The sequence below is a fragment of the Anopheles ziemanni genome, chromosome 3, assembly GCF_943734765.1.
Source record: "Anopheles ziemanni chromosome 3, idAnoZiCoDA_A2_x.2, whole genome shotgun sequence".
In the NCBI taxonomy this organism is placed as follows: domain Eukaryota; kingdom Metazoa; phylum Arthropoda; class Insecta; order Diptera; family Culicidae; genus Anopheles; species Anopheles ziemanni.
The window spans coordinates 75,835,421-75,977,422 of record NC_080706.1 but is presented as its reverse complement, the minus strand read 5'-3'; the positions used below and the strand labels follow the sequence as shown (position 1 = coordinate 75,977,422).

The 142,002-nt window shown below is 43.0% G+C and overlaps 4 protein-coding genes across 4 annotated transcripts; 2 read left to right on the top strand and 2 right to left on the bottom strand.

Annotated features, from left to right (window-relative positions):
* The first annotated feature begins 2,992 nt into the window (after positions 1–2,992).
* On the top strand, positions 2,993–5,190 carry LOC131285488 (transcription factor HES-1-like). Its single transcript, XM_058314345.1, has 3 exons — positions 2,993–3,082; positions 3,998–4,093; positions 4,219–5,190. The coding sequence occupies exons 1-3, from the start codon at positions 2,993–2,995 to the stop codon at positions 5,188–5,190; spliced, it is 1,158 nt and encodes a 385-aa protein (XP_058170328.1).
* A 44,307-nt stretch (positions 5,191–49,497) lies between these two features.
* Positions 49,498–108,069, top strand: LOC131288295 (protein nubbin-like). The gene is made up of 10 exons (XM_058317415.1): positions 49,498–49,692; positions 100,652–100,898; positions 101,000–101,278; positions 101,350–102,160; positions 103,363–103,880; positions 105,419–105,599; positions 106,292–106,348; positions 107,444–107,527; positions 107,711–107,859; positions 107,933–108,069. Exons 1-10 carry the CDS (start codon positions 49,498–49,500, stop codon positions 108,067–108,069), a joined length of 2,658 nt encoding a protein of 885 aa, XP_058173398.1.
* Positions 108,070–109,792: 1,723 nt separating this feature from the next.
* LOC131288326 (UNC93-like protein) lies at positions 109,793–112,769 on the bottom strand. Its single transcript, XM_058317449.1, has 7 exons — positions 112,516–112,769; positions 112,138–112,430; positions 111,783–112,023; positions 110,743–110,902; positions 110,401–110,665; positions 109,962–110,124; positions 109,793–109,886 (listed from the first exon to the last, which is right to left on the bottom strand). Exons 1-7 carry the CDS (start codon positions 112,767–112,769, stop codon positions 109,793–109,795), a joined length of 1,470 nt encoding a protein of 489 aa, XP_058173432.1.
* A 6,308-nt stretch (positions 112,770–119,077) lies between these two features.
* Positions 119,078–134,687, bottom strand: LOC131286544 (hemicentin-1). Its single transcript, XM_058315509.1, has 19 exons — positions 134,624–134,687; positions 128,867–129,190; positions 128,637–128,804; positions 128,403–128,561; positions 128,249–128,325; positions 128,080–128,178; positions 127,842–128,001; positions 127,438–127,728; positions 126,556–127,373; positions 126,356–126,485; positions 126,035–126,289; positions 125,702–125,962; positions 125,490–125,630; positions 124,508–124,565; positions 123,419–123,546; positions 122,834–123,094; positions 122,416–122,510; positions 121,001–121,879; positions 119,078–119,770 (listed from the first exon to the last, which is right to left on the bottom strand). Exons 1-19 carry the CDS (start codon positions 134,685–134,687, stop codon positions 119,078–119,080), a joined length of 5,061 nt encoding a protein of 1,686 aa, XP_058171492.1.
* Positions 134,688–142,002: the final 7,315 nt, after the last annotated feature.

The window sequence follows — 142,002 nt, the reverse complement described above, 5'->3', positions numbered from 1 at the left end:
CACTCGTACACGGTGGGTTTCACTTCGATGTTGTTCCCCGGTTTTTTTTTCGTTTGCTTTTTTAATGTATCCTTCCCCGCCTCATCCTTGGCCCTACCCTTCACCCCTACCACCGGCCACTGGATGCTCCTCCTACCGAGACGCCGGGGGAATCCGATATCCTTTTCGAATGCGGTGGCTTAAAACGAAATGTAAACGAAAGCGAAGGACGGAAGCAGCACCGGTCGGTGGGAATCCGTGGGAAGATGGCCAGAGTAGAGCGGGACACCGGGGATTCTCCAGGGCACCACAGTAAGGATTCGCGTAATTTGAGCAGCTTACTGGCCGGTTAACGGGTTATTTTGAGTTTGTGTCTGTGTTTGTATGATTTAAGAATAAGGTAAAGGATAACAAATTAATCAAGTTTTGCAAAATTTAGATTTCAATCTCCGGAACCGCATATTGTTGAAGTAGTTTTAGTTGAATGCAATCGTTTTGATCAAATAGTTAACGAGTGTTTTATCATATAGCAAAACATCTTCTAACAAATTAAACTCGTTTCAAACAAACATAGGTGAAAAAATGAATATGATAGGTCAAATTTGTCGACAAAACATTCGCATGGAACTTCTGTAATAATATTTAAGTATTTTCTGCCGAATCTCAAACGTATGAGTGCTATTATATCTTTGGAGTAAGATAATATAAGCTTAAAATGATACATGATTTTTTTATAAATACTGTATTTTGGAGTGAAATACATTAATATTTTATGAAAGTTTGATTAACCATTCGAAAATCCATTTCAAACCACCTACTTAAAAAAAACAAAACACTCAAGAAACCCTAAAACCGATATTTCAACTGCAAAGTAGTAATATAATTTCTTTGTAATTGAAGATTTAACGATAAACTGTATAAAAACAAGTGTTGAGGACATATATAATCAATTGTACCGATTGAACCTTCAAAAACAATAAAAAACATCGATCTACTTATACTTGTATCTACTGTTTGGCTTTCTACAAGCTGTGAAAATTGAAATAAAAACAAACACCATCATCATCGTGTGGGAAAAAGATTTCATCTACTTGCGTTGAAATTGTTTGATTCCGACACCATCTGGCGGCTTGGTGCGGGTGAAATATGTTTATATTTGAACCATATGGAGTAACCTTTTGAACTCTTCTCGTCCGGTTGGACATCTTTTCCCCCCTCCTAGGTCGCGCTGGACATCGGGATTCCGTAAGCGTGTCCCGCAAAAGGCAACCAGAAATTATTGCAACACACAAACACGAAAGAGAAGGACGTGGTGTTGTTTGGGAAGGATGCGAACGACAAGGAAGTTGTGGAAGGAATGAAAAAAAAACATAAAAGTGGTGGTGGCGCTACGAGTAATGAAAATGAAACTGAAAATGAATGGAAAATAAAACAAAAAAAGGAACGGAACCTCGTAAGGAGTGAAGGGGAAAAAATACGAATACGTTACCCTTCAAGGTGCGACGGTATTTTTCGGTGACGTTCGCTTCTCATTTGAAAATTTTCCCATAATGCTATTTTACGTTCTACGTCCCTTCTCGCTTGCTTCGGATTTCCTTTCTTTCAATCCCACTTCAAACGTTCGGGAAGTCGGGTCGCAAAGTGTGGGAATTTTTCGGGCCCATCAGAGCGTAGCAAAGGGCTTTTCCAAGCGCACGGCAAGGAAAGGGGAAATGAAATGGAAAACCCAAACAACACACACACACACGCACGCACGCAACGAGCTAGAATTCTTGCACATCCTCAGACGCTGCTAGGGCTTCCCCTCTTGGGTTGTTTCTTCTGCGGATCGGAAGGGAACGCTTGCGAAGAAAAGAACCTGAGAAGGCGCGACGGCTACGGCAAGACCACGCGGTGCGAAGGTTGTGTGTGTATGCGCAATTCCCACCAGCCGCAGCAGCAGTAGCATAGAATGGAGAGCATAACCATTTCTCCCCCCGTGTGTTGTGCCTGTTTTCTTTTTTTCAATTTTTTTTTCTTCGCTTCCTTACTCCGGACCGATCGGTCTCCCTTTTCTAGATTGTTTACATCCTGTCGAGTGCGAGACACCGAGGGGGAATGTTGTTGGTGTTTGTCTGTGTGTGAGAGTTGTGGGTCAGCTGCTTCACGTCACGTTTTCGACGGCGTGGGAAAAGACGTCGACCCAACGACCCACAACAGCGGATCGGTCACGCAAAGGGAGTCGACGACCGGGCCGGGAGGGAGACCTGACGGAAAGGAAGCAAATACACACACAGCCAGATGTGTTAAGGGGTGAAGGGGAGGATTGGGGAGGGTGTAGAGAATGTTGTTAAATTGTTAATCATGATAATCATGCTGCTGCTGCTGCTGCTTACGGTTTTGCCTAGGGCTGGGGTGGGAACGCACGTGGTGGTGAGGACACACGGTTGGTTTTATGTTTAGAACGATCACCGACGATCCGGCAGTCCGGCACACGATCTGTTCCGGCATTCGCGTCCCGGATGCCGTCGCTGCTGGAAGCTGGAGCTCGTCCACTTCCTGGTGAGTGAAAAGTTTTCCGTTCTTAAAAGTGGTTGATCACCAGTGTGCAAAATGTGACAAAAAGTTGAAATCTCCCCAAAGTAGAAATCTTCAACAACAAAGTGAAATGCAAGAAAGTGGGAGTTACACAACAATCAAATTTTTAAAGGAGCAAAACAAGTGAGAAACCGAAGTGAAATATGTAAACCACACGCATGTTGATTGAAACAGTTGTTATTCGTGTAGTTTAATTCAACTCAATTAGTGTTAAATGAAAAAGTGGAGAAATCCTGCCTAAATCTGAAACAAAAGTGTGTGAAAAGTGGAACTGCAAGTGGAAAAAAATAAATGTAACAAAATTATGAAACATTCGATGAAACATAACTGATTTGATTTGTGAAAACGATAAAATACAAAATAATCACACAAAAAGTTAAACATCGGTAAAATTGTGCAAAAAGAGGAATAAAATAGGAAATCATATGCAAAGTAAATGGCAAATCCAAGCAAGATGAACTCACATCGACAGGACGATTACGCATCGGAGAACTATCTGCGCAGGATTAAGGCGGAAATCCGGAAGGTAAGAGAAACGAAAGTGTGAAGATCAAGTGAAATAATGATGAGAGTTACAAACAATAATGAACGCTGCAACGCTTTGTTGGATGGGGTTTGCTGTACAGAAGCGATTGATTTAAATTATTATAATTGACAAATATAAAGTTAATCATGTTTAAACATAACAGAAGTGATAGAAAAGAAGTGTTTTTAAAAGTGTGTGAATCAAGAAACTCTATTTATGAAAAGTTAAAAAGTTTGTATTAAAATTAATGTGTTTATTTGAGTTGTTCAGGCAGATAGATAAGAAACCAACGGAAAAGAAAGACAATTTATTTATGAGTGAATGTTAATGTTAGAAATGTGCAAAGTAAATTTACAAAAATTTAAGGAGATTATCGTGTAGTCGATTCAGTTGCAAAACCGTACAAGAAAAAACACACCATTGATTGTTGTTCTATTTTATCAGTAAACTGGCGTTGTACAAAGTGGAAAACAGTTAAGCATAACCCAGTTTTACTTTTGTGGACGCAACTATAAAAATTTTTTTTTAAACATTCAAAACAATGAGAAGTTTGCTTGTTTGAAGCTGGGAAAAAGATGAAAAGTAATTCTAACACGAAAACAAAATACTTTTATGCATTTTGCTAGCATTGCAGATTGATGTTATTATTAGATGTGGTGTTTCATGTTGTTGATTGCAAGAGATAAAAAAGAAGGGAGGGAAAATTATTTTCTTAAAACAGGAACAACTGTAAAACATTTGCAAAATTATCTATAAACCGATCGTTTATTGAAAGTGTGTCTGCCATTGAGTGAAGAATAAAAAGAAGTAGCTTCTCATAACTGAAACATGAAACACGAAACAAATGTTTGCAAAACGAAGCCGTTTGAAACCCCTTTTTTAATTTTTCCCACGCTTACACTCTTTCTCGAACAGACGAACAAACCGATCATGGAGAAGAAACGGCGCGCACGCATCAACAACTACCTGAACGACCTCAAGTCCCTTCTGCTGGATGCGATGAAGAAGGACGTAAGTATAAAAAAACGGTTCCTTTTTTCCGCTACGGGGAGGAACTTTCTCACGAAGCCAATGAAGGTCATCGCATGTTCTGACCCGGATCATTTTTTGTTCTCGCCCTTGCTCCCCTCCACCAGCCCGTCCGCCACTCGAAGCTGGAAAAGGCGGACATCCTCGATCTGACGGTGAAGCACCTGCAGGACATCGAACGGCGTCGGCTCGCGGTGGCGATGGCTGTCGATCCGTCGGTGCCGGAAAAGTTCGCCAGCGGATACCGGGAGTGCATCGACGAGATAGCGAAGTACTTCGACACGCTCGGCACGGTGGACGAGGGGCTGAAGGGGCGCGTCCGGAAGCACCTCGAGAGTTGCCTCACCTTCCCCGGTAAGACGGCCCCATTCCCCGGCGGAGTTGGTGCCTTCGGTGGCGTTCCGCTCAGCTCGCCCGACGACATCAACAACAACACGCAAGGTTTGCTGAATCGGGTGTTTGCCAACAACTTGTCGCTCGGGATGTTTCCCTCGGCGGGCATGGGATTCCTCGGAGACCTCTCGGCGTCCATGCCCTTCAATCCGTTTCCCTTCTTCGGACCGTTGCGGGGCGTTCCCTCGGGGACGCTACCGGGCCATGGCGGTTTTCCGGCGTCGCTGGATCAGGAAGTTCCGGAGCTCAAGAGGGAGACAACACCACGCGAAAAGGAGCCCAACCAACGGAGTCACCCGGTGAACCCGGTCGTTCCCAGTCCTCCGGCAAGCCCTGGGCCTCCCAGCGAAGCGGACGACTCGGGGACGACGCTGATGACGCCGGTCGGCAAGACGGGAACCGCCAGCGAGCAGCACACCATGGAGCGACTGCTGGCCATCTTCCCAACGCCACCGAGCCCCGAAGACCCGCAGCCAACGCAACGCCGGTTCGGCAAGCTTGGCCACCATTTCGGGTCGTCCCCCTTTGTGCCGACGGGACGCTCGTTGGTGGACGAAACCCCGGACACCAGCCGGGAGGAAGGAGGCCCGAGTTCCGACACCTCCTCTCGGGAGGCAAACCGAGAGCAACCCGACGGCGAAGAGGGAAAAGATAATCCCAACGGGGAAATGTGGCGTCCTTGGTGACCTCTACCGTTAAATTTCGTATCGTTTTTTCTTTGACAACCCCGAGAGAGCTTTAATGGCATCAGCCACCAACTCGGTTGTGGTCTGCCACGCTTTAATTAAACTAAGGAATGTTAGCTTAAGAATTAAGGAAGTTTGTGTTACTGTAGCATTGAAAAAAGGAAGAAAAAGGTAAACTCTTTTAAAACTCTCAAATTCTATAGTGCGGTTGGTATCTTTTAATGACTCCAACTTTCTGCTTTATTTGAATTCTTATCCCTTGTTGATTTTATTTGTAAACAAGTTGGAGAATTTACCAGTGAATTTTCAAACAACTCAGACGATTAACACTTACTTACAGCTTAAGAACGACAATACCGTTTCATGATCTCCTTCAAAGAAATAAATACTTTTGTGATATCGAGTAACGATACTATGCTTATTATGTTGGTTGTTTTCTTATGTTATGGGAACGAACTAAGTCCTGGGATGCGGCTGAAGGGAACAAACTTGTGATAAACGCATTGCAGCACACTTTTCCGTTTAGTTGTTTAGTATTTGTATTTGTCTCTAGTTAAAATAAAACACACGATAGTAACAACATTTAATTTTGCAAAATTTAAAAAATGTCCAATGCTGCATTAAGCTGTTGGAACTAGTGTTGAGTCGTGTGCTACTGTGTTACCCAACACACATACAGTACAATAACATTTGTTTTCACATACGCATGCCGAAAAAAAGTGTGCAAGCACGATAAAGTGTCGCACCATGGAAGGGACCATGCCTTGGATTTTTGCGCTATGTTGTCACATGTTCATTATTTGTATGAAAAGAACTAGAACCGTTCTAAAGAAGTGAGAAAATAGGTTACGAGCAAAATTAACAGAATTGTAGCAAAAATTGAGCAGTGGAAATTGAATAATTTTCCAAAAACATCGAATACTGCACCTTTGAGTCGATATTACACATGACAGGATAACGTGTATTAAAATTTTCAAAAAATCGTTAATTCTATTCTATTCTTAAAATTCTGAAAAATGTGTTGCATTGAATGTAACTATACTTTTAACGATTCATGTAATCGTTTACAACACTGGCTAATGTTTCTTACGGATTATAAAAATGTGATTTCTAAATTTTAAAGTCAAATGAGAGGGTAAAAAAAAGCCCTAAACATGCAGACCTAATATCAAGCAAAATTATACAAAACAGCCTCAAAACAGATTTGTAAAACTTAATTTTTTCAAAACGCACAAAAATTTCGATTCACCCTGTCTATAGTTTATCTAAAGCAATTTTAAACAACCTAAACAATTTTAAACAGGGTACGTTCGCTTATTTGATGGTTTTTGTTGTTCTACAAGTGGGCAGGCTGAAAATGAACCTATTCCTAAATTTAACACATTTCTCAACATGTGATTGTATTCCAAAGCAAACTGCTCAGAATTTAATCGATTTGGTTTGAAAAAACGGTTTAAATCTATCTCTTTTGAGGTCCAGTTCGTTATTGTGCGATATTGCATGGAAAGTCTTCACAAAAACATATATTTTTTTGCAATTTTCGATACTGGAACGATATTGCAAAATGTTGGGCCGTGTTGAGATCACTGAAATTTCGATCGTATGGGATCGAGATTGTTTTTTCCTGAGGCCGTACGTTGTTCAGTTGATCACCATTACCATCATGTTGTTCATTTGGTGAGGTTGTATACTGCCTCCAAGTGTTTGTGCCGCAATTTAAAAAATATAATTTAATCGATAATTGTTACTCAAGCAACTCGAAGCGAATGAATAAAAATGGGAAACTATATTACACGAAACCTATGATCACAAAAATAAGAACATTAGAAAATACAATTTCAATTAAATTACGGCAAACATTCATGAAAGGAAGGGTTACGCATTTGATAACCCACTTTCCAATGGACCATTTGTAAAAATCATTTTACGCCGTCGTGGAATGGATAATCAGATAGCAATCAGATTGAAATGTGTCGATTGTTTCCAACCACATTTGCTTGACATAATTTAATGCACACTTTCCACAGTCCCGATTTTCCCGGTTCGCGTTGATGCTGCTGTTGCTGCTTGTTTGCGATGACAATATATTATTTTTACTATTAATTACGATAACATTTATCGCCTGCCCGGGCGTTGCCGGGAGGCCCGCGGCCCGCGGCAGGTGGCGAGTGTGTTAAGAGAGATAAAAATAAAGATAAAGTGGATGATATTAATTATATTAATTAAATATTTAATGTCGCCGGACTCGGTCCAGATCCGGTCCGGTCGGGCATAACCGCAGCAAACCCGGCCAGGGTTTATTCGCGTGGTGGGTTGAGGAAATAGTAGAACATTGACATTATAATCAGCCGGAAGACAACAAATGGAATGACAAAAAAAAAACACGAATATCACAGAAATGCCAATAAAAACTACAGCCCGATAGGAAAATGCATAACATAGTCTAAACGGAAACGGAACTCGCTTAAAACGAAACTCGTGCTGCCCATTCCGCTCGATTCGGTTTTGGGGTATTGGGGCTTTAGCTACGTGTGTGTGTGTGTGAGTGTTCTGTATTGCACCGCGTGAATGTCCTTTTCCTTCCCACTGGACGGTATTTAAAGCGCGTCCGGAAGTGTGGCGATGGTAAATAAATTTTAAAACAATCTTTAACCGCCGAAGCGAGGTGCTAGCCATTTTCTGGCTCATTTAACGCGCGGGACAGGAGGAAGTGGCAAGCGAGCGAAACTGGTGATGGGATTTTCCCGCACCATTTTCGCACCATTCATATGATTAAGCCGAGCTTCGGTGGCAAACAAACGGCTCGTCGAATTTTACTAATATCACTGCTTTTTTATATTTTAATGATGCACCAATTTAAAATGCTTCATTACGGATTCCATGTCGGTCGGAAGTGAGGTCCATTTCCGGTCCCTGGAATGGAACTTGCTGTAGGGTCAACTGATTTACAAGGGTTCACGACCTTGCCAAACTCGAGCTCATCAGAAAAGGCCACAATTGAATACTGTGGTTTTCTTTTTACAAAGGGACACAAAAACATATTTGGGGAGAATGGTAAGAGTGGTGAATTTGATGGAAAATACTTAAAACATACAGCTTTCATTTATGACAACAATTTCGGAAAACACTACACAACGAGTGAAAGGTAGGAGCGGATTCAAAACTCACACAATCCCACGCGGTTCTTTGAATTACTTCTGTCCGTGGCAGGGCGGTTCATTTCAGTCCCGTTTTAAACACGTTTCTTTGGAATTTACTCTCCTTCTCCCAGGGAAAGGATTTTCCCGACTCATCTGTCAAGGTTCGTCTCTAAATTCACAGCGAAACCCCCCCGCGTTTTTCGGGGAAGAAAGAATGGAAAAGAGACAGAAGTTTCCGACGTGCCGTAAGTCGTTCGAGTGTGTGACAAGTGGTTTTTCTCCCGAAGAAGGGGTTGAGTTTCGTTTTCCATGATCCTTTTTTCCGGGTAAAAATTGAAGGCATGCTGCGAGGTTGGAATCTACATCAAGCATTGATGTATGACCGGATTGCATACCAAAAGGCGCACCGCACCGAATGCTGCTTGGATCTCTTTTTCCGCCCGCTTTTGCACACTTTTATTAAAACAAATCTCGAGTTTTTAACCAATTGCTTGTGGGAAAATTACCTTTCTTCCTGTTTTTTGTTCTGTTTCCACTCCTTGTGCACAACCATGTGATGTTTTCATTTGTGGCTTTTGCAGACCGCCGTCCGATGAAGATTGGTAGCCGGAAAAGAAAATGAAAAATAAAACACACCTCATCCGGAAGGAACGCGCTCACGTTCGCCGTCGACGTTTGTGGCTGAAAAACCGGCGTCAAAAAGGACGGAAACCATTATTTAACTTTCATCCGCATTTCTTCAAAATAAACTCCCATTTCCCACACTCGCGTGCGTTGGAGCTCGGCGTTTGGAGGTGATTCGAGTTGCGGTTAAGCTGAAACGGGGGTTTTCCCCCAAAATCCTCGTGCCACGTGAGCGCGAACACGGGCCTCGTGGATGCCGGGAACGGAATAAAACAAAAAAGAGTGATGGAATGGGAAGAAAGCTCGTTTGACCAGCACAATTTTCCCCCACACTCGGAACCTTGGGTGGGGTGACATTTCCCGAAGCGACATGCCACCACGATTTTCCACCCGCGGCTCAGGTTTTCCAACTGGGGTTACTGGCGGGCGCGGGAGAAAGAGTGAGTTCTTCGTCCTGCCCACCCTTTTTCATATTTTATTATATATTTATACATATAATATAGGGCAAAAGGGAGCAACAAGTGGCAACTCTTGGGCCGCATGCCGTTTGCTGTACGTTGTGTTAATACCTGTTTCCAGCCCGATGGACAGGGATTGGTACAAGTGTGTGGTTTATGGTTGTAGAAGTCACTACCAAACGGTTCTTTTGGTTGGGAAACGTTTTTCTCTTCCATTGGAGTTGAGTTGTAAGAAAAAGATTTTCTTACGGGGTTAGAAAAGATAGGCGATTAACGAAGTTTACCAATTTCGGGTTGAAAGCAATTTTGATGCGATCATATGACTTTATGAAGTTTAATCTCTTCCACAAACTTTACTGATAGTTTTAAATCCTCAAGTGTTAGAGGCATTTGGTTAATCCAATTGACCGACCAAAAACTAAAAACAACACTTTCGAAGGAAAAGTAGAGAATGCAGGGCAATATCAAATAAACCTGGAGCAAAAGTAACTTGCATGGGTTTTAACTAAACAATATCATTACAAAATAATTTCGTGAAAATATATATATTATTTCATAAAAGTCATGAAACTGCTTGAACAATTTTAAAAACTAGAATAAAAAGTTAAAATTAAAAAAGCTAGATAAAACTGGCTACACCTGACATAAATTGTATTTAAAATTCAACCAGCCTGGGACGTAACGGAAATTACCTGCTGCTCTACGAACAACACGATCTCAAAATAAGATCGTACTATAGAACATGTCAAGTTGTTGAATGGACGTTGGAAATAAATCTTTTCAAAATCGCAGCAAATGCGAGTTTATGTAACCTAAATTATTGAGGACCATTAAAATAACAGGAACCTAAGGGTAAAACTAAAAGAAATAGGTTTTTGGTGATGTTTTATAAAAAGATGTATACGGAAAACGTCTTTGGAATGAACAAAGCTTTGGTTAAAGCGATTAAGTAAAGGTGTTAATGCTTAAGAAAAGAGAGTGGAGAGATAAAAAAATACAAGAATCATGCGGTAATATAATTTAAGAATACTCCAAAGTTCTCGTAACTTCAGAGCTCAAGGCAATAACTTGGGATAAGTTTCTTGAAATTATCGTTTAATAAAAGAACCATAGGCATAGATGATAAAAAAGTGTTCTAAAAAGCAAAAGTATGAAGAAACCAGTTAAAAACTTTCATTAGAAAGCATGCAACTGCATTGGGGTCACAAATCGGGATCAAAGGAACTCGAACGCTCGCCGTTTTATTGTGGTTGTTGAGCTGACAGTTGTTTCGTTCTTTATTTAGTGTGCCTTTTTTTATTTGCCCCTGCTCAGGACGAATGGCGGACTTTTCTTTTTTGTTAAAGCATGCAGTTGTTTTTAATCATTTATGGTAGGAAAAAATAAAGCGGAATCGAATCGAAAATTGCAAAATCACCATCAACCGGCGACCGACCGCCGTTGGGTGAAGGTTTCTACAGCAAATTCTATTGGCTATTGTGGCAATGAAGGACACACACACACACACACACACACACACACAGCTCTACTTGCTTCTCTACTAGCGCTGCCGAAAGGCGACACGATCAAACGGTAATGATTTTGTTTTTTCTACGCTGTGCAGCGTTCGGGACACGGGAAAACGATTTTCTTACTAATCACAAACAGAAGGCCACATCCCTTGCGCGAGCTGAAGGCTGCATGTATGTATGTGCCCGGTTTGTCGCAGTATTTTTTTGCAGTGGGTGGTGGGCAGGGGGACACATACCGAAAGAAAGAGAGCGAGAACACATCCACGAATGAGATCATAACAAAATGCATTAGAAAAATATGGCAGAAATTGACATCATCGCCCTCGTGCGCCATAAAACTAACGAACACTTGCCCGGACCATGTCCATTTGCGGAAAACGCAACGGGGGATATGAACAAAAAACCCGAGCTGCGATAGTGACAACAACGACGCTGTGGAGGTCCTTCCTCCGATCGCCAGGTAGAGAATAGAAGAAAAAAGAAAAGAACATTATCAAAATTCCCGGCGAAACGAATGGAAAATAAAATAGCATCTCATTCCGCGAAAAATGGCCCACCGTTCTGCGTTCCGATTTTTCCAATGGCCGCATGTGTGTATGTAAAACTAACCAGCCGGCTCCGTCCTTAGGAGTTCGGGATAGAGGATAGGACACACGGAACACGGGGTTTTCCCGCTTGCTGCAAAAATAGGAGTCAAAGAATGAATAAATAAATAGCATAAATATTATATCAGATGATGATCAACCGCTGTTCGGCGTCGTTATTCCTTACCCTTCCACAGTTCCAGCAGCTTTTCGGGGAACATTCGGAGGAAAATGGCGAGTTTTCCTACATACATTCCTACCGTTCCTATGTCTTCCGTTCGTCGCGATTGTTTTTGCGTTTTTAATTTAGATGATCCTCGTTTTCGTCCTGTTGTTTGTTGCCCCTTCCCGTGCGCCGTTCGGTGTTTTAGTGATTTTCCTTATATGCCACCAAAGCTTGCCCATCCTGCCTTCCCGAACCGGTCCTGAGCTCTGAGGTCGTGTGTTTTATGCTAACTGTTTCTGTAGCAGGTTCCTAAGCGAACGGACACTCATTCGCGATGGCCAACAAATGCCAGGAGGTATGGAGGGGTCGTACAACTGACCAGTGGAAGGAGCAGGAGGCAAGTGCAGCTCTATATAGCATGACTTCTAACCACCTACATTTCACTTTTCTTATCAGCGCAAAAAAGCATCGTTCTTATTTAGCAAAACAAAGCTGCGATGGGTTGTGAGGGGGAGGCCAATGTCCGAAGTATGGTATTAAACGCGCAGACACAGTGGCATGTGCAACATATGCACACACACATCCATGCAACCGAACTCCGAACGTCGTTTTCGAATCCTTTTTCCTTTTTCGCACACCGGATCGGACCGTTCGAAACGATCATAGCGAGGAGTTTGTTTGGGGCAAGGGAGTATGCAGGGGAAGGGAGAGTGCACTGTCAAGTGACGATGTACATGGTTAAAAGCCAAAAAGTATGCAACACTTACTACTCTATATGTTAACTCGCTACGTACGTGTTCGTCGTCGTCGTCGTCGTCGTCGTCGACGTCGTCCTTGTCGTTATCCTTTCTGCCAGGCCTCCAGCCAAAAGTCTCTGATGGACGTGCTCGTGTGCGTGTGTGCTTGAAAGAGGGAGAGAGGAATAAAAAAAAAGAACGAAACAGCAAATGGGACAGGAGAGCAGAGACGGTGAAGGGATGTGTGGCGAGGCAAATATGAAGGCGTTCGGATGCATTCTATTCGATTTAGAATTCGTTGCTCAAAAGAGAGGAAGCTATAGAGAAAGACGGAAGGAAGGAGAGAAAGATAGCGAGTCGGGATGAAAAATGTCAAAACAGGACGATGACGGAGCACTGCATGAGCGAGTAAACTGCAGCTCGGACAGCGGGGACGAGCGAGAGGCAGCGCTATCCAGAAATAAAACACACGATCGTTGGATATTTTCAGCGCCTACCGGTTTTTTATCCTTTCCACACAGGAGAAGCACATGGTGGGAACGTAGGGGGGAGGGGGAAAAATAACAACAAACAAAACAAAAACAGCAACAAAACATAGTAGCATTAAAAAACCACTTTATGCAAACCGTCAGACACTCAAATGCCACGCGGACACACGCATCGCGCCGTTGGTCATCGTAGGCTTCGGAAGAGACGGATTTGCTTCGGCGAGTTGCAGAGTCGCATCCCCTTTCGCGCACTGAACCACCTGATGTTTGTCCTCTCACCCATCCTAGCCAACTAAAAAGAAAAAAAAAACGCTAGATAAAATAATAACAAACAAAACTATTGCTTTTTTAAATTATAGTTTTTGCACCCAGTGCACCATGGGCAACGACACGGACAAAAAGAGGGACAAATTTTGTACTCTCATGAAACGGAAGATTTTTTCCGGTTACGAAAAGCGGAGTTTTGCTCCCAAAATGATGAAGTTAAGAAATGTTATGAATAATTGTAAATAATAATATAACAGGGTTGGTTCTTCTTCTCTTCTTCTTGGCGTAACGACCTTGTTGGTCATGCCTGCCCGTAAGGGCTTACGAGACTTGTTTCCCTGTTGTACGTGGATAGTCAGTCCTCTCGTACAGGGGAGGGTCCGGTCTCGGTTGGGATTCGAACCCACGCCGTCGAGGTGGTGAGCCCCGGCCGCTCATGGGCCGATTTTCTAACCGGCGCTACCGCTCGGCTGTCGCGGACCCCCTTAACAAGGTTGGTTACAAGTTATTTTATATGAATTCAATCGGTTAAGCTTGCGAATCACAAACCAATTATTGGCGATGAAAAGTTTTTAAAACATTTATGAGCACGGGGTGATAGATATGCAATTTAGCATTAAAAATTTAGATATTAAATTGTTATTTATTATAAGGTCACAAAAAAATGTGACGGATAAATAATTCCTGCAAGTTTATTGCTGTAACGTTATCAATGAAGCACACTATTTTGTCGTGATGCATTCACTTAAATAAACTTTGTTGAAAATACGAGATATCGATGATATTGAAACATCTGACTCTTAAGTTCAAAATGCAAGGAGATTTTTCAAAATAACTCAGGTGCCTTGTGTGAAATCAGCAACACATGGCAATATCTCATCAATAGGAAAACGTTTCGTTGAACCGACATGAAAGAAGAAACGACTGTGTGCCGACAAACCTGGTATTAAATTATTGTTCGAAACGCTTAAAAACCTCGCTTACGATTACAATTTATTCATTCAAATCTAACAATTGTAGCTTCTCTCAAATAGTTTGGATTATTTTTCAATTTTAGAAGCAATATGGAAAAATGAATAATTCATCCCATTAACTAAATTAACACTTTGACGGCCGCACAATTCACGGTGTCACAACGCTTTGCGACCGGCGCGTTTGCACTAGATCCTCCGTATCTGGCCGCCCTGTTTGATCATTCTTTTCCAATCTTTATTAGATTTTACGAACGAACTGTTGGAGAAACAAACTTTGTGTATAAACCCTATGTGTCAGTTTGACACATTTGTCAATACTGAAATACATTATGAATTCATTCTGTGTTCTACCGCCAACGAAACCACACGTGTTTTTCATTACGATATCACTTTAGGTTATGGTCCCAGTGTAACAAAATGGAGGATGAGAAAAATGATCGTTTTCTGCTCCCATTGTTTAATGGCTCTAATTACAATGCCTGGAAATTCCGTATGCGTGTGTTATTGGAAGAGCGTGATCTTTTAACGTGTGTAGAAACAGAATCGGCGGATATCGAGGAGCTGCGTGATGCTCCTGGTGATACAGCAGAGAAAAGTAGAGAAAAGGCTATGGCGCGCGAGAAAAGGATTAAAATGGACAAAAAGTGCAAAAGCTTGTTGGTGTCAAGGATACACGATTCCCAGCTGGAATATGTACAGGATAAACCTACACCAAAAGCTATTTGGGACGCTTTGTCTCGCATTTTCGAGCGGAAAAGTATCGCCAGCCGAATGCACCTCAAGCGACGAATGCTCTCATTGCATTTTGAGAGCGGAACACTGCAGGATCATTTCCTAGTATTTGATCGCTTAGTGCGGGAATACCGTGCAACAGGGGCAGTGATCGAGGACTTGGATGTAGTTTGCCACTTACTTTTGACTCTTGGATCCGCGTACTCAACGGTAGTGACCGCGTTGGAAACCATGCCCGAAGAGAACCTGAATCTAGAATTCGTAAAATGTCGTCTGTTGGACGAAGAGATTAAACAACGAGGCTCAGGTATGGAACCGGCTTTAGTTGAAAGCGGATCACCGGCTTTTGTGAGTACGAAGAAAGTGTTTAAGACGAAGAAAATGTTCAAGTGCTACGGGTGCCAACAAGAAGGCCACAAACTTTCAAAATGTCCCAATAGAAAGCCAAAGGCGAATTTGGCAAGCAACGGCAGTGTTTCGTTCGTCAGTTTGGTCAGTAGCAATGAGTTATTGGAAAAACAGGAGAAGGTGCAATGGGTTATTGATTCGGGGTGTTCAGACCACCTAGTGAAAGACAAAGGTCTTTTTGAATCATTGTCTCCGTTACCAGTTCCTATAAGAATAGCAGTTGCAAAAGATGGCGCGTCGATCGAAGCTCGGCACATTGGAACAATACGGCTCGTTTCAATAGTAAATGGTGTGTGTATTCCGTGTACGGTAAACGACGTTCTTTTTGTTCCCGCACTACGCTTCAATCTGTTCTCGGTATTGAAAGTTGAACAGAAAGGTATGAAAGTAGTGTTCGAGGATGGAAAAGTGTGCATATGGAAAGACACAAGGCTTGTTGCCACAGGTTCGCGTCGGGGACAGCTGTATGAACTGGATGCAGTCAGTGAAAAATGCAATGAAAAGAAATCTTTGGTGGCATGCGGACGAATCACGAAAAACCTTGATTTGTGGCATCGTAGGTTTGGTCATGTGAATAATCGAACACTAGAAAAGTTGATTAGACATAATTTTGTGAAAGGCCTAGATTCTGTGAAGTGTGACGATTCGGATAAAATTACTACCGTGTGTGAAACGTGCGTAATGAGTAAACAGACTCGTCAACCTTTTACAACATACGAAGGAAAACGCTCAACACGTATACTGGAAATGATCCACTCGGATGTATGCGGACCAATTACACCAGTGGGTCCAAATGGTGAACGTTATTTCGTGACGTTTATTGACGACTGGAGTCATTTTGTCATGGTTTACCCCATGAAACGTAAGGATGAGGTGTTTGAACTTTTTGTAAAATATGAGGCGTTAGTGACAGCAAAATTCTCTACAAGAATATCGCGTTTAAGGTGTGATAATGGAGGAGAATTTAAAAACCGCCATTTTGAAGCCTTTTGTCGTCGGCAAGGAATTCAAATAGAGTACACAATACCATACACCCCACAACAAAATGGCACTAGTGAAAGAATGAATCGCACACTTGTAGAGCGAGCTAGGGCAATGTTGGAAGGTGCAAAGATCGACAAATGTTTTTGGGTACAAGCGGTCGAAACAGCAGGATATGTGGTTAATCGTTGTCCAACAAGAGCGAATGACGATGACAAAAGTCCAGCTGAGTTATGGGAAAGTACCAAACCTGATTTGTCTAAGTTGCGTGTTTTTGGCTGTCCGGCGTTCGTCCATATACCGAAAGAAAATCGCAAGAAGCTAGATGCTAAGGCATGGAAAGGCGTATTTGTCGGATACGCACCGGCAGGCTACAGAATATGGAATCCTGAACAGAAGTCCATCGTTGTAGCGCGAGATGTTGATTTTCTGGAAATGGAAACTCTGAAGAACGTCGAAAGGAGTGAGTGTTCCAGAAGCTACGATAACATTGATGTAGTTGTTTTAGATCAAGAGGAAGCAGAGCAAACAAATGAAGGCAATGATCATAACATAGAGGTTATGAATGATCAGGAGAGCACAGGAAGCGAAGGAAACTACGACACTGGTGAAGAGGAAATAATTGAAGGTGAAGAAAATTCTAATACCAGGCCTGTTCGAGAACGAAATGCTCCTGTGTGGCATAAAGATTATCAAGTTAATGCCAGTTTTGCTCTTAATGCTTTGTGCTATGTTGATAACATACCTGGATCAATATCTGAACTAAAGGAAAGAGACGATTGGATATTGTGGCAGCGGGCATTACAAGAAGAAAAGGATTCAGTGCGCATGAAACACGTGGATGTAAAGTATTTCTTTGTAAGAGACCTAGTAGAAAAGGGTACCATAAAGTTGCAGTATGTTCCAACAGTAGAACAGGAAGCGGATATATTGACAAAAGGTCTACCTGCACCAGCTTTCACGAGATTGCGTACATGTCTAGGATTGTCCGATTCTAAGGTTTGAGCGGGCGTTTTTGGGACTACAAGGTTTGAGCGGGCGTGTTGGAGAAACAAACTTTGTGTATAAACCCTATGTGTCAGTTTGACACATTTGTCAATACTGAAATACATTATGAATTCATTCTGTGTTCTACCGCCAACGAAACCACACGTGTTTTTCATTACGATATCACTTTACGAACGAGCAACGCACCCTGTGGAGTTTGTTTACTTTCCATTTGATATTTGTTTACATTCAGTAGTCTGTGGTGCGTGTCTGGTGACAGCGTTGACAGCACACCAAAATGATGTGATCGGATGCAAAATGAAACGGAGCCATTACATCTATAGATGTAGCCGGCCGTCAGAGTGTTAATAAATCTTCAATCTTAATCTTTAAAACATACTGATCATATTTTAAAAAAAATCCTGAGCCTCATAATAATATATTTAATGTTTTGTTAAAGATGCTTTGTTAACAGTAGTAATATTTAATATTTATACTTATTCCGTCAATTTGATTAACAATATCCATCGTGCAAGTTGCTTCCTGCTTGTCTTGTGGCCATCAACGTCACCACTGTGCACGATGATAATTTCGCATCCATATTCCTCGCTCTTTCGAAAACGAGGACTTCATCGATGGCACTATCCTTTCACTCCCAACGTCGGGTGGAAAATTCACCCTACAAAATGAAAAAATAACGTATGAATGCTTCGAATCGCTCGGGCAATATATGAACGCTTGTGAGAAACACCAACTCTGCGTTGCTCCCCCGATGGCTTGCACCCCACGAAAGCCCATCCATTTCCATCCTTGCAAGATGCACAAAAATGCTTGCCTTCCTGCTACATACATAATACAAATATGAGTGCACATTTACAGATTTTTTCTTCCTTCCTCTGGTCCCCGGTGGCGGATCCTGTAGTGTATGTGTGTGTGATTTTTTTTTCTATGCTGCCATCTAGCTGCCGCTCCCGATGTCGATTGGTCAATATAATATGGGCATAAGTTCGTTTGCTCCTGCCACCGCCCGTGCGCTCGCGGGGAGGTTTTGGCGTTTTTGCTGCATTTTCCTTCAGCAATGCGCTTCCGATCCTCAAATTTCCGAACGAAGCCGGGAAAAATTGTGTGCGTGTGTGTTCCATTGGCAAAAAAATAAGAACTCTTTCGCGTCGCGGGCGTCGATTGGTTCGAGGTTTTGCTTTTTTGCGCGACGCGGCTCCACTGACCACTCGGAAGATTGGAGCTTTTGTGAGATATTGGGGGTGAAAGAGAGACCGTTTGATGTGCGAGTGTGCAAGTGTGCGAGTGCTACTATTTTCCATACTTTTGTTTTCTGATTTTGACAGCGGCTTTCCTGCTCCCCATCGTCCCCCCAAGTGGTCAGGGGAGGACGACTGTGCGGCGTCGATGAGGAGCGGGCAGAGCTCGCGAGCCAAAGTCGACGCTATTGACGCACATGTCGCGAGCATTGTTGTGCCCAACACCCCCCTTTCCTTTCCGCTCTGCAACGTGAGCAGAAAAAGCATAAGATTTTTTTTCTGTCCTATCTTCTACGTCGAGGTTTTTCCTCTGCTGCTGGTGTATGCCAATTCTTTTTCGCATCGTTCATCAGATCCACCGAATGAGAGGAGAAGTGAGCGTGAATCAACTACCTCCCACCTCTGATCCTCAGCCAGGCTTTACGGTGTACAGTATTTGGCATTACCGTAACCACACAGGATCTCCCAGCTCTGCAAAAATATTTTATTAGCAGGTTTAAACAATATTACGCTCGAAGGATGTCGTAAAATTTTGATAACCGCTATTTAATTGTACTAAATGTGATTAAGACAAATGAAAATTAAATTGGATTTACTTGAGGACGAGCGTGACAAACGCAAATTATTTGTTTTTAAATAAACGAAACAGAAAACTATGAACCATCAAAGGGGAAAAGTTTTGTCGTTGATGTTCTTACATTTTACATCAATAAAATATTTTCTCTTATACAAATAAAAAGGTCTTAGTATCTTGAATGTTAAAATGAATAAAATATTCTGACTAAATGCTGCATGAAATAAGAAAATTATTAATTACTATTACTGAATTAGATTTTAGAAAATTGTTAAATAAATGGTTTTTGAAAACCAGACAAAAGGCCAAAATTTCAAAAAGATCAATTTTTGTAATTATTTTATTTTTCAAATTTAATTTTTTTTTAATTTTAAAATGTTTCAGAACCCATGACTATAGTCATGAAAGTCAACGTGTTAAGTTTGATTATATTAATTTTAGAGCAACAAACTATTTTTCATTGTGCTTAAGGAGTTTTGTTTTGATTTAAACATTCTTATGAATTTTTATGATTTGGATACTGAACTTTATGAGATGGAAACCACTGTACGTGTCCGCACCAAGTGGAGGAGGCTTTGTAGTTATATGTAGTCCTGGAAATTCCTCGTAAAATCAACTCCAAAGAGTAAGCAAACCGGAGAGGTCAAGAGAAACAACGGATGGTGTTGGGAGATACATAAAGATGGGGGAAAGAATGAAAAGAGTTTTCCCCTGAAAGGACACCCGGGGTGGACCGCGGATTTACCAAGCTCTCGACGCTCGCCGTCACGATCTTTCCCAACACTCGGCATGTGTGCGTAATTTTCCTTTTCCCTCCCTTCCCACTCCCCCTATGGTACGATTTTTTTTTTCGGAGTCCTTGTCGCTTTTTTTTGTAAAAAAACTGGGAACAGTCCAAGCGGGAAGGCAATAGGCACGAATCGTCCGAAGAATGGGGCGAGTTGTTCAAGTGCTTCCGAAGAAAAACGATCGAAACAAGCGTTTCGTTGGCGAGGCTTTTCTTTTCAGTTTCATTGCCTTCCCACACTCTCTTCCACTTTCACTAACCGATGGCCAGGATATGCGTACACGCACGATATGCAATCGTTTGCGATTGACCACTACACTGACCCTCACACACATACATACAGCTGTGCTGATCCGAACACACAAAGCGCATCCTGGAGCGGGACAGTGGAAAGGCGTTGTTTTGTTCCTATTGTACACTGTGTCCAGTTCACTTACTTCGTTCGTGTTTGCTCCAGGGCCGCGTGCAGCGGGTTTTTCCAGGGGTGGCTTTTTCCACTGTTTGGTGAACCTGTTTTTTTTCTACTTTTCTTTTCCTTTTCTTTTGTACCAACGACGAGCACTTGGGAGTCGGTATATTGTTATATTGTCTATGTTCTGGTGAATTTGGTTTCTTTCGGACACTTTTCTTGATTTATTTTAATACCATGATTATCTCTTTCAGTTTTTAATGCATTTTATCTTTTTTATGCTTTTTTTGAAACTTTTTGTTCTACTAGACTCTATATTCAAGTTTCCAGTTTTTTGTATTGTTTGCTCGTTTTATTTTTATCTATCTATTTATATTGTTTTTTTTTATAACTTTGCAAACTGAACGGCACTTTATAGGAAAACGTGTTTCTAGCAGCCCGTTGTCTTCGATGTTTTCACAATTCATTTCGGTTCGTTTCGAGTCAGAATGGTAATTGCGTACGGTTTGGGGCTATTCCTTTTTTCGTATGTTAACCGTAGTTTTTCTCGTCTTCTCGTCGTGTTGTGCCGTTCTGCCTTTACGCGGGCGGAGGCTAGCATAACGGTTGGCGACGATACGGGCCCAACGCACAACACGCCTTTTATTGTACCCCGCTTTTCCGAGGGAGGCTGTACATTTTCCTTCGCGATACCGCGCCTTGCCCCACGGCATCCGGGTGGTGTTTGAGCTTTCTTTTTATTTTCTCCTTTCCCTAGCTATGCGTGCTTGTGTTGGTTCGCGAAAGGAGCTTTTTTCGTGAGTGCGTTTCATGATGCTATTGGGTAAGTGTGTAATAGAGAAGGACGAGTTGCTTCGACGAGCAGGGCCGGAACTTGTAGCCATCTCCTTTCGCGTGTGCCTGCTTGCACTGTTTCATTCGCACTGTATCCAGCGGGAAACCGATACCCCCATCCGCCCACTCACCGGTTTTCTATTGCATTCGATTTTTGTTTTTATCTTTACTCGCCGGCCGAACGTTTCCCTTGTTACTTTTGGTTTTGCTAGGTGCGTTATGGGCTTCTTTTTAATTTCTTTTCACCGTACACACACGGCCATTGCGTTGCAGCTGGAGGGAGGTGCCTCGGACATAGGGAAACCGAAGTAGGCAAAAAAGAAAAACCACCCATCATGCGACATGCAAACAAAGCAACAGCAACGACGTCAAAAAAACAAACAGTGGGAAAAGAAATTGCCTACCCGGTGGGGCGTCGATGTGCATGTGGGTGCAATAAGTCCCGGTGGACGGTGGGCCTTTTTGTCCCCCCCCCCCCACCCCAACCACCTATTTCTTTTCGTTTTTCACAGAAACCTTATCCGTCTTTTCCAGCCACCCCGGGTGGAACAACAAAAACAAGCAAACTGAACAACAAAAAACGAAAAACGGGGTCCCGAAAAGGCTCCATCCGGGGCGAACGTTTGAGTTAAAAATCAAAATCTCAATTAGAAATATGAAATGGCCACTCGCCATTTTGCCACTTGTGTGCTGGCGACGCATTTTTCCACGTCAGCCGGCCATATGCGGTCATCCAAAATGGCCCCGGAATGGGAGTCGTACTATTTTTGTTTTGTTTCTAGTTTTTCCTCCGACTTTCCCCGTACGGGGAACTGCACTCATCGTATATTCCATTATTATGGACATAAATTAAAAAATTGCATTCAATATTTTCAAATTAACTTATGAAGCACCGTTTTCATCGAAGTACGCGCACGAAAAAAGCCTGTTGGGTATTGGGTTCTAAAACCGACCGCCATCGGCATTAGGGAGAAGGATAAAGTGCATTCTTTTAGAAGCAGCATAAATGTTCCCCTCTTCAGAGCAGTGAAATCCATAAATTATGTTTTATCAGCTGCCGAACGGAGGTTCGTTTTTGTTCACCACTCTCAAACATTAACTTAATTCTTTTGTTTTTTTTCCCTCCGGTAATGGGCTTCAATGCATCACCTAATTTTCTTTCTTTGATATTTATTGAGCCAATAAAAATGTAAACATCCCTCGACACTTAATTATGCGCCAAAAGGGTTCGCAGGAAACTCAGTTCATCTGGTACTAAAGTACTTACGATAGAAAAAAAAGTGTTTGTAAGTCAGAGTGGTGATTTGAAAAGGATTCATTCCGATGAAGGTTCGAAATAAAAACGTGGAGTGGGATAAAATAAAATAATGAAACGCCTTGCACCGTTACACCATCCGTTCGTTTGAAGGATTTTATTTGTGGTTTCCACTGGGCAGAGAACGAAATGAAAAAGACATCCTTCCTTCCTGGTCATCCGGTGAAGCTGTGCGAGATCAGAAACCCGTCAAAACGTCACACGAACTCAAAGAACAAAGTATCCACCGTCCAACGGAACAGCATCGAGGCGGACCGACGTGATTCCTAACCGGAAAAAAAGGTGAAGCGCTTTTGTTTCCTTCACTCTCCTTCCACGAGGGAAACAACCATGGGGAAAACGTCGGTTCCGGTGGTTTTTGGGACGGTGGGGTGCGGGGTCTAAAAATCATGAAATATGGAAATGATTTGCATACAAACTTAATTGAGGTTTAATTATAAAATTACATTCTATGCCCGGTGCCCGGTTAGAGTATTTACAGCTTTTACTCCTTTAAATATAATTAAAACGAGTTTTAATCGTATTCAAATTTTATGCGGCCACCGGTCGGCCACACGGCTCCGGAACCGGAAAAGGATTGTGTGTAGGGATGTATTATTTTTTTTTGTTGCTTTTAATTTTATTTGTCTTCTTCTGGTCAGTGGCCGCTGGCGTTTCGAAGAGACACGGTGCATCATCTGAGGAAGGGATTCTGTCCAGTCACAATTAAATAGGAATGACAAAAACGCAAAAACGACGCCCCGAAGAAATGCGGTGACTGAAGCCGCGGCCACGGTTCTCGAGTGAATTATGGAAATGCCAATTTTGCATACATTTCGACGGTTTCGCGTTCGCTTTCTTCGCTTATTACGAGCTTTTAATTTTCCGCTTTCCCGCCACGCCGCAATCATTATTGTCCCGTGTATTCATTTCCGTTCCGTCGTCGATGGGAAGCATTGGTATCGACGTCTGTTCCGTCCGCAACCGCATCTCGAAAGTCAAGTAACCGTTCGAATCGGGCGATGGAAAATTATGCAACTCAACTGCAGTGGGTATCCGTTTTGAAGAGGTATGCAACTGGGAAAAGCATGAACCGGAATAATTTTCGTGGATTGACCGTATGTTGACAGACGATTTGAAATAGCAACATACCAATCAGGGCTTTTAATTAGAAACAGCTGTAACTTTTTTGTAATGATGAATAAATTACGGACATTAAGTTCAATCATGTGAAATGATAAGTACAATAGTTTCAATCGCAATGTTTCCTACTGGTCTTGTGTTCCTGTGTTCTTTCAATTCCAATGCAACAGTGAACAATTCATTTATCTTCTTTTTTTAATCCAGTAGGGAAATCTAATACAGGTTAGCCCTGGTTTACGTCGTTTGACAAACTGTTGGTAGCGAGTTAATGGTGAATGTGCTTTGTTCCGAGGAAACCAAGGAAGTAATATGATTGATAAAATGATTTATGGCCATTGATTTGATGGCAAATCACTCAAACTTTGTTTTCGTTTGAAGTACTCCGTCATATCTGCTGCTGAAGTGCAAATGATATTTAAAAAGACTTTTTTTTTTGTATTAAGTTAGGAACAGGAATTATAAACGTAGCAAACACAGGAATTTCACATAAAATGTTATGTACTAGAACCGGTTTACTTCGCTATCATGAGTCTCATTTTGCGACATAAACGTTCAGCTACTCAACAATAAATAAACATGCTTATAGAAATTCTAATTCAATTGTATAATCCACGATAATATTTGTTTCGTAATTGTATAATTTATTTTTCCTTAGTTGTTGTCTTAATACTTTGCATTCCGTATCCTTAAGACAAACTAAAAAATCTAGAAACAAAAAAAAACATCAAAAGCGTGCAGAAATGTTTTCAAACATATTTTTAATCAATGACAGATACGGCTTTTAGAATGAGAGGACATAAATGTGCAAGAACAAGGACTTTGTTTTGTTCCTATTTACACTGCCGGTAAATAAACAAATAAACGAAAAGTGCCAGATTCAATTTTATGTAAAATATCTTTAAAAAAAGGGAACTTAAAAATTGCAACTGTTCCATTTCCGGCGGCTTTTGAACGTTAATTCGAAATTAATTTTATCTAGAAGTACATCGATAAGGTAGAGAAAAATGTGGGCGACATTACAACAGATGAGTAAAACTCACAGCTATTGAATTTTTGAAGCAAACAACAAAAAGCGACTAATGAAAATTAGATGCAAATAATACACGGTTTGAAAACAAAAAGTTGTTGAAAACCATATGTGTTTTATTCACATGTGTGTCACAAGCGTGTCAAACACGGCTCATTACAGCCTGTCATTATTCTCACCCGTATGCATTATGGATTGCAAAGCAACGACACCGTTGCATCGCCGCAAGCAATCGCAAACAACATTCTTTGTTTCCGTTCGCACGACACGGACCATAACAATTGTATCCTGAGAAGCTGACTTCCTGCTGATTCCTGCGGCAAGAAAACCGTGTCCTGAGTTAGGGTGGGTGTTTGTGCGCCACAAAACAACAACAATCACCGACACATTGTTCCCGGGTGACCTGGGAGATGCGCCACCCGAAGCAATGAAAAGTCTCACCGTGCGAAGGAAGGGAGGTTCACATATCGGCAGATACGCAAAACTTTTCTTTTTTCCCTCAAGTTTTCCTGTGCTTTGTGTGGACCGCTCCATTCCAAGTGTGTCCTTTCTTGGGTGCCAGCACTTGCTCCATTATTTAAACACAATTAGAAGCACAGCGGACGGATGGGCCGACGCCGCAAGAAATAAAATTAACAAAGGCAATTGCACTTCAATCAAAAAGGCGACCATCTTCCGTGCGTCAACGGTGGGCGGACGGAAATGCGGGTGATAGCGGGGACAGTTTTTCCGGGCAAGCCAATGGCCTTTTCTGATCGAAAAAAAAAACACGGGAAAACACGGGAACGAACTGTTTTCATCCTCCTCCGTTGCAAAGAGATCCCGAGCAGGTCGATCTGCATGTCTTCTCCTCTAACGTTTTGGTTTTGATATCCTTTTTTCGTAATTTTTATGTTGACCAAACCGAAGGACAGCACCGCCCTCGGTTAAGAGCATCCGCATTTGTTTGTTTTTTATTTTCGAAAAGGAGGTGACTTTTTACCCCTTTTCTTGGTGTTGATTTTTCCCCGCATTCTTTTCCTTAGCACTCACATGTGTGTGCGTTTGTGTGTGCCAAGTGTGACTGCTTCGGAGAGTGCGTTGTTGAGCCTTTTATTGTGCGCATCGTGTGGCGGTGCTTCGCAAGACGTATCCTCACACGTGCCTGCGGCGAAGAAACAAAAACGAACACTTGGCTTCATCTATTGTTTTGCTACGGTGCTGCATTCGATGGAATGAACAGGAAGGATGGGAGAGGGGAGAACATACAAAAAAAAAACAACAAAATTCCTGGACAAGAAAGGCAGCAAAGCACATCTGAAGCACATACCGGGAGTTATAATAAGATTTGGAGTGCTCTGCCCGGCACCGTAAAAGGCTTCGCAAACTTTCGACGCTTCGATGGCGCGCTCGAGATGGCTTCCTGTTGGCGCCTGCAAGAAGGTTCCCGGACGAAGGGGAAAAAGAATCACAAGCACACATTCCGCATGTCCTGACGTCAGGTGCAAGTACTACACAAACAGCGGTGCGATGGAAAGGAGAGTCATCGAAAGAAAAAATAAAACTGGTTAAAAACAGGTTAGCCCCGGCAAAGATGCATACGCTGGAAAACACCTGGAGCAGATTTCCATACGACTTCTCGGGGAAAAAAGGGTTCACGTGAGACACGGAAGAAACGAAGGGTCGGTGTTTTATTGTTTTTGAGGCGTCGTGTCCTGTTACTTACAGGCCTTACAGTAACTTTCCCGCTTCCGGTTGCGGGTAGTGCTAGTTTCATTGATCTTTGCAAACAAAACAACCAGCACAAAAGAATACGATACTTCCTACTTAGCAACGGAAAGTATCTTTTGTTCTTTGAAAGTCTTGATAAATGCAATTTTCATCGAAGTTACCATTTCCTTCTCAAAAAAAATATTTCAGTTTTAAAGTCTTGGTGGTTTAAAATGGCGAACAAGTGTCATCTATCTTTTTCCATTATTTTGCTCAATATTTGTTTGGTTCTTTTTGCATCTTAAACATGTCAAGTGTTTATGTTTAATGTTCAATATACAGACTTTTTTTAGCTTTTTCACAATTTAATTTATCATTTTCATAAATTGTAAAAAACCAAATCATAAAGAGTTTTAATCATTCATTTTTTTACACATTAGTTGTTGTTTGATATTCTATAAAAACTGTTATAAATTTCCATTTTATTTTTAATGTAAATTTTGTAAAAGTTTAAACATTTTTTGTAATGTAACAAAAGTACATATGAGTGTTTGTGACTCCGAAAAAGCAAACATGAAACATTGTAAGGAAGAGTCAGATAACTTCATATTCCAACTGATAGATGCGGTAAATAAAACATAAATGTATTGTCCAATCAAATCAAACCCATCTGTACAGAAAATTCGGAAAACTAATTAATTTGAACTGAAATGTTTAATCAATACAGTTATATTAGTTTTAAATTCAGTATTATAAATGTAATTTATGAGAAAGTGAAATTCAAAGTATAAAACTTCTCAATAAAAATATATTTATTACGTAAATTAGGCAGTGCGATCGGTTTTCCACTGCAGTATATTGTCCTGAATCAACCAAATTTCTGGAGTAACGGATTCACACATACGAGTGTCTCACAGTCAATTCCGTTTGGATTATTTTCCTTTCTGCCCTACACTTTGAGCAGCAGTTTTGCGATCCGTTGCTCCTTTTGTGCTACCACTAGAGCCTGATTAGCTGATAAATACCGTCACCAAATGCCATTCAGCAAGCAGTGCGCGGTGGTCCCCGGTTTCCCGGGTTGCACTTTTCACTTGCATCCCGATCCGTAAAAGGCCGACGGTGAGCAAGGGCGGCAGCTCGAGTGGCTCCAGTGACTCGCGAAATTAGCACATTACAGCAAACAACTCGAAACGACCTTTTATTTCTACCTTTCTCCTCGAAGACGAAGAAGAGGGAGGGTTGGGAGCGACGGAAGCGGATATAAAACACACCAACTGGGTTCCTTTTGGCGAAGTGCAAATCAGCTCGCGTATGTAAGCATCTCCCGGTTCGGCTCATAATGTATGCAAAACCCCTTTTCCGCCATGCGGAATTGGCCAAGAAAGGGACGGAACATCGAATGGAGAGTAGGTCTAGGGGGTCGAGGGGGAGCTGATGACCCCCACGTGCACACATCGTCCCGGCGAAACGTATCGGAAAACGATACGAAAACGACTATCGACCAGCATATCGGTCGACGGGAGGAAAGAAAAACGAAAGCCAACTAAAATACATACATAAGTCATCGAATCGAAACTCATTTGGAAGGGTGGCGCTGGGTGGCTCCAGCTAAGGAGGACCTCATTTAATGTGAGGCGAAAAGGGCGGAGAAATAAAAACACACACACACACACGCGCGTGGGCAACCAGGAAAAGCCGGCACGAATCGGGAGCCGATGGTGCTCCTTCCTATTAATTAGTGAAAAAGTATCGTGTAATTAAGAAAAATGCCACGTTTAATTGCTAATTGAGTTTCTGAGCGCGGCGGGCCCCGGGAAAACGGCTCGCCCGGTCGGTGGCACCCGGCCGTCGGTTTTAATCACCTAATTACGTGACTATAACATTTGAAAGGAATCGAAATAAATAAATTAAATATAGGAGAAAAATATTATGCCACCCCAAACGGACGCCTACATCCACCCGCGCGCTCGGGGGCTCTCGGTAAGACGAAGAAGCAAAGAAACACACGACCACCGCTGGAGCCCCTCCTGGAATGGGGTTAGTGGGCGCCGCGAATGGATGGTCCAGGTGAAGCCCTTTCTGTAGAAAATGTGGCCGTGCATAAGCGGGTGAGTAGGGGGTGGAAGAGAGAAAAAAAGAATAAAATAGAACACGAATGTTCTATGCAAAAAAGGGCCATGCGCTACTACCGAAGGTGCAAACGTTGGGTGCGTTTTAATTTTGTTCTCTTCATTTCGACTACAGTGCTGATCACGTTCTGTATTCACTGAAAGGATGGTATGAAAAGTAAACTCGGAAAACAGTCGTATAAGGTTAAGAAACACACATATATCTGTGAAACTGAAGAATCTCTAATAAGCCTTACCAATTATGTTTCTGCAGAACTATAATTGCTCTAGTGTTTTGTAGTGAAAATATAGTGTTTTGTTCACCAACTTAAATGACAAAAATTGGTTTTCAAAGAAATTTTAACACGTTGATTGCCACACTGGTTTAATACAGATTTTTATACAAGCAATTTTATTAAATTTTGTTACAATTTTTTTTAAATCAACAGTTTTCAGGTTTCCCAAAAATTACATCAATAAAAGTCCACCTCTACATCAGCGAAACAGGCTGATGACGATTACTGCTGTCACCCACAATATAGGTGACTTTACAGTCAACGTGTTAAAAATGTCATTCTATACACTATTTTCGTTTAAAAAATTGCTTCGCAAGATTAGTATCTATTTTTATGGCAATTGGTGTTTTGCACTTCGTTGTAAAACAGATATCAATAAAATTTGATTTTGAAAATTATTCTGGTTAAACAAAGATTTTTTAATGCTCCATAATGTTTTTTTCTGTATAAGATATGGTTAAATTAGACATAGGTGATTAATGGATAATTTTGATAGCTACACCTGAATTATTAGTTGCTTTTTTGTACCTCCTCTTTAACGTCCTTCTTTGTTTGTGAAACTTTGTTTGTAAAACAGATGCAAAACTCGTCCGTAAATTTTGATACGAAACGTATTAAAAAAAAATTAAAGCTGTGTTGGAAGAACAAATTTGTCGACATTTGAATTCCATATGGTTTTATCTTTTCCATTTAAAACAATGGCCTCTATTTACTCTGACCTGCGACTAAAACTCGTCCCTCACTGTATCCGTTTCATTTGTAACTTTCCCCGGTGCGTTCGAGGCGTCAAGTCGCTTTACCCTCGTTGCCTCATTTGGGCCAGCCAATGCTCGGCAACTATCCTGCTGTCAGGCCCTCCCTGTCCTATGGCTTCCCCTCCCACCGTACCTTCCGCCAACAGAACCAAGCGGGGAGGAACATTTAAGCGAACGAATTATTATTAATGAGAAATGAGAAATGGAAGAAGAAATTATAATTATTATTGAATTATTACGGCGCAGCCTAGTGGCTAGCGAGTGGCGTCACCAACACCGCTGGCCCTGCCTCCACCTCCATCCACTACAGCACTACATCACCATTGACACCTTCCGTGGTCCATCCACGGTCGAGACTAGCGCCTTATATGCATTGGGCGTTCGGTCTCGGCGAACAGTGCGCCATGCGGGCGACTAAATTATGTTATGCTCCTTGCTGCTCATTTACCAATACAGGTGACGACGCGAATCGGCAAAGGGGGGCGATTTAACGCTTGCGGGCAATTTGAATTTATTTGGAAATTTATCTTGCTTTGTTTTCTTCAATGTTTTCTTTCTTACAGTCTTGTCATAGTTTTACGTAAAGTGTACCTTTAAACAAATTTTGAAGCACACAATTTCGCATGTCATTTATTTTAGTGTTTTATCTGCCCTGTCTTTGTATGCACTCAAATATACTCTGTTTTTAAAATACATTTTTAATAGTTTTGTTTACTCATTTTCACTACTTTTGAATCTGACTTTAGATTTGGTTGTTTTCTTTACAGTTTCATTTATCGTCTTGCACTTTTCACTTAACTATCATTCGTTTATTTGTCTCGCTTTCCGGTAATATACTAACCACCATTCTATTATTTCTTGTCCTTTTAATACTCTTGTTTATTCAATGGTTTATCATATCTTTTAAATGCTTTGAATTGGCTTTTCTTCGTACTCTGATACGTATTTAACACATATATTTTTGTCCTTCTATAAAATTGGCTTTTTGCTGTTTTATAACTCACAATTTGATGAAGGGTTAGTATGTTGAAGAAGAACAGAAGAACAGAAGAGAGAACGAACGAAGCGAACGGAACGGAACGCGACAGACGAATCCCTACTTAAGCATAATCAGCCCGGCTTTGACGATTGCAATGCGATAAAGCGGATTAGAAGAGGGTGAAAAGAGGGGCGCGGCGAGGGGAATCCGCTGTCCGTGTGATTGGACTGATTAAGAAAACCCCACCATGTTGCCTCCATGGTGGTGGTGGTGAAAATGCCGCTTGACGGTTAATAAGGCGGCTCGTTTGCACGGGGAGGGGGTGAGGTTTGATGGAAACCGGTTCGTAGAATCGGCCACCGTCGAGACCGTTTCGTGGAAAGTGAGTTTAATTTGTAATTAAACTACATTTATTTCGACGGCAGATGGCAGGGCATCGTTGCGGACAAAGGAAAAGGGGTTGCTAGGGACAATGGCGGCGTCCTGGAAGCGTCGGAGTGCATGACTGTTGCTTCCCATTTGCGTCCCTAGCTAATATAAATAGAGCAATGGTTGTTTAAATCACGGATTGATTTGTCAATGACCTGTAGGAGATTTTTTTAAGTAACATAACTTAACAGCAGTTTAAACAACATGCTACCACGTGTTTGCTTGTAAATGCGCTACGAATCAATGGGGCAACAATGACGAATCGAAATAAAAACCAGAAAACGTACATGTGCTCATTCAGAAAATGATGAACGAAACAGGATTCCCAGTTGAAAGTTAAAGCTTCAGTTGTTATTTGCTATTTACCACTTCCTGCTTTTTCGCAACTCCTGTTTAACTGTTTTGAACGCGCCGGGCTCCATTCACTGCGGATCCACAGGAAGGTGGGAAAACATATGTAAACTTATCAATTGATTAACGCACCCCGTGCGTGGACAGGCCCTCGTTGCAAATGAGTTATTACTATTGTGCCCATTATGTCGCCTATGATAGCTATTATCGTCCGCGTTGTATGGCGATTGGTGTTCATTAATTGTTTTTTTGCAGCTTTCGTCCCACGCGCCGGGATTTCCAGTTTGCCGAGATTTTTTGCCGTCGTTGTTGGTTGCTTGTTTCTGTTGCCAATAACTGAATCGCTATGAAATTGGAAAAACCAACGGTTGAGCGTTGATTTATTGTGATGCTAATTTCAATTAAGCGAATGTGAGTCCCCGGTTGAGTCGTAAACGGCGAGTGTGATTGCAATAATGATGAGTGCTGGTCATCAGTGTTTGTTTTTCTTGCGCTAATGCTCGCTACGATTGCATTTTCTGATAAGGCAACATAATGAGCCAGCAGTGCAAGTGATGGGAAGTAATTTCATGTTTTTATGGAATGCATTGAAATATTGCAACAAAATTTCAATCGGCCAGAAATAAGTGAAATGAAAGTTTTTCAATTTGTATTTTCTTTGTTTTGCATTGCAATTTAGATTAAAATATAATCATTAATCAGCCAGTTTTCACACATCATCACACATTTAACAAAATTTAAGTGACATTCCATGATGGAACATTATCTCATTTTCAAAGAATGTTTACATTTAGATTTTATCAATTTTCAACAATCTTTTTCAACTCACTCTTGTTTATCTGGCTGGGTTAATATTCTGCGCATTCGGGTTATCAACAATATTCAATGCATCTTTTCAAACCTTTGAAATCAAATGATTATCGTGATAAGCCCCACTACTTACCCCTACGCAGATTTGCAATCTTGCCCCAATATGTTTAATTTCTCTTTTACAAATGCTATAACTTCGTCATTTTAGAATATTTTACAAATCTGTAATGAACTACTAAAATTGTTGACTATCTTTTTCGATTTTTTGTTTGTTTGTTGTACTTCTTCGAAACTCCGTCAGCTCAGTGTAAATTCTTTCCATCTTTTACTTTTTGAAATTCAGAATTCTTTTTATAAATTCAGAAAAAGTGTGCGCAAAAAACAGGGTTGCAATGACCACTAAAAAACCTGGGGTTGGTCAATTGTTTCCTAATTTGGTTCTCAGAACTGGATGAACAGAAAAATTTGAAATTTTATCTTAGATCTTTTTCTTTTGAAAAAATATTTAGCTGTTTTAAAAATATTTAAAGCAAAAATTGTGCAACGGTCAAAACGATCGCTATTCGGTTCTATGTGTTAAAAATTCTGTTCTCTTATGTTATTAATGTAATTCGTTATGTATTTCTGTTAGACAATGGGTTTTGTTTTTATTACTTCTAATGTGTTTGAGTGATTGTACATTCTGTTTCTGTGTTACATATCGTGTCTTACTTTTCATTCACTTTGGTTCCAACAACCACATCTTCACTAACCCGCTCTGAGCCCAGTGTGTCAAAAATAACGCCAAAACCAGGCACGTAATGAGCAAACCGACCAACCGGAGGCGCATTCGGACACACTGCAACACTTTCCGGATGCCCAGTATTTTATGCTAATAACACATTTTGCATACTTGCCTAATGAAACGGGTGTTCTCCTTCACCTCCCTTCCCACCACCACCAACAATAATTCTCGGAATTTGTCCACCTCGACATCGACACACGGGCGCAAGAAATTATTGTAATCTTACAGCTGGTCATCGCAAGGCCGAAGATCGTCTCAAAAACAGTTTCCGGAAGCAGGAAACGCACCATCGTTTGCATATTCCCGCCCGTCGGAGTGCACGTGTATGTGAGAGTGTGTGTGTGTGAGAGTGTATGTGTGTGTGTTTGTATTGTGATGGCTGTTTTGTTTGTAGCTCGAGCGATGGACACATAATTTGCACCAAGAAGAAGCAAACTTTCGGAGCCACTAACCAAAAGGTAAGGGGGAAAGGGAAAGCATCCCGATGGGCGGGGGTTGATTTGAAAGGCCCCATGCACCCTTTCTCACACGATCAGCTCAACTTCCCAAAAGAGGGGGTTGGGGTTGTGACGTGTGTAGGGAAGCCGGATCGGGACCATCATCATTATCATTAAACTCGGGCGAAGGGTTCGGGCTGGGAGTGGGTGGGGGGAAGGAAATTCTTCGACCCGGTCGTCCATTGTTGCTCGGTGATGGTGATGTTTTTGTTTATAATTTCTTCCATCCTGCTTCGGGTTTTCCGGTTCCTCCCCGGCCTCCCGGCCCCGCCCCATCCCGTCGTCCTTTGGCAGGCCAACATGCCAGGCCGGAAGAACATCTTACGGGCCCGACTCGAAGTCCCGGTCTCGAAGTTTAAATTCAATGTTCCGTCCGACCTGCGATGGGCAAGAATCAGATCCACCCCCGGCAAGGTACCCGTTGGACGTCCTTCAGCCCCCTCCTCCAGGAGTTGGGGCTTTGCGTCAGGATACGATTTAAACAAGCTTCGTTCGGAGAAATGGGACGGGGAAGGGGGGGCGAGGTGGATGGAAACGAGTACATGTCAAAATGGGGATAGCCTCCCACCCTCTGACCACCAGAATACACACACTGACACACACATACACACACACACCCCATTCCGAGAAGAATCCCTTTCCCGCTGGTGAAGTTTGCACTTTCGTTCGACTTTGGTTTGAAGATGGAAAATTTTTGGGAGTTGGGGGCGCCGGACAAGGTGACCGGACCGTTCCGGGAGGTGGCGATCTCGTCGGTGAAGACGGCGAAGCTGGACCCTCGGAAGGACTTTCGAACTCATCGAAAAGGAACCATGGCTTGGAACGCGCGGCGGCCAGAGTGAAAGGCAAGTGTTTGGTGGTGAGAAAAGGTTGGAGCTACTGGACGAATTCTTCGGGGCATCTAGCGCCTTCTGAAGGACATCCCAGTCCTCTCCCGATAACCGTGCGTCCAAGTAAGTTCTGATGATCCCGCAGGATCCTTGCGAACGGACGACCGATTTCACTCGGCAAAGCCAATGTATGTGTGCACCGGTACACATACAAGCGAAAGGGTTTTGCCATGTGCGTACGTGTATGTGTGTGTGTGTGTGCAAGTATATAGAGCAGTTGGTGCCCTGGTTGGCGCACCAGACAACACGGGCAGACAGACTCTCCGGCCACAGAATTGTAAATCTATTTTAATTAATTAATTATATTCAAATTCAGAAGAGTACAAAATTAGAATATGCTAATGTGGTGTACAGTTTAATAGAATTTTGAGGGTGTTTTTAGGGGGCCGTGACGCCGTGGTACCATTGTCCTCCGGCCGTCCAACCTGCCGTTAAGAGCCGACGGAAGCGGGGTTGGTTGGCCTGATATTGACGAAGTCCAACCAAACAACGGCTCCGCTCGGGAACGGGGAAAAGATCTGGTCCGCTTGTCGTCGTCGCCGTCGCCGTCGTCGTCGTCGGGAGTGTAGGGATATCCCCGGAAGTGAATACCACCCATCCCATGGTGGAGGTGTGGGATTAACTCCTGCAGGCTTTTCCATGGGCTAGAAACCTTCAGCCTCGGTTCGTGAGGGTTTTCGGAGCCGGTGGACGGAGCGGTGGATGGGAAATCAGTTTTTCCAAACCACCAACTCCCTACTTCCCAACTCTTTTCTAGGTTGGATAAGGGAAGGATTGAATCGGACGATCGTGCCTGCGTTTCCGACGGCAAAAGAGGCTGCTTGCTCGAGCGCTGGAAAATGCTTCCCGGAAAGAGAGAGGCGTGCGCGAACCCGAAGATGGTGTTTCCCTTGTGCCCCGGGAAACTGTCAGAGATTTTCATTTCGTATAATTCAAATTCAGTTATTATAACACTCGTGTAACTTCCCCGCTTCCGCCAAGGGGACACTCAAGCGAGCGTATATTAGAGGTCCATATCGTTGCGTCCGGTACAAGCTATTTTTTCTCGGATTTTCCAACCTTTCACACTGAACGAGAGGGATGTATCGTTTCGGACATTGGCCTTTATGGATCACACCGGGTCCTTTTGTGTGGTCCACGGTAGGACAACGGATCCTGTGTCGATAACTTTCATATGGCACTCTCGGTGTTTTTCCCTGCGAACGATCATACGATGGCGATACGATGCTCCGGTACGATAGCGATTGAAACATCCTTTTTACCGGACGCACCGGACGACGTTGAGACTCCACACGACACACTCACACGACACACACACACCGACACGGTTGGTGGTGATGATGGCGATGATGAGAATCTTTCGCAAAAGGCTCTCAATTATAATGCACAACGGCATTAGTTTCATCAGCGATCACTTACGGACGGCACGGAAAGGTACTTTCTCAATTAGAGGGAAGCGGAAAAAATAACACCTCACTCACCCGCCCGGGACAGGGAGGAAAGTGCTCGGTGTGCACTAACTAGTACCTAACTAAATGCAAAAATGTATGCAACCGGATCACGATGGGATGACTCGTGAAGGATTCGCCGGCAGGAAGGGTTGGGTAAGTAATCGAGTAACTTCGAGAGCCCGCATTCCGACTCGGTGTACGAACTTTTGCATTTATGAATTAACCATTTCACTCAGCCCCCCGGTTCCATGTTGACAATGCTTGCTCTGCTCATCGATTCGACAATGGAACATGTCACGTAAGCCTTCAGTTAGATGTACTTTGTTAGGAGGAGATATTTTTTTCTTGACATAGTAAGGCTTTTCAAACATTTTAAGTAATTAATTTAGACATATAGTTATTGTGTGGAAATTTTGTGGCATTTTCTGGAAGAGAACCAAAATGTGTTTTAGTAGAACAAAACAGAAAGCAGTTCGTAACACGATTAGAACATGGGTCAGCCTATATTAATTATTTGGTTAATTCAAAACAGGATTCTCAAATGAAAATTAAAGAATATCAGAATCTTTTAAAGATTCAAGTATATAGACAATCTTCGAGGTTATCGTCAACTGATTTTAATTCAACAAATTATAATTGAAGAGTAACTAAATAATTTCCAAAAGTCCAAGAATAAGGCTTATCAGGTTGTTAAAAATAGTGATCAAACAAATCTTCAACAACTTTTTCAGTGCTTAAATTTAATGTGTGTAAAGTTTCAGAATCAACGGTTCTGTATTGAACACAAAGCTCCATACAGCTAAAATATGTAATAGATACAAACCAAATATTTTCGGGTAGGCATGTAAAGGTAAGGCAAGTTTCGCAAATAAACATCTGAATGTTAATGTTATCAATATGTATGTCAGAAGTTGTACAATGTTTTAAATCTATGAAGTGAATGAATAGAATTTCAGCATTTTGAAAGTTGGTAAAAACATACTTATATTTCAAGGACAAGAAGCAAGTACTCCATGTATCATACTTGAAAAGCGAGCTGTTTACGGAAAAGAGTAGTTTACCAAAAAATAGAACACTCGAAATTCAGTTTTTATAAAACAGTTTTTTGTACATAAAAAATCAACATTCAAATGCTTTGAACCAAAAATGTATACTCATTGATTTGTTTGTTTTCGAGAGAATGCGGCACATACTTAAGGACAACTTATCAATAGGATAAATTAAATCTATTTTCGTAGTCTTACCTAAAATTAAGTTTTGGAGTGGTCATCCTGCTGCACGTTTCCTATAATTTTCTTTCTAATTAGGATAATACAAAAGACAAGCTAGATTGTCTCAATTAAGGTTATTATGATGTAGATACATGGAAATAACATTCCAACTAGGCTTTCCACTCTCAGTAAGGATAGGATTCAGCAATGGCACAACATTTGGAATAAATCTTCCCTTTGTCGATTCGAATCTTAATCATAATCCGAGCTTGCCGTCCGTTGTGCGCCCCGCTTTCCAAGGGGCGCATTTGCATATTGCACAAAACCGTGCACCGGCAGGATCTGCATGCGAAAATTAGACGTAAATTTCCATTCCCCTTTTCCAACTGGCAGTCGACATCCTTCCCAACTGGGGAGTAAGTAGCTATTAATAATAATGCCGTGCCGATAATGCACCGTGTGTGTACACGCCAAGAAGCGTCGGGTCTGATTCGTGCCAATTAATTGTTAGTTGCTTGCTGTCGGTGGCTCTAGGACCCTCGAAAAGGCCTCCCGAGCAGGGGCAGGCTTACCGTCTTCGCCGACCGGTGGAAACTCGGTAATTCGGTAATTTGAATTTATGTTTTCGTTCTTAATTTGCTGCGTTTCTCGCTGCCGGCCGTCGCCGTGGTCGTGTTTACAAATGTTGCCGCGCATGCTCGTCTTGGAGGGTAAAAAGAGAACTGTAAAGGAAGAAAAAACCTACACGACATTCGACATTCCTCACCACGCAACCCATTTTCGCCCGCTTTTCCGAAGCCGACGGTGATCGCTTCCTCCAGCGGCGTGGTTCTAAGCAGCCGGAGCATTTCGCGCGCCTCCACCACGTGAGCGATGCTACCAGCATGTGTGTGTGTGTGTACGTGGGCCTCATAAAGTAGTATGCGGGGTGCGAAAGAGACAGCGAGGTCCCTTTGGGAGGAAACGAGAACGAGCTGCAATTAAACATCATTCTTCGGTAAAGGCAAAGCATTATGACATGTGCTGGTCCAAGATCATGATTAGAAAGAGATGGAGAATACAGGGTGGAAAGAGAAACACAGAGGGATGAGAGGAGAGAAATTGGTCATTCGAGAGAATCCTTTATGCTTGTGTATGTGTGTCGTGACTCCACGAGGCAAAAGTAAAGGGGTAGTTTTATGCTGGTCAAATTTCGCCGGTTGTATTTTCCTTTTTCTGAATGAAAACCACCACCATTCAATGACAGGAGAGCGACAATTCGTTTTTGCTGGTGTGCGTTGCAAGAAAGAGCCAGCGAATGGAGCGCGCGAGTGGGATGGAAAAATTACTTCGGAAAAGCCTACACCACCGCAGTCGACGTTGTCGCCGTCGCCGCCGGGACACAAGTATAATCGCATCCGGAAAACGGGACGTACGTGTGGCGAGGCCAGTTTATAAGGCTTATAGCAACGAGCCCGAGCCTACATGTCTGCAGACGCCTGGGTTAGGGAAAGGATAAATAATATGGTCCCCTTTTTTTGAAGGTTTTTGTTTTTATTCTTCCATAATCACAACCATACAGGACGCGTGTGCATGCGTGTGTACTGGGTTTTTAAGTATGTACCTTCTTAAAAAAAGGCTCTGCGTGCGAGACCGAGAGGTGCGGTCAGTTTTAAGGAAACGAAACACATCCTACAGCACTGTTGTTGTGGAGTTTTTATTTTAAATAAATCAAAAGAAATTGAAATTAAATTTTGAGTGCAGAAAGATTGAAGAGAAGAGGAAGAAAAGTGTTGTGAGCTATATTAAAATGGTTAATTGTTATTCTTCAATTGATAAATAAAATTTATAAGTGACCAACATAACCCAAAAGTTGTAAATGAAGAAAAGTAACAGTAATAAAAACAAAATATAAATATAAACCAACAATAAAAAAGTGGGAAATGAACAAACAAACAAACAGACAGTGGAATAACAAAAGGAAGTGTGAAATGAAAAAAAATTCAGACGGTGAAAGCAACAACACGCACTCAATAAGGAAAATTTCTTGCCAGCGTACAAGGAAATAAAATAATATAAAAACACCCGAGAGGAAATAAAAACAGAAGACATGACACATTAAAACACGAATGAAACAACTGCCGCATGCAACCACTTGTACTGGAAACCGAACGCAACCGCCTCCATGCGAAAGTGCATCTCAAATTGCAATTTGCATCGTGCATCGCTAGCAAGAGTGAAATAAACCGGAGCAATGTTTAGAGAGAGAGAGAGAGAGAGAAAAAAAAAAAGGGAAGGTAAGAGCGAGAGAAGTCAACAGAGAGGCCCCGAGAGCGCGTGTTCTTATCGAAAGGGGCTCGGGTGGGAAGGGGATGAGGAAATTAAATTGTGCATCGAATTTGTATGAATGAGTAAGCAGTTGCATTAATGCACGCACCCGTCGTCGTCGTCATGCTAGCGAGAGGTGTGCCGGGGACGGCGGCCTCGGGGGGAGGGTTTGTGTTGTGTAGATACATATCGGGGTGAGTGAGGAAGTGTGCGTTTGTGTGCATCGTTCGGCGGTTCTCGGAAACACCACACGGAGCGCGCGAGGTCTCTTCGGCTTTCCGGAGAGTTGATTACATACACTTATTAAAAAATAAGAAATAGGAAAAAACAACACAATCCTGTCGAGCGCTCGCTGTGTGTAGAATGCATATGCGTGAGGTACGGTCCCGACTCGCACACCATCAAGCGGGCTATTTTATTCGTATTTTATTATGTATTATAATTATAAAATGACTAATACACGCGCCCATTACTACCGGAGAGCGGTGGCGGCTGCCGCATACACTCAATAATGTTGACGAGAGTGTGTTATTGTGATGATGTTGATGGAATAATAAAGACACATGGGATGGCCGGTCGCCCCGTTGCGTACCCACTTCCGCTGACATCAGCATCAGCAGCAGCAGCAACAACAGGCAGCAAGTCAACAGCAGCAAAACAAAACAAAACGAGCGCGGCAGGGACGGCACCGAAGGGCAGGCAAAATTAAAAGCAGTCAGTTGGGAAGCCGAGACACAGACGTTCGGTTCAGCACAAGCAGCAGCAGCAGCAGCAGCAGCAGCTGAGCGGAGCATAATAACACTCCTTAACGGGGCCTGTCGTTAGTTAGTTGCCGACGTTAGGCTCGAGCTGACACGGTGGCGTTACTCCTTTCGGCGAGCGTTACGCGGGTTTTACGCGCTGTTTGCGCTGGTGTGCGAGGGTGAAGCGGACGGTGTGGCCACCCTAAACGTGTTGCGTGTCGCGAGCTCATTACACAAAACCGTCCCTTGGTGGACCGAGGTGACTAACAAGTCCTGTGGAAAGGATTTTTCGAACGGGTGGCATCAGTGTGTTGTCCTGTTGCTGGTGTCGCAACCACAGAGTAGGAAAGGAAGCGTTGAATAATTGGATGGAGAGAAGTGCACAATTAAAGAAATCCACGCGTGATTAGTAAGCAATTGTTTCGCCAACTGTGAGCAAACAAACAACATCAAACAGACCACAAGCAGTGAAAAAGTACGTGTGTAGATGTGTGTGAAAACAAGTGTTTGTTAGGAAGAAACGGTAACGAGAAAAATGCAAAATAGTAAACGACTGCAAAACTGCTAGAGGTTATTGAGATTTGATCCGAAAACCACACCATCACAATGTTGGACCGCACCATCGTCACCTTATTGAAATAGTTCGGAAACAATGGAACACACGTCACACGTCCGGTTCGCAAAACATCTGTTCACCGTCGTCGACCGGTCAAACGTCAACTAAAAGGGCCCGTGCTAATTAGCGTGTTCGCATAGTTTGTCGCTGGCTGCTGGCCGAACAAAGGTGTTCCAGTTTTGCTTCGCAACGGAATAGCACTCGCCATGCACAATTGATTAAACATCCGATTCCGAGAAAATTTAAAACAACCAAATCTGTTGCAGCATGCCCAAAAGGTAAAAGTAGGAAAATATTCAGAGAAAAAGAAACGACCTGTTTGGAAAACCGTTTACACAAGTGTCGTCTGGTGGTGCTCGGTGCGTATGAAGAAATTTAAAACCAGCGCCAACTTTGGTGTCGTGGCTTGTGCAACTGATTGTCAAACCGATAAATTAAAGCTGTTCATCGATCCATTGAAAACGTTGCAAAATAAGTCAAATGGATGTCAGTTCAAACGTACGATAAAAGTGTGAATCTAGATAACGTGCCACGCGGAAATAAACCGTTCATTCAAAAGCGAAACAAGGTCGATTTAAAGAAGTGCAATCAAATTAACCAACAAATCGACTTTCAGATTTGAGTGCACAAGTGACAAATAGTGATCAAATAGTGGCAAGTGCGGAAAAGAAACTATTATTCGGCTAGCAAAGTTTAGTGTGTTGGCTACCGTACACTGTTGTCCACCGAAACGATTCAAATCTACAGGTATTTTAAGGTGAGTTGGGTGAAGTTTTGTGATCGTAAAAGTTTCACAAGTGAGAAACTGAAATGAAAGCGGTTCGGTTTCGTTTAGCAAACCACAATCTATCACTTAGTTTCATCCTCCGTAGGGGAAAAGGTGCATCAGCCAGCACGGTTTTTAGTTATGCTTTTATGTACCATCAGCTGGTTCTGGTGTGCCACCGAGCCGAGTTTGCCGTTGACGTGCAGAAGCCGGCACTGGCTCGGCACCGGGAGCTTGTTGCTTTTCCTCGGTTTCGGCGGACAAAAATATATTTATGTACCGAAAATATTTGACGTTTGTGTGAATAATAAATGTGACCCGCTGTGACTCACACACTACATAAGGATCTGGCAGTGGATACGGACGGACGGACGGGCGGACGGATGGTTCGGCTCACACGTGCAGCACGTGCCACGCGGTCCCCGTCGTGTGGAAGTATATAAAAACAGCGCGTTTTTCCTTCGCTCACCCCAAAACCCAACCCCATCAAGTTTTTGGGGGGGATGGTAGCACACAGAAGTTTTTCGCCTTCGTTCGGCTTTTTCGTTCGCATTTTCGTTTCGTCTCGCCGGAGTTTTGCGCGACTGGCTGCTGCACACACGTACGTACGTGCGCCACCTGACAGATAATATGATACGGACCGACCGACGAGGCCGACACGAGGCTATCGGGCTCGCGCGCGCGACTACGACCACGTGAACGCAACAGCTGCTGCCGCTTTTCGCTTGTTTTACGCGGGAAACGCGGGAAAACTTTTCACCTCAGCCCCTCCCGAAAGGAAGCGATTTTTGGTGCAAAAGTGTAGCGAAATGTAGGGAAACCACAGTGAAAGCGGAAAATAATGCACCAACGAAATGATAATGTTAAAATACATACCGCACGGCTTAAGAAAGAAGAAGGAATGTTGAACCTTAAATTTATCAACTGTTCGGTATCCATACTGCTCGATACTCACGAGCAATTTTTTTTCATCTGAAGCAAAGTTATCAATTTTAAACATTTTTGGTTTGCATGCTCAATATCATTGACCAGCATCTGAGAAAAGAGGAGAATCTTTTTTATAAAACAAGAAAATGTAGTGAATCCTTTTAAAAAAATCCTCTATGGATGAAGAATAACTAACAAAAATATGCATTGAAAAAAATAGTAACAAGATAAATTGCCCACTTAAAAATTTTGAGTTTTTCATAAAATGTTTACTGAAAAGTATTTCATTTTTTTACTTTTTGATAAATTATGTGATTGATTATGTGTTCGTTGATATGTTAACTCTTCTTTAACATAATTTTTAACGATCTCATCAGCAAGGCAAACACAGCCAAGCGGTAGAAATTTGCTCAGGTCCATACTGTTAAGCAACTTTAATATTATTAAAAAACAATATTACTTTAATTTAATAAAATGGATCTATTACCAGATTGATTAAAACTTCAACGCAAACGGCGTGATCGTATGTGGCGCAGACTGGGTTAGGGGATTAAAGTTCGGTGATTACAAGGCAAATGGATACATTGAAAACGGAATGGTGTGGTCTGTGGATGTTTCTATTTCTATTTGGAATAAAAGTTAGGTAATAATATCTGGATAACTTGAATTGGGATTAGTTAAAATTAAAGAGGAACGAAATACATAAATTTAATAAATATTAGAAATTTACAACAATTTACCCAAAATACCAGAAAGTTTAACAAAAACTACCCTAAAATGGAATAGAGTTCACAAGTCACGAAATTGTTTGTAGTTGCAAAAATGGAATAGAATAATTTTTTTTATATTTATTTGAAGTGAAAGTAAAACGATGATTTCTTTTGCAGTGTTAAACGTTTTGTTGACTTGTGCCTTTGCTTCTTAAGTTTGATGATTTCTTCAAATTTTTTTGTAAATTTATTTTGTGCAACATACCAGACGGGGTTAAAATGACATGATTGCTAAATATATGAACCAGTGATTTTTCATAATGAAGAGTTTGTAGGAAGACATTAACATATTTATGTTGTACTTCAGACTTTTTTTAGATTGAGTTCAAGGAAAATGTTGTTTTATGAAGTACTTCTGACGACATTTTAATCATGTTATGTCCAAACAAACTGTTCCTATTTTTGAACGGCATTGATCAGTTCAAACGATTTATAATGAAGGCAACATATAAAACTGAAATAATGTTTTTGTGTCTAAAAGTTTGTTGAAGGTTTTAAGTGACATTCTTCTAGCATAGTTCTCCTATACAAATTGTTTGAAAGTTGGGATATAAAAAAATATAACTGTTTAAAATTTGAATTTTCGAAACACACTCAAATGTGAAGAAGTTTGACGCTCTTTTATTCTAATCCTAGCAAAAATAATTGCGTATTGGCTATCGAACTTCCCTTTGAATGATATGAGAATGGCATTTAAACATAGTTTTACTGAAAAAAAGCTTTTGCAGTCCTCATCACTATTCTTGGCAACTGTTTCTCCCGTCCCGTACACAACTCTGCCTTCAATGCCCTCGACCCAATAATGCCGATCTGCCAAGCAGACAGGCCACCAAATGTGATACTTTCCCAAATTGTAAACCTTCGCTCGGTGTGAGAAAAGGAGTGAATGGGATAATTTATGCTGGCCAACCATTCTGCCGGCCTGCCTCCTAAAATGAGGTGCCTTCGTTTGGTGCCAGTGGAACCCGGCAGTACCCTTGGCAACATAGAACACGTACCACCTTTTCTAATGGTTATTATATGCCGAGGTGTGGCATTACTGAATTGTGTATGTGTGTATGTGAAACAATTTCGCACACTGTATCGGTTTGCTATCGGGCTGCTATTAGACATTTCCATCGGAGGTTCGTGTTTTGTTCAGTTCCAATGCGTTACAATTATAGATTTGCATTGGGGTATAATATTTCACAGAAATAATGGCAGAAGAGAGAATGAGTTCGTACTGCGCGTGCATTGTTAATGTATAAGAACGGACTCGAGGAGGCTAATCGGCAAAATTATCGCCAGCGTTTGTGCTGCAAACGATGAATGTTATGTTAAACAATCTTTAATTAATTTCCTATGGTATGTAGAACGTGGCGTATTCATGTGCCATAATTTAGCCCATTTTTAATAGTTTTTTATTATTTTAGTCAAGCATTTAAAATAAAATTTATTTGCAGTTAAAGTTCAATATGGTAAACATTTTTCAATAGTTTTGCAACTTAATTCAAGTTCTTCCAAATCAGGTAATTATTATATTTTGCGCAATAAAATTCTGTTTTGCCGTGAAACATCCGATCGCTTCTTCCCTTTCTGTAGCAACAGACGCTATTTTCGGTTGTTTTACATACAGGTCTGCTTAAACATAATTAATTTAAATCAAGATACCGCAAGATTTGTGCGTCCACCGATAATCGATGATTATTTAAAGGAGCCAGTGGTGTGCGTGTGTGTGTGTGTGAGTGATTGTTTTCACTCCAGAACGGCCCATCGATGCATTATGCACCCTTCACCATTTGTTTTCTTTCTGCTCTTCTTCGAGCGCGAGTAGTTTTTCGAGTCCGAATGGACGAATTCCTGCATCCTGGCCTGGTTTCCGCCACACACCGAAGGAATCTCTCTCGCTCTCTCTCTCTCTTTCGCTCGCTCACTGGACCACTCCGGCTCGTGTGCATGTGCATCCGATTAAGTGCAGTTGGTACGCCTTTAAGATTTGGATAACCCCGATGACCGCTTTGTCTACCGAAACATGGAATTGAAATTAATGCCTGGTGCTGCTCCCGTTACTACTGCTGCTACTGATGTTGATATGTTGTACCGGAACATAAGCATACACACACACGCACACCCACGTTAGGTATGCGTAGGGCACAGGGAAAGGCGTTGCTGGACCACACAATCGCCGGTGGATGTTGGACGCTGGTGTTTGCCGAATCTCGCACCGATTAGATAGTCCGAAAATATTCCTCGCCCTCGGCTGTGTGTGTGTGTGTGTGTGTTTTTGTGTACGCCATGGGAGGTGGTAGGAAGGTGGACGAACGCAGAAAATTAACCTCACATTCCCGTATCCCGTGATCCGAGCTTATCAAAAGGGGGTCGTAACAAGCAAAACGAACCGAGTGCGATAGGAAAGGGCCGGTAAGGGTTGGTTGTTTTTTTTTGGTTGGACAGCATCGGACACGTGCGTGCAGATTTATTTGCCCACCCTTAGACACTCCTTTCCCACAACCGGTTTGATTGTTGTCTCAATTGTTTTCCATATCTTGCCGGGAAAATAAAACCACGAGCAAACTCCAAACAACTGGTAGCACTCTTGTTTCTTTCTCGAAGGATCCTTATCGGCTAATGGGTCGCTTTTCGGTGTGGAAATGAAACATTCTGTGTGCTCCGTTTTCCAGCACGATAAGCGCTCCTCAGCCGGCGGTAGCCGGTCGAGAACCGTTGACCCCTTCCGAGGGCCGCATATGAACATATGAAAAGAAAGAAGACTAGAACAGTGGAACGCCATTAGTGCCAGGCTGGGTGGTATGAAGTCGAACTGTCAATCTTTATTTCTGCTGCTGCTGTTGAATCGATTAACAGCGCTAGTTGGTGTTAAAACATGTTTCAGTGTTCATCTTCTGTTCTATCATCGTTTCGGTTGTGGAACATTCTTTTACCTTTTTTTCACAAGAAACTAACTACACTTTATTAAAAGTGTCACTTGAAGCTGTTAGCTGTCACTTCGTGTGTCATAAAGATAAATAGCATTCCCATACGCTGAAGAAGTAGGGTTTTATTAGTAACATTGGTAAAAATGTTGTTCTTTTCCACTACCTTTAAATGCTAATTTCATTTTATTCAAATTGGCTTGAACTTCTTTTACAAACTCTTCAGTTATTTACTTTTAAAATTATAACTTTTACAAAATCCTTTATTTTAGTTATTTGGTTCGTCCATTTAAAATTGTGCTCAACAATGTTCGCATAAAAATTATCTCTTTGAAATGGTTATGAATATTTTCTGGGTTTCAAAATTGGTTCATTAAAATTGGTACATTTCGTTTACCGATAAAATTCCCGTATCAAAAACCTTCAGTTCGCACCAACATGTTTTACCTTTTCGTAAAAAGAATCCTCGAGCTACGCGTTTCGATCGATTGCGAAGCAAAATGAATTATCAGCCGAATAATTAATCAAATATTCGCCCGAAAACACGCTCGATTCGAAGAGGGTAGGACTCAAAAATCAAAAAAATCCCTTTCTCGCTGCGCCGAAACCGTCCACCGTCCCGAAGGCTGGCTATTTCGGACGGTTTTTCACCCCTCGCAATGTATGCAAAGAATCGGGAATCCTTAACGCGGCGGCAAACATCAAGCCGCTGGCGAACCCTTGTTTCACTTTGTGAGAGTGTAGGTACGTGTGCGTGTGTGTGCGTGCATTTTTCCTTCCTCGTTTTCCAGGCGATGGTTGCTAGTTGCCACCATCGGGGTCCTGCATGGACGCGAGGGCTTTCTAGAACCTGGGGCGCGTCTCGGGCGGAAACAATATTAATCACTTACATCGAAGCTCATTACAGTTTGTGTGTTTTTTTTGTTTTGTGTTTGACGGGACGGGACGTGACGGGACGGTGCGTAATTAAGCGATGCATTTGACGCAAGCTCACACCAACCCCGGGAGCACACAGACACCCAGACATTTGCCCTCTCCGGCAAACGAATGCATCACAGCTGCACATTCCTGTCCGTCGTCAACATCGACGACGACTGCGACAACAACAACAACGACGAGAACAGGCGATATCTTTACCGGTTTCGGAATGCCGGTTTTGCACATTGTTTCCATGTGATTAGCTGTTGATTTATTGATGGGAGGGTGGAATTTATACCTAGAACTAAGCGATAACTGGCGACACATTTTAATCAACAAATTATATCACCTTGACCATTTTATTTTCGTTTACATGTAGAAGATTTTATAAGAATCAAAACTAAACGATGTAAACGACTGTTTTAGTTTAGAAATATCCTTACTATTTTGCGATTTTGGTAACTTACTTTTTTGTTTGTCGTTAGTTAGATGTATAATAAACTATCCTAAAGTTTGATTTTTTATTTCAAAAGATCTATTGTTCAGTTTGTTTGCTTGATTTGTTCAAAAACGTTGATGGATTTATTTTATGTACCAACTAAAAGATCATGTCTATACAGTTTTATAACATTTTAACTGATTTGTGGATACATTTATGGCTTTTTTCCACTGTTTTGCATGATTTGAATCCACTGTTGACAAGTGAAAGAATAAAGTTTCTTAATTTAATTTGTTCCTTTATTTCGTCGCACAACAATTCCCGTTGTATCGTCGCAGTGGCATTCTTGGGTTTCTCTCCTTTTTTTTGCTCCCCATCGAGTAATTGTAAGTTGTTCGAATCGTTACCAACCACTAGCTTCGCCGTCTAGCACGCGAAGCTGAAGCAGCTGTGTGGTGTAGAAAAAGAAGGACAAAACTCACATTCGAACATACACACACACACACTCACCACATACTGGATCATGGATCGCACATATTCTTAATTCATTCCGGACGGCCCCGGCGAACCAGGAGCGCCCACGCGCAAAACGCGAAACTGACCGCGTGCGAGCGTGTCTGTAACCGTTAATGTGATTTAATTTTAAAACTGAGTTCTCGCTGGCCGGAGTTGTTATTTCGTTTTATTTTTCCTTTAGTCCTCGTGCTTCGCGTTACCGGTGGTGGTTTGATTTGCTTTGCCACGAGTGGAAACACGGGTTTGTTTGGTTTTTATTTCTTGTATTTTTCACTTTTGTGTGAACTTTCTGCCTTTTGGTGGTTCTAGTGAGCAGCTCAACAGCTCTCCAGTAAGGTGATGTGAGGCAAAATGTTGGGTGCACTAAGCAACAATATTAATTGGAATATATCTTGCAGTCCATTCAATAAAAATACCCAAAATTTTCAAATATTTGGTACCTCTGCTGGTAAAACATAATAAAACTACATCAAAATTCACAAATTGTTATCGAAACGAAGATTTATATGAGCACTCTTTTTCATGCGTCAAAAATGGTAGGGCAAAATGGCAGAACAATTCCCGTGAATAATGATTTAACTTGAGCTTTGATAAATAACTTGACTTGTTTTTTCAGTATCAGCAATTCAAGGTAGAATATGTCAAGAATTTGAGTTATAAAAATTAAAATGTGTTTTGTGACAATGCATTTTATAGTTATAATTTTGAGCTAATTTAGTTCGGAAAGTGTCATTTCGAATAAGTTTGAAATTTTAATTGTTTTGCTAACATAAACAGCAGTGCATTCTGCCTCACATAAACCGGTGCCCCACGATGAGGATGTTTTTATTTTTGTTGTCTCCTCAACCAGATTGTATGGATTATAAATCCATTTGGGTCCAATATTCGTTAAGGTACTTGATGAATATCGGTTTGATTGTAATATATTATTTTAACATTTTTTATAGCTTAAAATATCGTAGCAAAATCTGACATGATAATAATCTTTAACCTGTTTTCGTTGTTAAATCTTACTGTGGAACCTTGAAATTCTCATAAGAAGAAAAAGATACCAAAATGAACACTTTTATTGCTTTATTTTACACCTAATAAGTCAATTCAGGTAAACTAATGTATTTAATCCCATCGGGGCATCTTGCCACACTTTCCCCTACATCTGTCCAGGCAAAATGGCAATGTACTCGCGGCAATCGCGTTGTTGGGGAAATTATATATTTTTGAATCCAATTTTACCTCATTTATATAGAATCGAATGTATTCAATCTAAGTAGACTAAGATACTGGGGATCCGCGACAGTCGAGCGGTAGCGTTGGTTAGAAAATCGGCCCATGAGCGCCGGGGCTCACCACCTTGACGGCGTGGGTTCGAATCCCAACCGAGACCGGACCCTGCCCTGTACGAGAGGACTGACTATCCACGTACACATAGGTTAAAAAGTCTCGTAATCCCTTTCCAGGGCAAGCATGACCAACAAGGTCGTTACGCCAAGAAGAAGAAGAAGAAGAAGACTAAGATACTAAGAGAGAAGACTGAAACCGACTGAAACATTGCAATTAGAAAATTTCATAAGACTTTTTTACAACTGTACTCTAATAAATAAGAAATCTAAGCGAGATTTATTTACCATGACTTGAAACACTTGCTCTGAAAATTCTTCGTTTTTCTACACTTTCTTCTTTACCCTCTTCCCCTCTCTAGCCCGGGCCACGACGATGCACCCACTTTGAGCGATGCTTGGCTGAGTCGAAACGATGGAATATGGAGGACGGTGGAACGGACCCCGAGAACAACAATAGTAGCCACTGTGGAATGTTAGGAATCAGCATGCCATGCGAAGGAGCAGGACATGACTTCAGCACCGTCCGGAAGGAGCTGGAGTACGCGAACGCGATCGCGGCTCACTACGGCGCGCCGTCGGAGAAGAGCGATCGCGTCATTAGCTACAAGATAGAGGTAGGTGTTTGGATGGACATTCCGCGCATAGTTGCTTCCGTTGTGGTTTCGATGTGTTGGGTTTTTTTTTCTCTAGGTTTATGTTTTTTTAAACAGAAGTTGGCTTTATGAAAATTACTATGAAGCGAATTGATAAAAATAAAAACGAAAATGTTTTGTTGTTGATAAAACAAAAAAGTTCCAATTTTAGCTGAAAGTTATCAAATCAACTTGGTGGGACAATTTTAATAACTAAACCACGTATTTTATACGCCGTTGGGAGGGTTTGTTGTTTGTACTACAATTTCTTTTATTCTTTTAAGCTAGTACAGTTGTTTTTGTCAATAAAAGTGGAATTACCTTCGTTTGTGAAATTGCTTTTTTGCTTTACCTCCTCAAGCTCACAAACAAAGCGGTCCACTGGAAAGTTGATGCCTTTTCCTTGCATCCAAACAACCGGTCGGAGTAAATGTCTTCATTAAAAATGAAATAACCACAAAATTAGAGCAGCAAACGGCAGGAGGTAGAAGTCCCAAGAAACCGGGCCCACATCCTTTCTCCCCGTTCGCCGCCCACCGTTTTCCGAGGCCGGGAAAAAGTGAATAATTTTCCCGTTCGAGTTCGGTCAATGCACAGAACGGGCGGCGACGGCAGCGGGAGCAAATCATCATCATCATCGCCATCGCCATCGCCAATGTGCCACACGCCCCGCCCGCGCCCCAGGAAAAGGGGAAGGGAAAACGTGAACTGCAGGAACTTGCAGTGAAAAACCTATTGTGTGAGCACACTTTGGCCCGAGTGTGTTGGAAAGCGCATTGGGCAAACGAACGTATCGACTTTGTATCGAAAGGCGCCGACGGTTGGGCGAGGGCGAAGGTTGGGGCGAAAAGGGGAGGAGTGTGTATCTATATAAACTTGTGGCAACTTTGCAAAACGGAAAATATGTTTCTTCAAGGATACACACATCCACACGCCTACCTATACATAGAGCAAAGGCAGGGTTGTTGTGCATGTAAAGCGAAAGAGCAAAATGCAATTGATTTATAATTAAAACAGCAAATGTTATACTATACTTTGCAATTTCGAAAGATAACCTATCTCTCCGCTCGGCCGCATGGCCAATGCCTGCTCCATATGTGTGTACGGTGTGTGTGTGTGTCTGTATGTTTCTATGTGTATCGCAAAAACTTTCGCAAATCAATATCAGAAGAAACATTACTAAGTGTGCAGGGCATAAAGCAAGCAACCGGAGAAGAAATGGGATGGGGAAGAGCATTTAAGAAAGGAGGGGGTGGATGGGGCAGGCGCCCATAGATAATAGATAATATTCAGGACTCCCGGAGAGCATCGGGAATTTAACGATGGCAGCAAAGGAAAATGCTAACGGTTGGGCGCCTAGCGTCGGAGGATTTCGTAAAGAATTTATATCCGTATGTGTCTAGGTGTAAGTGTGTGAGCCTTTTGTGCTCCGAGTGTGTAGCCTTCATTTGCCTAGTTTAGCCTTGTGCACAAAGTTTTAAACAACATTTCGTCCGCCTTCGGCCTTCAGGGCTGCAGGAACCTGCTTTGAGAAAACATTTTTCTTTTCAAACAAGAAATTGAATTGAAAGACTTTGGTTCAGAAAGCTTTCCTGGAAAATTAAAGATTTCATAACATAGTTCAAACTCATTGAAGTGTTTTAAGTAAGACTTTCAGTTTCCTTCCAAGAGATTTATAGTTAGCACAAAAGTACCATCAAACCCTTTATTAACACCTTTCAGCGAGTTTCAGTAAGGAGGTGTGATTCAAGGGTTTATTCTTGCCATTGAGATCATGTGTTTCAGTGTATGCTTTTAACCATCTAGTGCAGGGGTCGGCATGCCTTTTCTAAAAGGGCCAAATGATTCAAAGGAAACCGAAAGCGCGGGCTGGATACCTTTCTAATTAGAAAAGTTACATAAGAAGTGGTTAAAGATAATATACTTGAAATTTTATTGTTAAACTTTTTCATACTTATTTTCGTTAAATTACGATTTTTTTTTAATTTGTAGATAATTTGAGTCTTCATTTTTGGAAAGAAAAAAATTCTGACATCGTAAACCAATCCGATAAAAATTGAGATTGGTGTTTTGTATAAAGCACCAAAATTTTCTTATCAGGCAGAAGAAAATCAGCTGGCGGGCGGGACTTTGCCGACCCCTGATCTAGTAGTCTATTAGACATACTAAACATCAAAACAAAGTGTTAAATGTTAGTTTTGGATTAACTTGAATAGATCCTCACATAACATAAAGGATCATTTTACTCATGTTTTAAAAGAATTAAAATAGCTTAACATTTTAAATTTAAATTTTTGGCTTTTGGTAATATTGTTTAGACCATAGCATCTTTTTACAGAATGATATTTTTTGGAAAACAAACATATTTATTTTAATAATCATCTTTTACAGAATGAGCGCACAACAAGCATACCAATATGAGCTATTATTATTTTTAAACATGAAAAATGTAGGAATTTCTTTTAAAATGTCTAAATTAAGCTCGGACCATTTTAATCCTTTGATTTTTTTATGAGAGTCCAGCACGGTTGAAGTTAAATAAATCATGTCAAAACTAGCTTTATTATATTGTAGTTTATGCTTATTTTATCAATTGTTTTATTGTAATCACGATATCCGCTGCCTGAAAGTAAAATCTGATATTTGTTATAGGAGTGTGAGAGTTTTTAAATAAATAGGCTTAAAATAATTTCAATTAAAAGCTGTTTGCCCATACTCTTATTTGTTTGTTCCTTGTACAATAAATATGTTTAATTATAAATTTATCAGCAATTTCATTGTTTGTTCATTCGAGAGCCTTTTTCATTGAAATGTTTATTTGTTTGTGTATTTTTGTTTCATTTTTTATTGTATCTCATGCACGCAACATAAAGTACATTTCAATCTCATAAATCTTTCTTAACTTATAATTATTTAGCATTCATTGGTAATTTCCAGTCGAAGCTGTCAATGTTTCTTTAATCTGCAATGTTTCCACCATTTTTGCAATATTTGAGAGACATGAAAAATGCTCACAAATGAAAGCCCAACCTTAGCTGCTCCGAACGCTCGGAGAAAAAAACCCGATCGATCAATTATTCGAAGTCGATCGAAGGATCGATCGACGATCAAACGATCGCCTGTTTTGCGCTGTTTGCGTACCACGCGATGTATCTCCGATAATCGTGTCAAATGACAAATTAATACACTCCCTCTCGCTCGCGTTCGCCATCTCTCTCTGGTTTAATCAATCTAACGTCGTCGGCTCGCAAGGAAGGTGCCCACGTGGAACGGGCGGGGTGGCGCAAAATGTTTCGAGGCGGGTTTTGAAGTCGCATAATGAATATCTAACGCCGACTGACTCATGCTTCGCGTATGTGTCGCGCACGTTGCGCTGACCGTTTGATGGGTGAGGGGGTTGGGTTGGGGAAGCGAGGAGGACAATTAAAGAAAGATAGAAGGCGAAGAGAAACATGGTCACAGGAGCAGTGGGGAGCGGGAGAGGGGCCGGTAACATCGAAAGATATAATTTAATACGCAAGTTTGTATTCGGATCTGGACCGGGGCCTCGCTCTGGAACACGCCGAGACCCGAGACGTGAGTGTGTGCCACGGCTGGCCACGATGTTGTTTGCGTCCCCGGACCCAATGTTTTAGCCCGGTCCGTCCTTTTTCTCTCTTCTTCTCGCTCGCTCGCTTGGCGGCCGTTCCTCTTTCACTCCGTCTTCAGACGTCATATGCATCTCATTAATAATTAATTACAAATTACACACGCCTACGTTTCTTCAATAAATTTTTATAACTGCAACATACGGCCACGACTCCTTTATCCATCCACCCACCTACCACCCCGCCGGATTTCCACTCCCACACTCGCCCCCTTGGCCCCTTTTGTCTTTCTCTTTCCGTCGCAAACGCGCTTTGAGTGTGGCACGGTTTTGCCTTCTCCGGGCCCTCGATCGAGTGGCGCAAATAAAAAAACATGGAACAAGGAAAGCATGCCTCGTCGGGGGAGGGAGGGTTTGGCGAGACCTTCTGCGAACAGAAGTGAGTATGTATATAATTTTAATTCATCCACTAAATAATTTTTATGCTTTCCTTGCGCCGGTTTGCGGCCGTGTTCTGCATTTGCTTTTCTGTCATTTCTTCTGCCGCCGAGTGTTTGTGGGGGGCTGTCGTTGTGCGTTTATTTTTTGGTTTTTATTTGTGCCCTTCTACAACTTCCCGTGCCGTTCCCCTTAACAAGCTCTTCTCATTGAGTTATATCATAATTTTTTTTCTCCCTCTCCCTTTTCGGTCGGTCACTGCACAATTTCGCAAAACAGTTTCCTTTCCCTTCGTTCGGGCATTTTCCTTCCCGGCTTAAAAAAGGGATCCGGCTACAGTTCGCCGTCTGGATGTGTGCGGCGATGTCCTACCGATCCGCGCGAAGGTTTATTACACCGCTCGGTTTTCCTCATTTAATCCAGCCTAGCGAAAGAAACCGAACGGGCGCGATTGCTAATTTATATGTTGCCATATTACTTTCAACGACAGAAATGTAATGAAACGCGGCCGTGCTCAAGTTAATAACCACCTTCCACACCAACGTCCCATTTCATTCCGGCGAGATTATGCGCGTGTGTGTGTGTGTGTGTGTGTCTGCAATCGCTAAATCTCGGAAACGTTGATCGAGCGCGACGATCGCGAAACTAATAAAACAAAACGATCGGTGATGCGAAAATTGTACACACGGAACGAGAAGGAGAAAAGAAAATGATTAATAATTAATAATGAAACGAGAAAACAATGTGAAAACCCCGCACGGGCAATGAGTAATGAATTAAATGGCACATGGAATCGTTTTAGAATTATACACATTGTCGTGTTGCATTCCACCGGGGAAGGATATTCTCGGGCTCCTTGGGATGATTGTTTAACCACCCGCCAAGCCTTCCATTCCCACATGGGTGTGTGTGTGTGTGCCCTTTCTCGATGTCAACGAATTATTACTCCGGCATCGATTGTTGAAATGAGTCGCGTTAAACGTCCAGGGGGGGGGGGAGGGAATGGTGACGGGGAAGAAAAAATGGATGGCAAACGGGCATAAGAAGGACAGCGTAAAATGAATGGCCAATCGGCACCTCGTGAGTGCAGAATGGCAAATAAGTACAAGCTCGCGTCTCCGGAGACGGCAGCAAATGCCCCTCCCCCGCCCCTCACTCTCGTCTCTTCCCAGCCCAAGGCTGCGTTCTCGATGGAGATAGCATTTGCGTTGGAACACTTGGCACACCTTGGAAACCGTAGAAACTATACCGGCCAGGTTCGGGGTCGACGATGCGGTATTTGGGTCGCCCCGGGTGCGTTGGAAATGGGAGGAGCAGTGGTTGAGGATTTTCTTATTCTAAACAGGCACTCGCTCGCCACTCCGCCCTTCCTGCTCCCCGGCCATGGGAGAGATTTGGCTGCGAAGGTATTTATGTGTGTCGTAAGCGAAAAAAATAACTGGAGATTTTCGGGGAGCTCGGGAGCATTGAATAATTTATTCCATTTTCGTTTTGCACACATTTTTTGATCCTGCGATAAACGAAATTGTATGCACGAACGTGGTGTTTATTTTAGTAACCTTTGATTAACTGCACATGCTGCCGGAAACAGGTGGTAAGACGGTGGACAATTATGCGAATCAGTTAGTTGAAGCTGAACCCATGAAATGATAATGAAAATAAAATAATGTATCACTTTTGCAAAGTTCACCAGCGAGGTGAACCGTTTTTCTCCTACGTTATTGAACAAATTAACATTCTTTGCAATAAAAATAATTATTCATGTCATAGCACAACGATTTTTATCAATGTTTCAATACTACACGAGCAAATAACACGGCACTCTATAACAGGGGTCGGCAAAGTCCGGTCCCTAAGAAAATGTTAGTGTCTAGTTAGTCTCAATTTTTATCGGATTCGTTCACGATATCAGATTGATGAAGTTTAAAATTGTTGAACGAAGTGTTCAATATCAGGTGGTATACTTGTTGTTAGACTTTTTCTAACGTACTTGCATTATTGATCGTTCTAAATTTAACTAGTTTCGAGACTCACTCGTTTACGTTGCACCCAAAATAGTAACCTTCAAGGAATATTGGTTGTATACCCATTACGATATAAAATAAGGCTCGCAGCATTGAAAATTTTTCGTAGCTGAGTAATTTTCACTACTAAGAGAACGCCAGCTATGCCAAAATATTTTGAAATAATTTGAGTAGAGAATAAATTTCAAGCACAATTCAAGAAATTATTCAACAATACAACGAACCAATACATTTTGGTTAAAAACGATCAAAGTTCAACGAAAAGAAGGGTGAAAATGTTTAAAAATATGTTTAGTAATTGAATTTCTTATATTTTATCGTCCCCCTCTTTTTAATGTAACTTTAGTATTTAAAAAGTTGCTACACTATTCAAAAGGGTTAAGTATTACTTTAAAAACATTAAATCGAAACCTCTGCTTTAGAGAAACAGTTTGGTTTTGTTACGTTCACAGCATTTTAATGAGATGTAACAAATCGTATAAGCATTTTAAATATTTAACATGAAATGAAACAAACACCAAGGAGGTGAAAAGAAAACTATATTCCTTCTATCATAAATTTGGGACAAAAAAAGAGTGACCTTTGCTGGAGATGCAAAAATGTTCTAAATTTCAAACCTTCCAAACTCACAACTTTTTCGATTGTTCACAAAATGAGACAGGTGTTTAATATTTGTAGTTGATTCAACCCAAAGTAATACTTACTATGAAAATCTTGTAGAAATATATTTCTTTAAGATGATCCGCTACATTTTTTTTAAACCAACAGTCTTTCCTCTTCTGTCGATGCATCAATGGTTAACTTCACAGCCAAACGTAACGTAGTGCATGCTGCTTCGATATATTCATATTTAAAAAGTTTATAGAAACAACAGCGAGATGAGTTGAAACTTTGTGAGTTATTTATGGTTTGGTTGTTGAATAAATTGTTAGTGTACTTTGAGTTAGGGGAGGTGCTATTTAATGGCTCGATTCCTAATTAAATTCTTCACTTCTATGAAGTAAAAACTTTACCCAACTCGCCAAATAAGGAACAACATTATTTTAAATATGTCAACTGGGCTAAAACATGTCCCATCTTGCAATAATTAAAAGTACAGTTTGGCGTCGATTGTTCCACTACCATGCGTCCTAACTTTTACTACGTAATTGTAGTGCATCAATGGTTGAAACACTTAAAATGGGTGGAGAAAAAAGCCCCAACAAGAAAGAAATAGAATCCGTCGCTCGGGCACTAATAACTCGTTGGTGAAGCCGATTCCGTACGATGATAATAAGATCACAAAGTTGTTCTAAACGCTTTTTCTAAGGTCGGCAGGCTGCTCGCTGATCGTCGGCTCGCTCGGAGCGAAGGCGGCCTGGGACGTTAGATATTGTGCCGCAAAAGCCGAAGGAAACTCCAACGCCAACGGCTCACGGGAAACAGGGGACAGGGGGCTGTGAAGACGCGCGGTGATGACGATGACGACGTTGGGTTTAATTTAAAATTTAAATAAGCTTAACAACATTACAAACATGCACATACAGACACACACCCGCTCCGCAGGCACACCACCGCTCACATACACATGCACATGGCGGTGGCCAGCGTACAATCTTTCGAATCATATCATTTTATCCGCTCGGTCTCACCCCCTCTAACCCCCCACCCTCTCGGAGGCACGGAGCAGGACGATATCTCCAGGCGTGTGTGCGTCCGTATGTGCGAGTGTATGTGCCTAGATGGGGGCTAGAAGAAATATGGCCGAGAGTCGAGTTATCTGCATATTATCTATCTTATGTCTTTCGGCCATCGTCTCCATCGTTGCGTTGGTCAATTCCTCCAAGCTTAGGAGCTAGAACTAGTTTCAATATTAGATATGCACGAGGCTCTATCGGAGGTGGCTTGAGGGGTCCGAGGGGTCTGCAGGGAGCAGGGGTAGCGGGCTGGTACGTGTGCGCACAATTCCCGGTACTCACCAGCACAGCATTACTGGCACATACTGTTCTTCTAATTTACTCATAATTAAGCGCACTCGCTTGCTCGCTTGCACAATCGCTCTATCCCTCTCTCTCTCTCTACTCTTTGGTAGACGCGCCATTTTCGTACAGTGATGGCGATAGTGCAAGTGGCCAGTCCGGTACCTCGCGATCGATCGATTCGGACAAGACGCACACACTTTTTGGCACACACACATACACACACTTGAAGGCTGCACTTTCTGCTGCACTTGGTATCTCTGATGGGGGTTCCAATGTTGACAGGATAATTCTTGACTGGCCTGCCACCTCGGTTCCCTCGTCTTCCGTCGGTCTGTGGAATTGGAATATTTTATATTAGCATGTAAAACGTTGAGGTGACTGAAAAATGTGCTTGAAATGAAAAGCAGTGTAGGTACTGCCTCGTGATGGGCAGAATGTGGAGGTGTAAATTTTTTGTCTGCCTCTAAATCAGTTTTCTTGGCTTTTGCCTGAAGGCAGGATGTTATAAATTAATTGGCAAAGCAGGATTATTGCATTCTTTCGATTGGAACAGTTTCAAACGTTTATCAATAATAAAACACACCGTTTGCAATTTATCTACTGGAAAAGACAACCGAAGGAAGTTGTTTAATTTTTCAAAGATGTTATATGAAATTAATTTTCGATGGAAAGGAAAGTTGTTAGACTTGTGATGAGGATATCTAAAATGACGTTAAACTAAATACTACATCACATTAATAAATCATTCTGAGAACTTTCAAAATTAGTTCCAAATGAACTCTTAATTTCACATAGAAGCATAGTATCTAAGGGTCAATTATAATGGACTACGAACGAAAAGTCGGGTAATTGAAGTCTACATTTAGCGGTAGCAGCAACTCATGTTGCCTGTGTTTAACAGAATGTTATGAATGACTATATTTCTCTTCTATATTGTCGAAAATTCTTTAAGGTTCAAAGACTTTTTTTGAAGGATTTTCCTACCTATGTTTGTACATATTTGGTTTAGATTTTGTTTTAAATGGCAGTTAAGACTACTTTCAAAAAATAAAATGAATGTTCTGTTTATTTTAATTGGTAACTTGAGAGACTGAACAATACTTTCTATTGAGTGAATGTGATAAGCGTTTGAAGTAAATGTTGTCAATATCTTCTCAAAATTTAACTCTTTTTCCCAAAAGCCATTTGGATCTAACAACGATTAGATTTATCAAAAACGTGTTCAATAAATGGCATTTGGTCAACGGTATTTTTATCTATCTGAACCTGGAATATCTTTATTTATTTTAAGAGATTTAAAAAAAATTCTATTCTGTTACATCCGATATGCACGACGATATGTTAACCATTCAAACGTATACGAGTAAATTAAGCGTACTTCATTATTTCATTAGAAATGTATCGGTTAGGAAAATGCCGTTGGGCAGTGAAAACTTGTCGGCCCAACGCTCACCCAAATATGACACCATCGTAATTGGTAGAAAAAAACCAAACACTCGGAAAATATATTAAAATTCAAAATTTTTACATGATTACACCCAAGCGAATATGTTGCCGCCCCAACGCGCCCTCCGGGACGGAAACGACCCGCCTTGAAACGTGTGTTTTGAAAAAATATATATATTCCTACACGACGACTACAAAGCTGGCGACATACGGTCGTCCCGTGGCGAGAAGCTGTCGGCACCAGGTTTTTCCACCGGTCCGGCTTCGCGCTCCTAAACATTATTTATAATGATAGATTTAATTGCACCATCGCGCGGCATAATAACGGGGTTTGGCGCGCTGTATGTGTCCTTTTTTTCCGATCCCTCCCCAATGCTGTTTTCCACATTGTGGACGAAGTAAAACCCATTTCCTGGATGGTAGAGGAAATGCAAAAAAATTGAAAATAAAATTTCTCGCGTTCCCTAGTAAATGTTTATCTAGCATTAAAATCACCGCGAATGAGCGAACGCCCGCACCACCCACTGTTGATGGTCATCGCACCGGACCACCGTCCAGCATCGCAGCACCGAACGAGACGAGGTTGAGGGAAACCCCCTTTTGAAAGTGGGAGGGAGTGAAAAAAATGGACCCTCGCGAAAAATTCTCTACTCCTTAAAATGCACAATCGCCATATCGGAGGGAAAAGGGATAAAAACCAGCCCTCTTCCCTCCGATCTCCCTTCCCCCATGTGTCTGTGTGTGGGTTGATGCGTTTGGCGATTTTGCATAACCTCGGAAATGGTTCCTCACTTTTTTTGCCTCTTTTTCTTTTCTTCGCGAATTCATGCACAATTTTTCGATTTCATTTCCACCTCCAAATGCCTCGACGTAGGGAAGGTGGAAAACTCCCTTTTCCGAACCTTTCCTCCCCGCTTAACGCAACGTAACTCAATTTCCTTGCTGAGCCCAACATCGAGCTGCCATCTGCTTTCCCAATCTTACCACCCCGCTGCGCAGCCGAAGAGCGTCACCAAGGTTTCCAGGTTTGGTGGAGGTGAATTTTCCAGGCGACGTGTGTGCTCTTCCAAATTACACACTGACCGGCAAAGCGACGAACCGTTGGAATCGGGTGAAACGGAACGGGGCGGGTGCGCTGCTAAAACAGAAACACACCGAAATTCCCTGGCTCGGGAGTTGACTTTCCCGAGTGTTTCTCTGGTTAATTTTTTTTCACACACACACACACACACACACTCGCCGCCAACCAGCTCCGGAGAAAGGGTGCACAATTTCCACCGCGTCGCGTGAAACGTTCGCGAAATAGATTGCGAGCATCGCGAACCGGCCGGCAGGGACGACAAATAAAAAGGCATTTTCCAATTCAGTTCGCGAAAAAACATAACCAAACCGAAAGGCTAAGAAAAAGAGAAAAATCAACCCCGGCTGATTACCGAAATTTCCTACCTTTCCTTTTGCGTGTGGATGTGTGTACCGCTGTTTTTTCCTGGCAGTAGAAAATATATGTGCTGCCCAGTGAGTTTCCACTCCCGTTCCTCCGATTTTCCTTTGTATTTGTTAAAATTTGATGGAGAAGCAGCGTCGAAAGGCACTTGAGGAGGAGGACGATGCGGAGGAACACGCATATATTCGGGGCTGGTCGAACATTTCGGTCCAATTGGTCCTTCCCGTGTTGGTGTTTTGCTTTGTTTTATGTTTTCCCGCGGCCCACGCGCGCGGCCTGCTTAGGGGTTTGCATTTGTTTTCCCGAGCTAGGAATTTATGTATTGTGCTTTCGGCCACACACCACATTGCGCCGGATTTTCCGTGCATCTTTTTGTTGCCTCCCATCCCCAGTGGTGCATTTGGTCGATGGGTATCTCAACAATGATTCCCTTACGATCGCCTGCGTGTATGTTTGTGTGTGTGTATGTGTTTGCTTTGTAAAGTGAAAATTGTCGAGGGCCCGACAAGTCACGGAGTCGCTTTTCCCGTTTGCGAAACGGAAAGCATACCCCGGGGGGTGTGCAGGGAAGGCGGTTTTCGCGCGAAAAAGAGGACAAATTCCGTGCGTCGAGTGGGGACGATAAAATTTTCCCACTTTTCATCCCCCTCCCCCTTGTTCCGCTGTTTCCTGGTGTTCCGCCTTTGGGGGAGGTTTTTTTCTTTTCTTCTGGTTCTGTTCTCCCTCTTTCACGGGAACGCATCTCGCACAGAACTCCACAATTCGCGAAAAAACACCCAAATCGAGATGCAGTTTTCTTTTCCCATTTTTCCTCCCCCCCCCCCCCACCGAGTGCTGACCGTCGGGCATCGATTGGGAAATGGCGAGTTTTTGTTTCCTTCGTTGGCGTTTTTTCATGGTTCCCTTTATTATTTTCTTCATCAATGCCAGTCGATATTCGATTCGGCATTTTTCGCGAGGACGACGCGAAGCCCTTCTTTTTGTTGTTCCTTCACGGTTTGCTGGAAAACCTGTACCTACCGGGTGGTCATTTCGGATGCTGCTATGTGTGTATGTGCCTCCTGTGCTTCTCATTATCAATAAAAAAAAACGGGTTGGCAGAGAGGCATCCCGCACACACACACCCTTCGCAACCCCTTGTTCGGCACGTCGTGAGTTTTCTTTCTTTATTTTCCTACCCTTCAGTCTGGTCCGGTTCATCTGCTTTCTTTTTGGCACTGCAACAACATGCACATCCGCCGGACAGTCCAGTTGATTTACTGCGCTGGTGGGCGTCTGCGTGTGTGTGTGTGTGTGGGTTTAAATCTGCTTTGTTTTACGTCCATCCAGGAGTGTTCTGGGTGAGTTTGGGAGCAGCTTCTGTCCGGTTTTTCCTGGAGAAAATGCTGATTGACTAGGGCGCGCGTTTCGAAGCAAAATCGATGTGTTTCGTTCATCGCCAGTGCTATTATCGTGAGCGATTCCTATTCAAATTTTGTAGCTGTTTAAATGTCTGTCTGCTGATCAAGTAATGCAACATTTACTATGGCAACATCTAACGTTGAAAATGGCATGAAAATGGTTTTAAATAAGTGTTGTGAAAAACGCATAATTAGTTTGAATTTATTATAATTTTTAAATTGACTATATACACCAATAAAGTATGATAAATATTATTCAAATTACGGAAAAAAACTTTTTCAAACGTTCTTTTGTTTGATGTAATATAAATCAAAACATTCATGCTAAAAAACTTTGATGAAAGAGGTATGATAGTATATTATTTTTTCAACAAATTGAATTAATACGAACTTGAAAAAGTCACCAGAAAGTATCGAAATTCATGAAAAGATATCCAAAAGCTTCTGAAACTAGTGTCAAACATAAACAAAAAAGAAATAGACTCGATCAATTGTGCAATACGACCAAATTAAACATTATACAAACTTAATTTCGTAACAACGAGAGACCGATGGCGATGATAGAAAAGCCAACAATAGGAACGCCGGAAAGACAAAGCGACTGAAATGGATACAAATCTACCGTCAAAGCCGAAAACATTGGCTTTACCGAACCCACCAACGCCAAATTTACATCCCAAACGATGAAGTTTGAAAACAAAACCGTATCCTAACGTGGCCTTTTATTTTCGCCACTTTGCGACGAATTTACGTGCGGGTTTCGCGTTCTCTGCAGTTTTTGTCAAGCTGGAGGGTTTTGTTTTACTTTGCTTTTTAAATATAATTTTAACAGCTTGCTATTCTCTTACCATATGGAATCGATGTGGGATAAAAGTCGTAAGCTTCCTTCTCTGTTTCCCAACGCATCGCTACGATCTTCTATTACGTACTGCTGTATTATAAACAGGGCAATGTTTTTTATTTTTTATGTTCGAGCGAGTATCGTCCTTCTTCAAAATGGAAAACCCCATTTTCCTGGACACAAAAAAAAACGAAATGCTGGATGCAATTGGCATCGGTGCAAAAACGAAGGTAGATTATTTTTACCTCCTCCGTTGACCGGTTGCGACTGCAACTCGATCGACTTTGGTCGACCAGGCGAGTCAACTGCATCCTCATACAATATCATTTTCACTCCGGTTCCCTTTTCGCCTGCATCATTTTTCACACTTCGATTCGGAGACTTTTCCGTTGCAGACATTTCGAAGTGCCACGGTGGCATACTCGCACAAACACACACATGATCGGGAGGGAAAAATCCTCCCTTTTCACGTTCTCCTTTGGCTCAGTAGAATTTTTACATTTTCCTTTTCCCTGGCTGGTGTTTTGTTGTTTCTCGTTTCGCGATGTGAAGTTTATGTGTACCGGCTATTTTTTCCTGCCGGTTTTACGATTTTTATAACAATATACCATTCCCATTAGGCATTAAAGGAAGGGAGAGATTTATTTGATCAAACTCTTAGAAAGGAGAAAAAATATGGTTCGAAAAAATAGCTAGAAACGAAAAAGTGGTAAATAGGTTTTCAGCATAGGAATTTTTGATTCTCCCACACGCTCCGCGTGCAAATTTTCTATATTTGCCATAAAAATCAATCAATTCCCCCGTCCCTGCCTTCTTTCTCCAGCATCAAGCAAATATCACGGCTTTCAACGGGAAAACGAAGAGAAAACTTTCGTATACCCATCCAACACAGAAGGATGCCCTCGAGGCAGGCCCACGGGTACCACTGTGCGGTGCATAAAATATATTTTCTATAACTGTCGAGGAGGGGTTGGAGGAAATATCGCCGGCCTGTGGCCGTTACGTGTGGAAAAACCTTTACCCGAACGAACCAGAAATGGAAAATGCGCGACTGTGGTAGATTATATACTGCTGCTATTTGTTTTGGAACTGTGTGGGCTGATGGTGTTCTATTTTTGCATGTATTGTTTTTGATTTTGATTATACTTTTTTTCTCCAACAACCCCCGTTTGCGCGATCATGTAATTTGTTTTAAGTTTTTTACTCCTGTTTCTTTTCCTTCAAGTCGGTTTCTGTTAGTTTTGTTTCCGTGTTTGCTTTGTTTGATTGTCGCCGGCGAGCGGGGGGCTTGCTGCACAATGCACAATGCGTCTCGTTTGTGCGTCTGCTGGCGACTTTTATTAGCTTGGCTCTACCGTGCGTCAGTCCGGTGCATCGGGAATGCAAACTCGCGACGCCAACGACAACGACGACGGCGGTGATGATGATGCCGATTTCGGTGATTATGTTGCATTCAGTGGTTCTGTTCTTTTGTATCGAAACCCATTCGACGACGACGGTCGGCTGAACGATGATTGACTGATGAGTAATTTTCGCATTGTTTGCACACCGAGCAAACCGAGCTACCTAAATGTAACGAACGTGAACGGGATGAATTGTTTCCAATACGTTGATAAAGATAAAAACAATCAAAGCACGAAGAGTGAAAGGTAATATTGAAGGTTTCAAGTTTTTTTTGTCAAACGTGTTCAAATGGATGTTGATTTTTTCGTATTGCTATCTTGTTTATAATTGTGACTGTTTGTTGTTCTAAGAAGTTTTTGAACTTCTTCATTGTCAAATTTATATTATAATTTTTATGTTTAATACCTCCTTTTAAAATTATTGTATTGACAATCAACAACGCTTGGTAGTTTTTATTTTAAATTTGTTTGATAACAAATATTTTAAATTGGTTTGATAAATAACAAAAAAAACAATCTTTTTAGAAGATTCATGCATATGCATCTTTTGACCCAGTTTCATTAGAATTGATTCATGAATCTTTGGCGATACGGGTCTAAAAGCATTGATGAATCTTCCGAAACAATTACAAATATTAATGAACCTTAATTGATCTTTTATGAATTTTTCATTCTTTTATTTGATTTTGATTTAAAAAGTTTGCTCTTCATCTGTTTTCCAATATATTGAACTCAAGATCAGATGATAATTTTTAAGAACAATTCTCTTATTTTTTAACCGAATAAAAGTAATTCGCGATTTGATTATTCGGTTTGCGCATTTAATACGAAGAAACAATATGGACACGAATGAGAACACGAGTGTAGCTTTCGAATGCCGTTTGAAATTAAGATCAGGATTTTGTATGTTCATTTGCGATACCATCCTACTACCTTCTTTTATGTTTTTTCAAAATTTTAGTCTTCTTATCTCAGAGATAAACGATTAAAAATGCAATCGTAATCTTTTCTTTTCTTCATCTCTTACCAACTCGTTTGATCGATTCTCTCGGATTCGTTCGCTGTTCCCTCTTGCATGGTTCTGCTTCGTGCACTGCAATCCAGTTCCTTCTTGGTGCCCATTTCTCAGAAGGCAGCTTAATATAATTAGTAATTATTATAGGTGAACTTTTATAAGCATTAATTAAATAAGCTCACCATCATCATCGTCGTCGTCGTCGTCGCCGGACGGGGCGAGCCGAACGGACACACTGTTGCGTAGATGATTTAATGTTTTGTGTCTTGTGGGTTTGTGGCGTTCTCCCATTTGTCCCCTCCTTCATCCATCCCTTCCGAACCGCCTTGCATTATTTTCCATTCCTTCACTCACGCGTCCAAACACCCCTTCTGGACATCGCGATTCTGACACCCAGCCGGGGCGGGGCACTCCGATACGTCCCTCCCGATGCGTACACTGGCCAGCGAGCTTTGACAGGCGAATTTTTCAAATTATTTATTGCTCTCTAGAAAATTAATTATTTAATATGTTCGCGTTTCGCGGATCGTTCCCGTTTCGCATCGGCCGTGCGGTTTCGGTTTGATTTTATTTCGCGCGTTTGTTTCGTTCTGCTCAAGGGGTTTTCTTATTAACCCTTACATATATGTGTGTGTGTCTGGACATTTTTTTTTTCGTTTTGGATTTTCCGCTATTTACTTATTCCACTCGCCCTTCGCGCGCCCATTCGGTTTGTTTTGTTTTCGTTTCGTGTGTTTGCTGCGTTTTCATTCACGCGAGCTGTTCGTGGAGGACAAATATGCACGAAGGAGTGGTGGCTGCAAAAAGCAAAATGAAGAAAAAGAAAAATGGTTGAAACTGGGATAGTCTTGTGGCACCGAGAAGAAAAGTATGCACGCGTACTATGCACATTTAATGCAAGATGCAGTAAGGGGGGCAAGGGTGCCCCCAAAAGGAAACGGGTGGCAAGGGTGGTAGTATGATAATTTCGATTTTATTTCTTTTGTATTTAACATACCTGTGACGGCTGGGACTTTGGGATCGAACGGGAAGGGGGAGGGGGTGCATCAGGAGGGGTGTCCGGGGCAGTAAGCATGTAATGCATTTATATGCGCAAATCATCGATGGAATGTAAGTGGGTGCTTTAATTATTTAGCGAACACATACACGTCGCACGTACGGCTACATACACACATAAAGTAGGTGCACATATGCATGTCTTACAAATGCTTGTTGAGCATGCCGATGCAGCCAAGCCCAGCATTCGTACCATTTGGAGCATTAGCTTTTGGATTATTCTCTGTCTCTCACCCTCTCTCTCCCTCTCTCTTTCCTTTTCTGTTTTTTTTAATTCGGTCGAGTTTCGAAGGACAAAAACGACGAAATCAAGAAGCACGGCATGGGCCTTTTTTGTTTTTTTATTAACGCAACCGAAATGAGGGCTTCGCACCGGAGAGGGCATGGCGGGAAGGGAAGAATCTTGAAACCATTCGGTTTGCTGTTTTTTTTCTCATTGGCTTTGCATGCAACCTCACTCGATTCACGTGTTCCGATTTTTTCATTCGCGACTAACTCGCGGTCTGCCGATCAAATCGTCTCGTTTTCCGTTTTTGGGTCGTTTTGCAGATCCCTGTCTGGTGCGGATTCGTTATTCGTTCTTATGCTGTGGCGTTTCTATCGGCCTCATTTTATTTCTATTATTTTATTTTTGTAAGCTAATCATGTGAATCTGAGTGAGCTTCAAATTTAACTTTCTTGTTTTTCTACGCTGCGTTGCCTTTGGGCGCGAAATTCAAAAAGCAGGCGAGCGATTCATTCAGCAGCTTAACCTACTTGGATAAAGTTGACACAGTTCTGGACAGAATAATACGGATTAGATGAAGACAAACATGGCAATGAGAAACACAACAGTTTTAACCGCTTGCATATGTTGCTGAATGTTTTGGCATATTTGTCTTTCCAAGGATGGTGTTCAATCATAGATTTGATGGATTTGTATCGCAACATATTATTACCAGGATAGTATTTTTTTTTCATTCCTTCGGTGGATGATTATTTTGCCTTTTCATTTGAAAGATTTTTTTTTATTGAAATTTATTAAGGTTTAAAAATACTTGTGTAGTTTTATTTAATGTATCGTCGAATTTATTTGAAGCATTACATTACTTTTTAATGGTTTATTATAGTTACCTGCGGTTATCGTCAAGTTACAATCAAAACCTTTCAAGTTGAAAACTGTATCTTTCTTATAAGCATAAAACAAACATTTTTCAAACTCATTGTTATTCCTTTTGCAATTACTCTATTTAGTTTCTGTTTCTAATTTAGCCCACTTGATTGCCATTTTATGTTACGTTTTATATTTTATTAGCGTTTTCTCTATTAATTTGTTCTGTTACTTTTAGTTTTGCTTTTTTATTAATAATTTTTTAAATAAAAAATGCCACCATTGACATAATCTCATACCAATTTACTTTCGAAAAAATCCACATCATCGTGTAAAAAAGTCCAATAGACTATGCTTTTTATTGTGAAACTTGAATAACGCTAACAATGCGACCGGAAGGACACCCGTTGTGAATAAAACTATCAAACTACGCTCAAGGATACCCTGGTTGTGTCTGTGGCTGTGTGTAGGCATATACGTATGTGTATGCTTGGGAGCTTCCTCCTTAAATTACTAATCAGTGATACAATTACGTTGTCTCGAGGTTTAAAACATTCGCAACCATTTCTACCGTTTTCACTCTACGGCGCGCGCTTTCTTCAACCCCTAGTTCCGCTCCCTCCTGCTTTCGGCAAAAACCTGATGAAGATGAAAATACACATGCACACTTCCGCTCTCCGGCGAGTCAGCGAGTGCCGGGGTGGTTCTGGCCCGTCGGTTTTAGAGCCGTCTGTATCCGTCCGGCGGCGTTCGTTTTGCCATACCGGCTGGTGTGGTGTTATCAGAGAATCTTTACCAGCATCACCCCCCGAGGCGGTTGGTCCTTCTCTATCTCGATTTATTTCTCGGTCTTCCTTTTCTTTCCCTGTGTCCAACCCCTTACCGAGGGAGTGGGGGGAAGGGGGACGACCAAGACGATCCTTCTTTCACCTTGAGCACCCCGAAACCAAATCTTCTCCGCACGACGATGATATGAACCGTCTTCTCCAGTGACGACCGCAGAGCTTTCGCAAATGCCCAAGCATCATGTCCTTCCCTTTTCCCTCACATTCTTTCCTCCCCTTCGCCCTCTCAGAAGCACTGGGTGGATGGAGGTGGGGAGGGGGGTGGAGCACCCATAAACAGATTTACATATTATTATTGTAGAGCGAAAGCAAATCTGGAAATTAGATAATGTCCCTTCCAGCCCTTCCCACTGCCAGCGTACGCCGCTTTCGTCGCCTGTGAAACACCCCATCCCACCCCCCCCCCCCCCCCCCACACACACACACACATACTTGTGCACAGGGTCGAAGACGACGAAAGCACTCGAGCGAAAGGTGGCGCTGCCGGTGGCATTTCCTTGAGGCGGAATCGTTCATCTCGCCAGAAGTTATGTCCGCCGCTACTGGAAGGAACAGGGTACTGGAGTTGCAGGGTGGAGGGGAAACGAGCAATGGAGCAGTAAGAATGTTTAGCCGGACAATGTCCCGGCGCCTGTGTACTCTCTACAGCCGCCTGAAAAGGTGGGAAATCTACCGAAACGCAAGGCGAGAGTTAGTTCGTTTTCTGACCACTGCAGGACTTGGGGGTACTGGTGGCTGCGAGGGGAGATTCGTTTGGAATGCTGGTACCTTGGAGTTAAACTAGGGAGTCACATACACACACGCACGCACACGGAGAGCTTCCTTCAACTCCTGGCGAGATTCGATCGAAACATAGTCCCATCCCAATCGTTGTTGGCGAAAGGGGAGGATGGAAAACTTTGCGAACCAGTTTTTCGGGAAGACGCCTAAGGTTGGGTGAAGTGAGGAAGACCATCTCTACTTGAGGGAAGGAGGGAACCGTTTTTCGGACCCCCACGACCTCCGCGTCCTCACCCGGAAGATGATCTCGAATCGCAAGGATCTGGCCAAAACAGGAAGCGGCAATAGAAAGCCGAATCGTCGTCGTCGTCGTCGTTGTCCGTCCTGGTGTGAGAATCTTCCACCCGACGGGTGGCAAACGGACCGAGGATCCGGGCCCATTCGTGGCTATCTCGAACACTGGACGGCACATAGGAAATAATGAAAATAATGATAACGATAATACATAGCTTCCCTCACGTTGGATAAACGAAGAACGGCTCGTAGGGGAGGGGGAAAGAAGTCGTCGAGGAACAGTCAAGACACACGTACAATGAGATGAGTTGGATGAGTGTGTGTGAGTGGGGGTTTGACTGTGGCCCCCCCATGGACGATGAAGCCTTCGAAAACACCGTGTGTACGGCTTCCAATTAAGCCATAGTTTTGCATTAATGAGAAATACTAATCCCCCGGTCCCCTAAAATTTCCTTTTCTTATGTTTTGTATAATTTGATTTTCGTATAAATTTATAGTCATACATACCCATCACCGGGTGGTCGAGCAGAGGACAGAGGAAAGGTTGGTTGTGCCTGACAGGGTGGTCCGTCTTTGTTGAAAACCGTTGACCAGAGTGAAAGACAGCTGAAGTAAGGTCAGAGATTCTCAGACTTTTCTACAACGTGGTGAATTGGTAGAGATGGACAAAATAGCGTATCAATGTATATTCAACTGCACAGAATGGCCATATTGTAGATGATCAGTTGTTAATGTATTATTTGTATAAATTTGAGTAACACTACCAAGCTCCAATTTGGGGATTACATTGTAAATGCTCCTCCTTTTTCTATTTCGTTGTTTATACCATGAACCAAAAAATAATCTTGGGCGTTTTTTTGACGTTGCATAATTTGACAGACTTTCCAGATATCAACCCTTTCAAAACTATGTGTTCAAAGATATCAAGGAAGATAATCAGCAAAGCAATAAATGCCATTAAATCCGATTGCAACAATTGCAACTTTCGGTTTCCGGTAGTTGCCTAAAGCTTTTATATCCTGGCACTATGAAGTACCATACCAGATATTTTGACTGACCTACCTACCGGGTACCTGTCATCCGCCTTCAATGAATACCTTGGTGGATTTTCACTTCGTCAAACTAAACGAAATGTCATAAATCCATTTATGGATTATGATTTTATTGCTGAGATATTGTCTCAGCTCTTAGAAATTCGTTAGGACCAGCTTTTAGAAATAATTTACGATAAACGCCAGTCATTTCGACTAGTTATGGTAGAGTTGCAGGCATCCAATTTATGGCAATTGTAGTGTTGATGCAACTAGGCTTAACGTGTAACATCCCTGGTTGGTTAATTATTGTATAGTTCTGCAACTTTACTTATTTCTACGTCTTGTAAAAAATATTTATATTCTTGTGGCTTTGAGTAATGACATATCAAATTATTTTTTTTTAAATTCTAATGCCTTTGAGTTGAGTTGAAGCGAGATAAGAAAAGTATGATTTTATTTCGCTTCAGAAAATTAACATCTGTATGTCAAGAAACAAAAAAAAATTTCCGTCTAGAGCAGGGTTCTCCAAACTTTTTTTTACCGTGGGCCGCATTGGGTGGAATAACCGTAGCGTTAGGCCACATTTACCCAAGGAGGGAAGGGTCTCGGACCGTAGTTTGGAGACCCCTGGAGAGAAAAGATGGTTAAAAGTTACCAAACGAAGAAAGATGGCGATTTGAAGAAAGATAGGTGCGTGATTTACTGTGAATATTTCAAAAGAAACATGTTGCATTTAAAATTTGGTTCTTCCTTATCTTGATATTTGTCTTTCTAAGGTGCAAAACATTAAAATAACATAAGGGAACTTTTAAAGAGAATGTGTGTGCATTAAAGCAACATTGAGAATCTCTGACTAAGGCAATCCATTTCGAGGTAAGCAGTGAGGTTTAAAGTTTTGCTCAGCATTGAAGGATCAGGTCATGGGACGTCAGGGAAATGTGGAAAACAAGCTGAATTGGGTTCTAACAATGGCGCTGGGTGGCGCATAGGTGATTGGCTTCCCCGGCTGGTCAATGCAAAGGAAGGAAATCAGATGTCTTCAGCTTGATATGTACTCAACACCCCTCCAGAATGTTCGGAGAGTTACCTCCGTTCCGTACAAAGTAACACTTTCGCAAGAAACTTGCCATCCAATGCCGTTCGTTCTACCTTCTTAAACTCCTTAAAAACTAAAGGAACTAAAATGGGTGTACACGTGAGCTGGAGATGGTCCATTGCTCCCTGTTCCATCTTCTCCCTCGGAGCCCGGGGCACAAAACTTTTACGCCACCATCGCCTGCGCGGGTAAAGCCGGGGTAATTTATTGCCGCATACGCTTACAGATGAAGCATTATCGTGAAGTGGCATGACTGGCTGGCTTGCTCGGTTGGACTGTTTTGTCAATGGTTGATTTAATTTAAATTGATTCCTGAATGCAGAATGAGTGAAGCCGAGCGCTGGAGATTGGAGTGATTTCGAGCAAAGTCTCGACGGAGGGACCCGCGCGAACTTCGAGAACCCGTGACCCAACCGGGAAGCGATCAAATCTCCATCCTGGAAGCGTTCCACGGCGTTGGTTCGGTTCTCCGGCTGTCTGATCGGTCCTGGCGGAGGAAGAAAAACATGAAAAACCAACTCGAAACCATTGCGCCAGAGTTTGACGCTGGTAAACGATTTATAGCGCGAGCGCGCGCGACATCGTATCCCGGAGCAGAAGATAATCGGACGGACATAGTTTCCGTCACCGGCGTGGAACTGGGACGATGAGGCCGATGATGGAGGAAAATAAAGACATGCACTAAACACATTCTGGATGGAGTGAGGAGTCACCACCACCGCCACAGCAGCAACTTTTAAAATTTTAATTAGTTCATTTAAAATTCAATAAAATTGATTATTCTTCCTCAAACATAATGAAGAATGAATGGGAGGGAATTGAATAAAAGTTTGTTTGATTTTTTGCTGCTTCCAGCATCCCATGCCCACACGGAGTGCCTTCCGGTTCGCCGTTCGCCCGGAGACAACTACCAGAAGCCGGCCGGTTTGTGTTTTGGTTCTCATTTGAATGTTAAAACGATGCCACTAAGAGGACGAAACAGAATGAAGCAAAACCAACAGCGGAAATTATTTGTGGGAAGGGGGGGAAAAGGTGAGGAAAAGCAGCCCCAACCTCCATCGGGCTTCATCCAGGGATTGGCACAAGAGGTCAAACAGAGGCAAACGCGAACAGTCGCATCGAAATAATCTACCGGTGGGAAAGCGGCGGAGCTCGGGAGTTCTCCCGATATCCGGAGGACTCGCGGTGAAGCGCTCGAAACTTTGCGATTGTTGATTCCTGACGTGCCACAGTTGTAACACTCTCTTGCCAGGGGGTTTGGTGTGGCTTCCTCCGCGATTATTTTTTCTTCTTTCATTGGCGCCCTTTACATATTGTCGCGCATTGACGATGGCAGGCAGAGAAAGCGACTGATGAGAACATCCCTGGAGTTCGTGCAATCGATGGGGACAAATATCGAGAACTCCCGCAACGGGGGAGTTTAATGTATTCCTGGTAAACGCTTGGAGTACTCGGCGAAAAACGAGTTCCGGAGCTTCCTCATTCCAATGTCGGGAAGGCGATGCAAGGTGATGTCTGACGTACGGCTTGGTTGTTTAGTTCCCTGCTGTAGTTTGCCTTATGTCAAAACTGTCCTTCCCATAGTTCAACCCTAGCGGTCACCGATAGTATGACACTAATATCTTACTTCCATTACTACCAAGTTCGTTAGTCCTTCCTTTCCACGTGTCATCGTGGTGAGAAAGTACAACTTTTTAATTAGTATAGCGCCCGGCTGTCCGTGTGGCCGGGTTAAAAATCCCGAGAGCCTCCCATCTCCATGTTCCACGAAATCCCAGGTGGACTTGCCAGTAACCGTAGGCTAGGCGTTGGAAAAACAAAGCAAATCCTCTGGAAGGAGGGTAAAGGTTTTCGGGGGAAGATTACTAAGTGCAACTGGGCGAGAGTTGCATGTGCATGCGGTGGATCCCAATCCCGGGAAGAAAAGCTGCAACACCCTAACCAAAGAAAGCCTACATGGCACGAGGAGGTCAGGCTCGTGTAGTCGGGTCTGTTAATTTCTTCCAACGGCTTTCATTATCCCTATCGCGCTCCGGTTCCCTTGGTTCCCTCTCCGTCTCTCCCTTTCGAACTCGTCCCACTCGCTCCTTCCCTCCCACTCCTGGCGGATGTCCGACTTTTCCCAATCGATTAGACATTAGTCTATGCAGGAAGATGAGGCACGGCCTGGGGGTTCGTTAGAGGGTGGCGGGCAATCGATGCATGGTTTATGTTGTTATGCGAAAAACTCACCCAGACCTCAACCTCGACCATCTCCAGCTCCCCGTCCCCTCCCCGTTCTAGTCCTCCAACGGACGTCCACCTTCCTTGCAGCCGGATCGATTCTACTTATAGCCAATGTCGACGACCAGCACACACAACACATCTTTTACCATCTTTACCCTAAATTTCATACTGTTACAGTAATTAGTCTACCACCACACGTGCCCTCGGTGCTGCCCTCTGCACCATTCCCCCCCTCCGGTCCCGCTTCGGCCGACTCCAGCGTACGGCGACGACTTTGAGGCTCCTCCGGAGCTCGAGCTGGCCGGCATCGGCATACGAACCCTCGCCACCTTATTTAAATGCAAATGAGCTTCATTTCGAAATATTAATGCTACCTCGCCTCGATGTGTGCAGCCCCGGCGAGGGTTCTGTGTTTTCTCGTGCCCTCGTCGTTATTGTATGTACACATACACACGCTAGCTCTATCTCACTCTTTACTCTTGTCCCCTTGCTTCCCTTGCGGTTGGCTGCGAAGCCCAAAGTCTCGGAGTCCTTAGTCCAACCCGGCAAGAGGCAAGAACAGGCGGTCACATACACGCCGGCTTCCTTGTATGTATGCACACACCAACCACCGGTACGTGTGCTTCGAACGGCTCCATCGGCCATCCTTCGGCACGGTATCCTTTCGCCGATTGCCGATTCGAAAAGGACGCCCCATAGTCCCCTCCCTCCCCTGCCTCCCTCTCGTGACAGGAGTCGCCCGAACGGAACGTGTCCGGAGTCTCGCCAGGAGTATCTTCTTCCGTCGGGCCGAGAGGTGGACTTACCGTGTGGGTGTGTGTGTGTGTGTGTATGTCTGTTTGGAGTGTTATGTATTTTCATGCACTCCACACCCCCCTTCCCAACCCACCGCCGCTCAGAAGCGGTCTTATTAGTGGGTGAACTAGGTGAGTGCCGTGTGAGTTGCAGGGTGTTGCATTTAAAAACCGGCCGACAGCCCATTCCAGACCCTTTCCGGTACTCCAACGACCTCCCCCTACTCAAACCCGTACACAGACATACATCGGCGCTATAATTTCATTTGCACCCTCCAACCCCCACCCCTTCCCCCATGACGGTCGAACGCTGGACATTACTACTTACGATTTTAAAATTAAACACAAAATTATTTTATGGTGCAACCGGAACCGGGAAGGAGTGATGTTGGGAGGGTGGTTGAGGGTTGAAGAACACTGAACGTTGGCATTCGTTCGGCTTCATCGCCTTCTTCCCATTAGGACACACACACACCCTTGTGTTCGTGTGACGCATCTCTTCCATGCTTGCCGTTTTTCCTTGACGAACCTCCCCGCCTTACCTTATCCCTCGGAAGTGCAGTGTCCTACGGGTAGGCTTGCAACTCATTATTATTATCCCAACACCCATCGGACTCCCACTCCCAACACGTACACATACACACACACACTCACTGCCATCCTGCGAGCTGGATGCACTTCTTCAAATTCCACTTTCTACGATGACCACCACGGTTTAAGCAATTCCCTGTGCATCCTCCCCACTCTCACCTTCCCCCTCCTCCCCTCTCACTCACTCTTTGCAACATCTCCATACCTCACTCAGTCCATCCACCCCCGCTACCCCTTCCTGCATCGCCTGACCGGTCATTTTTGATAGGCATTTTAATATGTTGCAATGCCGCCGGTGTGTCCCGTGTATTTGTGTATTTGTGTCGTAAGAAAATGGGAAAATGGACACTTGGAAGGTTGGACCGTCGGGGGCGAAGGTGGCTGGTTGGTGCCGATGGCGCGTGCTTTTCCACGCCGTTTGTGGTGTTGCAGTTGAAGCCGGGGGAGGGAGAGGACATAAGAGCCGAAAAGGGGTTTTGTGCGAAGGGATTATAGTTCCGATGTGCCTGACCGTGTGCAGAAATTGATGTTGGGTGTAATTTTGGCTTGCGCAGCGATCGGTACAGTGACAGACAAGAGCTTCGTTGTTCATTTACTTTATTTGTTTTTCAGTTTGACCTATATTTTGATTAAAATGGTCATTTGATGAATAATGATCACTTTGTGTAACGATTTTAATTATTTGAAAACTGAATACACTTTAGTTGATGTCCAAAAGTTCCGGAACTTTAATAATAATACTCACTTTTTCTTGATCTCTCCATTATTTTCTTATTTTAGAAAAACTAATTCGAGCATATTAAGTGTAACATCCTTTCTACTACTCTTCAAATTAGGCTTTATTCGATTTGTTTTCCATACGTTTTTCACATTCATGGCATACACAATCCTTGCATAGGTTATTTTCGATAAATTTTACAGATTTTCTTAATTTTTGTTTTGATTTGCATCTCTTACTTTTGGTAAAAAGTCTTACTGTCACCTTCACTTACACTTTGTGGTTTTTAAAATATTTAAAGTTTTTCATACAGTTGTATAGGTTTGCCTCTTTCAAATGCCAGAACAACAAAAAGCTATTTTAATTTTTTCATATTTTTTACCAAACAAGATTTTTATTAGTGTTTTACTGATATTGTGGAACGTTTTTAAATCTTCTTAGATTAAATTGGTATATTCTACTTGAGCATAGTTAAACACATATCAAAATCAATCATATTCTGTTATCTCTTTTCATATTTTGAATATATTGTTGAATTGCATAAGTTATCAATTTTTCTTAACATTAAAAGCGCTCTGTTCCGATTTGACAGTACTTAATTCTACTTATAATTCCCTCCACAATTCCCACCTGGCCATAATTTGAAGATGGTTCTTTCGTTTCAATTAGAAAAACCCGGCAACCTGCCGAATAAATACTCATTTCCATCGGTCAGCCCGCCAAGTCCAAGTTGTCGTCGTTCACGTTCGTCATAGTTTCCCTCGGGGGGATATTCCCAAAAACCCCCACCCACCCATCAACCCTGCATGCGAGCCGACATTCGATGTTCGATGCACAAAGTTCTTCCACACTTCCGCACAACCAACCCCCCATAGTCTACCGATAGGACTTCAACCCGCACCCGGTGGTGAACATCGATTCATCGGGCGCACACAAGAAATACAGTCGTCTGGAAATGCACACGGTTGTCCACCGTCGCCCACCCGCTGCAGGAAAACTGCAGCCATAAGCGATCACTTCCTCTCGGTTTTCCCAACAGTTTTCCTCTCTCTTTCCATCACAAACACATACACACGGACACACACCCGCGCACATCGGTGTATCAACCGTCTCTGCCAGTTCCGGTCACTTGGTTTTTGCTTCATGCTTTTCTTGCTTTTCACTTTTAACTCACCTTCGACAAAAACCTCCCGCAGCCGAACGCCTTTGCCTTCGCATTCTTCAAACACTATCCATTCCTAAACTATTACCCCGCTCCTCGCACCGCTTTCCCAACCCCTTCCCACTGTCGACGAACAATCCCCGGTGACGGTGTGTGGCTCAACATTTTTGGTGAGTTTTCAATTTTCTTCCGGCACTTCTTCCAGCGCGACTCCTTCGGCTCATCCTGGCAAACTCCCACAGTCTGCCTGCGCTATGTACGTATGTATATGTGGTCGGTTCTAGTGGTTCGCACCATACCACAACGACCCCTTTCGACGCCCCATGTGCATGTTGCAGAATACGATATAAATTATAATGCATTAATTATGTTTAGAAAACAAGCTTATTAAACTTGTTCAATATTATATCTACGACGATGTACTCCCCGCGCCGAACTTCAACCCCTTCCGCAAGGGTTGTCGAATATGTGTGTGTGTGTGTGCCTCTCTATCCATGCATGCAAGACAGAACGCCTGGACTCTTGTGGACGGTCGCCGGTTGGCCGGAGCCTTGCGTTTCCATTTCCGAAAAAGGGAACCGAGCCAATTCGTGCCATCGTGAGGAAGTGGCGGTATAGGGTGTGCGGTGGGGGCCAATCCTGGCGCGGGGGTGGAAGGATGCTAGCTGCACGTACTGGCCTGTGGAGAGGGCGCGTGCACGTGTGTGCAGTGGAATAGAATACAATCGCACAATACGCATATCGCCACAACAACAACCCTTGCACTCTCGAAGCTCGTTCGAAAAACGTTCGTTTCGTTTCGTAGTCGGAGTCGTCGTCCTTTTTGCTGACTCGTAGCGAATTTCTTTGCCGTGTGAAAGAGATAGCAAGCCCCCTCAAGCGGACTAGGGGCAAGCAGGCGAGTGTGTGCGTAAGCCTGTGGAAAGATCGAACTCTGCTCGTTTTTCATGCAAAATATATCTTTGGCCACAGGCATGACCGAATCGATGGGAAATCGGTGGAAAAAGGGGGTAAAAGTTGGGCGTTTGAGGTGGAAGGGAGCTGACACCCACCCACCGTCCCGCAGCTGCATCGAAAGTGTAGGATGTATTGTTGGAAATTAGCATAAAACTCCTTTTCCCTTCGAAGCGAGCCGAGATGCATTTTGCGTCTTCGAAGCGAGGTTGGTCGGGGAGGTCAGAGGAAAACAACTGCACACACACACACACACACACACACACACAAATGCCCACAAACTCACACGCAATATCAATGATGCTACAGTGCCGGAAGAGTGCCTTGACTTTCGGCCGAAAGTCCGAATGCGGCGCCGACCCGTAAGAGGTCCTCTCGTTTTTATATGATACGTGAGTAGGAGAGATTCATTATTTTGATTTTTGAATCTCGGCACATCTCGGCGGGCTGCGGGCGAGTAATGCAGGCACGGCGGGAGCGGGGAGGAAGTTAATGAAACTATTTTAAATTAGAATGTTCATGATCGACTGGATATGTGGGAGTGTTTTTCGACTCGTTTCAGTGCGAAATAAGGTAGATTAAACGGATGAATGTCAAATGAAATATGAATTCTTACTTTCTACTAACAATCTAATTTTTCAGCAGGTCCAACCAATTGCATCATTCTTCAGAATGGGATTAGAGTTCTTGACCATAAAAATTGTATGATTTTAACAAATGTATCCTAACATTCGATTGATAATAGGCTGATTTTAGAGAGAGGCTGAAGTAGTAATATACTTTCAATTTTATATTACACATTTCAACTTTAATTTTATATTACATTTATACATAGATCAACTCATTAAAGCAGCAGCTCAAACAAATTACGAGATTCAATTCTTTCGGTCTTTTGAAAAATCACTATAGCTTTGTAACGGTTTTTACAGGCAGTTTTTACACGCTTATTGAAGTTCTGGATATTTTTTGCTGTATTACAAAACAAAATCTCATGGCTCTGACCAAAAATGCATATCCTCGCACTTTCAATTGCTTTTCAGTGAATTTCTGGTAGTAAAATATATTTTCAATCGTATTGAGTATAAAATTGTATGATTTGAACAAATGTATCCTAATATAAAAATGGAAATGAAGGCTGATGAATGTCAAATGAAAAGACAATTTTATACTACACATTTCTAACTTTTTACACAAACTAACTCATTATAGTAGCAGCTCAAACCAATTACGTCATGCTTTTCATTAGGATTCTTGAGTTTCAAATCTTACGACCTTTTGAAAAGTTAGTCACAATAACTATGTAACGGTTTTTACATACAATTTTTACATGTTTATATTAGTTTTTTATAGTTTTTATTGTATTGCAAAATAAAATCTTATAGCTTAATCAAAACGCATGTCTTCGCACTTTTAAATGTATTTTAGTGAATTTCTGTATTTATTTTGAATTTTTGTGAATATTTAGCTATGCTTGAATTTTGTGAATATTTAGCTATGCTTGACTGTCCTCTTTTCAATTTTTCAATGCATATTGTATAGAATAACAAACCTCGGTTGTCTAAGCCCTTGTGTAATTATTATGATGTAATTATTGTTTTGCACATACTTGTAAAACAGATTCAAACAAAGTAATTAAAATACCTTAGCTGAAAACACAAAAATTGGCAAAGGGTTCGATACTAAAAAACAAGCAATAATAAATTCGTAATGATGGCCATTACGATAATGCTGAGTACTCTTCAGCCGATCACATAAGGAAGCAATAGTTTTTGAACCTTTCGATTCTTTTTTGGTTGACAGACAAAAACTACCAAATTGGAGATATTTATCAATTTAAAATGCAATCCAATATCTTACCAATAAAAGATATGCAAATGAGCAATGGCACAGAACTGAAAATCCATTGAACGTGCCTCCCCTCCCCAAGCGGAAAAACGGTGGGCCACAACCACTTCATTATTATTCCGATTATAAAATGCACTTTTCTTAGGCGGTCGCCGTACCGTAATTAAGTATTGCGCATTGCAACCCCGACCCCGTTGCGTTTGCCGTTTGCCGAAAAGACGGATCGCACTTGCACATTATTATCCATCGATGTCCTTTCGCCCAGCCGCGTCCCGCGGTGAGGGGGGAAAAGGTCTACTAAAGAACACATCGATATACACACACACACGAACACACGAACACAAGGTGCTTTCGCAAGGCGAACAAAGTTGTGCACGGACACAGATGCAATCAAGTTGATATTAGCATTGTGTTGCAGATATGGGTGCAATTATAAATGTACATAATTTGCAATGACGACTGTGGCTCGGGGATTGAGCGGAGTGGGGAGTGGTACGATGCTAGCTGGGTGGCAAACTGTAAGAATTAGAAAATCCATTCCACCTTTCCCACCGGAAAAGCGCCCGCTCGGGCTGCACAAACAATGATGAATAAACAACGACCGACACTCTCTCATTCCGAAAGGTCCAGCAGGAGGCTTCCGGGAGAGGCCTCACCTTCGCCTGCGGTAGGCACCTTGGCACCTCCTCCTCCTCCCCCCTCCGAATTGAGCAATGAAATGAGCAAAAAAAAAAAATAAATCGACAGTGCAAGAAAGGAAAAGCCGGGTGGAAATGAGCCTCAACCCAGCGCCAAACGTGTCCGTACGTGTACAATTAGAGCGCACATAATTCTGCATTTTCCAGCAAGGAAGTTGTTGCACCGGGCCTTCGGGGATGGTGTGTGCCTTCTTATCCCTTGCACGACGGTGTGTTCGACTCGGCTCGGCTCGGTTATCGAGATGCTTCCGAAAAGGCTCTTCCCGGCCGAAACAACTTCCCCGGGAAACACATGCATTAACTTAACCTTTTTCCTCAATATTCCAATTTCATTTGGTGCGCTCCGTCTTTCTCTCTCTCTCTCTCTTCGGTTTGGTTTTCTCAATGTCTCTCTTTTTCTTGCGCCACTTGGAATAAGTTTGTTGGCGTTCTTCTCTCGCCATCGTTATTTGAAATTATAATATATAAGTACAATGCACGGCCGGCCTTAGGTCCGTATCCGGCCTTTTACCTCCTTCCCTGACGCTCGAAGGATGCGAAACGGGGGGGTGGCGGCGGGAAGGAATGGTTCCAGGTGGACCAGGACCCGGTACCTGGTGTGCATATAAATAAAGCAGCTCATATAAAATCAATACTAATCAGTACGAATATCAACGTCTAAAACTATACACTTTCGAAGTTCGGAGCGCGCGTCTCCAAGCTCTCGGAGGAAGACCGGTGGTATGTTTCTGTGTGTGCGTGTGTGTAGACACGGGAAGTGATGGCTGCTGGAAGCTTTGTCGAATCTGCAATTCGATGAGCGGCCACCGGACTGCCACGATATCGTGTTGAGATGCTGCCAACTCTTTGCCCCCGGAATGTTTGGTCGGAGATATTGGGGACTAGCTTTTCGGGTAGAAATATATTTTTGGGATTCCGGATAGTTTCTTTTTTCATCCGATGCGTCGGTAGAAAGTGTGAAAACGTGTTTGCTTTTTCGTACAGGCTTTTGATTGATTAGGAAAGGTGTAAATTTATTCATTACAATGTTTATTTTGCATATTAAACTAATGAACAGTTTTTCTGTGCTTTCAACTAAACTTTACCAAAATCTAATATTCCTAATTTGGCATTGGTTATATTGCGATCAAAATCATTAAAAATAGTTCGTTACTACTTATGAATTTAAAAAAATCATTTATGTTTCATTTTGTCACTTTCGTAGATCAATATTTGTTAATGCAGTTTTTGTTTTCAAAAATTAATTACCGAGTACGTGACGCATTTTTGAAGTAATTTTTTTCTCTTGTTTGCGTGAATATATATTCGGATAAATTCGACAGCAATGGAAAGATCACTAAGAGAAGTAGAAGAATTTATCCAAATATTACAAAACGTACCAATGTTGACCTAAGAGATGCTTCAGTCAGCCACCGTTCTTTTATCTAGCACAGGATGAAAAATAAAGTATATTTTAAGCTTAATACGTAGATATTAGTTTTTTTATGAATATTGCAAGCCCATACGTGTCAAGCGCATCTTTGAACGTTGAAAACAACTCGTTAAACCTCTTTAAAGTGCCGTTAAATGTATGAGGGTATTTAACTTCGGGAAAAAAATCCATAATATCGATCGAGTATCGGTGGAGTATCTTTAAACGTCATTAGAAAATTGTCAGACCAATGGCCGTTATGTTTTGTTTTTTATGAGATCTGCATCCATGAAAAAGCAAAACAAACCGATCTTTAATCTAATAATGCACCGATGATGTTCAAAAATATCCTATCGGTGTTTATCGAATCGATATCGAAGTTTAACGATGCCTTGACGAACTAAACTAAATCCTAGTCAGGATTAACGATTTTCTTTAAACTTAAGCTTTCACTTAACAAGTTTAAGTTTGGTATATCCATATAAAAACCCTGTGTACTGATCTTTCCAACACATTGACCAGCTAAACAAGCTCCTTTACTCTTGCTCCTGGGTGAAATAAAATGACTGTGGCTGATGAATTGCTCTTTTATTTCGACATCATCACGTTTTCTGCTCCCTGGTTATTTTCTGATACTTAAGATAATAACCTTTCCAGTGAGAAACAACAAACAAACATGAGAAATAATTTTCTTAGTGCAAAATGTTCAACGCACCAAAATCATCGCTCAAATCAACGCAAGACAAGGAAGTTTATGAAAAGTGCTGAGTTACATTGTTCCAAGAAGCTTTCTTCAAACTTTTTATTGACTTGGAATTTTTTAACATAAACTCTCTCTTTAAACATGAACATGAAAACATGTTTGAATTGCAATATTCAAACTATACGAGCTGAAAGATCTGGAACTCGGAAAATCGAGAATAAAACATGTTTTAGACGATACTTTATCAATTGTCAATGTTGCATAAGAAACAAATTATCAAAACCAGTAAATTTGACAAAACAGCTCCGGGCATCAGTAGTCCAAATTTTTTATTTTTACTTTTCCTTAAAGTCTTTAAGAAGATGGTTTTTCGTTTCACGAGAAAATGGCGAAAGCAATTTCTCCAGCCTATTCTCATTTTCATGTAACAAATATAACATGCCTAGATTAGGTACATATGCATGTAGTTCATAGTTGAATAAGAGCCGCTATTTGAGTTTCTAGAGGAATTTTCCGATGCAGGAAAATAGTGTTAACAAAACTTCCTGTACGTTGCTTAATTAAGCAGTTGATTTGTTATTTATGAACACTTTCCGTCTCACAGCCACTTCATTCAGTGCAGAATTCCTGCAGTGGAGTTTTATAAACTTTTAAATTAAAATTCAAACCCAACCTTCGGGAGGCAGGGATCTAGTGAATCATAGGATGAACAAGAAAAAAGCTTTGCAACGTTTCGCAAACTTCCTCTTATACCATCCAACACCGACCGTGGAGGAAAAATGCGCATCCATACAGGTGCAATTATAACTAAGCGGCACAAAACAACAACCCCGGCCTAAGTCTACCTCCTCCAGAGCGCATCGCGTAAAAAAAATCCAATTCCCGAAAAAATGCGGTTTCCTCGCTTAGCCGTGCGTTGAAGTCTTTTTTATCAGCGAACTCGCGTTTCGCTCGGTTGCTTGCTCCCTTTTTTTCTCTCGGTCGCGCGTGGTCCGTGTGGCGCTTGGATTCGTCAGTTTCAGTTTGCATTTTCGTGGTTCGCTTTTCCGATTTCGCGCCCACCACCGTCAGTCAGCTTTTCCATGTATGCGACGGCATCCTCGCGGGATTGCGCTTTATTTACCCAACGTTTGTCTTATTTTTTTCCCTCCCTCTCTCTTTCTCGCTCTCTCTCACTTTCTCGCTCGCTCGCTCGCCCGAGCGCGCATGTTTGAGATGAAAAAAATCGCGAGCACATGTTCCAACCGCCGCACATAACGGCGTGCTGGATGGGCAAAAGAAAAACGTCCTCAAGCGCCCCGAGATGGAGGAGAAAAATTAAAACGGCAGCCGGGAACAAGGAAAAAGAAAAACAAACAAACCTCCCCCCAGCCTCCCCGCAAGCACACACATGTCAAAAGCTCGCGCGAGCGAAAGAGAAAACCAGTCGCGAATTCCGACGGGGGTCCGAAGGAAAAGTGCACGCGGTTTCTATGTATGCATGCGCCGTACGATGTAGATTTTTGTGGACTACTACTACAAAAAAAAGCAAGACAAACACACTGTTGCTGCTTTCCACCGGAGTCGCTTACCCGCCAAACGGTGACGGCTTCTCCGGGCGAGATCCTTCGATATGATTTGTCATCCCAAGCGCGGCTTCATATTTAGTTTTCCACCACCACGGAAAGGGGAGGAAAATTCAGCCTTTCCCGCTCCCAGAAACGCACGGCGTCCCGACGTTGCGATGGATAAAGTTTTCCCCGGCATTCGGGTTGGTGATTTTTTCCCCGACTTTTTCCTTCGGATTGTTCTCTCTTTCCTTCTCGCTCACTCTCTCTCTCCCGTTTTTCTCCCATGGATCAAGTAAGTCCACGTGTGATGCTTTGTGCGTATGTGTACGGATCGAGTGTGGGTATCCTTTGCCCATTTTTTCTTACCAAAGCACTTGCTACGACGGGTTCGCATGTTCGTTATTCTTTCGCAAAAGCACATGATTTACACAAAAAAAAACAACGAAACTCCCCACTGCGATTTGGAGGAGGTGAAATCCTACCACTCGAACGAGTTTCACTGGCCGTCGTTGACCCGAATGCTGCGGAAGTAGGTGGTCACTAATGAATTGCTTACTTAACTTTCGCGTCTCCTCTTCCCGTACGTGTGCTTTCGGGAATGTGGCGCGGGCTGGGATTTTCTTGTTTTCCCGCTTGCCGCCGACGAAGGATGGGAATATTAATTTCGTACATATTTTTCTGCGGTTTTTCCACGACCGCACCGGGGAAAAGCGCTACTTGTTAACTATTTGTTTGGGTATTTATTTTCCTCCCTCGTGTGTCGGTATGTTTTGCGGTTTTCCTAGCACAGTTGCGCAAGAATGGATTCCAATTTATAGATGTTGATTACATATACGGCTCGAGTGTGGAAAATAATAGTTTCACAAAGTAAAACTTTGTTAAACACAGTTACATATTAAAATATTCCTGTTTGTTTTGAAGACGATATAAAATATATTTTTCCTGTATTGCGATCAAACTTTGTTAGGAAAGATAATTTACAGTGTTTTTGTTTTTCTTTTTTGATTTGATTTTGTCTCTAACGCTTTTTTTTTTAAAATAACTCATCAACTGTTGTCTCTAAAGCATCTGGTATTGAAATAGTTCATCGAGTGTTGCCTCTGACTCATCTCATTCTGTCTGTAACTCATCTAACTTTGTCTCTAACGCATCTGGGTTTGTCTCACGCCGAAAACTAGCGAATAAACAAAGTAATTGTGGTTTTGATACATTGTAAAACTCCAAGAACAATAAACATTATTATTTTTGTATGCTTTAAAACTATTTTTATATTTTTTCAAACAATTTTGCGTTTAATTTTTATACGTGCCTGTAATTTGTGACGTATTGGTTTTATTTGAAACAAACTTGAAAAACTTCTAAAACCTTTTTGCACTCAAATCGATGTTTATAGATCCGCAGTTATTAGGTTTTTAATTGATGTATTCCTTTTCTATTTGAGCCACTTCGTGATCAGTCCAATAAGTGTGGTATGGCTACATGACTTTTCTGTTTCGTTTCAATTTCGTTCCCTGGTGTGAAACTGATCTAAAACTGGCTATTTATTCGTAACTCAATGCTTTTACCAGCTTTTCGGAGCAACATAAATCATCGATTGCAAATATTGAAAGCCGAACAACGGTGCCGATGGACTCACACCGCTCTTTCCGTATAAATCTTTTATCGCACTCAAATGAAGTTATTTTTTCCTGTCCAAATAATTCGCTATGGATTGTCAGAGTTGTTCTAGTTTTTTTTCACTTTCTATCCTCTTATTAGCGTTCAATTCTACGGCAAATAGTCCTTTTCCATATTTGTTCCATCTTGCAGCAGCTTTATGTATTTTTTTTTGTTCGATCCTGTTCGCTATCCTCTCTCGAAGGGATAAAATACACAATTCACGATAAGTTATATGATTCAAACCGGGATAAAAGCAGAATGGAAATTAAAAACCAAACCGAACGCGAAAAAAAAGGGACATCGATCGTTATCTAAACGCTCATAAATGCTGCACAATGAAGCGTCCGGTTGTGTTCGTTTCGCTAAACTCGTTCCATTGTCCAAACGGCTGCGTTTCACGTCTCGCGTAAAAATTCGACTCCACCGGAACGGAACCGCGGGCCAATACGGCGAATAAAAATTTCACAAAAATCCACCCTGGCTCCCGAGGGTGGAAAATTTGGCAATATTTTCTTTTTGTTTTTCTCCATTGGATGCTGGGTTTTTAGCTCACCCTTCCGGGAAAGAATTATACTCTCGACTATCTATTCACCGAAAGTGCCATCGGAAAAGGCCGTGGCGGGGATAAAAAGAACGCCAAGGCTTGCAATGAAGGGGTATTTCACCCACACACAGAGCCAATAATAGAAGAAAAAGTACAATTCGCGATGGCTAGTAATTAAAATTAAATCCAAAACGTGTGCAGAAAACTCCATTTCGGGTGCCATCTATTTTCGCGAGCCAAGTCCCCTGCTCGTTGGGTTTTCCCTCCATCCGTTGTTTTATTTCGCGATTACTTCTTTTTTCGAGAGGAAGAGGAAGAGGCCCTGTGTTCCTTCGGTTCTCCGTTGACCGATGCAAGCTCATCGATGGGAGTTCGCGATGAGAAATTTAAAAAAACACCCAAAATCGCTATTTACAATGCAGGGGCAGCTCGAAAGAAACAAAACAACAAAACCCATCACAAACTAAACCAAAACGGGAGGGAAACGGCACAAAGGCAGCGGCAAACAAAATGAATAACGTATCGCGAACGATGTAGCACTTATTGGACTTTGCACTGGGCCCGGGTTGTTGGAAAAAAACGGGAAAAACTAACGCGCAAATGTATATTTCACTTGGTGGAGAGGGATTTTTGGGCCCCCTCCCCATCCCCACGAAGATTAATCGAAGCAGCATTCGTTGTCATCCGAAAAAAAATCGCTCCGCAATAGGATGCGGCACGGGTTTTCCGTTGGCGTTCGGTTGAGAGGTGACCAACCGTCACCCGGTGTACGCAAAATGACATTCCTACACGGGCTGGGTCGGTGCACACAACGCCAGAGTATGTAGAACGAGCATTACAAAATAAAAAAAAGCTATAAAATCCACCCTTCGAAAGGAAACATTCCCGGAAGGACGCGCCGAGGAAAAGGCCTCAGTCTTCTGGTGGGGTGTGGGTGGCAAACGACTCTACAAAGACGAGTAAAAAAAAACACCCCAGTGTCCACTCGTATGACGCAGCACGATCTACTCCGCGAAATCCGCGAAAAACACATTCGCGAATGTAAATGTTGTGCTTTTTGTCGGGAAAAACTCCCTTTTTCTCGCTCCCTTTCTGCAGCCAAAACAACAACCGAACGCGAACGGAACGATCATGGAAACGTGCCCCCGTGGGCCTTATTTTTGCAGCTAAATCAAACTGTATTTATTTCTCCGCACTATGGGCAAACGAAGTGGTGAAAAAAGGAGGTAAAAATATAAAATTACACACAAACACTGCAATTACAACACAGTGTTCCCCGGGCCAGTAAAAAGGGGGGAATGTTTCTCCTCTAACGCAGGTGTGCCTCCCGCACGATATCGAAAGGAAACAGAATGAAGCAAGGATGGCCGTTGCGAAAAAGCAATCCGCGCCGGATACGAAAAACGTCAAATAAAAAAGAATTAAGCTACTACCCATCATACTTAGGCTACGAGCGCCATACCCGCACCGGTCAGGATGGTCCATATTTTACTATTTTCTTTTTTATCAACCTTCACCCCTTTTGCTGACCAATACCAATTGCCTCGTGCCCGTAGTGTACTAACGCGTTAGCTTCAATTGGTGGGAGTGTTTTTTTTTACCTCCTTCCCGAGCTTCTATTTTCTCCGGCGTGTCCATTTCGATAGCTGGTGGTCGAAAGAATTCCAATGCATTGGAGTGTATCTCCTCCAGGTTCACCGCGTACCAGGTTGGAAAAAATATGTGCAATCGGAAAATGAAAATTTACTGATAAAAGCAACAAAAAATCTGGTCACCTAAATGGCCGTTTGTCCGTTATTTTTCGAATTATTTTGGTCTTGCCGTTTTTTTTCTCCCACTGCCAGAACACTCTTGCGGCCAATAGGAAAATGTGTGCAACTCTCTCCATGCATGTATTGCTATCTGGGAATAAAAAAAATGGTGCCCTCCCTTCCCTAAGCTCAATTTCTCGCAACTCGATACTCCGAGCCGTGGTGGCGTTGTTAGCAGTTTTTCCTCTTTTTCCAAGAGGAGACCAGAGTACATCGTTCGGCCATTCGCTGTCCAGAACGTTTGCGATGCTGTGTGGTAAGGTCTTCGATATGAAAATATATTTAAATATAAATGCGCTTTTCCCATATCGCTCGCTCGGTAGCCATACACACACACCGTGCACCGCGCAAATCGGGTCCATTTCTAGACGAAATTCCATTTGCGAGCAGTTTGAGGTTGCTTTTTTTCGTCCTCATACTTTTCTAAATTTTTATTTTATCGCTTTTCCTTTCCTCCCAAGCACCCCTCAAATGCTGGATCTTTTACGGCCCCCCTACCGACAACGGCGATGAAAACCGGGCGCAGCCACGGAATTGCTTTCCATTATTGTGCGGAGTTTTCGTGGGTTCGTTTTCCACTACTTGAAATAGATAAAGAAAAAACAAAACGGGGCATGTTCGGGAAGCCAACCCGCGAGTAAAGGGGTTTGTGAGTCAGAAATATATTTTTTCGAACTTGTTTTTTTTTTGTGTGTGTTTGTCCTCCGCCTAGAAGATACATAGCCCACCGTGCGTCGACGAGCGGCGTCCGCTAGGGTGAAGGTGGATAGTTTGAAATAACTACAAACAAAAAATCCAAGCACAAGGCAAACCATTTTTAGTGGTCATTCGCTCCTGCGGCCCGTCCACACGTACATAATTGAACGCACATACAAAAATACCGAACGCGCGTACAAAAAAAAACCAAAAACAAAAACACTTGTGCTGAGCACGAAAAATTGAGTCTAATGCCACTGGTTCGGGTGCATGCACGCATGGTCGTCATGGCGTTTGGAAAATTTGGGAAAAGCCTCCCCGAAGCGGGCACTTGTGCTTGCTGCTGCGAATCGAAAGAACCAAACCAAACAAGAAGCTGCGCGGGGGCAGGGTGGAAAAATTAAAACCCCCTCCCGCCCTTGGGTTGATGAAAAATCGGCTAAAACAAAGATCGCGACATCCTCGTATGCATGTGTGTGTGTGCTCAAATGGTGCAGTCCACCCAGGGCTGGGTGGGAAAAAAGCACACCCTCTAGGGAGGGGTTGTGGAAAGCCAAAGGGAGGTAGCTGTCAGCCATAGAAAATCAACGGAACAAAAATTGACCAACGGAGTAAAAAACCAGCGCTGGCTGGAGAAGGAGAGTGTTTCGCGCTTTGGCCGATATATTGCAAACACACACATACATGCACACATACGCTGCCTGCACTAGATGATGACGCTCTAGTCAATCCTCTCCCTTAGGTTCCCTAACACCACGCAGGATATCCAATCGCGAATAAGGCGGGTGGAAGGCGAGGAAGGGAAGGAGTTAAAAGCAATCGGAGCTGTTAGTAGTGTCCGAATGGGTGTCCTGCGTTATAGTGGATTTCGCGTCCATTTTTTTCTGCCTTTTTGTTGTATTTTTGTTTGCTCCTTTTATTTTCTTCTCCGCACCATCCGCACGATTTTCCTTCATTTCGCTACCAACCTTTTGCTTTATTTTCTTCAACTGTTCTCCCCATTCCCCTCGTGGGGGTGCGAGGTCCATTTGGGCTGTGCTCTATGTTTCCACCGGGTGGGTTGGGTGCCGTTGGTGCACACCAGCCCCACCCATGCTACCGGTCAACATTTTTTTTTTCTTTCTATGCCGTTCTCCTATTCCGGTTTAATTTATATTTCGCGGTGATCGAAAAAAGGAAAATGGAGAAAATTATCTACTGGCTGGCCGGGTGACTTTGGTACATGTGAAACGACACACACACACACACACATATTAAGGGTGGGGGGGAGGAGGTGGGCACCACGGAGACTCAAAACACATATGAAGCCGTCGAAATTCGCTTTCGCGAAAAGCGCCCTTCCTCGGGAGCCGGAAAATGACCACAGCTAGGCGAACGAGAGTCACATTAGTGAGTTGGTGGTTTGGGGTGGGGTGGGTTGTACATTTCCAGACAGGAAAATATGCACACTTCATTCGTCTCTATCGCTTTCGTATGCCCTCTTTATCCATCTCGCTTTTTCTCTCACTCTTCGGTCAAACTCATTGGTCATCTTTTCATCGTCTCGCGAACTCGATTCATTTTTTATCGACCCCCCCTCTATTGTAGGGAGAGAGATGAAAAAATATTTCCTAAAACGGGAACAGTTTGGTGGGACGGCGAAAGCGGGGGGAAGGTGCAGTGCAATCCTCTTATTGGTTTGAAACAGCATTAAAAAAAACTCACACACACTCACACACCAATTCTAACGCTCAACCACCTCGACACCCAAAAACTAGCGAAGGACCTCCCGTGCGAATGGTTGGCGAATTTTCCAAAACCCGTGGATGTCCCGTGTCCGGTTTTTCGCGAGCTCCATGTTTTTTCCTTTTTCTTCCCTTTCGGTACACTCCCAGTTCATTTCTATTATTTTGAATGTCCCACAAGATGAACGCGCCGGGTCGCGAGCGAAGGGAACGGGTCGAGAAAATACATAACAAACGCGTGGAATGAAAATATATCAACGGTGGAAATTTTGTTTTTCTTCTTGTGTGCACCAAGGGGGTGTTCTACTCGCGGGGTTTTTCGATGCGACGTTCTTCTTTTGGAGGGAGTTTGGGGTTTTTTTTCCCGCTCGCCTGCATTATGTCCACGCCAGAGGATGGACATATCGCGAGTCGCTTGAGTATTTTGTTTTTCCTTTTTCTCAAACCTCCTCCTCTCCCCTTTTCCATGTATGGTCAGTTCGGTCAGTTTGCGCATTCAGATTGTTTTTAGTTGATTTTCTCCGGCTCGTTTCCGGAACGTTCGTTCGGTTGCCGTTTCCTTCGTTTTGTGCAGCAGCTTTGTTTTCTTTTGGCAGGAAAAAAAGCCTTTCGATCAGTTGCGACCCACACACAAACACACACACCAACACGTAATGTGGAACACTTTTTTTATCGATCATAGCTGGACATGTACGCACAAACGTATGCATACATACGGAAACAGCGGGGAGGAGGACGGGGCGGATTGGACGTTGGACATGCATCACCGAAGTCGGGAAAAAGGATAGGAAAAGAAGGGGACGAAGCGGGAAACCCTCGCTACGATGAGATGGGATTTAGTTTTCCTTTTTCTTTGCGCGAAACCGAAACGCGGAACCATCTGAGAACGTACCCGATGTTTCCCTTGCAACTATTGACTTCCCTCTGGCGTACGCCAACAACATAGAGGGCGCTAGTGTGTGCGCTGCGCTTCGGGTGCGTGTAGGGATGCGAGTTTTGTTGTTCCTTCCCCGGTAGACTGGCATAAAACGGATGGGAGGGATTTTTTTCCCTCGCAGCATGGTTGAAAAAAGCGATACTGTTTTTATTTACGACCAAATTTACTCACTTTTTGCCATCGTCCTTCCTTCGTTCCTTTTTGCCCGATGGAAAACTGCACTTAAGTCGAACACGCGCAATGTCAAAAGAGTGCTCATATGTGTGTGTGTACAGGAAGGGTAGAAAGGGTGCCTGGAGGGGGCCCGGGTTGTTATATAGGCGCAATTGGTTGGCGCGCCTAGCGAAATGTGAAATTTGCGAATTTTCATTTCGCGCGACTTCGAGGAGGTCGTTTTTTCTTTCTCGACCGATGGCAAACCGGGCGCTTTCGAGAGGAAGGTTGTGATACTTGGGGCCGGTTTTCCATAGATTTATATATTTCCCAACTTTTAACGAACATCCCCGAGCGAGAGGATCGTTTCAGGTAGTTTTTCTTATTGCACATGGCTTATTTTAATAAAGTTCGGGTGTTTTATTATTTTTTTTCTTTCGCCGGGTGGTTTCTGGTTGTCGTAGAAAAATCAATTGGATTCCGAAATGACCAACCGGGACGGATATTGACGACATGGACATCGCCTGAAGGCGCCTCCATTTTGGCTCAGCTAGATTGACCGACAACGATCGAAAATAAGACAATACATTATTTATCAGTGGACAAAACAGATATTTTCAAAACGACGAGACAAGAGTGAAACAGTTTTAGTAAGACTAGTTTTTTAGATAGGCATACCATAAAGTGTAATGTGAAAATATGTAATAATAGATTTTATTTAACTAACGTTTGAATTTGTGGATAGATGTTTTAAACATTTTAAAATATAATATCCAGGATTAAATTAATGAGCACTAAGCCAACTATTGTTCAATAGAACATTCACAGTTCGATTTCGTAATTATTGCACTTTTGTAAAAGTTTTACTGAATGCTCTTTTTGAACTGTTTTACTGATACTTTTGAGAAGAATATTCTTTGCGGTTAAACGATTTGAGGGGTTTACATTGCTTTAATGAAATACTTGAAAGAAACTAGTCATGGTTGACTTTGATTTTCAATAAGTTATTGACTACTTGCTATTTTTTCCTATCTTAATCAAGATTACTGGAACTAAAAGTTGAACCATAACAGATTTTCATGTCTCTTTACCTTAAAGGAACTTATTATAAAAATGAACTAATTGTGAGGTTAGAATCGCTGGTTGATGTAACTACATAAATAAAAGTATTTCTTAAAATTCCAATCAAAATGGTTATATGGTTGGTAGCAGATGATCTATCTAAATGTGTTTTACATCCTGATTCAACTGTTTTTTTTTTTTTGGTTATAGAATTCCAACGTTCATTACTAATGTTTGTTTTGGCTATTATTAATTCCAATGTCTATCTCTTAAATTGTTCTACATGACTCAATCGTAGGAGCAACCTTGATTCTTACAGAAAATTTTCTAGAATGATTAATATAACAATAATTAGCGTGAAACGCAGAAAATGTAGAAGATCAATGCATTAATTGTGTGAGAAATTGTAATATCGGCTTCATAAAATTAATGACGAAACATTAATTTTAATCATAAATTAATAATGATCACTAGAAAAAGGTTATTATTAAAGTAAGTCGGTGGCGTCGTCAATCAAGTTACTACTGAGAAATGTTTACTAAAATACCTTTTATAACAGCACAAAATAACAATATATCATAGAAATTTTACAATACACTAGAAACATATTTTCGTGGTACCTCATCCTCGTTCAACCATGCATACATGTAGTAAAACTAAATAACAAAGAGCTTTTCTGAAACTCTTCTAACAATATCGGTCGGGATATCAGACGCAAACGTTATTACATTTTACGGACGCAATTTTGGCGGTGGCAATATTAATTCATGCAAAGCGCAGCTAGGAAAAACTAAACAAAAAATTTAAAATCTCCCAAAAGGACGCCCCAGCCCAATGCAATCAAACACGGAAAAGAGCATCCACAGTACAACAAAACCAAAGCCAAAAAGAAATTTGAAAAAGTGGTCCCTTCCGCGAACGCATCGTCCTCGGTTGGTGTTGGAACATTCTGCACCACGCGCAACATCTAAGCTGCCATCAATATTCGCGGACACACCGCGAAAAACGGACATCTAAACACCAGTGCGACACAACACACACACGCACGTAGTACGTGTTAGGAGGGGGAAATTTGATAACGGTTGCAATATTTTGTCCCGAATCGCACCTTCGTCCAGGCGCGTGAAATATGGACGGCGCGGGAAAAGAAACAGAAAAACACGCGCCAAACATCCTTCGCGGGATGGGGGGGGAAATCGAATGAAGGCATCAGCGAACCGTGGGCCCAGTTTCGCATTTTCCTGCGCAAGGTGCACAAACCCCCGCGCCAACGGCAGGGAAAAGCCCAAACCAAAAAGGAAAGCAACATTCTCGGCCGGAGGAAAAAAATGAAATTACGATCCATGCACACATATATCCCGCGCCCAAGTGTACCGATTTTTTCCACACTTTCCATCGGTTCGGGGGAAAAATTGCACACTCGGGGGGAATGGGGAAGAAAAAAATGGTAACGGTGGAAAAGCAAGATAAATTAAAACACCATCGTGCATAACTCTTTGCGCGAAAGGAAGCCCATCGAGAGTCCACGAGCACGGTCTACGTTGTTTGGTGGAATTTACATTCCAAGTATGTGCCCCGGGAGGGAGCGGGAGATGAGGCACGAGGGTTGATTGTCCACATAAGAGAGAATCGGAGGGAGGGAGAGTGAGAGAAAGAGAGACGGGCGAAGGAATCGATGCGCGGAATGGGGACAAGCATAAGAGACTGATGATATTATTCTTTCTAGTTTTTATTTGCAAACTCACCCCCGGTACCCCATCGAGCACCCACCCTCTCACTCTCCCGCTCTAACTCTTAATCTACCCCGTTTACCCCCCCTTTCCACCCCTGTGCCTGACGCCAACATTTGTCATCACAAGTTGCATCCCAAACTCCCTCGGACTTTTCGGGGCGCACCCACCGTTTATTTTTTATTATTTCCCTTTTTATCCTTCTTTTAATTCGCCTGCATGCACGATTATCTGTGTGTTTCTGTGTGTGTTTGCCATTTTTTCTTTATTGCATTTCACGTGTGCCATGCATCCATATTTTCCCTGCGCCAAGCGTTTGTCGCGCGCGGCAAAGTTCGCGCAAAATACACCGTTCTTCCAATATGTCTTTTTTAAACTGTCCAGCCCCGGTTGGGGTCCGGTCCGTCGCGGTGACGAAGTCCTGCCTGAAACTAGAAGAATGAGTACGTGTGGTAGTTATAAAAAAATGGTGAATATGTGTCGGTGCTCGAAAGAGACGGGGACAAATATTTCACGGCGAGCGAAAACGGGGGAAAAGAAAAATAGGCAACGTAATAAAGCATTAGCATTGCACACATTATAAACATCAAGGGAATGCCGGGAAGGGTGTGAGGGTGGCACCCAGGGCGGAGGGTGTTGGAATGAAAAAGTCAAATTCACTCGCCCGATGCCAAGCCACACCCCTTCCCGGCTCGTTCGAACTCGTCGAACGTGTCCTGTCAACGTTAGGTACGCTCTTTTTTTTTGTTTTTAGCCTCTACCCTCTTGGGGAAACACACATTCGATAGAAATTTCCCCCCGCTTCGGGTGGGAGAGGGTACTGCGGCAGAAGGGAGGCGGGGAATCATTTCGCGACGACGACACCGGCGATCCGCGATGGACATCTGGTCGTCCGGCGTTGGCCACGTCGTCGTCATCGTCGCCGTCGAAACCATCGAACCCGTTGTGGGAAGGGGGATGGGGTTGAGGGGTGTGAGAAAGGAAAACTCGCGTCCGTCGAGCTGAGCAGGTCCGGCTGGCCAGCCGATAGACCGTGGGGTGTGCCTTTTTTGTTTTTTCTCCTTAACCCTTCGGTGTGATTGATTCGGCCAGAATGAAGCATTTCATTTTCGACAACCGGTTTTACCTTCCAATTGAAGGAGGGCAAAGTTTTTAATTTGATTTTAATGTTTCTCTTTCGATTTCATACCTCCCAAAATACATTTTATCTTAAATAAGACGCTTGCAAATCCAATTTTCCGCAGATTTGAACTGGTACCACAATTTTAAATTTTATTTTCAAAAACTACTTAATTCATTTTCAACATTTTTTGAAACAGTAAATGTAGGTAAAAAGAAAAACAGTTTTCGTATCTATTTAAATTAGATTTCATTTAGAACATTCGTAAATTTATTCATTTTCAAATAGAGGATTTTTTAGAGGATTTAAAAATATTCTCTAACTGAAAGGAAACTATCTAGTTCTAACAATCACAATTACTTCCTAATTCGCATCATTAGAAGCCGTATTTCTTGACCCCACTTTTTTCTTTGGAAAGTTCTTAAAGAAGCTGATTATACAAATGTGAAACTACTGGAGTGGTGTAGTTCAGATTAAGTTTCATGTATCTGAATGATTCGTTGCGTTTTAGAGATTCATGAATTCCACAGGTGCATCAACAGATGAAAACTTATGAGCGAAAAATAGCCAATGAAAGAAGCATGGAGATTCGTAAAAGATCCATGAAAGATACATTAAGGTTTCGAAAGATTCATTAACGTTTGATGATTCTAATCCCAAAAGATTCATAAATCCATCTGAATGATTCTTAGGTGACAAATTCATATGAATGAATCTCGCCAAAAGATTCATAAGGCACAACACTAGCTACTATACTTGAAGTATGAAATTAGTTTTATGAAAAGAACTTACAATTTTTATACTTTTTCTCTTGATTTTTGATTGGTGATTCTTCTTGGTGATTTGATTTGATGTTCAATAAATTGATTGCTGCTAAATGAAAGTTGTTTCCGATCGGGAGTAAAACACCGAAAAGCAAAAGATCTAGTGTTTAGTTTCCAGTTTTCAAATACTTATAAACAAAAATTCGAAAAAATGGGGTTATGTGATCACGTTAAAAATTGGCTTATACCTTTTTTCGCATTGAAGAAGGCTTCTCGAAGAGCTTTGTCAACAAAATGTAATAGGAGAAAACTTGTACCCTACAATTAAAAACATACACATGTAAAATTTCAGACTATTTTGTTTCGAACAAATTGCACTTTCACAAGCAGATAGTTGGAAGGATAATTTGAAAAACACTTTACTCTCCCGAAATTGATACGAGAAACTTATTAAAATAAATTGAAAAATAAGGCAAAACGCTTAAACTAATATTGGTTCTAATGAGCCAGTGTGCCAATTAAGAATTAGTCAACCCCATTCACCGTAGGGTTAATTTCCGACCCGTTCGTTTCCCACTCCCACCCCACCCAGGCCAGTGTACAGTACCGTCCTACCAACTTCGCTACCATCTGCATACACTTGTCCGTTCTATTGGATTTTTTCGTTGCCCGATGTAATTTTTTCCCTTCCCCCCCTGTCCCTTGCTGCTTCCCTTCTTTTGTTGCGCATAATTTTCGCATTCGACTCTCGGTCTGGTCGGGGTTTTGCCTGCTCTATCGCAATTACCCCCTTTCGGATGGGCGCGCGTAATTTCGCGCTTTCCGCGACGTCTTCCCATCCACATAACGATCCACCATGTGCCGAACGCTATGTAGTAAGTGTGTGTATGTGTGTGGAGAATGTGGACGACGGGACGGGACTTTATTGTTGATCGTAATCAACATCAACTTCGAACCATCTCGCGGTCCAAACCCTCACACCCGACCACTTCGAGCGACCATCAGAATTAATCCAAGGAGTGAAAAGGACAGAGAAGGGGCGAAAAAAGAAAAGGAAAAAGAAATAGAAACATCTACACACGTCCAGCGAGGTCGGACGAGGATGGTAACTGAATTTAAAACACCCACGCCTTATATCATTATGGCGATTATAATGTGCGATGGTTGGGTGCATAGAGAGGGTGGTGGTGGGTAGAAAGAAGTAAGGGGTGAGGGAGGGATTGATCATCGTCCCTCAATCCTTTCCCGCTTTGTTTTACAAGTGAGTTTAAAAATAAAAAAAAGCGGCTCCCCAAGCCACCGGTCATATCTTTTATGGCGCTCGTCTTTTCAATGCTCGTCCTGGCGACTTTCTGTTTTGACTTTTTTCTCCCCGCGGCACACCTTTTCCGCCCACCCTTAACGCATATGCACCCCAAGGCTGGTGTGTGCGTCCGGTTGGGAGTGAAAAATCGCGTCCCCTCATCGTTCATCAATACCGGTCGGGTTAGTCGTCCGTCCTATATGGACGATGGAGTTCGTAGGCGAAGCACAAACCCGACTCGAGATCGCATTGGACATAATCATGACTCCGAAGTCGGGGATGGAGGGTTTGAAAAAAAAACCCAGGACGCCTGGAAAAAATCCACGCCACCCTCCTCGATGCTGGTATTTGAATTTCTCGCCCAACGATAATCATATTTCTCTTCAGGCGCCGTTGGTTCGAAAATATATTATACAAACACTCACACACGAAGTAGACACGTCTCCCATAATCGCACCCCTTTCTTCCCGGTCCATCGACATCCTTATCGATGTTTTGCAATCCGTACGATGCATCTCCACACCACCAGCATCGGAAGGGGACGATCTGGTTTGGTTTTTCCCCCATTTTTTCCTCCCTTTTCGCTTTGATGAGATCACCAACACCAGCACGGAAAGCCATCGGGTGCCGGCCTTCTCGGCGTGGCTTCTCGTCCTTACAGCTGCTCACCTGCTCCCCCCAAAGCAATCCTTCCCGCTCATTGGGTTACGTTGATTACGGCGCTTGTGGCAAATGGGGAAAAAATCGACTACTTGAAATGAGGAATCAGGCATACAGAAATCGGGCATCGGAAAGGAAGCGTGAGGATCCATTTTCCACCTCACCGAGCTCGAGGCGAACGAAGATGGGCACCCAGATCGGAGGGTTTTTTTTGCGGAGAGGGTACCGAGGAAAGGGGGACGGAAAGAGACTTAATAATGCTGGACGATGGGGAATCTCCTCTCCAGTGCTCACGGTCCAGGTCCAGTTCGTTCATTAATTTGGTGAAATAATTAAAATAGATTGGACCATCACATGTAGACGACCATTCGAACGGGGGATGTGTGAGAGTGTGTGTGTGTGCCGTTGTCTATGTGTGAAACAAAATTTTTGGCCCTTCGAGGTTGGGCTACCGAATGTTAAAAATCACCCCCCAATCGCCATCACGACTCCGGAGGATGTTTGTGGTGTAGTTTTTTTTCTCCCTTCCAGTGGAAATGACAGCGAGTGAGGAAAGTGTCAATAATATTATCGCTTCGAACCGGGCGTCGGGCGTTTTTCCCAAATTTTCCGTCCCTCGATGGAACCTGCAAGCGAACCGATAAGTGTTTGACCAGTTTGACGTATGATGGTAGAATTTGACTGGATGCGGAAGGTTGTTGCCCTCAGGGGCAAACTCTCGCGCCCTGTTTCAATGCGTGTGTGGTTTATAACCGAAAATATGGTTGGGAGTTTTATTTGATTTTATTTGCCAATTTTTTTGTTTTCTTTCGTTTACCCCAAATGTGTAATATTTATCAATTTTGGGTTTGTGAAGATCGTGTTTCAGCAATTTTTTTCTGTTCAAAAAGGGTGTCAATTGTAAATATGTTGGTTAGATGGTTATTCTATCGCTCAACTAAACTTATGACCTTTCTACTGTTTAGTTTTGATCAATATAAAAATTGTGTAGCATTTACACAATCGAATAGAGAAGCAATCATATTTTTCTCTACATGGAAATGATAATGCAACAGGTGTCAAATCTTTATTTAAAAAATGATTTGATTACAGACGACGATATGGAATAAAATTCTTTCACCCTTTCTTATGCAGCAAAGCCTTACAAAAATAAAACACGCATTTTTCACATTCTAAATACTTTTTTACATTAGAGTTTCAATTTTTTATTAACATACTTTGTTAGAATGCCGGTTTTTACTGATTGCAACAGTTACCAAAAGTTTAAAAAAAAATTTTTTGATTGAGTTACAAGTTTTTATTGCAACTATTAATCAACACACAAGATTCTTCTTTACCTTTTTATAGCTTTAACGTACTTTGATCAGCATCAATTTTATGATATTTAGGGTAATGTGAAAACACCCAATCATTTTTACTTCACAAATATCCTTTAAATTTGCACTGATTTGCAACATATTTTTATCATTTTTCCTTATTAGTTTTTTTTTTAATTTTTTTTATTTTAAATTAATTGTCATTCTAACATTCTTTTATGTTTTTCTTACATGAAATTTAATCGGTATCTTAATATCTACTGATCGTCATTAATTTTGAAGTAATATTTTATATTACATACATCCATCCCAAGGCCTCGGCGATTTGCTACTTTTGACTGAACTTGTGCGCATTCGCATATTGTTTTGCGCTTGGAAAAACATTATCATCTATGCAGTGAGCGCGAATTATTCGCCTTCCTTTTTTTTTACTGTGCGCTTTTCGTCTTCCGCTTCCCTGGGGTTCGTCCCCGGGACCGACGAAGTCGCTACGCGCCGGCGAGAGACGAAAAATATGAAGTCACGCCTTCCATCCGGAACGGAAATCATACCACTTGGGATGTTTCAGGACGAGTCCCGCGAAAGAGAACGAGAGTGCGAAGTGAGCAAATGGTCAAGTGCCCGGGAGGCACGGCATTTCCCCGTCGGCAGTTATTAGGATACATTATGTGCAATTGTACGATAGGCTAAAAAATGAAGATGAGCAAAGAAAGGAAATAGCTGACTGAAAAAAACATATTTATGTGCATACGTGCATATTTAACTGGCAACATGTTTAGAATATGGCAGCCATATAGTGGAGGACACTTTTTGTAGCATAAAGGAACGATTTCGTATTCATGTTTTCTAATTCGCACAAGAACAAATGTTTGGATTTCTTTTCAATGATATTTAACCTTCGTTTCTTTTCCAACGTGGGTCGGTAATCTGTTTAACAATTATGTTGAATATATGTTTCAACATATGATCGAGACCTACTAATAAAGCTGTCTCTGAATACTGCTGCTTTTCATGTTCCAAATAACGTTCTACTGGGATCAAAAATGTTTTCAAGTAAAGTCAATTCCTCCCAGCGGACATCTTCTAATTCCTGACACACTTTTTTTTACCTTTGCAGAATAGACGTCGAAGCGAGAACTGTAGCCGGTCGAACAGTCCCTTCCTGAATCCGGCCCCAACCGAGCTAGACGGGCGCCCAAGCAGCAGCAGCGGAGGCAAGCAGTCGTCGGCGGCACTTCACCAGCGGAACTCGCACGGGAAGATGTCACCGCTTTCGATGCCGACCGGGCCAAGTGCCACATCGACGACGGCGGCTGCCGCGGCTGCAGCCGTCGCCGCGGCCCAAGTGCATCTCAATGGAACTAGTGAGTACATATCGAAAACAACAAGCCGACAAACCCTCGGAAGGTTCCCCGGTAGGACTAACACTGCGCCAATCCGTTGGGTTGCCTATTCCTTCTTCCAGTGCAAGACATGTTGAACCTGCAGAAGCTGCAGAGTTTAGCGCAGCTGACGGGAGCGAGTGTGTTGGCGCCGAGTCTGGGACTACCGACGTCACCGCTGCTCGGGAACTCGCCACTCAATTTGAGCCTCTCGAGTCAGAGCCACAATCCGCAGATGCTCGGTTTAGGACCGGCAGCTCCACTGGTGGCCGCGACCCCTCAGATGCCCCAGCTATTGCTGGCATCGGGTCAGATAATGCAAGGGATACAGGGGGCCCAACTTCTTATACCAACTTCTCAAGGTACGTTACACTACAGGGAAATAGGGTCTAGGACTCATTACAGCTGACAACTTCCGGGTCTTCCCGAACAGGAATTGCAACCCAGACGATCCTCACAATCCCGGTAGGACAGCAGGTGATATCCAGCATGAGCAGTGAAACCTTGCTGCAATCGCTGAACTTCAACAACAACCTAAGTGACTCGCTGAGTTCTCAGGCCGCTCAAGCAGCTGCCGCAGCCGCAGCCGCAGCCGCCAGTGGGGGACTGTTTGCCACTCCTCGGGACGCCGCAGGAACTCCGGGACCTGGCCTACTCTCTACGCAACTGCTCGGAGCTGCCGGCGGTCCCGTGGGACATGCGTTGCAACAATCCCAGCAACAACAACACTCCCCCAAAGGGCTCCACTACGCCAACCACCATCACCATCACCACCAACACGCGGATGGCAAGTTTAAGGCCGGCTCCGGAGCGTCCTCTACCACGTCCAGCGCTGGATGTGCCGATGTCCGGATGCACGACCCTCACCGGCAGTCGCACCAACCTCCCAGCTCCAGTTCTGGTTCCCTTTCGCACATTCCCGCTGCCGTCGCTGGCCGCCTAACGCCCGACGCGCACTCCCGAGTCAAGATGGCCGCTGGTGAGTCCCCGAAGCGGATCTCGTTGGCCACCTCGTCACCACCCGTCTCGGCGACGCTTAGCCGACCCGCCAGCTATACCTCCTGCTCGTCGTCCTCGTACGAGAAGTCACTCCCAACTCTAAAGCGGACGCTCTCGCCACCGGCTACAAGCACCTGCACCTCGTCCGGCATCGGCCTCACAAGCAATGGGCACCTGCAGGTGAACGTCTCGGGCGCCCTCGGTGCCGCCAGCCCGCGATCACCATCAGATAGTGCAATCAATCGGTGAGTCGTAGTAATATCTGACGGTATAGTTGTATAGCTTCTTATATTTATAATCAAGTATAAAAAATTAAGAAGGATTCGGTTGTTTTTTGGATAAAATGTTTACAACGATTGTTAATTGATCTACATGGGAAATATTATTGGAAGAATTTAAGATAGTGCTATAGTTTGAATCCGCTTTGATTTGTTTTATAATTTCCGATCAGATTTCTCTTCAAATTCGATTTTCAATTATTTCTATGAATACATAAACAATATGATATTATTCACTTTTCCTTATCCACTATTTGTTTGTTGTTTATATATAACTTTGAAACTTTCGAACTTTCATCTCAGAAATCTAAACAAGTAAAACCTTCTACCTCACTATCCGTATCTTGCTGCTCGATACGGTCTCCAAAACCTAAACCCAGCTCACACAATATTTTTATATTGGAAACAATTTTTTAAATAGTTTTCTCCGATGATTTCATTCTTTTCTGCTTTTAACGTATTCAAACTTGTATTTTTGTAAATAGAGGATATGTTATGTAAAGTACAAATAACTACCATCGATCTTTTGATCCTTCATGGTCTCGCAATACATTTGAAATCGCACTCCAATTATCAAATCCTGTGATTAATTTTGACTGCAATGAGAAACATAATTTGCATGAGTAACAATACAAACTTTTTCAATTGAATAAACACTTCAAACGGAAAGGTTAGACTGAATCAAGGCAAAAGAAAACATAATCTACTAAGAAAACATAATCTTACCAATCATTTCCAGGATGAGGATCTGTTTCGATAATGTTTAGATGATGTTCAAAATGATCATGTCATTGAACATGAAGGCTTTGTTTGGGAATCAAAGGAGTTGTATGCAATACGTTACATTTCGTTCCATATCATGCAGTTTTTAGAAAGTGTGTGATCTATGTACAGGTGTAATAACTAAACATTCAGAAATTTCAGTACGTTAAATTAAAATTAACATTGTATCGCAAACAAAATGTAAACAAATGTCAAACCTTGAAATTGCATTAAGTTAGAAAAGATATCAATCTCAACCTCTTTTTAAAAAGAGTGAACCGGCAGAGGGGGTTTTCCACATATCCTTCTTATGTTTTTGAGTTTTACATCCCTTAATTCGAACAACTTGACTACGCGGCAAAACGTTAAAATCCATACTGAATTCGGGTTTTCCTCTCCCTTCGCAGACTCGGGTCAAGTTTTCCGAGCGGTGGAGGTGAACTGATCGCGTCCAAGTCGAAACCATCGCCGGCGGGCTCGTCCGGCTCGGGGATCCAGCTGTCCAAGGATCTGCACCACCACCAGCAGCAATCGTCGGCCCTGCACCACCACCACCACCACCATCATCACCACCATGCGCCTGCCTCGCCCCTGCACCACCACTCCTCGTCCGGCCCGTCCGGGTCAAGCTCGAGCGGCCGGCCAGCATCCTGCGACCTGGAGCTGATAGAGCACCAACACCAGCATCGCGCCTCAGCCGACGAGTTGGAGCTCGAGAAGCCCTCGTCCGCCGGCGGCAGCGCGTCTCAGCTCCAGCAGCTTCAGAAGCGACCGCTCCATTCGGCCACGTCCAGCAGTACGCCACCGCCGAAGCTGAGTCCGGCCGGTTCCGCCGTCGGCGGTCGTCTGTCCCAGCACAACAGCGACGACGATGACGACGACGACGATGGCGCCTCCAACCAGGAGTTTCTGGAAGAGCATCCAAGTAAGCCAAAGGTTTAGTTCTTCTGATTTTAGCACTATGTTCAATGCATACCCTTTTCTTTCAACCCCATCGTCTATAATGAAAGCAGTTGAAATGTTCATACTTAAGATAAACCCCATGAAACGATATGAGTCGTCCCACTTTGCAAAAGGTTCAATAATTTATCTTAAACTTGATAAACAGGAATCACCAAAAGAAACAGAATTGATTGCATTATTTCGCTAACACAATTTTCTATTTTGCTTAAATCATATGTAGATTAAAACCCATTAATGAAACAGGTGTTTAAACTATTGCTATGGTGTTGAGAACCATCCAAGAATCAGAATCGTTTCAAACGAAAACATTAAGAATGGTGAAGTTAAATGTTTAGCAAACCACAGTTATCAAAAATAGACCTTATCCTTCAATAGTTACTAGCACGAATAGATAAACTTTGAGTGGGCTTGACTCGTATGGAATAAACCATAATAAGCTAGTTTAAGGTCTTAAAATTAAGGCTTTGTGCCTAAAACTGTTTTATGGACTAAATGTGATATAAGATGAATATGTCTACAAAAACAAAGTCAGTTTCCTCCAAAACTTCATGCCAATATATTACAAAAAAATCCTATTCTTTTCTTCAAAACATAGAGTTCTTAAAAATTTTCCCTAAAATATTAAACGTAGCAAACATTTTTATAAAGAACAAAATACCCTAACTAGATTTTGTGCTTACTGGAACGGAAGAGAAAAGTATCGTTCCAACTGTCTTCGGCATTCGATTGTGCAGTTAAGTTCGTTAATAAGCATTTATTAGAACTCCATCAATCAATGACTTCTTCCTCGTTTTGCGTTAAGCAAGCGGGCGCGTGTGTGCGTGCTGTAATTTTTTTTTTTTTCGATCATCAATCTCGATCACCACATTGCGATCGGGGTTTTGTTTCCCTTCTGCCCATTACCAGCATATTTAATGCTGGTGACGGTCGAATCGCGTTCCGCTCGAATTTGTGTCGCACCATGTCTTTTTTCTCAAGCAGAAGGGTTTGGGGAACCGACCACAGAAGATGTATGTGCGTTCGTGTATGTCTTCAATTCCCCCATAATGTGGCCCCGCGCCGGCCGACAATTCTCGAGTCAATTAATTTGACATTCTTTATTAACGCTTAATTTACGCTAAACATTTCCCTTAATGTGCTTTATTAGTCGCGTTCCGTGGTACTTTCGTGGTACGCCCTGCCACCGTCTTGACAGCGACAGAACGGCGCGCAGCATTATACATGATTGTAGAACATTTTGCCTCCCCCTCCCTGACGCACCACGACCCCCCCAGAGAGGCGAGAACCAGAACAATCTCGCGGCGAAGGGTATCGGACATACTTACTTGAACACAATTTCTCTTCATTGCCAATAACCGCGAGTTCAATAATAAAACCCATTCGTGCCCGGCTTCTCCGCGGTCGCAGTCGCTTTAATTTCCCTCCTTCATGCCTCTATCTCTTCCTCTCTTTCTTTCCATTTTCCTCCCCACGCTGGCCGACCGACGTCATCGCGAGCAGATGAATTAACAATCAATCAAACTAATTGCAACGTGGTGGACGGTATCGATCTGGACGACATCAAGGAGTTCGCGAAGGCGTTCAAGCTGCGGCGTCTCTCGCTCGGCCTCACGCAGACACAGGTCGGTCAGGCGCTCTCCGTCACCGAGGGGCCGGCGTACAGTCAAAGCGCCATATGCAGGTAATTTGACCGAACTTATATTACCGAACACAAATGACATAGAAAAATTGTTAGACCCATCTAAAAATACGAAGCTTTGAAAAGAGATACCAATATCAACTTCAATCAGCTAAAATTAAAGTTCTTTCAAAAGAAGTTCAAGTCAAATCGATTTCAAATATGAATTCACCAAAAGAGAATAGTAAAATAAAAGCTTTGACCTTAAAATTTAAAATAGTTTATTCTATCGCTGGTCGAAGAAAAAATAACAAAAATCTACATAAATAAGCAACACAAAGAATGTGTATCAACATTCCTAAACTAATTCAACAAACTTCTGAGAGAGGACGAAACGTTGCCAGGACATTGCGCTTCCATCGGTTACCTGTTGGAACCTCATCTAAGCCCAATATTTCAAAAAGAAAATTCTACTTGTTTGGCAACGTGATGATAATATGAACATAACAAAAAAAAAACGCAATATTTTTCTACTTACGTTAACTTATGTATTATTTTCTATGTTCTTCTTTCTTTCTTGTTTCCTTTTTTCGGTTGGTTGCCAAAACTCTCGTGTTGTTGCTCTTCCCGATTTCTAATTGTGCCCACAACGCTACCGCTTCCGTCGTCACGTGGATATACCATTACCAAAACACACACACACAAATGCATTGAAAAAACAAACAATACACACACCCACTGCGCACAACAACCAGCGCCCTAGCCGCTCAGATGTATTGTGCAGCGCAACTTTCATCGCAGCAGCAACAAATGTATGTATGAATTGATATCTTTCTGCTAGTTTCTGTTCGGTTTGACATTATAGTTATTTGGTTTTGCTCAACCTATTTGTTTTCTGTTTGTTATACCATAGTAGTTGCACTCTCCGTAGTTTAATCTAGTTGTTTACTCTTGTCGGCCTAATTTTTAATATTTGTTTGCACGAAAAATGGTACCGTTCAACGGTAAGAAGGTTGATAGTGATTTCGTAAATGTGTGAGCATGGGAACGTAACCGTCGGTCAATTGAATGTACAAGAAACCAAAATACTCATAATGGTAATGGCTCTGAAGTCATGGACTACATTTAGTCACCATTCTCGGTTCGAATATTGTATCGCTCGAGGGTCCGATGCAGATTTCATTCAATTTATCATTAATTGCAATCAAAACTTCCCTACGTTGTATGTCATAAAAATAGAGCTATGCAGTTGTTTGCTAATGAATTTTTAGTTTTGATTATTGATCACTTTTTCTCGTCACAGGTAAGCTAAGTTCGTTTCTCTTCAGTCTTCATAGACTCCATTAATAGTTTTACATTAAGTTTTTATATTGTAATATTTTTTATTTTCCTTTTTTATTGCCTTTTTTGTGCTTGTTTGTTTCAAATGTTTTGTATTACTTTGTTATAAATTCTTTCCCTTTCCCAATTGGCCAGGTCATTGCAAGTTGGTTTTCTTTTCCGTTTATCGTTCCCATCATCAGTTTGCATTGGTTTGTTCTTCATGTATTTGTCCGTACTTTGTTTTCATCTATGAGACAATTTGAAAAAAACATAAATTCCTACAATGTCCTGGCAAAACATTACTAGAGTACTTTTTTCTATTCGATGGCAAGGCAACCGTAGCGGTGTACTCTTAGAAAACCTTACTTTACTTTTTGGCTAACGCTGGCGGTGTGTTCGTTCACCTGCTGTTCATTATTTTCCGTTTTTGGTTTTTTCTGCTGATTTTTCCCATTTCGTTACTCGTTTTTGACTGATTCGGTTCGTTTCTTTTTATCCGTTTCTTCTCCTCTTAATGCCGTCACCGGTACCACAACCATCACCACCACTATCAAAACATCACCCTGTTACCGTCCGATCCGAAGGTTTGAAAAGTTAGACATTACTCCCAAAAGTGCACAAAAAATCAAACCAGTGCTCGAGCGCTGGATGAAGGAGGCTGAGGAAAGGTAAGGCACCCGGTAGGATAGAGTGGGGACTATGGATTGTTCCAGTTCTAGTTCTTGCTTACACTTGATGTTGGTTGAAGTGCACGATTTTCTTACTCTTTGTTTTTATCAAAATCCGTTTTCGTTCGACACGCTTTCACAACACTCACCGGTCGCTCTCTTCCCGCTCTTAATCCCGTTCAGTCATTCATCCAGGTACAAATCGGGCCAAAACCACGTGCCAGACTTTATCGGCGTCGAGCCGTCGAAGAAGCGAAAACGAAGGACCTCCTTCACGCCGCAAGCACTCGAGCTGCTCAACGGACACTTTGAGCGGAACACCCATCCTTCCGGTAGGTGAACTCTACCTGTTGCATATCGCTTGTTCTCCGGTGAATTAATCGTTTTTATTTTCCCTCGAAACAGGCACCGAAATCACCGGCCTCGCACACCAGCTCGGGTACGAGCGGGAAGTGATACGCATCTGGTTCTGCAACAAGCGCCAGGCACTCAAGAACACCGTCCGGATGATGTCCAAGAGCTTCAAAATGGAAAATACTTAAAGATGACGTCGACCGGAAGAGGCAAGAGGCAAACAAATGTGTCAAAAGGAACGACGAAGAGAATGAAGTGGGACGAGAAGCCTCCAAACGTTTGACGGAGCACTGCGGAGAGGAAAGAAACTTTAATCGCGAACCGTAGCCATATAAAATAAGGTGCCATTCCGATATTGAATATTATGTACACTTATGTAGGACATAGGAACGATTTAGTAAGGTGTAATACGATAAAAAGAGCGACATTTTCGCGCAGTTACGAGACGATCCGATTGATTTTTATTTTCTTTCGTGTCCTTTCCTGTTAAATATGAGAAAACCCATTTGTGTTTCACTCTAGCAGCCATCTTTAAGGGTGACAAAAATAAAGTAAAACTGTTATTACCAAACCTTGGTTTCTATTTTTCTGCCTCTCACAACGTACATTACAAACCTAAAAGAAGCTCTTATTTTCTCGTTTTGAAATCATTCGTCAGAACACTTTGTTTTCTCTTCTTTGTGTGTAACGTCCTTCCTAGCACGAAAACAGTATTTCCAAAACGATTCGGTGTTAAATGTTTCATTCATTCAAACGATTGCTTCACAGCCTGTGTGAAAGTCGTGAAACCAAAGTTCCTAATCTTTATAATAAGACACACACGCCAACTCTCACGAAACACTTTCCTCCGACGCACAGACACACACACAAAATCACTCAAACAATCGCCCATGATATTGTGCAGCAAAACGGGAAGAGGAATCGATAAACCACACCCGAATTGACCGAGAAACAAACAAAAATTGAACTAATGAAAAGTAAAATTTTGCAAAAACTACATACACAGCTAATAAGACAGTTGAAGAGAAGGATAAACAACAGTTGTAACATAAAGTAAACTAAACCTGTGCAAAAGATATTTATCCATAGCCATGAGTGTAATAATTGTGTATAAAACAAAACAGTCCAAATTAATCAAGAAGAGAAAATAGAATGAACGAAAATTACTATGCGTGTCTTTTGTTTCTGTAGAGCAGGGGGATTCTTAACTTTTGTGTTATTTTCTGGTTATTTTCTGGATTGAAACATTCATAATACTTAAAATTCCTCATGCGAAATAAATCTTGTATACGAATGGAGCAAACAATACGACAAAAGAAAACACGAAAACAAAACAGAATATGATTGAACACATACGCACGTGCAATATAAAGGAAATGACGCAAAATTATAGGACACAGAAAGGAGAGAATAAAACTACCGAAATCCATAGGAACATTGAGGTGATAGTTGAAGACACGAATATTAGGACAAAAGAAAGAATTGTCAAATGTGAAAAAATTACTCAATCCCGTATACGTGACGGAAATAGGAAAAGGAGAAGCATCATTTGTCGCCAAGATGTCAATAAAGACAACGAGGAGAGGCAGTCACTGGAGTCGTCATATCAAGTCGGAGGCGTTATAACTTAAGCTGTATGAACCTGCACGAGAGCAGGAGTAAAACAAACAATTATGAAAAATAAATTTTGCAATGCAGTATTTTGTAAATCGGTCACAGTGTGTTATCTATATTAAGCTATGAATCCCTAAATATAAATTTAATACCGAAACAATTTTGTAACTTTTTGCCTCCGCAGTTTATGAAAAAGAGCTTTCTTTTTCATTTAACAATAACCTATTTCAATTTAGATTACACGACATAGTAAAATCACTTTTTTATCAATTCAATTCAACGGAGAAGTCCTTTGAATTAATTTTCATTCAGTTCCTGACTGACGGGCTCGAACCGTTTTCCAATCTCGGCACGTTTTATCCGGTATTCCATCAACTCGATAAGTCCGTATCTAAAATAAAAACATGAAAGGTAAAAATCTAAAGCGAAAGAAAACCCAATACCATCCTTTGGAGCATTTGCTTACCCGATCGTGCCGACAATCATGATCGCGAGCACAAACAGCAGCTTCTGGAAGGTGGACAGGAATGGGCTGGTTGCGTACATTAGCACCGACCCGGATGCTTCCCACAGACGAAAGTTGCTGAACGCCGCCTCCTCGTTGCCCGGAAAAAGGATTCCACTTAGGGCTGGAATTGTTGCAAGAACAAACCGACAAAGACAAAAACCGCGAATTAAATGAAAAGAAACATCGATTAACAAGGTTTTTTCTGAAACCCGTTTTGGCTGCGTACGTGATCGTTTTCACATATAGATGGCGCGCGAGTGCTAACCGTCAACACAAAAACTTGAATTTAAATGGGAAAAACGGTTCTAATCTCTTTCGTGAGCGTTTTTCGTAAAGTTACGAAATTTTCCTCGCTAAAACTCAATCTTTTCGTCTGATGTAGCCACAAATTACTTACAATTGATCTGAATGAGCCAAACGCCGTCAGCTAAACCCCAGCAGGCTACGATGATGGAGTACTTGTAATACTCATCCGTTGGCTTCCAGAGCAACATGAACACGATAAGGGCAGTGTGGAAAAGCGCCGTCAGCGGGATGAGCACCTTTCGGCCGAGATGTTTGGTGATATAAGGCGTGAAGGCGGCCGCGACGGTGTTTGCCAGCCCGAAACTGATCATCGCGTACCCGATGTAGCTGATACCGAGTCCGCAGGCAACGAATGACTGGGAAAGAACACACCAAATATAAAATGGTGGTAGATCAATTTTGAGAATTTTTTTCTGTAAATGTTTAAGCTCACCTTTGTGAAGTCAACAGCGATAAACGCTTGCTCAACACCAATAAAGGCCGTTATGGGCAGCAGAAGTAGCTGATATTTGTTTCCGAGCTGGCGCAAGGTGATGGCCAGCATTCTAAGTCCCGAAACCTGATTGGCCGAGCCAGCGCGAATCATACGATACCTGGAAAATGAGTGGAACATATTAAAAAAAAGATCTATTCACTTTCAAGCAGGAAATATAGAAAAGTTGTTAGAAATATAGAAAAACAGCTGTGAAAAAAATAAAAGTTTTATCAAGAAATTAATATAAATCAATGTTGCTTGAATGAAAACTGCAACCAGCTCTACAGAGCATCAAATTAAATGGTTGAACGAAAACTAAATCAGTCAGCAGCGGTTAATGCAGAGTAGAACACTATTATAGAATGAAATAAAAAATATGAAGTCGAATATTCATTGCTAACGACGATATGGGAAACATTTTTTAGGTCCAACCAACGATAATTGTTGTCATCAGTTATAATTAAAACTAGAAATAAATCCTCCTAGGTATTCTTAAGTTTTTGTTTAGTCTACTTGTTTGAGGATATAGAAATAAATAAATTAAAAATACATCTTAAAAACTTAGTTGAAAACTTATTTAAAACATTCAATTTAAATGTACGAGGTCACTCCTACTGTTGGGGATTGAAAACCTCATGAATTCGAATGTCTCTTTGATTCGTTTTGGAGATTTATTAATGTTAAAAGAACGGAAAAGTGAAGCCCAAAGAATTGGAAAACCCCTTTTTCCGTTAAGGTTTCGAAAAATTCATGAATGCCACAAGATTCGAGTCCCAAAAGATTCATGAATCAATCTTGACATCGAAATAGTCTAGATAGATGCAAATAAAAGAAGCACACCTCGAATACTATAGTTAGTTGTTGAGCAACCAGTCACCCCGAAGTATTTAGAATAAATATGATTACTTAATTACAAGAAATCAAAATGAATCTTAGATGAAAGACTTATATGAATGAATCTCGTTTAAAGATGCATATGGCACCACACTAATACATACCGCTTCAGTGAATCAACTCCAACCGCCACGGACGCGCTGGCCGCCACCATGCACCCCAAAAAGATCCCCGTTAGAATGTTCAACTGCTCCGGCTCCGGGCGCTTAAGGTCGATCCCTGCACCCTGTCCCTCCTGATGGATCGGAGCGAGATAGTTTGCACCGCATGTCGTCGACACGTTCACCGTCGCTGTTGCAGCCTGCGTTTCATTGCCTGACTCACCGGACTCTCCGTACGAGAGGACTGCAGTCATGGGAAGGCGACATAAAAATAGCCACAAAAAACAAACGGAAACCACGGTTGAGATTAACATATCGCAATCACGCCGAAGTAATCAATGACACGCGGAGAACTGACCGGTGAACGAGATGAGATTGCCGAGCACCTGCGCGAGCTGGTAGAACACGAAAAACAGGCTGAAGAACTTTACGATCAGGTAGTCCGTCTTAACCTTGCGCCTGGTGGCGATGCTGAACGCTTCCGCGATGATCGAAAGGTAGGTACACTTGGCGCACCACAGCGGCCCCCCGCCGAACCCGACGGCCAACCCGCTCGGGATGAGGGTGGCGAACGAGGGGTAGAACTGGGCCGCGATGTACGGCATGTAGGCGACGAACGAAACCACGATGGTCCACTTGCAGCCGAGGAGTCTGGGGATCTCAAAAGTTGGGATGACAATTAGTTCAAGATTTTGGCGAGATTTTGGCCGGAAGACTTTTGAGTCGGATCAATCACCTTATTACCAACACCGGCAGGAACAGATTGGAGACGATCAGGGAGCCGTAGATCGAGGCCAGTGTGTACGCTCCCAGCGAACCATCGTTGTGGAGCGAACTCTGCAGATTGGACGTGCCGTGGAACGCGGTAAAGTGGATCATAAAGGCGAACCCCAGCACGGCGATGTTCTTCACGATGCGCCACTTCTCCCGCGGACCCAACTTCTCGATCGCCTCCAGGGCCGCCGCATCTGCACTGCCATCTTCCTGCATCTCGGCCAGCACCTACCGGAAACGCACTTTGACGTTTGGAACTTCACTTCAACCAGCACCTTCCGACCGAAGGTAGAGCTTAATCAAGACTAACCAGAGGTCCGCGCTGCTGCAGTCCTCAGGCTTCTACACTTTGATTTTATTATACAACACATTCTACTGGAACAGGTTTGCGCGCGGACTCCAAACACACCGGGGCGACAAATAGATAAACCGACAACTGCTGAGCGAGGGAAGGAGAATTGGAATCACTCTCGGAACGTGCTCGGATCTCGAGTCGGACAAGGTCACCGCGCCAACCTGAACTGCCTCAACTTTTACTAATCGAGACGCCGAACTCAACCGGTCCCCGACCGAAACTGGCAAAGATTCGGAGATTCAAAGCCGGCACCCGGCCTGTGTCAGCATCGTGGAGATGAATGTGTATCCAATTACAACGTCTCGCAGCACACCTATACACAAGATCGGAGGTTGTTTTACGGGATTGTCACGTTCCTTTTTGTTGGCTCGGTTGTGCGATATCGCGGGAGTGTAGAGCGTGGCATAAATTAGCGTTAAACACTGTTAATAAATACCACAAATTCTAAAGATAATACAGTTACGATGGTCGAGCGACATTAATTGGATAATTGTTACAGATAAGATAACAATTCCTCATTAGGAGCACCATTAAATCAACGTTACTCAATAAAATGTGTTATACTCAATCTAAAGTTGATTAAACATAAACACAATTCTTACGTTGTTTACTTATAATTTTGAATGTAATTTAGCATTTTGGAGTTTTAAATGTTCAGTGTTTTTCTAGATTTTGAAAAATTTATTTTAATTTTATTTTAATTTATTTAATTTATTTTGTCTGCCACCTAAGGGCTAATCAAAACTTAAAATTAGAACATAAAAACCGGGACTTAAGAACTAAACCCAAACTCAGACAAAAAGAAACAAAGAGAAGTTAAGGCAAAGAAAGTTAAGTTTGCAACCGACTTGCTTGTTACAAAATTTGGCAAATGAACTTCAAAATTCTCCTTAAGCACAATTTAAAATAAATATAATCTTCTCATTACGCCTATTGAGCCAATAAACGTAAAATCTTGCCATACGATCCACTTACGAAGTACTGGAAGGGATACCAATGATGCGCAACGAAGCGAACCAAAGGCGAAGCAAGAAAATACTATCGTGAATCAAAACAGAAGCGAGAGAAAGGAAAAGAAAGATGCCTGCCAGCAAAGTGGGCGGAGTTAATGCTGCCGGATGCTGCAGCATACACGAGGGAAGCATAAGGGCTATGCGGGCGAGCATTACAAAAAAAATAAAACGTCAACAGAGGATGGTTGCGGCATTCGGCTTTCCTGGTTAACCCTTGAATGTACCATTGTATTTTGGTTTCCTTTGAAATTGTGGATTGTTATTGTAATTTTTTCATTGAATTGTTTTGAATTTCATGTACTCTAATGTAGCTTATTATTTTATTAAACTAATTTTACTTCATATCATCGGATGCTTAAGGGTTTATACAAGAAAGAACCTCTAACGTCATGCAGCATCGGTCGGATGTGGTCGGTTAACATTTGCACCGCGCCAAACCGGAAACCATGACCCCATCAATACTCTTCCCATCTCCACCCCGGATCCGGATCGCCTTCCGAACGATCTTTGACACCATAACCTCAACCTCATGTGCACCCGGAAAGCCTTCGAACAGCGAGAAGGCCGCCGTACCGGCACGTGCCGGGCAAAACATTTCCCTTGTCCGACGTTATGCCGCGTTGCGTTTTCCGGCATGGCGTGCGTGCGTGTGTGTGTGTGTGGGCCGTGAATAATTCTGCATTAACTTTACCATAGGAAGTCCGCGTGCCGGTGTTGGCCCGCGTGAGTGGTGGCGGAAACCCCGGGACTCCAGGAGTCGCTGCGTCGTCGAAGATTAATGGACTTAGCACTTCGGGATTCGGGACATCCCGCACATCGAGAGGGCCGGCTCTGTTTGACGTTTCTGTCCCGGGGATCAAAACATTATCCATGACCTCGAGCCGAGCCGGATTGAGTGCTCAAAGAATGAGGGATTTATATTTCTTTCTTTTTTGTAATACTCTGACTTCCGGAAAATATTTTGCTCTGCTTGGGGTTGTTACAAACCAGTTCCCATTGTTAATACGGGTACAATTCCATTCCAATTATTTCGGCATGATAGGACACATTTATTATCATGGCTGAAGCTGCTAATTCGACAACATCGTAGTCTTACATTCGACTCGGTGACTCAATTTGTCACAGTTTTTGAAGAGCTTTGCTGGTGTCATTGAGATTTATTTTTTTTAAATATTTTAAAACATTTTCATTTCATTCTATGTTGTTTACTTCTTGTCATAGGAATAAGTTTAAATCAAATACAAAATATATTTCTCATCTCCTACGACCAAAGCCTTTTAAGCACACATGTACAAAATGTACTGAATTTGAAACTAACTAAATATCCTTCACTGGACAGCTATTCGATACGGTTGATCATCTAAGATTTACGATTGCTTCCAATAAAAATCAAAGCGTTTCTAAGCTGCCCTCTCTTGTCCTAAAACCTCCTCCCATACCGAACATAAAAATAAGCAAGGGGTTAATAAATTGACCATCCATTATTGAGCCGAATTTGGTGGCGTTCGATCACAAACTGCGCTTCCCTTCACTCCCAAGCATTTTCCCTGGTCCACGCTACTGTCAAGTGGAATATTTTCAAGCAGTTCAATGATTTCCCGATCTCGGACGGAACTGGCTTGAACACCGCCACGCCAGGCAAGCACAAAGTGCCATTACACTTTCCGGCTCCTCCCCGGGGTTGGACGAGCACGGCCAACGGAAGAAACATGGACATATGGTGCATAATAAGAAAATGCTCTTTTCCCAGCCAACTCCCAGGAGGGAATGCGTTGATAAAAATGTTGCCACCGAGCCGTGTCGAGAAAATGGGAAGGCCGGGCCCGGGAAAACGCAAATGTCACTTCGGTGCGCCAGGGGTTCACTCAAGGAAAAGCGGTATAAAAAGGACGCAGCGGCGCCCGGTCCGGCTCAAACACCCGCTAGCAATTGGATGTTTCACGTCGGTTTCGCGCTCTGCGGAAAAGTCGGGAAAACCAAGGGCTTCAGCAAACATTAGTCAATTTTTGTGCCGTTTTGCAGCAGAGAATTCGATTTCCTGGCAAAGTGGCTTCAGTATAAAACACAAACAATCTACGAGAAGAATTTTAGTAGCGATCTACGAAAAGGAGAACAAGTTCAAAACAAACCTACAAATAATACGAGAAGGCAATAAAATAAATCATTATCTATTTAATTATAAAGTTAGTGAACTGAAACTGTAAGAAGTGTAACTGTAAGTGTTAAAGTATAAAAAATTATGGAATCCAAATAACTGATAGATAAAACGAATGGAAAATTATAACAAGTATCTAGAAGTATTGAAACATCTCAAAACCACGATAACTTAAGGCTTAAGGAGTGCATTCTAGAAAAAATTATGAATTAATTATTTCGAAGTAAAGACGTTCCAATGTATCAAAGCAACAAATCAACGAAACAGATAGGTAAATGCAATAAATATCAAATAATTGACAAAATAAAGAAGGAAAGTTAAGCGTTTAACAATGAAAGCTAGGTAAAGTCTTTGCTATAGAAACAAATGTTTAAAACACTAAAAACTAAATACAATCGAAACTGCGGTTATTAATCCATAAATAAGATTTGCATGTAACATTATTAATTAAAAATCATTCTAGCTTTAACCATAATTCGAGTTGAAGCTAATTTACCGTAAGTGCGGTTGCTTCAAGTTTAATAATCTTGTTACCTTCAAAACAGATTCTTCTACCTAACACGACTAATGGACACATCGAGATAATCAAACAAGTGGGCTGGTTATCAACACTGTACCATTTTCATGACTACCCTCCTCGGATTTGCTCGTGCCAACGACACTTAAGCACAACAAATCTGCAATTGTGGTAATGTTGCTTCTCGATGTGCCTTACTTTTTCCCCCGTGCGTCCTTTTTCTCCCGGCGGCACTATTTGTCGGCTCTGGAGTCAGGACTTTCTCCCGGGGGAATAACGGGACACTTCTTTCCCAACCCCCGGAACCCGAGGGTGGTCGAGATTGATCGTATCTGTTCTCCGTTCCCCTTAGCCGCGGAAACACCCGTGCGGAAAGTGGGAAAATAATTGAACAAGTGCCACCTCCATCCCATTCAGAGGGTATAAGAGCTTGGCGAGAGTGGCCAAAAGTGGTGTGTGTGTCCGCGTGCAGTGCATTAGAAGTCATTAGGGTAAATTGAATTATCATCGAGCGAAGGCAGAAGCAAAACACGTTCATTGGCCATATGGTTTACATCAGGTGGAGTACTAGGGGAACTCCATTGTAATATCCCGACAACATAAACATAGGTAGGAGCAGGTCCAGGCCATCCCTATAGACTTGTTTTTGAAATAAAAGTTCGAAAAACAAAAACTATATGGATGATGCAAAATAGATTATTCTTGCACGAAATTTAGATGCAAGGAAAACCAAAATAAAAACATAAAACCAAACAGAATATTTAACAAAGGCTAAATCATCAAAAAGAAAAAAGGATACATTAAACAGCAAAACAGATACAGATAAGAAAGTGCTCAACATGTTTATTGATTGTGTGGAACAGACAAAAATGAAAACCAGTTTACAACTTAAATGTAAAATAGATACACTTTTTTGATTACAGGCAGGCAGCAGTAGCAAGTAGCAAAAGGCAGTTGGTAGACTTTGGTAGAAATGGTAGGCCAAAGGCGTTTGTGTGAGTGCGCACACGCGCTGATCGTTGTCGTTACTCGTTGTTTCGCTTAAACTTCATCATGTTGTAGATCGAGGCAGCCTTATAGTTGATCGGTCCGTAGTTGTTCTCCTCCAGGTCGGCATATATCACGTCTTCCGGATAGGCGATCCCATCCTGTGGACGGTAAAGGTTTGTTGGTTTTTGCTTCTTAATTTCTGTACCAATTTTCACCACCCCACCCCTGCACGGAAATTTTCCTACCGATATTCCCTTCTCCAACAACACTTAGCATTCGGTTAGTTCAGGCAGCATATGAGTGACACCAGGTAGGTATTTTCAGTTACATATTCTACTCACAAATACACAGTGGCCAACAGCGAATAGAAAACATACCTACCTTTGCCAACACTCCGGTGCACCTCCCGATTTAGCCACAAATTATTAAAAACAAACAAGGAAACACATAAATCTTTTCGTCTTATTTTATTGTAATATTTTCTTCTATCTGCTTCACGTATTGCAAAATAAAAATTGTCAACCTTATCCCTCACTAACGCAGCACGGTACAGTGCACAACAAAAATGAAACAACGGTGTGGTCGAATGCAGAACTCGCGTTCGGATTTTCGTTTCCTTCGGCGCTGTGCGCCAGCCAGCCACAAAAACATAAAAAAGCCCTAACAGGCCTGACTTTGTTTTCTCCTTCACTTTTAGCCTTGGCCTTAACACATCTTTGGTTTCAATTAGCTAGCTTAATAAATTAGAAAAAAAGAACGTTTAGGTAATTTTCGGCATCGCGTCAGTGCGCTACCGTACGGGTTTCAAAAAATGTATGTATTGCTTTTGGCTGTGATCGTATCGTTCGCCTAAAACGGAAAGAGAGGACAGATGCGACAAGGTTTTAGTAATTTGTTCCAGAAGAAGGTTTTGATATTTTATTTTCAAAATGGCTGTTGATTGTTTGTTGCGGTGTTGCGGAGATTTTGTACAATCAAATCGCGTTTGGGGAAAAAATTACAATTTTTATTCTGCAATGTCGATAACGAGAGAGCTATCGTGGGAAGCATGTTTGTGGTGGGTGGGGGTAGGTGGATGTGTAGTGTTTGGGCTGTCTCATGGAAGCCTTTGCATTAATTGGTGTCCCGTGTTAGTACGCCAATGGTTTTTGCAGATGAGGTATTTAACGAGCGAATAAACGAAAATCGTAAAATCGAGCTACAGACAAAAATGCATAAGAAAAATTAAAAAAAAAATCATCTTACCGAAAATCGGGTCAATTTTTGTGACAAGCACTGTATTGTTCTCAGCTTAGTTGTAACTTACCTTTTCGATGTATTATTTTAGTTATTTAGTTTAGTTTCGGTTAATGATGGTAAGTTTGTTAGTAACTTTAGTCGTAAGTAGTAAACTAGTAAATCTTAGTACAATAAAAAGTAACGCAAAACACACAAAGTCAGAAGCGGAAAGGGCAATTTTTGAAGTCAGAAGATGGTGATGGTTTGTTGTGTTTTTTATTTGATTGCAAATTTGTCATTATTATTACACATATTAACCGACTTTCTGTTAGTAGTAGTTATTATTGCTGTAGTACTCGTTGGCACGGGAGTTATGGGTTTAAAGGCTACGGTGCTAGTGTCGTACGGAAAGTGTGCCGCCGCCCGATGGTGGCGCTGCTGTGGCTCCTGCTGATGTTGATGCTGTTGTTGCTGCTGCTGTTCTTGGTCTTGGTAGTACTCGTTCTCGCTGTCGTCGTGCTCCTGAAGCATGCCGCTCGTGCCGTGGGACGCGTGATGGTGGGAACTACGGTGCGGGTTGCTGTTGCTGTGGTTGCCTCGGTAGTCGCGTAACGTTTTCGAGCTGATCGAGTGCGATTTGATCTTGAGATCGCGCACCGTCGCCTCGACCGTCTGCGACGACTGGAAATTAAAGCTATGATGTTTCTGTAAAGGCAGCTTGATGTGACGCCGGCTGCCGCTGCTGGTGTTGTTGCTGGTGGTGCCGCTGTTGATGGACGAGGATGACGAGGACGACGGGTGATGGTTGGGGTGCGGGGGGACGGGCGGGGCGACGCTCTTGCGCAGTAGCTGGCTCAGCTTGGCCTGCTGCTCGCGGCTGTCCACCGGAAACAGCTCCCGTGGGATGACTATCCGGGTCTGGTGCTGTGTTATCTCCAGATAGTGGTTGTCGTGCGGCATTGTCGGGTACTGCATTGTTATTTGAAGCGGAAGCGTTGGTGAGGGTTAGACATAGACACGTGTGTTAGTTTATTTAGTGGTTCATTCAAGCAAACGAAAACAATTCTCCATTCTTTGCATCACGCGCTTTGGTAAATGTTCAATTATTCTCTGATATACCAACTCATATGTCTGCTCGATCCCAAATTGAATTAATCAATATCCGGAGGTAACTTTAACGAACACATTTTAACCGATTTTTCATGTATTAAAGAAAAACACTATCTCTTTCAATCCTATTTGTTCTTTTCTTATCTTATACCTTTTTATTTGTTCGAACTTCCAGTTTTTTACGCGGAACAAACAACGCTTCGTGGCCACTAAACCCGGCTTATGTGAATTTTTTTTAGCATTGTGTCACTTTTGAAGAAAGGTTAAGAATTCACTTTTAAGCCATAGTGCAAAAAATCGAAGCGACTATCAGAAGGCAAAATGGCTTCAACTAGATAGTTCAGATATCCTTTAAACAGTTGGACATTGGTGTACCGAAGAACCAGTCGAGGCAATCGCTCAAAAAAATTTCTCGAAGCTCCAGTGAAAACTTGAGAAAAGTTTTTTTGCAACTAGTTGGCAAAGATTGGTAAAAAGGCTGGGAATTACTACATGCTACAAAAAACATCAAAGGTGTTGGAGACCCTGAATTCCCATTGTCCCTAAGAAGGGAATGCCAAATACCAAATGCCTACTCTTTTCATGAAGACTTGGGACGTATGGAGAATAGCGATAGCACGCAGTGCCTTCCGGAAATGCTTAACTTTATCAGATTTCATCCTAAAAAGTGCTAAAAAACCTTAATATTACCATCCCCGCCTCTCCTCCTAATGCCTCTCAGTTACTACAAATCGTAAAAAAATCGACAAACGCAGGATCTGTTCCAACAATTTTGAAGCCCCAACAGGAGCAGCAGGTGGCGGGAATGCTACATAGGAACTGACAAACTTTTTGAGCTTATCCTAATATTATTAAACGTAGAGTTAGCTCTTATCACTAAATTTAAAATAAAAATGAGTGGAATAGATTTAAAAAGCGTCAAATAGCTCCATGAGCCATGATTTCACAATAGCCTTAGCTTATCCCAATTCTTTTCTTATAGCCTCCTCCAGAACTCCGAAGTCTGAACTCCAAAGACATGATACAAGGAGAATTTGGCGTTTCGTTTGTTAGTATAGCTGTTATCAAAGGAATAGACACGCCACTCACCTCTTCAATGCGTCTCGCATGTCCCACCGAGCCCCCACCCCCGTCCGAGTCCGAATGTTGAAGTCTAAGCGAGGACGATTCGAGCCCTTTTCCCAGCGGAAGGTTCATATAGATCGGATCCAGCCGACCGCTACCGTACGGCTGTAGAGCGCCATGTTGCTGATGGTGATGTGACAGCGCCCCGTTGCCACTACCGCTGCCACTGCTACTGCCACTGCTCATCGCTTTCGAGACGAGCGAGTTAGTCGAGGCGTACTTCCGATGGCGCGGTGCCGGTATCGGCTTAATGCAGTCGTAGTAGCTGTTCGAGACAGCGCTGTTCGAGCGACTAGCGTTACCACTATGGCTTTTTCTGCCCGGCTTTTTCAAGCTGATACGGTACCGCTCTTGGTGTGGGCCCTCGAGAATCAGTGGCTTCCCGGGGAGCAAACCACCCGGTCCAATCGTGGCCGAGTGTACCGTCTCCGGCGTTGCCTCGTGGATCTGGATCGAATCGGTTAGGTTCTCATACAGCGGCGTCACCGTGTCCAGGTCGATCAGGTGGTTCTTGTCGGCCGACGCACGCTGCTTCATCGAGCGGCCACTACCCGTGTTGCCGATGGTGAAGCTGTGCGAGGACAGCGTGTCGTCGCTGTTGTCCACCAGCGATGCCGCTAGCTTCCGCTCGGCGCTCTTGCTCGAATCGTCCCCGGCCGACGGTGGGTGCAGGCCGGGTGGGTGCTGGAGGGCTGGGTGGAGTGGTGCCTGCAGACCCGACCCCTTCTGGCTGTCCTTCTGGTAGTTGATGTAGTTGTACGGATGCGTCGGGAAGCAGGACGGCGTGAGCGTTTTGTTATGATGCTTCAGCGAGGGACCGAGGTTAGTTTTGCACAGCATGGCCTGCAGCATGGAATGGGTCACGCAGACACAAACGAGCACACACACAAATACGCAAACACAAACAAACGATTAATTATAGGTTAGGTTAGCGAATGGCAGCACATCAAAACGAAAGGGAAATGGTAGCAAGCATTTGTTTACAAACTAATTAACCTTCAAATGAACTGCGCGAGCGTATGTCTAGAATTTCTTTGACTTTTTTGAAAATCTAGCTCCAAAGGTTTCTACTCGAAATGGAACCGAAATTCGGTCATCTTTCTTGATACTCATCTACTAAAGACATTTTTCTATGAGTTCAATTATGATTTAAGTTTGAGGTCAAGTTTTGTTTTGTTTTAAACTCATGACGCTCATATTGAAAGTCTTAAAGTTACTCTTAAGCAAGAAGTCAAAGTAAGCTGCACAACTCTGAACTCAAACTTCAATTAAATAATTCAACTCTTTGAAAGTATTCCGAATGGCATATTTAAAAAATAAACAAGCAAGTAGACAAATAGTCCTACAATAACAACAAATTAGATCACTTTTAAACGTACCTTCTTTGGCGGCGTTTGCAATCCATGGAACGGAAGGTTTTCATATTCTCCTGGTTCGATCTGGGATCCGCCAGCAGTCGATGATTCTCCAGTAACTGTCGACATTCGAGGGAAGGTTGTTTTGATTTTGAAAAGAGAACAATAAAAACGCACATATTATTACAAACGGATGTGTTTGGTTGCTGCTGTGCACGCGAGGAAATGGTTTCACCCACGTGTACGGATGTTTTCCCTGAAAAGAAACGGGGGAAAACTAGGGAAAATGCGGTCCAGTTGCGCAGCCAACCCCAGCGGAAGTAGCAGTTAAAAGAAAAACAGTACGAACGAACGCGATCGGAATTCGTTCACTGCGCGAGTGTGTTCATACCTCCTCCTTCTCCTGCTCCTCCTCCTCCTCCACCTCCTCCTTGACCAACACTTCCTCCTACGATCGTACCAGCTTCCGGTACACTTCCATTTCCACCATCGAGCCCCGCTGGTGCCGCTGGACCTCCGACGCTCGGCGTACGGGTATGAGGGACCGTGCCGGTCGGACCAGCGTTCGTTGCGTCGGTTCCAGCGGCACTTGCTGGTGATGCTGCTGTTCCTGCGGTTGATGCTGATGGTGGTAGTGTTGTAGGTGAGGGGGGCGACGGGTCCTCGGTGGGTACGGTTTGAGGCTTTTTAACATAAGTAATAACTGAACAGGTAAGTAAACAAAAGCGCCACCATTTGCGGTTCCATGCCAGCGGACATACGAAAAACAGGAAACGGAAAAAAATCCAAAACAAATAAACAAAAGAGAAAATAGCATAATGCATGATGGAAAATGAGAAAGAAAACATTAAAACATGAGATTAGAACACAAACAACGAAACATATGACGAGCGTGTGCGGAGAAGTGATGGAAAAGGTTTAGCGATTCGACGAAAAGGGGAAATTGTGTACTTTTAGATAATGATAAAATCCAAAATCACACACACGCACGAAAATTATGGGGAACGGAAAGAAGAAGCGAATGTACCATTGCTCGTGGAGATGCGCAACAGATCCATGCTGTTGCGTTTTTCGAAAAACCGACGAATGCGCCATCGAAGCGACTGATCGTAGTGCCGGATATTTTCCGATGCATCCGGTTCCCTCGGCAGACACCTGGTGGAAATTGTACGGTTGATAAAAAGGGGCTTAAATTTCCAATTGCCCTTCTATCGGGACTTTCCAACACCAGAACTAGTCGGTAACCATAGTTAACGATTACTGCCCATAGACTAACATAATCAACTGGCTAAACTTGATGTAGCTCTATCACCAAAAATCAGTTTTAAATTTTCAATGAAAGCGCCATGTTTTGAGACCGTTTTTGAGCGCTTGATTAGCCCATAGAAGCAACATTTTAAAATATTATAGAGTGATCTATTCCATATCGTTTAGTTATTGAGTAATCCTACCTCAAAGTGTTAGAACGGATAAATATTCTTGACATGTTTTTTTCTCCAACTTGCTTTAAAATCCTTTTCCATTTATCATTTGAAGACTATCAACCTATCTACATATTCGTAATTTTTTTATTACTTCTCACTAATGTTTATATATTCTTTAACTACATCTTAGATAGTTAATCCGATTCTCTCTTATAACAACCAACCTCTATCATGTCAAACGACTTTTAACCATCATCCACTTTTTATAACAACGGTACTTGACGTAACGAGCGAAATAAAATACAAAATTTGTGCAAAAGAATATAAATCTAACAGAAAAGATTAGTCAAATGATACCAAAGCCATATTTTGTTTATCCACACGAGTTCCCACGCAATGGATTGAGTTGAGGAGTTATATCTAGCATCCGAAGCGTTTTTATCTGAAGTTGTAAGAATAATACTACTCCCCATAGGTTTACCATCACCGCACACCATATAAAAACCAACATGCATTAGATGAGAACTGCAAACTACTCTAATGTTGCCGATCTGTATGTGACCAATCGGTTTTTACGGTATGAGCATCATTGATGAGCTACATCTACTTCACCACGTACGATAACCGAAAACCAAAAACACACACCGAAAAACGTTCGAAAAACGAAATCGTCTCAAATCTAATCCTCTTACCTGCGGTCTTTCATAAATGAGAATTCGGCATCTTCGATTTCTTCCATGTGCATAGAAGCTATTAGTGAGAGCGCGCGCACGTAAACGAGGGGTTGAAAGTTTTAGTAAGAAAGAAGAAGTAGAACGAACATGTAAAAAAAACAAACCAACTGTTTTCAGGGTACTGGGGAATAGCAAGGATATTTCGCAGCAGCAAATGGATAAGGTGGACAAGAGGAATGGAGGATAGGAGAAAATGATAACGCAAAAATCGGGGACGAAACGGAGACGAAATACAAACAGCGCTTGGAATGGTGGTACAATGATTGGAAGTAAGTTAGCAGTAGTAAGTTTGAAAAAAAAACCATAAATGAGAAACAGCCAGAAAAGAAAACTATGAAAATCGACAATTTACAAACAACTATTTGAAGTATAAGAGTAAAAGTCCAAAAATGAGTTTAATTTACCTAAACATTGACGATGATTTGTAACAATTTAATGTTAAAAAGCACAAAATGAAGGTTTTGTGAGCTCTAAATACGATTGTTGCCAAATGTTTAAAACATCAAGAAGATGAAAAAATAAAAGATGTACAAGAAGTGGAGCTTCTGTCAGATCAACCCCGTTCAGAGCTCGTTCGATCGATTCGAGTCCAGAAGAAACAAAGCGCAAGAAGTCAATCGGCATTGTCAACACCTGCATTGTGTCCAAAGGACAGATGTTGGTGTGAACTGCCTTTCATACTTCAACTCGTCAACTGAGGTGCAGCTTTGGCGTCCTTCGTGAACTCGGTCTCTCGATCAACACACCACAAAAGTCAAAGCCTTGGTGAGGTTTGTTAATTCGAAAAGATGAACGATAAGTAAGAAAAACCCATAGGAACGAAACAAAAACCAAACCAAGCCGTACTACCTGCTCACTATCGATGCCGTTTGTGTTTCTCTTCATTTGGGATCACTCGGTCTAAGATTTGCGTGTTTGCGGTTCGCCGGTAGATACTTACACTTCTCCTGACGCCGCTTCCTCCGGCAGATGCAGATGATGATGATGCAGACTAGAATGACGGCCAGCAGTAGGGCGGCCACTGCGCCGATCAGTATGTACGGTGTCAGAACGTCTCCCTTGAGCCACCATGCGACGTAACCTAAAATGGTATTGTTGAAGTATTATATAATCGAATTTCGCAAACAGGCAGGGTTACTTTGTCTCACTTACCAGCAACCTCAATTTCGCATGGCGTTCCCATGCCAACGTTGTTGCTCGCTACGCACACGTAAATGCGCATCGACGATACTCCGTCGTCCAGCGTCAGGTAGCTCTCGTAGGCATCACTCTTGATTCGGTTACCCTGTATACTATCGTTCGCATACTTGACGCTCCACTCGAACTCCGATTCGCGCGGGCTACCGGTAGCGACACAGATCAGAACCTCCTCATCCTCGACATCCTTCCGTATGATCTGACACGTCGGTTTATCTGATCACCAAAAATGAAAACATGATATGTCTCTAGTACCATCAGAATACTTCTAGTTAGTGTATGCCTTACAGTGAATGTCGATGAATGCATCCGTCGAATGGTTGCCGTGCTTGTTGAACGCTGTGCAGGTGTACTTGCCGGCATCGGATCGCTGCAGTACATCGTCCACGATCAGGGCGCTACCCTTGGCGATTGTCTCACCGTTGCGCGTCCAGACGAAGGCCGGCTCGGGGTACGCCCGTGACGAGCAAACTATCTTCGGAGGGATTTTACCCTCTTCCACCGAGATGGTGGAGCTGGAGAGGCTCGTGTTTTCCGGGGGATCTACAATTTGATTCAAGAAGATTGTACTTTGTTCTGACTGTGTATGGGTAACTCCGTGCAGCTTACATTCAACACCAAAGTAGGTGGTACTTCGGACTCCCGGACCAGCGGAGTTGTTCGTCGACACGCAAGAGTAGTTGGAGCTGTCCTTAATCCGATCCAGTATACCATTCGTCCAAGCGGACATGTTGAAATGCTGCAGAGAAGACCAATTAGATTAGGGACAAACTCACACGCGAACCATTGTCGTTCCATATCTGTCTTACCAGTACGGAGTATGCACTCTCGAAGTCACCCGTCGCCGGTTCCGACGGAAGGTAACTGTTCGTGATGTAGTACCGCTCGTCGCTCTCCTCAATTCCAATGCCATCCTTGAACCAGGAGATCGTGCACGACGGTACACACTCCACCCGGCAGGAGAGAGACATGTTGGTGGTCGAAAACAGAGCGCCCGTGTACGGCTGAAGCTTCTGGATGAATGCCGGTGGTGCATGTACCTCCAGATCTACCTCGGCCGCATTTCCCTCGCCGCCCTCGTTGTACGCGAAGCAGGAGAACGTCGTGCGCGAATCAAGCCCCACCGGATCGACCGTCCAGGAAGGTGTAACCACATCTAGGACGGCCTTTCCTCCCCGAAGCCATCGATAGCGCGTGGCCACCGGATTGCCCCGATCCTCGATCGAACAGTTGAACGTGACGCTGCGGCGCTTGATCGCGATCGTTGGGAAGTGCACCATCGATGCATTGCCCGGCTCGTAGTAGATGTCGAGCGGGTTGTCCTCACTCACGTCTCCCCAGCCGGCTGCGTTGAATCCTTCGCAGGAGTAGTTGCCGATAAAGTCGCGGCCAACGTTCTGCAGCAGCAACTTGCTCGGGTCCACCTCGCACAGGTTCGCGTCCGTGCCGAGCGTCTCCACGTCACACTCCGGGAGCTCCTTCAAGAAATCCCCATCCAACAACCACCGCACGCGCGTCAGAAGCAACGGATTACCTTCCACTATGTTGCACAGGAGCGTGACGTTCGCCTGATCGTTTTCGATAACCGGCACCTCCGGATCCATCGTAAGCGTCACCGTGGGTTTATCTACGGGAAAGAAACCAGAACGTGGTTAGGAGGCTGAGTTCTTCGACAGGGCCACATCACGTACATATAACATCCACGTAAATCTCATTGTCGGACACGTCGAACCCGATCGAGTTGGAAAGCTCGCAGGTGTAGGCGCCGATGTCGTGCCGCGTCGAGTTCTTTATCAGCAGTGCCGTCTGCTCCGGGTTGCCACCCTCGTACCGGACGCTGTTCAGCTTGATCTCCTGATTGTCCCGGTACCACTTGACGTTTTCGAGCGATGCCGGGTTCGCCTCGTAGTCGCAGAAGATCAGAAAGTCTTGCGTCTCGTTGACGGTTATGTTTTCCGGCTTCACCGACACCACCGGTGGATCTATTCCAGTGGAACAAGGATGGTTGGATGACAGCAGCAAGATATAATATGGGACAAAATATTAGTAACTTGATTGAGATGTTGGGCACGACCTGGCGGACGGGAATACTTACACATAACCTCCAGGGGCAAAGTGTCGTGGAGCGGGCGGTCCATGTCCTCGCGCATCACAATGTTGTCCGCCTCGCAGCGAATCGAGGCACCGTTCTCGAACCGCGTTGCCGTAAAGATCAGCTGGCTGATCGTTTCAAATGTTCCATCATTTTGAAGATACTGGGAAGGAGAAATCCAAGCAACAAGCGACCATTAAGAAGATGTTAACAAGTGTTCGCCACGCTTATTGATACTCACTGTTTTGGTATTAATTGAAGTCATCTCTCCGGACTCCTCCGTGATGAGCTTAGATGAATTGTACCAGGTCATATTAGCTGCTGGTCTTGCTCCGCTGACCTATTTCACCGTATACAAGACGTACAAGAGGTGTAAGTTATCTCAAATGTCCTTCGATAATCATACCTACCTTACACTGAAGCAAAACCTTCGTCCCCTGCACCGTGTGATGTTCTACACCGGATAGGTTAATCTTTGTCGGTCGTACTGTTTCGAGGGAAAAGCAGAAGTTCATGAACATCATACTCAATGATATCTGATGGGAGTACTTCTCCGGTACGTACCTTGCAGATCAATATGGAACTGGTTTTCCACGGTCAGATGGTGTTCCTTCATCTCGACCTTACAGTTGTACGTTGCGCCAAGCTCCTGGCGGGACAGCGTGAGTGACATGGTCGACTTGACCGTGTACAGCCCATCGTGCTCCTCGACGGCGAGGTTATCTGCGAGAGGAGTTAAGGCGTAAGTCTTTTCCACCGTCTCAACGGAGAAGTAATTACTGAAGGCTAGAAACATACCTCGCACAACACGACCTTGCCGATGCCAGGTTATCACAGGCTCTGGACGGGCACCGTACACCTCACACACGACCTGCAGGTCTTGTCCTTCGCGCATCGGTCCGATGTGGGAACCGTTTTTAATACTATTTCTATTGCCATCCTGAAGGGTTATGACCGATGGCACAGCTGGAGAAGAAGAGATGAGTGTCAGTACGAGGCTAGATTCTCCATGTCCACCACATACTCACCATAAACGTTTAAAGCTACGCTATATGCGCCCGTGTTCTCGCACTGCTCCGACGGCTCGAGAAACGTGGTCTCGCACAGATATGTATCTTCGTCCGCTATCTCGACGCTGCGGAAGATCAGCCGGCTCGTCTGCGCCTCGTGCGACAGCGACAGGCGATCGTTGTAGCTGCCCTCCACCTTCGCGACCTCGCCGTCCCCGGACACGACCGCTATCCGCTCGGTTCCCTTGAACCACTTCAGCGAGTGCAGCTCGCCGCAGGTCGCTATGTCGATCGGGCAGGCCAGCTCCACCTTTTCGCCCCGTAGAACGGATATTGTTCCATCTGCGGGCGGGAGATATACCGAGTGGATGGAAATTAGAAACAATAAACCGTGAAATCTTGTTAAACACCATTATCCCGAAACGATGGAAATTCAGGTAAACAAAAAACCCCCCTCGCGTGCGCCCGCCCGGAGGGTGATAAGATAAGGAGCAGTCTATTTGGTCTATTTTCTTTTCGCTTTTCACCGTTCCACCGACCGGAGTTACTTTCAATTGGTCCTTCAACAGTCCGCCCAGGTCCGCCCCCAGGGGGAGCAATAACCGCGACCGGCATTAATTTTCAACCGTTCACGGTGTTTTCCCGCCTTGCGCAAACACGCGCCATCAGGTCCTGCATAATAATAGGGCGTCGAGTGGGAAAACGGAACCGAACATAAAATCACTTCACAACGCACGGCTCGCAGTTCACGACAGGCCACCAGCGCCTCCGGTGAGGGCATCAAAAATTATTCCACAACCTCCTTGGACACAGGCTCGGCCCAAAGAGGCACCTTGACGGAACCTTGTCACCTTCTATCGTAACATTGCACTATGGTACCGAGAAGTGGTCCATGTCGACTTTATTTGGATGAAAAATTATATCATTTCTTTTGAAATCAATCAAAAGATCTTTCACCTTCATAAAATGCTATTGAAAGACAAATAATATAGTTCAAACTAAATAAACTAAAGTAAATAGCTAAAAGTAAACAACTTGACGAGATATCTAAGTCGTATGAATGATTCACCCTTTAGATTTTTGATACTTATTTTAGGAAAATAGAGAGCCTGACTTACAGTTACAGGTTTACAGGCAGTTACAGTACAGTTTAATATAAGTTATACCTTTTATTGTGGATTCTTATGCTATCTGACAACGAATGCTATTTTAGATCTTGAACTTGATGCTTTCGATAAACATGTTAAATTATTGTTTCTGCAAACCTTTTTTTACCTTTGCGTTTGGCTTATAAATGACTTGAACAAATAATTTCTTTTTTCTTTTAGATTCTAATGTCTTTGTAAATATGGAATCTCTTTACTGTTGGTTTGCGGAACCAAATGTTTACCATACCGTTTTGCATTTCCTGCGTAAAATCGTTTTATTGCTATGACAGTTTGATAAGTAGGGCTAGAGTTGAGTAATAGCGATCCTGATTCATGAATCTGAATTATTCTTTGCTTTGGTTCTGAGATTTACGAAACTCTGAATAAAAACTAAAAAAGCCGCTAACATGGGAAGGGTGGATCAAATTTGTGTGTGTGTGTGTGTGTTTTTGTTTTTGTTTTTGGTTGCACGACCGAAACTCATCAATAAATCATAAAGATTCATTAATAATCAAAAACGAGTTTCCTTAGGATTGATGAAAGTTTTGAAAGATTCATCAATGTTTTGAAATTCAAATCCTCTAATATCATAAATCAATCTGAAAAGATCTTTGGTGAAAGACTCATATGAATGAATCTCGTAAAGAGAATAAATAAATAAATAAAAATAAAAATAAATCGACGCATTGGTGTGCAAGTTCAAAGTGAAATGATTTTCTAGAAAATCGCAGTGCACAAACAAATTTCATCCGGTGGCTTCTGGGGAACGAATTAGGTTAGCAAAGATAAAATGAATGGAGATGACACGAACTGTAACATCTGACATAAGCCGAGGGTTGTACCGAGTCGCCCCATTGTGCGCCCATGGAAGGAGGACCTGTCAGTCAGGGCAACCGGCGGCCAGCGGGTGGAGAGCGACTGACAGTTGAGCCGGTCGTAGGTAAATTTGCCGTGCACTCCCCGCAGGCCCCCAACGAACGTGATTAAGGCTCATTCCGCTTTTCTTCTCGCTAATGGCATGGCGTTTCCTTTGGCATGCCGGTCCTCGCCAGCCGAGAAAAAGAAGCCGAAAAGGTGGCTAATGGTAACGACGGGACGGAACTCGGCTGAGCGTCCGCTTGTTGTGGCGGACCTGTCAAGCACACACTTCGTTGTTCTCACGTCCCCCCCAGCCCACTCGCCAGGATCGTTACCGAAGCCTGATGCCACTTTCGGGCGTCCGCGCGACAGCGTGACATGCCCCGAGGGCACGCGCGGAATCACGTTAAGATGTTGACGAAGCGCGGAACGCGCCGGGAAAAACAGGCTCACCCTACAACAAACAAACTTGAAAATTTCTTCCTCACCTTCGCACCGACGCCTGCGGGGGAGGAAGAAAACTCTCCAATATCAAAAAGTTGAAACATCTCCCACACACATTTAGACAAGGCCCTGCGCGAACCGATCGTGGTCGGTTCTGGAAGCTATAATGTCAGGATTTTCACGAAAGCCCATTAGAAAGTCGTACCGTCTGATGCGAGGGGGCGCGCGATTTTCCCGGGGCCACAACCACTGACGGGGCTCGTTAGAAACATCGACATTTCCCGGCCGGAAATGAGCCACAACTTTTCGGGCGAAAAAACACATCAAAGCGGATAACTAATTTCCAGCTCGACCCTAATGTTGCGACCAATACTTGTATCGGCGGGAAAATACGTGTTGCCAGCAAGAAAAGGGAAAGCGATGCTTATGATTGCGGGAAACACGGTCTTAATATGCTCCACTTTTCCATCGGCCGTTGGAGTGCATATCAGTGTATGCCTGCGTTAAAAGGGGCTAAGCAGGGGCGCAAACACCCCCAACAATAGAAGGAAACAGTTGTCACAATTGAAAAGCGGATCAGTCTCATGTGCTGCTTTACGTATGTTTACCCTGCGCCCGGAAACTGGGCTTGGGAAATCGGGAAAAACTACATGACTGCGTTCCGGCCCGTATTTGTTTTCAGGTGAATGTGTTTATTCTTTTTCTACTCTATTAGTAGGTCCGATTGTCTGGTTCATTGTTTATCTCATTGCTTGACTCATTTTCCAACTACCTGCTTCTCGTATTTCCTCCTCTTATGTTCCGCGTCATTGTGTAGTCTGTAGGCCATCCGGAATGCCGTATGCAGTGATGTATCGATGGGAAAAATACCTGACATCCCGTGATATATTTCCCATTTAATTGTTTCTGTGAAAGTTGCTAACCCATTATTATTTCTTTAAAACTCGTATAATTTCGACCCACATCTTCAAGTAACTTCTTAAAAAAAACATGTAAAATGAGTAGTAAAAACTAGAATCGAAGCACTTTTTTTCTTAAAGTCCCTTCTTTTCATGGTGTATTTGTTTCTTGCTCTAGCATTTTTCCAACAACTCTTCGGTATAAGTTTAAATTAAATTTAATAAAAACTATAACCACCTCATGTAGTAACGACGGAACATGATACTAAGAACCTGTTTTGATCTGACAATACAAGAAAACAAAACCAATGGTCAAAGATAATAAGCTTACCAAGTATAAAGAAATAAAGATAGAAGAAAAAATACCTTCTAAAATTCATAACCAATTATTGCTTTTTGCGTTATAATTGTGTTTTAAAGGCTTGAGAAGATCAAATTGAGTTTCAGTCCTCTTTTATTTTGCTAAATTACGTAGACCCGTTTTAGCTAGCTTTCCGTTGCTGGGAATGTGCTGTGTTCAAATATACAATTGTTTGTATTCAAATATACATTTTCAATTCCTTGAAAGAGCTTGTAAAATTAAGTATCTATTTCATTAAATATCCCTACAACTGACGCGTATAAAGCATTTTCACGCAATTTGATACATCCCTGGCTGCATGTGTGCATCCACTGATCCGGGATCAATCTTGAGCAGCTTTCTGGTGGATATCGGGAAAAACGTGCCAGAGGTGAACTAGAGACAAACCGTGCCGAGCGCAAACAATACAATGATGGGAGCTTTTCCCTCTATCCCCCCCTCGTTCCGCCTGCTTGCTTCACCCTCTAACCTCTAATGTCTTAAGACGTGCAACAGCCGTGTTGGGTCACGCAAAAGCGTCGTCTGAAAATTCCCACAGTATGATTAGCATCGCGAGCAACCTGAGGAGGGTCACCTGAGGAGGATGCTTCTTCTTCTGCTCCAGTGATCACCGCGTTTTTTTTTCTCTCATTATATTTCCCCCCGTTTTTTTCATCACCACCGTTTCTGCTTTAGTTTTCCACCCCTCTAAGTCATCCGTGGTATGGCCAATAGGTGCCTCCAGTTGCAACCCTTCCCATCCTTTTTTAAACAACTCACCCACACACCTGCTCGGTCGATTTACCCCAACTAGGTAGTTCGGGAGTTTATTGTCTTTCGTTTTACCCACACCCGGCTTTAGCTGGTTCTGTTCAAATAATTAACTACCGTGCGTTGGGTCGCGACCCACCTGCTTGGCCTGCCCTGCTCGCCGTGAATTTTCACGCCCGCTGGTATGTGTGCATGTGTGGCTGTACGTGAGCATTCAAGCCATACTTCCTCACAACCTAGCTATGAACTTGCGCCATTCTATGGCATGTTAACATTCACCCCCTGGAGGTTCCAAATTGAGAATGCCACCCCTAACGAACGGGCACACACTAACACGAACACCCTCTCTCCACATTCATGTATCCGTAGGGACACACGAAACTTTTGACCGGAACATGTTAGTTTATCTTTGCCCGCAAAAGCCCTCTAGTTAGATTTTTCGAATAGTGAACTGAACACCCCTTACACATCAACGGAACGATTTTAAACTCCCAGAAATTTCGACAACTTTTCTGTTTAGCATACAAGTAAAGTTTAAATGCAAGCGAAGCAGTTTGACCATTCACAATTTGCAGAAGGTTGGAGAATTGCTTTTCGTTTTGATAAAATATTGCAATGCTCAAGTCGAGTACCTATAAGCACTTGTAGCAAACGTAACTTTTATTCCCAAAAAGGAAAGAAAGAATGTCCCCGCATTATCGTTCGCATTTCAGTAAGTTTTCCATTCAAAAATGTAACTATTTTCATACAAGCTTAAAAATTTTTTGTCCAGTTTAGCATATTCAGTTTAATGCACTATTTCCCTCTTAGACTTAGATTTAGATTTAGATTAAGATTTAGATTTAGATTTAGATTTAAATTTAGATTAAGATTTATAGATCTGTGCTCTATAAAAACCAATGTCGAGCACTGTTACTTTGAGCTTCTTCCTGACATTTATTACAATCAATGTTCAAATGAAACTCAAACAATAAAAATGGAAAACAATAATAATTTAGTTTTAACTTTAATTGCGAAAAAAGGGTGCAACAGCAGAGAGTTCAAATTGATAAAACATTTTATTGTTAAAATACTGTTTTAATCAACTACAGATCTGGTGAACCAAACCAATTTAACCATCTCTCAGGAGCCCTAAGACTTTCTGTTTGTGTTTCCCAATTCGAAGTGGACCAAATGTGTACACTTAAAAATACTTTGTGTATAAGAACGTCCTCCTATAATTATTGAACTTTACAGAACATCCCACACAAAATTCTACATTGGTTTGATAATCCCAAGAAAACTAAATATTAACTTAATAGTTAATGCTACTTACCTTGACAAGATGTATTGCTGATTTGCAGGAGTATCCATAAACTCAGTATAACAATACTATTCATATCTAGTAACTATTCAAATTCAAATATTTTACGCTATAACAAATAAATACATCTATGCGTGCGCGGTTCGTCAGGGTTTCGCACACACACACTCACTCACACACACACAGGAGAGAATGCACTTCGTTGCACACTGCACAAACTATTGTTTCACACAATCACGAATATTATTGCTGTAGTAGTAGTGGTAGTTGTAGTTGTTGTAGTTGTTGTTGCTGCCGTTGCTGTAGTGCTGTTGCTGTTGGTTGCTGTTGTTGTTGTTGTTGCTGCGGTCGTCCTCGTACTGGTAGCAGTAGTTTGTCATTCCTAAAAATAAGCAGCCAAAGCCAGCCAGCCAGCCAACCAGACCCGAGAGCGATCTGGTGGAAAGCCAGGCACGGCCAAATAAATAAATTATCATCCCAACCGATCGTACGGTGAAGTCATCAGGGCATGTTATGCTGCGGGCAAAATGGGATTATCCGCAACGGAATGGGAAAAAACGGGAGAGGGTTGCGGGGAGACTGTGACAAATCGGATGAAATAAATTCCGCTTCCAGCAAAGGATAACGTTCTGACAAATGCAACGGGGATTTAGCTGCTTCGATTACGGAGTGCGATTTTCCGTCCACCGCGGTGCTTCTCATTTCCCACCCGAAAAGTTCTCTTCAGCTCACTCCTCAGCATGAGCGTATTTGCTCACGCTCGCACATTCTCTCGCATAGACAATTTCCCAATCGTTCCGTCCGGAAACAGATTACAATTAAACCGAACGAAATAGAATGCCCAAATAAATGGAAATGAAGAAGAAACAAAAAACAACATCACATTCTCGGCCAGTCTCACTCTCCCGGCTGCCAGAAGACTCTCAGTTGTTCTCGTCGTGAAAAATCGGGAAAATCTTCGCTTTCGCGCACCGAAAAAAAAATGACACGACACACCGACCGAACGACGGACACAACAGCAGCGTCTGCACAATTTTCACTCAATCTGGGGACGATGATCGTTCACACACAGCCACACACACACACACACACACACACACACACACACACACGTATACGCACATGGTACGGACATTTTCCAACGCGCACAGCGGGATTCGAACTATTCGTTTGGTAGCGGGCACTGTCTGGACGGGCAAGGACCATTGCTGGAAAATGCGCTTTTCACCTTGTGCCGAATTTGTGTTTTGCAATTTCATTCATTCGCTCGAATTGATCGATTGCACAACAAAGAAGTTTGGTGAATGGATTCCTGAAGGAGGTCTCATTTGAATTTGCTTTTAGCTTAAGATGTTACTTTTCTCCTTTGGGACTCTTCGTTCTGTTTCCTCCGAGGGGAAACTTGAAACCAACCTTGTTCACGAACCGAAAACTAAGAAAAAATGAGAAAAGCAACTGTGTTCACCTGTCCCGGCACTCGGAGTTTGCTTCACCTGTCAAACCGCATTCCTTCTCCCGTTTCAGGACTCTCATAAGTCACCAGAAATTCGAGAGATATCTATATACCCTCCATAAATACGCAAAAGGCCACAATGCTTCCGCTTTCATATTGCGAACGGTTTCACTTTCCGATATCATATTTCCGTGTCAGAATAATAGCACCAATTGTGCGGTCGAAGTAGGCCAACTCTTCGACCAAGAGTCCCGGAATAAGGTCCTACTAGGATCGACAAATAACACTACACCGACCTTCCTCGACTACGACTTGCCGCAACAACTCGTTCGTTCGTTCGTTTCGCAAACTCCTATTGGCAGCTGTTTCTTTTCGCAAACCCCCTTTCGCTGGTGCGGGCTGCAGTTGTACGATTTCGGCACGGCAGCGACGAAGCCAGCCAGAGACTGGCGCTTGGAGACTTTGCAGGTCGCACACCCGCGAAGCGCAAGGAATGTCCCACAAAATACACACCAGCACCAGCACGAGGTCACATCACCCACACGAACGCGACACGGATGGCGGAGAAGCAGAGTCTCACACGGTTCCCTCCGCCTTCCTTAGGTTCTCAGTGTCGCGGACACTAAAATCTGCCACTTGTTCCGAGTGCTCCTTTGGCGGGACGATGCCTATGCCAACTGCTGGCTCATTAATCACACACCGCATTACGGTGTCCTCAGAGAACCCGACGGCGGAACCGGGGACAGGAACAGGAAGCTGGCCAGAAAACGGATTGGCAAAACGAGGGAGCGATGAGATCAACTCCCGAAATCTCCGGCGCGCACGTTTTTGACAGATGCCTTGTTAGTACACGGGAAAGGTAGTGGTGCACCATTGAGAGTGTTAGTAGATTAGACCAGATACATCGAAAAAAATGCGGCAGTAGCCTTTTGCGATGTTGTTTATTACATTCCTTTTCTCTCTTTCTATCCTGCCCTATCTGTTATTTGCTCTCCTTTCCTCCCTTTGACATCTGTTTGACATCGTTATCATGGGGGACATGTTTTTGACAGTTGCTTTTGGCGTTGCCTTTTTGGTTTGTTTTCTGATGCCGGGCGAGCGCGTGTCTTCTTCGACTGCAACTTTTCGTTTTCCTTTTTTTTATGTTCGCGAGGGGAAACTCAAAAATATCTTCTTTCCAATCACGCACGCATCGACGTGGTGACACGCACCTCGAATTAAGGCCCGGAGTCCGGCGGGAGCGGCCGGCTCCAAACGAGGTAAGGAAATCTATTTTTTACCTCCCGTTCCGGTGTGTTTGACAGCCGAACGTGAGGTTGTGAAAAATTAAACAGAAACACCACCACCACTCACTCTCGTCTCACGGACTTCACTCGTTCACTCGAAACAATCGACCGATGTTTGCTGGCCCGGAGTTCCAATAATCCCCCCCGGCTAATCCATAAGCGTAATCCCGCGTCCCAATCCGGAAACTCCCCTTCCGCTTGGTATTCGATTTTGGTAGCGACTCGCTGTTTTCCTTTTCCCAACCCCAAAGTTTCCCCAAATCGCACGCCGTTGCGATTATTCACCACACTTTATCTCTAAATATAAAAGCACGCATCGGCGTATCCTACACACCAGGACCGTGTCATCCAACGAGGCGTGTTGGTTTTCCTCGCTGGTGGCGAACTCCCTCCCCTCCTCCATCCCTCACACCCATTGCCCCCGTTCCCTGCCCCCGTAGAGTGTGCGGAAAAAGGGAAATTCTATTTATAATGTATGTCGCCACGACTCGCCTCAACTGCGACCGGCTATATCGGTTGATGAGTATTTTATTTTACTCTTTCACCCTCACCGTCCTCCAGTCCCCGTTCCCCCTTCCGCCCGGTCTACGCGTTTTGCGCTCGTTGTACTCGTTTTGCTGATTCGAAATTTTCCCTCGTTTTTTTTTCGATTTCCTTTTTTTTGTTGTTTTCCCTCGTCTTTCGGGATTGGTGTCGGGACTCAAGTCAGGAGTCTGCGTGTGACGTTGAAGTCATGTTATGGCAAATTGGATCGACTTTGGCGTTTCCGTGCGCGGGTTGATTTATTTATTTGTCTATTTATTTTTCCCCATTCACTCGCTGACTTTACCGCGATTGGAGATTTTGGAAAGGCACTTATCACGCTCACACTCACGCTCACGAACGTTTAGTACATTTAGCACGAGACGAAGTACGAAACATCGCACGAATTCGCCAAAATATGTCGACACGCGAAGCGAACATGGGAGGAAAGTTTCCGTCCCAAGTGGGAGGCTTTTTTCCGCTTTCCACGGTTTCCCCGCGGGGCGAAGTAGAACGAGATTTTTACCCGAATGAAACCAAATCTTCTATTCCGCATCCGTTCGCCCCAAAACCCCCCGGGGTTGTGGCTCATTGAATTTCCTCTCAATTGTTGCCGCCCTGTAGTACTTTGCCACCACTAACGCCCTTGGGAGGGCACGTTCGTAAATCCTTTTTCCACCAAAACTCCCGACGGAAAACGTGTGAGAGAGGAGAGAAGAGGGGGCGCGAAACACTAACCTCCGAAGCGATGGTGGTAGTTGGGGGAATGAGATCCGCACTAATGGAATCCACTAAATCCCGATTGCACTTCTTGTTCGTGTTTCAAAAAGGACCGCGAAGAGAGTGGGGTAGGAGTATGGGTGAAAGGTGGGGGGGAGAGGAAACGGATACCACCTTCCCCTTGGTCAAAACCTGTACGCCAAAGTGAGCAAATCAGAGCTTCCCCGAAACCCGCGACCGACCGATCCGACTCGCGACGACACACTCGCTCACCGTCGGGGCAGACGGGTTTTCCACTTCGCCACTTCGGGCTTTTCCGGACCACAACAAATTTTACACTCTCTCTCTCTCTCTCTCGCACTCTCTCTTTCTCTCGCTCCTTCTCTCTTGCAAACACACATACACAAACACATCGACACTGTAGCGCTGATTTGATTTTCTCAATTCAGAACGTTGAGAATTTGTGCGGTTTTTCTAGTTTCTGCTCGAACTCTCAGGATCCGTGTGCTGTTTTCCCCCCTATCGTATGTGTGTGTGTGTGTGTGTGTGTGTCTGATTGTACGTGTGCATGTTTGCGGTCCTTCTGCTAGCCCCACGGTTCACGTTGGGAGCGCAAATTGAGATAAAATCAATTTTCAACTCCCTATCTCCGCCAGATCTCCATGCTCGGTATTGATTTTATGAGCATCAAAAATTCACACACGGCCACTTTGTGCTGCTTTGCTGCTAGCTGGACATGACGAATCCTTTTTTTTCCAGCCCGTCTTTTGATTTGTTTTTTTCTTGTTCTTGTCGTCCATTGTTGTACGTCTCTTTTCTTTATCCTTGATTTCCCGAACAATGGAACCCCAAATTGGTTCACCTTCGATGGATTCGGAGGCGACCTTTCGGTTTTCTTCGTCAGTTCTGTTGTTGTATTTCACTTTTCAATCGAAGGTCAATCTGCACAGGAATTTATTGCAAAACTTTAAACTGTGTCACACGGTTATTTCTATGGCCTCTCTGGAGCCAGTCGAACCCGAAGGAGTTCAGTGAAAAAGCGACGGAACACGAAATATTTCATTTCCACCCCTAAAGCAACTAGAATATTTTTCACCACATACAAACACACACACACACATATGCACAGACGAAAGGCAAATTTGGCAAGCACTGCCGTTCGGTGCGGGGACTTTTCTCCACGGGAAGAATTTTCACACAGAGACACACAATCTCCTCCCTCCCTTAACGCCGCAAGTGGAAGGAAAAACTGGGTGCTACCGGGACCGTTTTCCGAGCCCTGTGCGGTGTCTTACTTTCGTGTTAATCGGCTGTTGAAAATAAACTGAACTCGCACCGAGCGACGGCCGTCTCGCCGAGTGGCGATTTTTCGTCCGTTTTTCGAACGCGCTCTCTCGGCGGAGCAACAAACGGGTGTTCGTGTGAGAAAACGGGAGCGAGTTGGCGAGTGAGAATGGAAAAACCGCGCGCACCCCCCGATGGTGGGTGTGACGAAGGACAAGGGGAGAGGCAAAAAGGAAAACATCAAGGTACGTAAAGGGACGAGTTCTGAAACGTCGCGTTCCCCAAGATCGCAATGAGGGGTTGATGAGAAAATGCACGCTTCGGTGAGCACGGAGGTGAGAGAGTTTCGATTAGGGGATGATGGGGGTGAGAGATCTCACTCACACTCTCTCCCTCACAGCTCACCACGGTCCAGCTGTCCGTCTCGCAACGCGCGCGAAACGCGTTGGTTGTTTTATGTTTCGCGTCTTTTTCGCTTTTTATGCTGCTGTTGCTTGCGTGTTGTTGTTGTTGTGTTTTTCGCCTTCGATGGTTGGCATTTCTTATCCTTTTTTTTTCTCCTGTTTTCCCCAGCCGTCGCAAACGAAACGCGCGTCTGCAGTGTCGGTCAGGAGTTCAATGGTCCTCCTTCTTTGCGGGAAAAAAGGGAAAAACCAAAACACAAAACCGACACTCGCTCGCTCGGAGGACACGCAGGGCACTCTCTTTTTGCGCCACAAGTCGTTCGCCCTGTTCGTCCTGTGTCCCGGTCACCCCGATTTTGACACGCTGATCGACTGCGCTTGGCAGGCTACCTCCTGGAATGGCATTCCCGAGCCCGAGTGAGGTCAGTGGCTCCCGCAGCGACGTCCGACGGCCCATTAAGAGAAAATCCTGAAATGCCAAACGACTTTGACCGTCTCGCGATTCGCGTGCCAATGACCCCCGGGTGGCGGGTGTGGGTGGCCGCCGATTTTCCAGACTAGTCGGAGAGAAGAAAAAACGAAGGAAACAAAGCTAGCTTTTCAATAAACCTACCCCGAGTGGCTGATATCACTCATTAGATGTCTATTTCGGCAATTTTATTTCACCGAACCGAACATCTTCAGCTCATTAAGAGCCTCCCGAAGAAGAATAAACGATATTAAGGTAGGCTTTATGACGCACATTTATTTCATTTTTCCTCTACCGTCTTTATCGCGTGGGAAGATTTTAATCCTGCCAACCGTAACAACGACGGTCTCTTGACGATTGTACCGGACATCGCAGCCGGACCAAGCGCGCCCAGCCGGAACCGTTCTCCATCCACACACCGCGTCTGCTGTACGTGTGCGTGTAGTCCCCCCTTTGCAGTTTTAAATTCATTCATGCCCGACGACTCATGATGCAGCAGGGTGTCGGAAGGGAACATAGATGAACATAAAAAAACCCCTATGCACTGACATTTTCTCAGCCCGTTTCGGCGACAGTTCATTCATTTTCTCACGCTCTACGCACTAATTTTCCGTGCGAGCACTTTTCCAACCACCTGCCATCGTTAAGCCGAGACACATTTTGTGGTGGGGCGAAAAACGTGGTGAGAATGCGTGTATGTTTTCCTCATCTTGTTCATACCATGGATAAAGTATTTGAAAATTTAAAAATTGATTATTTGAATCGGAACTGTTGAAGCTTCGCAAGCATCCTTTTTTTCTGATGAATCTTTCAGATACTGTCCATACATACTCTGGCATTTTGTAAGTTAAATTAATTCATTCGGTAAAGTGTTTTAAATCGTCGATAAATACAAAAATACTTCAGAAGTCTCATCGAACATAATTTACATACGATCACGAGTTTGAATATCCCACTAGACAAGGAGTTTGCTTAAGACCATCCAACTTATCAAAACATAAACAAATAAGGTTCTTTTCAGAAGAAACTTTATGAAAAACTTGATGGCAAGTTCTTTCGCATCAACGGATTTTGTTATATCTAAAATCGTCAAGTTACCGCTTTGCTTTAAGTACTGTGTTTTCCAGGCCATTTGTATACACCTTGGTAGCGAACCGGGAACGAAACGGTAAATATGTCATTGAACTTTATAGTAAAGCTCGCTTGAAGCTTAACTGTTGCCATAACAGACGGGATTCAAACGAGGATACCCG

Bases quoted from the DNA above. Each gene is read 5' to 3' on its own strand.
- LOC131288326 (XM_058317449.1), bottom strand. From the start codon at position 112,769: ATGCAGGAAGATGGCAGTGCAGATGCGGCGGCCCTGGAGGCGATCGAG. The intron at 112,431-112,515 runs GTGATTGATCCG...TGAGATCCCCAG, and splicing joins CTGCCGGTGTTGGTAATAAG to ACTCCTCGGCTGCAAGTGGA. The intron at 109,887-109,961 runs GTAAGCAAATGC...TTTTTATTTTAG, and splicing joins ATGATTGTCGGCACGATCGG to ATACGGACTTATCGAGTTGA.
- LOC131288295 (XM_058317415.1), top strand. From the start codon at position 49,498: ATGGAGGACGGTGGAACGGACCCCGAGAACAACAATAGTAGCCACTGT. The intron at 49,693-100,651 runs GTAGGTGTTTGG...TTACCTTTGCAG, and splicing joins TCATTAGCTACAAGATAGAG to AATAGACGTCGAAGCGAGAA. The intron at 106,349-107,443 runs GTATGTATGAAT...TCCGATCCGAAG, and splicing joins TCATCGCAGCAGCAACAAAT to GTTTGAAAAGTTAGACATTA.
- LOC131286544 (XM_058315509.1), bottom strand. From the start codon at position 134,687: ATGAATAGTATTGTTATACTGAGTTTATGGATACTCCTGCAAATCAGC. The intron at 123,547-124,507 runs GTAAGAGGATTA...AATTTCCACCAG, and splicing joins TCATTTATGAAAGACCGCAG to GTGTCTGCCGAGGGAACCGG. The intron at 123,095-123,418 runs GTACATTCGCTT...TTACCTGTTCAG, and splicing joins GCGCATCTCCACGAGCAATG to TTATTACTTATGTTAAAAAG.
- LOC131285488 (XM_058314345.1), top strand. From the start codon at position 2,993: ATGGCAAATCCAAGCAAGATGAACTCACATCGACAGGACGATTACGCA. The intron at 3,083-3,997 runs GTAAGAGAAACG...TTTCTCGAACAG, and splicing joins TTAAGGCGGAAATCCGGAAG to ACGAACAAACCGATCATGGA. The intron at 4,094-4,218 runs GTAAGTATAAAA...CCCCTCCACCAG, and splicing joins TGGATGCGATGAAGAAGGAC to CCCGTCCGCCACTCGAAGCT.